Below are 141,717 nucleotides of genomic sequence, written 5' to 3' on the forward strand. Positions count from 1 at the left end.
GCGAGATCTAGGATTTTTCATAATAAAACTTAAGTTATCTTCATCTTTTCTTCAACTTTTCACTTTAAACGGTGGAATTCAGGTCTAAACGGACTATAGACTTGATGGATGGTCTGGAGTTGCTTTGGAACCGGATTGTTGCCAGAGGAGACGACCATACTACGGTTCCGACATAAACTCGTTATGAACAGGCGACTGACCGAATAGGGGTGATTCCCATCCGATCAGAACGGTTGTATGATGATGAGTTTGCCATTGTCTCAGTATGTACTGTGCCGTCATCGTTAATCTAGAAGCTTAGAAACCTTACAAAAATTATACACGGAACAAGGACCACTCGATGGAACGGCAATCCGATCGGATGGCCATCCGATCGAACAGCCACTCGATCAGGTAACACTTGCCTCACAGTCTTGAACACTTGGAACTTTGAATTTTTGAAACTTTGGAAAACTACCATCGTCGAATGGCAATCTGATCGGATAGCCATCCGATCGAACTTCCATCCGATTGGTGTAGCTTGTGCCTCTAAACCTTTCAACACTTAGAAACTTTTTCAGAAACTTGAACTTTGGAACCCTTGATCGAATTGCAATCCGATCGGATAGCCATCCGATCGAACAGCCATCCGATCAAAGCAACCAAAACACTTAACAAAATTGGAAACTTGACACTTGGATCAAGTGGCAACCCGATCGGATCGCCATCCGTTCCCTCACACATTGGTAATCTTAGTCGAATGACAGTTCGATCGGATAGCCATCCGATCGAACAGTCATCCGATCCAACGACTGATCCGACACTTTGCGCAATCTCGTTATTCTACCCGACTCTTATCTGTTGTAATCTAATCAGGCTAAAAGAGCTCCATTTGATCCAATAACGGTCTTAACTGTTAAGCAATCATTGTGAGTATACTTGATCCCTTTTTGTTTTAAACATTGGGATGTAACATGTATTCTATAAACTACGAAACTTGATACTTTTGAAGCTAAACTCTGTCATATGTGTATGTGAAACTTATGATTCTTGATTCGTTGTGCTATGTGACGTTTAATCCAGAGTGTGTAGTTACGCCTTAACAATAGTAGCGCTATAGGAGATGCACCTCCCCATTATTCTCGGGGGTATTTTTAGGTGGATTCTAGTTTACCTTAAATCTTGGGTAAACACTAAAGCATCGGGATACTTGGGCTATCACTGGTTGGACTGAGACACTAGCACGGCTGAAACTATTCTTTTTATTACTTACATTGTGGATATGAGTTGTTTTAATCTACTATTCTATATACTCAAACTTGTATACTCGTCGGTACATTTTTGTACTGACTCTATTTTAATACATGTTGCAGGCTGATAGGATGCTATGGAAACAAGTGAATCAAGCTAGGGTGATGCTTAGAAACTCACGTAGTTAAATTAAACTTTGAACAATATTTGATATTTGATGTAATTTGATACTTGGTGTGTTGGTTGTCCGTTTTAGACAAATGTTGAATTAATTAAACTATTATGAAATTTCTAGCGTTATGAAATCTCATGAGCAATCTGAACGCTTAGCGCTCGCACCCCGATGTTTTCTCCATCGGTTGGGGTGTGACAGATTGGTATTAGAGCCATAGCTATAGGGAATTAGGATAAGTAGGAATACTTGCCCTACACTATAGTTCTAGGAATCTTGATTCTTAATTGTTGTTTAAGACTTATGCATTCTACCGTATCTGCTTCCTAGCAGCACATTTCCCTATTAAACTTACATGCCTTTCCTAAGGCTGATACAATATACACATGATACCTTGAAAACACTGTTAATCAGTGTTTGTATGTAGCACAAGATTTGCCCTCAAGCCAGGAGTGACATCCAAACCTTGATGGAGAATCTTCATATTATTCTAGTATGTCTTGTCTGCGGATAAGTACCAACGCTATTAGGGTACTATGTTGTCAAGTTAGAGGTGAAACTCAAACCTTGATAATTAGTCCCACTCCTTGATGTTTTATTTATGTCTCGCCAAAGTCTCGAAACTTCCATTCAATTGGGTACGTGGAATGACCAAAAGGACGAATATCGTAGGCCTAACATCGATGACATATTTGTCTAAGTAAGTCAAGACACGTTATCTCAATTTGAAAGGGGTTCGAATCACTTTGGTTAGTCATCGTTCCTCTACCCAGAACACTCTATGTTTTATGAGCCTATCTTTTATGCTATCTCGATTTTACATATGATTTTAAACTTGATTCTTTGTTTATCTTGATTATTCGTCTACTTTGAGGCTTTTTACACAAATCACACGTATGTCCGCAACCTAAAACGTGTTAACTCTAATCTCTGGATCAAACTAAATTTATGAAGCTTTATTCAATCTATGAGGAAATCTTGACCGACTATGATGCTATGTGAATCCATCTGATGAATCCACGTGTTGTTGTGGTTGTGAAACGCAAAATGTAACATGGCATGGAATACGAGACAAAAGTGACGTGTCTGAAACATGGTGGATACGCTGCTGGTACTTCGTATATATAAGTGTTTCCAACATGTTACCAACTTTCGTACCAAGTGCCATGCGAAACTTGGTGTTTTGCAAACCGGTGATGGGATTGTGAACTCTAAATTACTTGGGTAAACTATGTGAAATCAATGTGTAATCTATGTATGTGTTATTTTGAGTAACAAAATATGAAATGTAGCCTAGCGCCGAAGACGATGTGGAAGTGGCATGTCCGAAGCGTGGTGGATACACCGCTGGTACTTCCTATATATAAGCGTTTCCGGCATGCTACCGAACCTTCGTATCACGCGCTAAGTGAAGTTCATAGTTTTGTAGACTCGGGTTGAAGTTGTGGAAATCTATTTGGTGAAAGTTTGTGGTGAAAACTAATGTTGTGGTTAACGAAGCATGACACCGATGACAAGGGAGACGTGGCATGATTGAAGCATGGTGAATACGCCGCTAGTACTTCCTATATATAAGTGCTTCCGTCATGTTACCAAACTTTCCTAGCACTGCCATGTTGGATTTTGTTGATGGACTATGATGAGATTACTAACTCTAATCTATGTGAATCTATCAGGGAATCTATATGAGTTAATTGGGATAATCTATGTTGTTGAATTTACTTGGTTAATCTAATGTTGTGGTTAGCAAAGCATGACACCGATGACGAGGGAGACGTGGCATGATTAAAGCATGGTGGATACGCCGCTGGTACTTCCTATATATAAGTGCTTCCGTCATGTTGCCAAACTTTCGTAACACGTGCCATGTGGGATTGCGTTGACGTTAACACTAATCTATGTGAAACTATTGAATCTATTGAAATCTAATGAATCTATTGCATCTATCGAATCTATTGAAATCTATATTGATGATGATGAGTGTGTTTTGCGACACGTAACATGACACCGAGTACGAGGCAGAAACGATGTGCCCGAAGCGTGGTGGATACGCCGCTGGTACTTCCTATATATAAGCGCTTCTGACATGTTGTCAAACTTCTTACAACGTGCCATGCGAAGGTCGTGGGTTGTGGTGTTGGATCGATTGGAATCGATCGGGTCAATTTATATGTGTGTAATATTATGGTGGGTATGTTGTTATGATTAGCAATTGCGACATGTAACATGACACCGAGTATGGAGCAGAAGCGATGTGCCCGAAGCGTGGTGGATACGCCAACGTGCCATGCAAAGGTCGTGGGTTTTCGGTATCTGTGTGAATCTTGTGAATCTTGCTGAGTCTTTAGTCTATCGTGTATGAGTCTATATTGGGAGACTTTTTGAATCAAGACTTATACGATCCTCTTGTTGGATCTTTTAGATGTCTTCTCGAAAGCTATCCGACACTCTAAAGAGGTCCAGGGAGAAGTCTCAGAAAAAGATGATGTCTTTCATGGCCGACCAGATTGCTCAAGTCGTGCCCAAGATCGTCTCTGAGATCCAAGGATCAAACACTCCTCCATCCTCTGTGGACTCAAAGGCCGAGAAGCAAAAGCCTACTAAGTTCAGTTACAAGCATTTCATCTCTTGCAATCCTAAGCCTTTCACGGGCAGTGATGGGGTGACTGCAATGCTCGAGTGGTTTGTGTCACACCCCGATATTTCCACGTATTACCGGTGGGCCCGGTGTGGGTATCATGACGTAGTTGATATCGTAATAGTCAAACAACACAATTTAATGCACAGCGGAAGCAAAAGATATAAACATTACAAACCGAATGAAAAGTAATATCAAAGTATTACAAACGGAATGTAAAGGATCCACAGGCGGATCAACTAAAAGATAATTGTTCAACAGACTTTAACATCTACGCTTGCAAGACTCTTTATTGATGCTAGGAGTAGCCAGCCTATTTCGTCTAGTACCTGCACTTAACCTTTTTGGAAAATACGTCAGTTTACACTGGTAAATACAATTAACTGACTCATTTTGAAAATGTTTTAGGAAAATTGATTTGAATGCACAAGGCAAAAAACTTTTTATAACTTGGGATAATTATTTATATATAAACTTGTAAAAGAATTACATGTTCGTTATACGTTCAGTAGCCTGGGTTGAATACCGGGTTAAAGATTAATAGACACACCACATGATATAGTCCGGCGGCGAGTTATTCTCGTACGGCGGCTATATCTTATTATATATATATATATATATATATGCACTGGCGGGTGTATGCCTACACCCCGTGCTAAGGTCGTGGCCATTCAATGAATGATGCCAAGGATATCCGGGACATGGTCATTAACCCCCCAAAGGTTTTAAGCAAACAAAACAATTTAAACGGGTCATTTCAATAAAGTAACCTTCATACGATTAAAAATTCAATGCCCGACCAAGCGGTATTTTATATACCGTACCCCAAGCCCGTATAAGGGAAAATAATTTAAAAGTATTTACCTGAGCAAATTATTCAATTTATCTCAGCCGTATTCAATCAGCAAATGCAGGTAGCTTTTACTGGGCTCCTAAATCTGAAACGAAGGTTTTAAATAACCTATTAGATTCCTAACGGGTCTTAATTAAGCCTATGCTTAGACCGGCTAGTTTTAAAGGAGGATATATGGTTCAGAAGCAAGATTAAGCGAAGACAAGATTAGAATGTGGTTTAGACCCGACAAGCTTGTATACTTGTTCAATATGGGTAAACTAAACATATTCTGGATTTTGAGATAAAATTGATAAGATTTGACCCGGGGTTTCGGCTAATTTATGCAAACTAGTTACATAAACCGATCCGAACGCGAAAGTGCGTAACGGGTAACCAAATGAGTCATGAACATGTTTCCTAAGTTAATATGCCTTAAATATGTTGTGATATCAGTAGGATACCTTCCATTATGCCCAAAACGAATTTAAACTCAAACTATGCCCCGTAGGGGTATTTTAGTCATTTTAAATGTTATAAAGAGTTTAAATATTAATCTGAGGTTTAGGTCTGATATAATCAGTAAAAATACTTCATTTAATAAGTTATATCAGTAGGGTATTGCCTATGTGTGGAATTCATAACTTTTAACACAACTATGCACCGAATGGGCATTTTGGTACTTTCACATAGGCTTTAAAAGTCAAAATTAGAATTCTGAGTTTAAAAACTTTGGCCTACTGTTTATTTATGATAATTTACTTAAAACCTCAGTAGGGATCAAACCTTATATATTAAAAATAGTTTTAACTTACACTATGTGTTAAAAACGCGTAAAAAGACGGTTTTAAGCGGATTCCGGGTTTTATAAGAAAAGCTGATATTTTTATTATTCCAGAAGGCTTAAATTATTTTATTTTTCATATTAGATCAGTAGAAAAAGGTTTGGTATCAAAATGATTTATAAAACTCATTTTATAGGCCAAAAGGGCAAAACCGACAATTACCGAATCAAAGCTAGAACCCTATGTTATGCTCGGCCTACAAATAAATAAAAATTTTCAAAAATCCCCAAATATTATTTTATATCAGTAGGCAAAGAGTTTGGTATCAAAAATTGGATTTAGATAGGCTTCATGCTAATTACGCTGTTTAATTCATAAAAAGCTTTCTATTTACGTTATTGAGCATAACTCCTAATCTAGACCTCAAACTAATGTGAAAATTTAAGGACACGTTTATAATTCAGTAACCAAGGTTATTGTCTTTTCACATTTTCAAAATTCTCGTTTTAAGGTCAAAAGGGCATAACGGTCAACATTTAGGGCATGACTTAAAAGTTTATTTTTGCGCACCAAACACCTCAAGGCCTACATCTAAGCTATATAAAGGATAATTAGGGCATGTTTAACTTATGGTCATATTCCGGAAGGTCCGTTAACATATGAATCGACATACTTTTGCAGTTTGACGCAAATAATCCTTTAATCGCACATAGTAGCGCGAAATGCCGTTTACTGACATCCAAGCCTTCCATGGCCCATAATAGGCATTCCCAAGCATGATTTTAATTATTTCTACGCTCTCGATCGCTTAAATGGTCACCAAAAGGTGTAGATTCAAAAGTTGACGCTTTAGGTCCCTACAATGCGCAAACTTGCGCATTTCATCGTTTAATAGCGTCGAAGACTCATCTAATCCATATTAGGCATTATTGGGAATATTATTAAACATTACGATGTTTCGGGTTTGCTAAAAGGTTATTCAGATGTATAATTAAACATATTAACACTTTTAGTCCCCCTAACTTGCAAAGTTGCGCGTAACTTACTTATAGGCATAAAAACCTTAGACGGCCAATAATTGGCATTCCCGAGAGTGTAATCAAATGTCATGAATCTCCCGGTTTGTTAAAAGGTCACTCAGAGGTAAGAATTAACATGTTGACGCTTTTAACCCTTCATTGCGCAAACTTCTAATCAATTACGCAAACGGCTACAGTCGATCATTGAGTGGCTCATTTGTGAATATAAACATCGTAAGAGGTTATTTAGAAACTTATTTTAGGTATGTTAACACTTCCAGTCCTTTCATAATTAAAGTTTTTGATTTTTCGAAAAATTAGTCCTTAAATTTCAATGTTTGGCTTCATTAGGGTTTATTACACGTGTCAATACATCAGTGGTCGTGATTTTACGAGGTGTTACATCCTCACCCCCTTAAAAGAAATCTCGACCTCGAGATTTGCTAAAATGTTGGAAGTACATTTTGTCGTATAATGGACTTAACTTCTATAGCATATCTGGAGCCTCTCCAAGCTCCCAAGTTGACCTCTATAATAGGTACATGTACCCTTTTTGGAGCTTCTTAACCTGTCGATCCTCAATCGATACAGGTTTCTCATCATATCATAAATCTGCATATCATTATGTTATAATGCTCCTCGACTTATTGGTAAAACGCATCCTTAAATCATTAGTGTGTAATGCATCGCGAGCTCCGCCAAGCTCCTTAAATAGGTTTTAGCTTATAAGATATTTGATCTTGATACATTCGATTCCCTCGAATGATTCTATATATTCAGAGCTTAGCTAGCCTGATAATTAACAAGTTGGCACACCCTTCCAGGGTGATATCTTTTGTTGAACCTTATTCCTTAACAAGAACTTAGGAGGGTTGCTACTTTCATTACTCCTTGATTTTCTGCCGAATATTGGCAATTTACAGATGATTATGGATTTGTATGATCTTATTCGTTGTTTCCAAGGCAACTTTCAGATCCTGATAATTGGACTTACTAATCTTCTGTTTTAACAATAGATGTTTAACATTCCATCTATGCAAGGTCTTCAAAGAAGCAGCCTTGATACTTATATAACATCTATTTAGAAAATATTATTTTAAGGTGAGATGGTTATTCCAACCACTGCTTAAACTAATCTTAAGGAATAGCTAATCCTCGCCGCTAGTCGAACAAATCGACGATCCTGGGCAGCTGATGGCAATTCTTAATTGTTGCCTAATTAGGGTTGCGGTGATCAATGCATAAGCAAAATGAACCGTCTTTCTTAATTAACTATACCGAATTCTCAGAATATTGAGTTAGGCTATATGAATCCTCTATTTTAAAACTCACTTAATCAGGGTTTCGATTCATCCAATAATGGTACTAGCCGTCTTGGAGATTTCATAATAATACAGCCCTAAATGGGATATAAATCTTAACTCTACTTTCCTTTCAGGAGGTAAACAGGGTAGTCCTAGGAGAAGATAATCAAGACACAAGGAGGTTAAAGAGATTTTCCAAATCTCAGGCTCCAGTTCATTTATTATATTCTGTGTCGGATAAGTGACACATTTATGTTACAAGTCCACAAATTCCTTAATCGGAGACATTTACTAGGACAATTCCATTCTGGATATCATCTTTGAATACCATTAGTTGACTTTAGTACCATATGACTATTGGAATATCCTTGCGGTTCCATGCATTAAACCTCCATACTGATCAGGCATGGAAGCAATCTATGGAACTTATAAAGATACATCAATCCTCATGTGGCGCTTTTGTCAAACCGTCTGGTATTCGCAATCGATAGAGATTACAGAGACATCAACTATATATGTTGATGTACTACACCTAGAGAGAGGATGCTTCTAGAACTCTACGATTGGAGGTTTCTGACAGGAACAGAAGAAATGGTTCTTATGATTTTGCCTGTAAGTTTTACCTTATACTTAATATCTAGGGTTCTTACGGAAAAATTTCTAAAAGTTTGCTAAGCTTATGATCTTATGAGAGGCTCAGCAGCATCTAAAACCAAACGTAACTTTTAGCAAAAAAATCACAATAAGGGATTTATCTGGTGTCATTATTAATGTGATCTGCCTCTAATCATTCATCAGGAGGGTTAAACGCCTCCATTCTTAATCCTTTTAAACTTAGCTGCAAAATCTTTGACAAATTTAGGGCAGTCTCAGCTTTGACTGGTTATTTCTTAATCTATAAAACGTGAGTAGCTGAGGTAGATCCATAATGGAATTATAATAAGCGGCCTTTGAGACCTTAACGTACCCTTTTATTGCCGATGCTAACCACCAATAATTATTTGCATTAAGCTTAGATTTTGGGTAAATTGAATAGGGCACTATCTTAGCCAATGAATTAAAATTTGCAACATACTGTCGACAGTCTAGAACTTTTATGGTGAGAGTCAGAAAATTCTTATTCAATCTTTATTCCATTTCGTGAAGCGGATAATAGGTTTTTCTAATAAGGTCCCTAAAACTTGGACCATCCATATTGTATAGGGGGATCTTTCTTGTGGACTTCATTAATGTCCTCCCTAATTAAGGCTATTGCCATCGAATGACTGCGAGGCATACCTTACCGTGTCCCTTCCGTCATAACCGCTGATACACCTAACGGTTTCTACTTCATTCTACAATTTCCTGCAATCGATGGCCCCTTTTTACTATTGAAGTCTCTTGACTTCCAAGAGACGAAGTACTTTTTAGTACATCCTAGAAAGAATGGGGCTCCTTGCCATATATGATTTCATTTAGTTTATTCTTCGCATTTGAAGTATGAATAAAGCTCTTCTCATGAGCAGCGACATGTGTTTTAAAGCAAGAAGCATTCGGCTTCTTGAACCTTTTTATGACTTTTCTCATAGCCTTTCTAACAGTTGCGTTAATTACCGTTTTGGAGATTAAATCCATTAACATTGAGATTCACATTTGGTGCACCATTAACATTTGTCGCATCTCTAGCATCGCGACTGTTGTTTGTCTCTTCTGAGTTTTCCATACTCGGAGATTTGGTATTAAATACCAAATTCAATAAGTGCTTAGGCAATCCATACCATGTGTCTCCTTGAACTGTCAAAGCCTCACCATAAGTTGTCTTGATAACTACTTGCTTCTTATCACACACAATATGGGTTTGGTTACAAGACGACCAATCCATGCCTATCACTGTATCGAGTCCCTTTACTTTTAACGGAAACAAGGACGGCGGAAAAGAGTGATTCCTAATGGATTTAAAACATCCATCTAATATTACTGAAGCAGTCTCTGAGGTACCATCGACCAATTCTACTTCGTACTTAACGCTTAGAGTTTTTAACAGGCAGATTTAATAATTTACAAAATTTATTGTCTACGAAAAACTTATCTGCACCTGAATCAAATAATACTCTTGCATAAACGTCATTGATCAGGAAAGTACATGTTGTGACATTGTTATCTTGAACGGCCACTTGAGCATTCATTTGAAAGACTCCATCTTTGGTCTTTTTAGCCTCTCCAGGCTTCTTGGTTTTATTTGGGCAATTAGTTTTGATGTGCCCCTTCTCGTTGCAACCATAACAGGTCGCATCTTTCAACTTCTTGCAATCCAAGGTCCTATGCTCCTTGGACTTGCAGATTCCACAAGGTAGAGGCTGAGACTCAAATCTGCATTTCCCGAGGTGGTATTTCCTACAGGTTTTGCATCTGGTCTTTTCACCTGACTGCTGGTTGTCCTTCAAGTCCTTGCATTCATGAGTCTTGTGATCCATTTCCTTACAGATGCCACATCCCCTGGTCTGTTCACGGAAACATTTTCCGAAGTGCTGCTTCCCGCAGGTTTTACATTTGGGTTTTGCCTCATTCGGATTGGACTGGTTTGAACCGGCCTTACCCTTTTTGTAACCTTTATTTGGGTTATTATCGCACTTTCGCTTATGATCCTTTAATGCACGGTCCACGGCTTTGTTTACGGCTGTATCTATCATAGCCTGTAACTCGGTGCCCGTTAAGTTCAGTCTTGCATCATTATTCTGATCAACTGGATGATTGTGAGCTTCAGATGGGTCAGCCATGGTGAAGCTTTGAAGGCTACAGACCAAGTAGTAATAATTTGTTTAATTATATAACGAATCGTCAAGTTTGATGATTAAATAGCCCTGGTGCAAACAAACCATATAGGCCAATAGATAGTATTAAATTTATTTGATTACGTTGTGCCTAGGTTTTTTTTAAATAAACCATCTTTGGCATTTAAACGGAATATAATCCTTCATATTTATTAGACAGGGGACACAAGTCACGACTGTCAATGTCGTATCGACATTTTATATAGCACAAGGGCTTGTTCCAAAGGACTTTTTGATGGCACAGAGGCCTTGTCACTAGGGAAATTTTAAAACATAATCAATAATCCTTTGGGTCGGAAAAATTTCATAGTTCATTGCCTTTTGGCAGGAAGTTATGAAATAAAACTATCTTTGTCATGATTACATCTTTGCCCGTAGGCATGCATCTTAAATGGATGTTTTGATGTATACATCATGTTCGACGTTTATTAGCCATGATTCCTATTAATCATTTAGGCTAAATAAGGAGTTTGGAACTCCCAATATAAAGAAGACAAGTGTGATTTTATCGCATCACCATTGTCAGGAGTGTTAACATGTTTTCAGATGTTAACAAGGATTTGAATCTCTTTTAAACAGGTTTTACAATCATAGCCAGGTCTTTAATGACATTCAAGTTAGGTTATACCCATTAAGATTCTTTTTAATATATATACTGGCAGATCGATTTCAAAAAGTGATTTTATCACATCACTGTTGTCAGGAATGTTAACATGTTTTCAGATGTTAACAAGGATTTGAATCTTTTGAATATGTTCTACCAACTTGGCCCTGTCTAAAATGACATGTGGCTAGGTCTTACCCTTAAGATTCTTTTTAATATTTAACGCAGAACAATCCTAAATTGAGACGTTAATAAGGATCTGAATCTAATTGAGGAACTACCATCTTGGCCCTGTCTTATAATGACACATGGGCTAGGTCTTGTCCTTTTTAGATTTTGCCATTTTATTATAATGGTAGATCTTATAAAAGGAATGATATTTTGATTTATTTCATACATTATATTCATATATAATGATAAAATTAAATTTAGATAAAACATTCCAATGATTTTAAAAGAGGTACTGAGTTGCCCTAAACGGGGCTTGAAAGAAATAATGTTGTCCACAAAGGGACTGAAAGATAAGTATGTCCTTATAAGGACTAATAAAGAGATGAAAAGCAACGAAAGAGTTTCTCCTTTACTTTATTTCCGGAAATTTTCTCCTTGGTTCTCTGCATGAGGTATGAATACCGAAAGTTTTGGCGGGTAATCCAAATCTTTTATTTTGGAATCTTTGCAAGAGTGGAATCCAAGGATTTTATAGGAAATCAACAATATGGATCATGAAATAGATCAGAATAGGTATATTCCAAGTCTGGGATTCCAAGACTTGGAGATAAGGAATATGCGTCCTTTGATTTCATGGGTATTATCTTTGGAATAGGACCTTCAAGGACAGCAAGTACGAACTCCTCCGATGTTGGCTTCCCATTTGAAGTTTCCAAAGTCTTGGGTAAAGAATTTGAAATATGATTAATGGGTTCAAAAGGTTATTCCTCCATATAGGTCGTGCGCCTATTTGAGCTGTAGTACGAAGCTTTACATTCTTAAACTTCGGATTTGGAGAGCCTCCATCAATGGCAGCTTTGCTCGGCGACACGATCCGGGGATACAGAAGTATTGAAAACACTGCATACATATAACAGGGATGAGATCATTCCTAGTTCAAGTCTAGACTCGGAAGTTAAGGAATGTGTTACTGTGTCATTGAGATTAAACACAAAAGGCTAGTGTTTAATTCACTCAATGTTGGCTCTGATACTAACCTGTCACACCCTGATATTTCCACGTATTACCGGTGGGCCCGGTGGGGGTATCGTGACGTAGTTGATATCTTCATAGTTAAACAACACAATTTAATGCACAGTGGAAGCAAAAGATATAAACATTACAAACCGAATGAAAACAAATATCAAAGTATTACAAACGGAATGTAAAGGATCCACAGGCGGATCACCTAAACGATAATTGTTCAACAGACTTTAACATCTAAGCTTGCAAGACTCTTTATTGATGCTAGGAGTAGCCAGCCTATTTCGTCTAGTACCTGCACTTAACCTTTTTGGAAAATACGTCAGTTTACACTGGAAAATACAATTAACTAACTCATTTTAAAAATGTTTTAGGAAAATTGATTTGAATGCACAAGGCGCAAAACTTTTTATAACTTGGGATAATTATTTATATATAAACTTGTAAAAGAATTACATGTTCGTTATACATTCAGTTGCCCGTGATGAATACTGGGTTAAAGATTAATAGACACACCACATGATATAGTCCCACGGCGAGTTATTCTCATACGGTGGTTATATCTTATTATATATATATATATATATATATATATATGCACTGGCGGGTGTATGCCTACTCCCCGTGCTAAGGTCGTGGTCACTCAATGAATGATGTCAAGGATATCCGGGACATGATCATTAACCCCCCCCCCCCAAAGGTTTTAAGCAAATAAACAATTTAAATGGGTCATTTCAATAAAGTAACCTTCATACGATTAAAAATTCAACGCCCGACCAAGCGGTATTTTATATACCGTACCCCAAGCCCGTATAAGGGAAAATAAGTTAAAAGTCTTTACCTGAGCAAATTATTCAATTTATCTCAACCGTATTCAATCAGAAAATGCAGATAGCTTTAACTGGGCTCCTAAATCTGGAACGAAGGTTTTTAATAACCTATTAGATTCCTAACGGGTCTTAATTAAGCCTATGCTTAGACCGGCTAGTTTTAAAGGAAGATATATGGTTCAGACGCAAGATTAAGCGAAGACCATATTAGAATGTGGTTTAGACCCGACAAGCTTATATACTTGTTCAATATGGGTAAACTAAACATATTCTGGATTTTGAGATAAAAATGATATGATTTGACCCGTTTCGGCTAATTTATACAAACTAGTTACATAAACCGATCCGAACGCGAAAGTGCGTAACGGGTAACCAAATGAGTCATGAACATGTTTCCTAAGTTAATATGCCTTAAATATGTTGTTATATCAGCAGGATACCTTCTATTATGCCCAAAACGAATTTAAACTCAAACTATGCCCTGTAGGTGTATTTTGGTTATTTTAAAGGTTATAAAAGAGTTTAAATATTAATCTGAGTTTTAGGTCTGATATAATCAGTAAAAATACTTAATTTAATAAGTTATATCAGTAGAGTATTTCCTATGTGTGGAATTTATCACTTTTAACCTAACTATGCACCGAATGGGCATTTTGGTACTTTCACATAGGCTTTAAAAGTCAAAATTTGAATTCTGTGTTTAAAAAATTTGGCCTACTGTTTATTTATGAAAATTTACTTAAAACCTCAGTAGGGATCAAACCTTATATATTAAAAATAGTTTTAACTTACACTATGCGTTAAAAACGCGTAAAAAGACGGTTTTAAGCGATTTCCGGGTTTTATGAAAAGCTGATATTTTTATTATTACAGAAGGCCTAAATTATTTTATTTTTCATATTAGATCAGTAGAAAAAGGTATGGTATCAAAATGATTTGTAAAACTCGTTTTATAGGCCAAAAGGGCAAAACCGACAATTACCGAATCAAAGCTAGAACCCTATGTTATGCTCGGCCTAAAAATTAATAAAAATTTTCAAAAATCCCAAAATATTATTTTATATCAGTAGGTAAAGATTTTGGTATCAAAATTGGATTTAGATAGGCTTTATACTAATTACGCCGTTTAATTCATAAAAAGCTTTCTAATTACGCTATTGAGCATAACTCCTAATCTAGACCTCAAACTGATGTGAAAATTTAAGGACATGTTTAGAATTCAGCAACAAAGGTTATTGTCCTTTCACATTTTCAAAATTCTCGTTTTAAGATCAAAAGGGCATAACGATCAACATTTAGGCATATAACGGAAACATGCATATGAATCGGATAACTAAGGATCCAAGTTGTATAACCTCAGAGGGTTATACTAACCTATAACATGGTCCTAATGGAATCCTAAGGCATGTCTAAACTAAGCTAAATCGGGTTAGAACTGAAAGTCAAAGCAAAAGTCTACTTTTGCGACTTTCGGTTCCGAACCGAGCCTATACTCAAAATCGTCGGGTTAAACATGTTCTTATATTAATTACCAAGTTATTTATGTGTTAAAACATGTTCCATAACTTCAGTATTATTAGTTATGAATTTATTTGTAAAAACTGAGTCGTTTGACTTTTCATTAAGAAGTTTGACCGGACGATTGACTAAGTAAACGTGGTAATTAGGAGGTGCCCTAGAAAGGGTTTAATACCTACCTAATTACGATCACGTAGCCATGTTCGTTGTGAACAATGGCTCAACCGTTTAAATGTCCAAGCGTTTATCGAAAACGCTTGACTTTTCGGCTATAAACGCTAAATAATATTAACTAAGCACGAAAGGACACTTACAAGAGGTCCTATGGACTGAAGGAGGTTCCTAATATGATCAGAATCCTCTTGAATTCAGCCAAAGCAGAAAAGAATGATGGTGTGAAGTGAAAGTGAAAACCCACCTCTTTATATACTTTTCGGGACCTTGTAGGATCGTGACATGTGTTGAGAGGTTATATTCAGATCATGACAGGTGTTAAGTGGTTTTTATAATTCAATGGGCAGCCCCTAGTATCGAATTTGTGAGCATAGAACCCAGATTCAACAAAACCAGCAACATAAACAGGTTTTCTGCATCTGTACATGCCTCGCGGCCCGCGTAGGATACCTGCAAGGGCTACGCGGCCCGCCTGCACTCCTGGTCCAGCTCACAGTTTGGCAGAATTACAATATCAGTCCCCGCACCTGTTTAAAAGGCTTTTCTGATACGTATGAGGCCCGTTAATCTCATTTCAAGGCTCTACCATGATGCCTAAATATAGGGAACATAAAACATGCTCAAAAATATGCCGAATGTCGGTTCGTTTGGCCGTACGGTCACGTTGTTCGTCTAATTACGACGAAACACGAACGGACGCGAAAAATGAACCAAATTACGCGACGAATGAAACTTTATCATGCCGAACACTAAAATAAAATATTTTAATGCTTACATAAATTTTTGGGTGTCCGGATATATTCAGAATGCAAGATATGCGCGAAAATGCAAACTTGTGCACTTTTTGACACTTTTAGTCTCTGCATGACTTAAAAGTTTATTTTTGCGCACCAAGCACCTCAAGGCCTATATCTAAGCTATATAAAGGATAATTAGGGCATGTTTAACTCATGGTCATATTCCGGAAGGTCCGTTACCATACGAATCGACATACTTTTGCAGTTTGACGCAAATAGTCCTTTAATCGCACAAAGTAGAGCGAAATGTCGTTTACTGACATCCAAGCCTTCCATGGCCCATAATGGGCATTCCCAAGCATGAGTTTAATTATTTCTATGCTCTCGATCGCTTAAATGGTCACCAAAAGGCGTAGATTTAAAAGTTGACGCTTTAGGTCCCTCTAATGCGCAAACTTGCGCATTTCATCGTTTAATAGCGTCGAAGCCTCATCTAATACATATTAGGCATTCTTGAGAATATTTTTAAACATTACGATGATTCGGGTTCGCTAAAAGGTCATTCAGAGGTATAATTAAACATATTGACACTTTTAGTCCCTCTAACTTGCAAAGTTGCGTGTAACTTTACTTATAGGCATAAAAACCTTAGACTGTCAATAAGTGGCATTCCCGAGAGTGTAATCAATATCATGAAGCTCCCGGTTTGTTAAAAGGTCACCCAGAGGTAAGAATTAACATGTTGACTCTTTTAACCCTTCATTGCGCAAACTTCTAATTGATTACGCAAACAGCTACACTCAGTCATTAAGTGGCTCATTTGTGAATGTAAACATCGTAAGAGGTTATTTAGAAACTTATTTTAGGTATGCTAACACTTCCAGTCCTTTCATAATCAAAGTTTTCGATTTTTCGAAAAATTAGTCCCTAAATTTCAATGTTTGACTTCATTAGGGTTTATTACACGTGTCAATACATCATTGGTCATGATTTTACGAGGTGTTAAAGTTTGATAGCATTGAGGTTACTTTTCTCAACAGCGAGTGCCCAGATCATCTAAAGACTAGGAGTGCGACTGGAATGTTTCAAGGTAGAGCGTTGGAGTGGTGGTCAAACGAGAGAAACATCCGTTCGAACGAAGAGGCCTTTGCTCTTCCATGGACCGAGGTGCGAGAACTAATGATTCTTGAGTTCTGCCCTCCCCATGAGTAGTTGAAGCTTGAAGAAGAGTTCTGGCACTTGAAGCAGATTGGTGATAATAATCTGGCTTATACTACTCGTTTTAAGCAGCTTAGTTTGATCGTTCCTCACTTGGTTTCTACTCCCAAGCGGATGATAACTAAGTACATCAATGGTCTAACTCCTGCTATGCATGATTCTATCGAAGCAGCTCAACTCGACACTATTGAGGAAGTCTACCGTCTTGCAGCTAGTCTAAACAACAACTGCATCCGTGATAAGCAGTTTGCAAACTTTGCTCCATCTAAGTCTGCACATCAAGTTACCCAACAGCCAAGTGGCAGCAAGAACAAGAGGCGAAAGTCTCAGGGTTCAGGGTGCAACGCTATTGTTCCTGCTGTAAACCCTGCTGCTAAACCTGCTGTTTCTATTGCTTCGATCACTGCTGTTCCGAAAGTCAAAAAACAGTACACTGGGTCTCACCCCAAGTGTGCGACTAGCAACTTTCATCATCCTGCTAATTCTGCATGTCATCTGTGCACCTAATGCAATCGCCATAGTCACACGACTCCATACTGCCTTCAAACTAACCAGGCCCAGCAAGCTCAACAAGCCCCAGCTCAGGCAGCTTTACCAGCACTTCCAGCTCCCCTGCAGAATCTAAGGCCAATCAATGTTGTTCGTGCATGCTACAAGTGTGGAGATACTACTCACCTCCGTAAACAATGTCCTCAGCTAAACCAGGACCAGCAGCCAGCCGCTCGTCGCCGAGCGTTCAACCTTAATGCTAATCAGGCTCGTAACGACAATAATGTCGTTAATGGTACGTTTCTCGTGAATAACCTTTATGCTTCGATTCTATTTGATACTGGTGCTGATAGAAGTTTAGTGTCCGTGGAATTTGAATCTTTGTTGAATTGTGCACGCTCTAAGTTGCCTAAGTCGTTTTCGGTGGATATCGCGGATGAGAAGTCTATTCTAGTTGATTCTATTCTATGTGGTTTTTCCTTGACTCTTAACGACCACGTGTTTTCTATTGATCTAATGCCCATGCAATTGGGTAGTTTTGATGTCATTATCGGTATGGATTGGTTGCGTAAGAATCGTGCCGAGATTGCCTATCACGAGAAGTTTGTTCGTTTACCTCTCCCATTCAGTGATATATTGCATGTCTATGGAGACCAACCTTCGAAAGGATTAAGGCTGATGTCATGCACTCAGGCGAACAGAAGCTTACGTAAACAGAACCTCGCCTTCTTGGCCCACATAGTGGAACAAAAGGGAAAGGGGAAGAACATAAGCGATGTTCCAGTAGTGTGTGATTTCCCTGATGTCTTTCCTAAAGATCTACCTGGTCTTCCTCCTCCTAGACCCGTTGACTTTCGTATTCTTATACCTGGTGCGACTCCTGTCGCCAGGGCTCCTTACCGTCTTGCACCTACCGAGATGCAAGAATTATCCAGTCAACTTCAAGAATTGCTCGACAAGGGATTCATTCGTCCAAGTACCTCCCCGTGGGGTGCTCCCATGCTATTCGTCAAGAAGAAAGATGGTTCATTTCGTATGTGTATCGACTACCGTGAACTTAATAAGCTTACCATTAAGAATCGTTATCCTCTTCCTCGTATTGATGATCTATTTGACCAACTACAGGGCGTGTCCTGTTTCTCGAAATCGATCTCCGTTCTGGTTATCATCAGCTTCGTGTACTCGAGGATGATGTACCAAGACCGCATTTCGTACTCGTTATGGGCACTACGAGTTCGTGGTCATGCCTTTTGGATTAACCAACACACCCGCTGTGTTCATGGACCTTATGAATCGTGTCTGTAAACCCTATCTGGATCGTTTGTGGTAGTCTTTATCGATGATATTCTTATTTATTCTAAATCTAAAGTTGCTCATGCTCGTCATTTACGCTTAATGCTTGAACTCTTACGTGGCGAATGTCTGTATGCTAAATTTTCTAAGTGTGAGTTTTGGATTGATGAAGTGCAATTTCTTGGTCATGTCATTAGTAAGCAAGGTATTCATGTTGACCCGTAAAACTCAAAGTTGTGAAGAATTGGAGTACGCCTAAATCCGCATCTGAGATTCGTTCGTTTCTAGGATTGGCTGGTTATTACCACCGATTCATCTCGGACTTTTCTAAAATTGTTGTACCTTTCACTTCATTAACCCAAAACGAGAGACCTTTTTAGTGGGGTCCCGGGCAAGAGGAATCTTTTCAGACCCTTAAGACCCTTTTGTGTAACGCTCCTGTACTTACTCTACCCGATGGGAATGATGATTTCGTAGTATATTGTGATGCCTCAAACCGTGGTTTGGGCTGTGTGCTCATGCAGCGGGATAAGGTTATTGCTTATGCCTCTCGTCAACTCAAGGTACATGAGAAAAACTATACTACTCACGATCTGGAGCTTGGTGCAGTCGTATTTGCGTTAAAGATCTGGCGACACTACCTGTATGGTACTAAATGTGTGGTCTTCATCGACCATAAGAGCCTCCAACATATCTTTGACCAAAAGGAACTGAACATGCGACAGAGACGTTGGGTAGAACTACTTAATGACCACGACTGCGAAATTCGCTACCATGCTAGCAAGGCGAATGTAGTGGCCGACGCTCTTAGTCGTAAAACTTATGTCAATGTTATTCGTATCTCTAGTGATCTCAATGCGTGTATTCGTGATGCTCAGTATTCGTCAGCTAATGAGGGAAATCTATTAGTGGAAATTCGTGGTGCTACTGTGGAGCGGCTTGAAACTAAATCCGATGGTCTTCAATACTATCCCAATCGCATCTGGGTGCCAGATCGCGATAACCTCCGTGAGCTCGTTATGACTGAGGCTCACAAAACTCGTTACTCTATTCATCCAGGTGCCGATAAGATGTACCAGGATCTGCGTATGACTTATTGGTGGCCTGGCATGAAGAAGGATATTGTTGTATATGTTTCTAAGTGCCTTACTTGCTCGAAGGTTAAGGCCGAACATCAGCGTCCTTCCGGACTCTTAGAACAACCTGAAATCCCCGTTTGGAAATGGGATAGCATTGCTATGGACTTTATTACCAAACTACCACGTACAGCTAATGGTCACGATAGTATCTGGGTGATTGTTGATCATTCGACCAAATCAGCCCACTTTCTTCCTATTCGCGAAGATTATAAAGTGGAGAAGCTTGCTCGAATCTATACCAATGAGATTATATGCCATCATGGCATACCTCTTGACATAATCTCAGACCGTGATGGTCGTTTTACTTCACGTCTTTGGCAAACTTTATAATCCGCTATGGGTTCTCATTTGAATCTTAGCATGGCCTTTCATCCTCAAACGGATGGACAGACCGAGCGTACTATTCAGACCCTAGAGGATATGCTCTGTTCTTCTATCATTGAATTTGGTGGTAACTGGGATGTACTTTTACCATTGATCGAGTTCTCGTACAACAACAACTATCATTCAAGTATTCAGATGGCTCCTTTCGAAGCTTTGTATGGCCACAAGTGCCGATCTTCTCTCAGCTGGCATAAGATTGGTGACAAGCAGTTTACTGGCCCTGAAATCATTCAAGAGACAACGGATAAGATTCTTCAGATCCGTGATAACTTGATCAAGTCTAGGAGCAGACAAAAGAGTTATGCTGATAATAGGCGTAAGCCTCTGGAATTTGATGTTGGTGACCGAGTTCTTCTCAAGGTATCTCCCTCGAAGGGAGTAGTTCGTTTTGGTAAGAAGGGAAAGCTCGCTCCTCGCTATGTGGGTCCTTTCAAGATACTCGAAAGGGTTGGCAAGGTGGCGTACAGACTCGACCTGCCACAAGAACTAAACAATGTGCATCCAGTATTCTACGTATCTAATCTACGTAAATGCCTAGCCGACGAGGAACTGCAGGTTCCCCTCGAAGACTTGCAAATAAACGAAGTTGTACACTTCGTGGAGAAACCGGTCGAAATCATGGATCAAGGTGTCAAGCGATTGAGGCGCAGCAAAATTCCCATTGTCAAGGTTCGGTGGGAAGGAAAACGTGGCGCCGAATTCACTTGGGAATTGAAAAGTGAGATGAAGGCCAAGTATCCACAGCTCTTCGAGCAATCTTCCTCTATGATTTCGGGGACGAAATCTCCTAAAGGAAGGGAGACTGTAACGCCTTGCGTCCCTAAACTCTAGGCTTCTTGCAAGTTTAGTCCCTGAACTTTTCCTAATGTCAGTTTTAGTCCTTAATCTATGTAATTGATACTTTTAACACTTGTGAAACTTTGCGAGTCTATATGATGCTAGAATCTTGATCCTTGATACTTAAACTATGATTCTTGATGCTTAACACTAGATTCTTGACACTTGATACTTGGAAACTATGATTCTATGAGACTTGATTCTATGATTCTTCATACTTACTCTTGATTCTTGATACTTATGTCACACCCCAACCGATGGCGGAATCATCGGGGCATGGCACTGAGCCAAATAGATTGTCCAAAAGTTTCCATAACAATTATCATTACTATTCAATTTATATAATACGTCCCATACCATACCTCAAATAGCAAACAAACTATTAGAGATAAAATCCAGGCAAATATTCTATTCCGACAACTCAGATTTAAATATAAATATTGTTTATCTATGTCTAGGGACTCATGCTGCAAGATCTACAGACAACTATGCTCTAGACTTTTATTCTAGCCTCGCCTTCCTAGCAGATAAGCATCTTAAACACCTGTCACATACGTTAAAATAAAGTCAATACATAAAATGTAAAGGTGAGCATACAAGTTTGATAATAGCATATAGAGTTTGAAATAGTTTACGCATAACCAGCACGTACACAGAGGAAAACGAAGCATGTTAATTATCGTCATGGATCTATCGATACCAATGACTGCGGGTTGACTGCCCGAGGCAGTTCGCAATACATGATTACCACCGTAATCCATGCAAGTGATTGTCCTTAACAACCCCCGTGTGAACGGGTGCTGAGTCCAAACTATAGTACTATCGTCGTTAAGGCAGGTAGACAGTATTCCACGTGTAAACATAACAACAAGCATTCATTTAGTTATGTAATACATGTGGTAACGGTTAGCGTTAAAGTAATTGCGTAGTGTGTTCGATTGTGATTTAGAATAAGTAACGTATGTAACACCCAAAGTGCTAAAGCAAAAAGGGTTCGAGTATACTCACAGCGATTGATGGATTGAAGGGAGCGCTTGAGAGTAGGGTTAGCCTGAATAGTTTGATAGCATTACGGTAAGCAACGCGTAAAACGGAAACATGCGTTGGAGGGTCGGACAGTTGGTCGATCGGACGGTAGTCCGATCGGACGGCTTGACCGTTCGGTCGACAGTCCATTCGGACAGCTGTCCGGTCGGTCGGTAGGCCGATCGGATGGCTGTTCGAGTGGATTGTTTCTTCCTTTGAGTAAGATGTGTTTGTGTGTGATGGTTTGACCTTTTGAGGTTTTTGTTGCAGTATTTGAAAACATTGAAGTATCTTTACCTTTCAGGTCGGTCGATCGGACGGCTGTTCGATCGGCCGGCAGCCCGATCGGTTAGGTACTTCAGCAAACAAGTTCTCAGCAGGGGGTCACATGATTGGACGGCTGTTCGATCGGGTGGCACTCCTAGCGCGTTGAACATGTTGAAAAATCGATTAAGTGTTGAAGCATAGTATCTCATGATCCGAAGAGTAATCCAATCGGACGTTAGTCCGATCGAACAACAGTTCGTTCAATACTAGACTTCAGAATAGATTAGGTGTGGGACCATGTGCTAGCCGATCGGCTGGCCGGTCGATCGGCAGACTGTCCGATCGGCTGGCTGTCCGTTCGGACAGCAGTCCGATCGGTCAGCATCCTGACCTGATTAGCCTATTCGTCTAACACTTGGTTGTTTAATTATTTGTCGTTTTATCGAGGTATTTTGAGAACGAGTTCAACAACAGAAAACTCGCCTTTACTTGGTTCTCCTGATCGGACAGGAATCACCCAAACCCGGTCAGTGAACTGTTCGGGATGGTTGTTTGACATTTAACCCGAAATCGGTGAACCTCGTGGATAGAATCCGGATCTTGAACCATGCAACCGCCGGAATGATTAGCAAGTCGGCACAAGCCCCGTTCTATCGGTTTTTGAAGGCATTGAGTGTAAAAGAGTTGAAAGAAAGTTGGAAAAACCATCTTTCAATCCTTTTCACCGTGTAAATGTTTAGATCTATAATAGATCTTTGTTCGTTTATGTGGAAATCGGCTAGATCCAGGTCCTTCTTGGTGGATTGAGGCCATAACATGAAGTTCTTCAAGAACACCATGATGAAATCATCCTAGAACACTTGAATCTTGAATATTTCACGGTTAAAAGTTAAGATTTGAAAGATAGAAAGGTGTAGGAGTGCGTGTAGATCAAGAAAGTACAGGATTTAGGATGAATTCTTACCGGAATCGAGAGAAATCTGAGAAAAGGAAGGGAGCACGAGCTGGTTGGTCAGAGGTTTCCAAAATTGGTAAGGATGACAATGACAAGGGTATTTATAGGATGTCAAATGAGGAAAGGGTTGGTCGATCGGTCAGGCAGCTCGATCGGACAGCCTGTCCGATCGGACAGCAGTCCGATCGGCTGGCTGTTCGATCGGCTAGTAGCCTGATCGTTCAGCTGCCTGATTCGAGTGTTCGGTGCGAGGATTTCTGATATTTCGATTTTGATTGAGGATGGTACGAATACGATAGAGTTTCCTATTCAAATTACTTTTAATCCCAACTACTATACCTAACATACAAGCATCTATATCTTGCACTGTCTCTTCTCCACCAATTATCATAATTCGATTTCGATTGAGTTCGACTGGGTTTCGAATTCGATTCGATTTTTGATTGATTACCACACACATAACATAAAGTAAACATGCACAAGTAACACATAAGACACACACACACGTATAATAACACCAAAGTTGCATAATTCGAGTTTCGAGTTTGATAATGATTAGATTAGTTCGATTATTGATTAATTGACTTTATCGCATTGTTACTTCCTATTATTCACAGTTGTAATGCATTTCGCAATGATAAACATTCGATTACTTCGATTTTAACTAGATACTCAACATAATACAACTAACGTAAACATAAAATAGACTAACTACAGTCAAAGAAGTCAAAACAGTAGCTGATCAAAGAGAGATAGATCACAATTAGCGATCTTTTCTTCCTTTGACTTCAATCTTGACTTTGACTTTGACTTTTGAAAACACGGAACTTAAATGGTGCTTGACTCTTGAGACTCGTAAAACTTGATTCTTGGTTGAATGAGAGACTGGAGTCTTGTCACTAGCAGAATCTATTGAACTTGGAAACTTTTGGTGTTTAGGATGTAATCTAGTTATGTGATAATTTTACCAAATAATACGCAACGCTTAATCTAACTCGCAAATCGAAGCAAAGACGGGAACGCGAAAAGGGTAGGATTGACCAAGTGGCAATCCAATCGGATGACCAACTGATCGGATGGCCACTCGATCGACTCGCCTTCCAATCCGTGCACTCCGCCTTAGTTACCCTCACACACTATACACCCATGACTCTCCACAGATATGAGCCCATCTAATTCATATCGTCCATGCCATTTTTCAGCTCATTACTATGAAATATTGAGTTTTATCTTCAAAGATTCATCTTAGTATTCCTTTCCGACGAGTCCATGATCTTGAGACTCAGATTTCTGCTACTCGACCATCCCCGGAATGCCCCATTACCATCATTTTTTTCCCTGTCAGTACCTCCACACTCTCCATTCAACAAAGCGACTCTATCATTTGAGGAACGCATTCATACCCTTGAGAACCACTCGACTGCCACCATTAGGCACATTTTTGGTCTCGAGGAGGAGGTTACGTGCCTTCACGGTCCAATTTCTATGTCTTCACTTTCACATCCCACACCACGGTAGTTATGTTCAATTACTATCTTTTGGGAAGTATAGCCAATTTTATGAAAGACAGACTATTGAAGACTTGGAGACTTGAATATCAAGCAAGGAACAATGTGAAGAAAAGACCTCAGCTTATTTTATATATTACTATATGTCTAGTATCGACCGGAGTGATGTAACTCCGAGATTATTTTTGTTTTCTTCACAAAAATAATTGTAACAAGTTGACATAGTATATATATATATATATATATATATATATATAATTTGGTATTTTCTTATTGACACATTGTTGTAATTTATTCTACATCCCTGCAAGGATGTGGTGAATATGGTGTGAAAGATTTGCATAAGTATCATTATGCTCTATCTTGCCCTCATGCTCGTAGTGCATGACAATGTGTTTTTATTTTCATTCATGTCTAATCTCTTCGATATATTATATATATATATATATGAAGATCATGGCACCAGAACAAAGTAACACTTTTTAAGCCCAAACGGAACCCTTACCTACAACACGAGCTAAGCTTGATGCTCTACTGAACCAGCGAGTTGCAGAAGTAATCGTACAACACGAAGCAAACCACACTGCGAACAATAACGGAACTGAGGAACTATATTGAGAATTTCTCAAGCTATAACTCTTTCCTTAAGTCTTACCAAGGATGTAGTAAGGATGGGAAAACTAAATAAAGGTGTAGTGAAAAAGGAGACGCATGTGGAGTCTTCTTCGGGTAACAATAAGAGAAAGTATTCGTATTTCAAGAAAGGTTCTATATCGAACAACAAACATAAGAAAACCCCCACGACTAAGAAAAACCAAGGCATTCATTGCCACAACTGAAACAAGTGGTAAGAAAAATAATGGAAATGCACCTAAGTGTAACAAGTGTGGATATCACCACTATGTAGTTCCCAAACCATCAAGTGTGATAAATGCGGAAAATGGGTCACCGCACAGAAAAGTGTTGGGGTAACAACAAGGTTGTTAAGAAGGAAGGAGGCAATGGTAACGATAACGAACGAGGGAGAACCCACGGCTGTTTTAATTGTGGTGATATGGGATACTTCAGGAAGGATTGTCCCAAGGAAAACAAAGGCCGCGGACGAGCCTTTGTGATTGGAGCTCAAGAGGCGCGATAGGATCCCAACGTAATCACCGGTACGTTTCCTGTCAACGATCACTTCGCTTCTATTTTGTTTAATACCGGTGCAGATTTTAGTTTTGTATCTTTAGAATTTAAAGATATACTTGGACTAAAATCAAATAAATTAGATATTCCATTCACTATCGAATTAGCGAATGGAAAGGTGATTGAATCCGATAGAATAGTTAAAGGATGTTCCTTAAAACTAGGAGGACGAAAATTCAAAAGTGACCTAATACCCGTTCAACTAGGTAGTTTTGATATTGTAATTGGAATGGATTGGCTATCCACCAACCAAGCCGAAGTCGTGTGTTACGACAAAATCATTCGAATTCCCCTTCCTAATAACGAAACACTTCTTGTTCACGGTGAGAAAAACGAAATGCCTTTACGAATTATTTCCTGTATGAAAGCACGAAAGTGCCTACAGAAAGGATGTATAGCATTCTTAGCGCACATAGTTGACAAAAAGGCCAAGGAGCTAAAACTTGAGGAGATCCCGCTTGTGAAGGAATTCCCTGAAGTTTTTCCAGAAGACTTGCCGAGAGTACCACCACAACGACAAGTCGAATTCCGAATAAAGTTAATTCCAGGTGCCGCACCTATGGCAAAGTTTCCATACCGATTAGCCTCTTCGAAAATGCAAGAATTGTCCACACAACTTCAAGAGTTGTTGGACAAAGGTTTAATTAGACCAAGCTACTCACGTTGGGGAGCTCCAGTGTTGTTCGTGATGAAGAAGGATAGAAGTTTTAGGATGTGCATAGACTATCGGGAGTTGAATAAACTCACGATCAAGAATCGGTATCCATTACCGAGGATTGACGATTTATTCGATCAGCTTTAAGGATCGAGTTATTATTCGAAGATCGATTTGAGATCAGGTTACCATCAACTCGGAATTTAAGAAGAAAGTGTTCTAAAACGACATTCCGAACTCGCTACGGTCATTACGAGTTCCTTGTCAGTGACAAACTGTAAATTCTATAAACAAGTACATATCAAGTTTGAAATATAGACCTTGAAACAAGCCAAACTCAAAATCACACTCTCATAAGGTATATAAAAGGAGTTTGGGCTCAGCTAGATTAATTTACACCCTATTTGTTACTATACATCTTAATAACTTAGTAACTTGAGGTGACCAGCCAAGTTGTGTAGTGGTATGAGGCTGGCCAGGTGTTTGGGTACTGTGAAATCAAGGGGCTAAGATATTAACTAGATGTTGGGTGGGTGGTGGCAGGAGGGTTTAAGATGATATAAATGGGGAAATCGTGATCAAAGCAAAAGGTCAATTGGTTTCTTGTTTTTTTTTAATAAGAGAACGATGGAGGAATGGGACAATGGAGGTGGTGATATTAATAGTGGTGGGCGGTGGTGGCTGGTGATGGAGGGTGGAAAATTGATGAGAGGGAGGGAGGGAGGGAGGGGTAGAGAGTCAGAGGTGTGTAGGGCTGCAAACGAACCGAACGAACATAAACAAGACCTTGTTCGTGTCCGTTTTTTAAAAAATATATGTGTTCGTAAAGTGTTCAAGAACACTTATCGAACGAGATTTTATGTTTGTGTTCGTTTGTTAAGCAAATGAAGTTGTTCGTGTTCGTTTGTTAATTTTATGCAACGAACAAAAATGAACGTTGACGAATACAAATGAGCACAAACTAATGTTCATGAACACAAATGGAAACAAACGAACACAAACAATTGTTCATGAACAGAATATATAGTACACTAACACTTATTAGATATTTAATTTGTCGGAATTTTGAAGTATTTAGATAAATATAAAAACTAAAACACCAATGAACTATTAAATACAAACGAACACGTTACCGAACGTTTACGAACATAAACGAACAAACATGACCCCTTTTAATCTTTGTTCATTTAACTAAACCAACGAAATTTCTTGTTCGTATCCGTTTATTTAATAAACAAACGAACTTCCCGCCGAACGGTTCACGAACTGTGCGCCCAACGTTTGGTTCGTTTGCAGCCCTAGAGGTGTGTATTGTTTTTTTATTAAAATATTTTTAAATAAATAGATAAAAAAAACTAAAATACCCTTGTGTTACTTAATTTAACAAAAAAGAAAAATTTAAGTGAGTTATGACTAAAGGACATAACGTGTAGCATTTGTAAATTTTAGGTACAAAATTCATCAATTTTAAAGACAAAAACACCGCATGAAATTCGATATATAGATAAATGACAAAACTTGTAATACACTGTTTTATTTACGTAATGTTTAAGTATAGTTTATTTATTTACTTAATATTAATTTGTAAGTTTTCCACTCCATAATGGTGATTTACCAGTGTTTTTAAGAAAAATAAATGATATATTACTTTAAACTTACTACTTTTAATATTTTACAATTTAACTTTACAAAATCTAATTTTTTACTTTTAACACAAAACTTGTCAATCTTTTATAGTTTAATCTTACAACTTTTTTACTTTCAAATTGAATTCCCTATGCTTTTTTATTCTTTTGCAAATTTTCATTTTACATTTCGTTCTTAATTTTACAGGTTAACACGGTGACGCAATGGGCGTGTGATTCAACATTTTTTCGTTTAATTCTAAATTTTAAAAGTTAACACAACTTAACGTGTATATGTGGTTCAACACAGTACATCTATTTTTCTAGTCTGACAGGTTCATCGCAACACGCAAATTTTAGATCGACTTAGTTATTCTTTTCTATAATTTACATTTCGTTCTACTTTCTTCTTACTAACACGTCACAACTCAGTGTTGGGGTGGTGGGGGTGGAATATTGATGCTATTTGGCAGTTGGCATGGTTTTACCCTCCACCACAATGCGCACGTCTATTCTAGTTATAATTATTTACATGATATTAAAAAATAATAAGTCTGGTATAATACTTATTCTGATTACTAATATTTTTTTAACATCATGTCAAAACTAGCAAGTGCCTAGACGGTATAAATAAGATCATCAAAACATCACAAACTATGATCAAATCAGGAAATTGGAATTAGACCATTTACTTCCGATCTGCAGTGGCGGACCCAGGATTTTTTTTCAATGGGGTCCACTTTTTTAGGTGTTCAAATTTTTGACAAACAAAAGTTAAAATTTTCGAGCCGTCGTTGTTTGGGTCGGGTCGGGACGAGGAACATAATAAAATACAATACCATAACAAAATTATATAATCATATCTCATTAGAAAACACACAATAAACATACGATGTCTTTCAAAACAAAAAAAAAAAAAAAAACATTACAAACTTTTTGAGTTGTTCCTGACGAGTTTTCATCTTTTGAAAACAATCCATTACATCGTCGACCGAAACATTGGCAAGAAGGTCTCTCTCGATATAACAAATGCAACAATCGTTCATATAATCATCACCCATTCGATTACGCAAATCCGTCTTCACATCTTTTATCGACGAAAAATACCTCTCAACACTTGTCGTTGCAACCGGTAGAATTAATGCTAACTTCAATAAACGATAGACCAACGTATAGCTCAAATGTTTCTTTGTTTCCACCATCCTCTTTGCAAGATTAGATATCCCATTCAAGTTAGCAAACATTCCATCTTTTCTTATGATAATAATGTAGTTGCTTAGCTCAATCATAAGAGATTCTCTTTCTTCATAACTAAAATCAAACGAATAAAACTCGGCCAACCTTAAAATCTTTTGAACATTAAATGCACTAAAGTTATCATCCGGACTCAAACTACCAACACATGTAAGTAATTCGATGGTTACCTCACTAAAACGGTTGTCAAGCTCTTGTAGTTGCATATCTAACACCGTGTTGAAGTTTTCAACCTCATAATAATGACGGTTGGTGATGTTAGTCTTTTTTCTTTTATATTTTGGATTAACGTATTCATCTTCCATGTCAACAATTTCAATCTCATTTTTTTCACAAAAAGATGCCACATCTTTCAAAAGTGAATCAAATCCTTCAAGTTTATATGTTTGAAGTTGTTGCTTCGTTGCATTAACCATTTGAATTGCATTCACTATATCTTGGTCCTTTCTTTGAAGAGCTTGAGACAACAAATTAGTAATCCCCAAAATGTGCTTCATCAAATGTAAATAATATGCAAAATCATATGCCTTCATGTATGTCCAAATACCATTTGCTTGTCTTTGGTGAACATTATTGAAATCGGAATTCCGAATATATTGAATATATTGAAGCACTTCAATAATTGTCGGATATAACTGAACCAAACGCACAAGTGTCTTATGATGAGAACTCCAACGTGTATCTCCGGCTCTTGCAATAGATAGTTCTTGATTTAAACCACTCCCGGTTTCAACTTCTTCACGACCTATTGCTTCTTGTACTTTCTCATTTTGCTTTTCTCGAATCATATCTATTCGTTTGCAAGAAGCACAAACCACATTTGTCAAAGTCGACACCTTATCAAAAAAATGTCCAAATGTCTTTATGTTTGTTTGCAAGGGCCACAAGAACTAGTTGAAGTTGGTGGGCAAAACAATGTATATAATATGCCGAAGAGTTATCTTTCAAAATTAAGGCTTTCAAACCATCAAACTCACCAACCATATTGCTAACACCATCGTACCCTTGACCTCTAACCCTTGCCAAACTTAAATTATATTGAGAAAATAAATCATCAATACATGATTCAGAGGTAGAGAGGTAGTGCTGATGTTTCCATGACATGAACAAGGCTGATAAATCGCTCTTTAATAACCCCATACTTGTCAACATATCTCAAAACGACTGCCGTTTGTTCCTTTTTAGATACTAGTAAGTAACCCGCGCGTTGCGGCAGGATCATGATTTTTATAAGAGGTATATGCCTTCGGTGATAATCAAGTCAAAAGTGTTTCATATTTTTTACCAAAACGAGACTCTTTTGACCCAAAAGAAATTTTATTTTTATTCGTTTTTTGCTTATTAATACTCAAAAATTACAAATCTACAAACCTAAGTCGTCAACAAAAAAAGTTATATCTCTTTGCATATTCTAAGACAACAGAAAGATTAGATGGTTTTATGGTCTTTTGGATCAAATATTATGTAATAGAATATACCAAGGCGAAACCAATATACAAAAGTTTTAATAATCTATCTTTGCTTTCTGTTAACAAATTTATTAAACTAATTACTTAGTAAACATTGAAAAAAATATTCCTAAAACAAAATGTCAGTTCGACTTTCCCATCATCTGCACATTCACAAAAAGTGGTCCAGTCACCTTAAACAGATGTCTTTACGAACGAAACGACGATAGTTTATTGATACCAACCTTCACCATTCGTTGCTCATATATGGTTTTAGATGGCCTAACGCACTCTTTTCCATAACTTTGGTTGCATTGAAGGAAGCATGCGTTAAACTTGGCCATCGACGGTAGTCTGAGTACTTGAAGTTGGTCCATTTGGTCCTCGCACTTTGTATACAGTGCCTCACACAGTTTTGACGACTGATATTGGTTTGCCATCACAAAATTCTTAAACATCTGCCAAAAAAATATTAATATTTAGAACTTCATTTACCATATTTAAAAGAAATCTAGTAAAGACTGAGTGCACTAAATGCTCAAATTTTTACCTGCCATCACAAAACTCTTAAACATCTGCCTAAAAATATTAATATTTAGAACTTAATTTACCATATTTAAAAGAAATCTAGTAAAAAGACTGAGTGCACTAAATGCTCAAATTTTTACCTTTTCGATATCTTCATCGAGTGTTTCAACAGATTTCTTGGCATGGTGACGGCCAAAATGTTGTTCGTCAAAAGATTTCAGAGATTCGACTCTTGAAGCTTCATGGATGGATTGTAAACATTCCTCGTGAATCGGTAAAATCACTTTCTACATGCTATCCACGTATAGCTTCAGACATCTCTCCAATATTTTCTTGTTGAATACCTCCACAAGAGACCCTGTTGAGGGAATCTCCCCTTGTTTAAAGCTTCTAAAATCTGAAGAAAAAAAATGATCAGTTTTATAAATAAGAAGGGTTCAAAAATGGATATCTGGTAATTACATTCAATAAGAGCTTATAGTTGGATCTTTTACTCAAAACAACTGTACCGTTATTTTACTTAATAGTTTTGTAAACGTATCAATTCTTTAGTAATAGAAAGAAAATTCGAATGAGGCAATGATTGCTCAGCCCAACCCAACCAAAACCATACCACTTTGATAATTTGATTCCTCCTAAGAAATAAGCTAAACACGACACGAATATTCGCTAGTTGACCCGAACACGACCCATTTAACCGGATTATTTTTTCCGCATATTAATGTTTTCAAAATAAAATTTTACAGCAAAAAATAGAGGTGTGTAAAACAATTACATTTTAATTATAAAATCTTATGTCAAATTCTCTTTTAACGTAAGTATTGCATAAAATACCCAACCAATTTAACCTATGACATAAAAACACATTTTGAAAACTATAGGTTATACGGGTCAGGCCGATTCTACATGAGCCCGACCTGTCTAGCTAAACGTGTTCGAAGGTTCAACCTGAAAGTGACTCGAACCATATTAGACTAAACCTAAACCCGAAAAATTCATGTCAGGTCCGTGTCGTGTTTTTGAGTCGTGTCTGAAATTCACACACCTAGGACCCGTATTGACAAATTACTCTGGTCAACCTCCCAGTCTTTCAAGTCACACAGCTTTGTCGTTTGGAGATGCGGCCGCTCGTATACACAGAACAATAATATTAGCAAAGGTGGAAATAACCAACTTTTTTGGATTAACGTGTAGAGCCGTAGAGGTGCCACTTTTGACCCATCAACTTGGGTTATGCTCTATCGCTAACGGGTCAAACAAGTAACATAACAAGAAAATGCTCAAACGGAGGTTGAAGGTTTCCCAGAGTGTTATTTTTATGCATTAACCACCAAATATCATTTTCATTCAAAAGATAAGATTATTAACAAAATGGTATATTTTTTATAATAATATAACTGACGTTAATTATTATTATTATTATTATTATTATTATTATTATTATTATTATTATTATTATTATTATTATTATTATTATTATTATTATTATTATTATTATTATTATTATTATTATTATTATTATTATTATTATTATTATTATTATTATTATTATTATTATTATTATTATTATTATTATTATTATTATTATTATTATTATTATTATTATTATTATTATTATTATTATTATTATTATTATTATTATTATTATTATATTATTATTATTATTATTATTATTATTATTATTATTATTATTATTATTATTATTATTATTATTATTATTATTATTATTATTATTATTATTATTATTATTATTATTATTATTATTATTATTATTATTATTATTATTATTATTATTATTATTATTATTATTATTATTATTATTATTATTATTATTATTATTATTATTATTATTATTATTATTATTATTATTATTATTATATTATTATTATTATTATTATTATTATTATTATTATTATTATTATTATTATTATTATTATTATTATTATTATTATTATATTATTATTATTATTATTATTATTATTATTATTATTATTATTATTATTATTATTATTATTATTATTATTATTATTATTATTATTATTATTATTATTATTATTATTATTATTATTATTATTATTATTATTATTATTATTATTATTATTATTATTATTATTATTATTATTATTATTATTATTATTATTATTATTATTATTATTATTAAAATGGTATATTTTTTAATGATTAAAAGGACCATACTTGTGGTTAGCTGAAAGCTGTGCTATTGTCGCCCATGATAGCTAGAGAGTCCCGAATTTGGTTGACCTATTTTAAGACAACGAAAAAATTCAGATATTAAGTTATAGAATTCACATATGTCTGATAGATAACTGAAAAATTGGGTACCTGGTCAATATTTTTGTCACCTGAAAAACAATACACATTTATGTCAGTATTTAAATAATCACAAAATATATCAAAAAGAAAGAAAGCTAACCATCATGGTTAGGAACATGTCGTAGAGCTTCATCTACCATTTCTTTTACAGACTTCCCCTCTGTAACAAGCCAAAAGGAATGTTAAACAATAGCTTATAATGCTACAATGGACTGTATATATCAATCCATAAAATTAAGAAATCAGCATTCGTGTTAGAAATAGAGAAACTGAAGCTACAACATATGTGCATTACTGCATGAGTTGATACCAGTAGTCTATACAGGTGGCAGGTTGCTTGGTTTTAAAGGGCGCAAGCTGCAAGGCCACCAGGGCGATATGTTTCTATCATCACGTACCCAAAACTTAGATAGTAAAACCTTTAGATACGATTTTATACATAAATAACCTCTTGTACAACCTAAAAAGTTATATGTACAAGAGGCACTCCCGATTTGCGGGCCCTCGTGTGGTCAGAAAGAATGACTGTCTCGCCTGACACGCCATCAGGCGCGCTTTTAAACTAAGGCAGATTCAGATAAAAAGGTTAAGTGGTTAACATTTTTGGGCAGGTTTGTTTGGCCAGTCAACACCTTTTCACCCACTCAACTCGTTTCTATTTTAGTGGAATCTTTTAGCCTAACCCATTTGACGAGCTAGAAACAAAGCCTGACCCCTGACCTAACCCAAATTAACCCTTACAATATAAAAAAATTATAACTTCAAACAACAATCTGAATTTTATTTGACAAAGCAAGTTAGAAGGGTTTATGCACTTCAACAAATTTTTAATATGAGTTTCAACGAGTTTGACCCATTCAAACCGTTTGATCTGTTTCCTTTTCAGTCCTAAGTCCTAACCCAAACCAACCGGTATTATATAAATGGGTCAATATTGTGACTTCAAAGTTACATAAACGGAAAGAAAAAAACTTACGTAAGAAGTCACGTTGTATAAGCCACAAGAGTTTTGCTGGTTCATGCCAGAGTTCATCGTTTTTAGGGATGACTGGCACTCTATCCAGTGGAGTACTCACATACTTTCAAGAAAGAGAGGTTGTGAATCTCTTGTTTTTTCCGATTTGTTTACAGTCACATTAGTAGAAGAACATCATTTTGCCATCATTTGTTAATTAATTGACATCAAAAAACAATTTAAATGACTTAAAGTTTGTTTTCTGTGGTTCTTAACCTGTACTCCATGGATATGAGTTTGTCTTTGGAATGTTGTTGTAGTTTCCGCAGCCTTACAATTTCCACCATTAACACGCTCATGTCCCTTCTAAGTCCTTTGATTTCTTCCTCAATCCCAAACTACACGGTCCGAATTCCTGCTTTAGTTGGGCCAATGGAACCACATTTCTTCTCCTTATTGTCTTTAAGCATATGCCTTTGATCTCCAAGAAACCCTTCATTTGCAAATCCCCATCTATCTGGATACACTTTCCTGAATCCCTAATATATTATGAACAAAATCACCTTTACAACTATAAAATAGTATTCATCACAACAGAACAAAGTCGCAATTCAATCATATGAACACATTTATGATATTTACAAAGAACCAACCATAACAATTAAGCATCAGTAACAACACAAATCAAAGATTGAAAAAAAAAAAAAAAACATTTACCTGGTACACAAAACCAAAACTGGGGGTTATGTAGAGCGACGAAGAGTAACAGACATTCAATTCGCGTCTTCAATTGGAATTCGCCCTATAATTGATTTCTTGATTAATTGCTATCATCGTCGTTTAATTTGCTTCTTCAATTTACACAGCTTTTGTTGAAAGAATCATTGAAACGTAATTAATTAAATGGGGGTAGATTTGGGAGAGGGGATGAGAAATTAGGGTAAGCAGGCCGACTGCAAACGATGGCTTCGTCCGAAGCCGCAGTTGAGATGGTGGTCGCCGGAGACGTTACGAACAAAAAAAATTCCATGGTCGACGATGCCTTTCTGCAAGACGATTCATTTACATGCTATATAGTCGGATATTAGAGTTCATGGGTGAAATCCCTAGCCTGCCCCTGTAAGCGTCTTAAAAGTCTGCTGAACTTCTTCTTCTACCAGCTTGCAGTCGCTTGTACATGCTTCTTAAAAATGTGTATCCCTGGTAAAATTACAATTTTGTACATGGGAAATGCTTATATATAGTATATAGATATCACGAGACTCATCAACTGATATCGAAAACACATCATCAGCTAGTTCTTCAAAATTTGTTTTAACACTTCTTGTGCAAAGCAATTACAAATATCTTTCTGAATTTTTGGAGACGTCATTTGGTTATTCCCAGGAGCATTTCCTAATATAACCTTACCAATGGACTCATTCAACTCTCCCGGTAGTTTTAAAAATTCCAAGAAATGTCCTTTATAAATTGAACTCTCAGACTCATCATGACCGCGAAACGGTAATGCACCATTCAATAAAGCTTTAGCAAGAATAATTGATGTGCTTAATCGGATTCTATACTCGATTTTGTGTTTTTGGCTAGGTTGACCATGCTTTTGAAAGGCACTACTAATAGATTGTTTTGGTTTACGCAAATCGTCATATTTTGAAGTGTTTTGTTGTGAAAACTATTCGGCTTACCTACATGAATACCCAATCTATCTTTTTTGTTCCAACCATTGTATCCGTGGGTCACAAATGCATATTTTTTACCACTTTCTTTGAACAAGTAGCAAACCAAGCAAAATACGGCATCCGATTTTACACTATATTCTAACCAACATCCAAATTCCTTAAACCAATCGGGACTAAATTGTCTTAATCTACCACCAATATCTCGTTTTGGAAAAACATGACCTTGCGGTTGACATGGACCGTTATTCAAATACGTCCGTCTAATTTCATCTCTTTGGTTAACGTCATAAGACAAAATTGATTTTCGTTCGGAGGGATCCCATGGAAGGTCTTCCAAATCAATTCTCATACGATTATTACTAGAAGAAGATGAGACATGAAACTTTCTTTTCAATGATTCTTGCATAATTTGGCCTATAATTCAAGTTGTAAGATGATAAGCAACTATATAAATAACACAATTCAACTTACAGAACTTCTGAGACATGAACTGTAACAGAGAAGTAAAAAAATATTCATAGCAAACCCTAAACAACAAGATATATACCAAAATTACTTAAACAATTTGACCTATAATTCAAATATATACAAAGATTCATAGCAAAAAAGGCCTTAAACAACTAGATATAAACCAAAATTCAATAGAGAATTAAAAAAAAAATTACCAGTGGAGGCAGAGAGGGCGGAAGAAGGGGGAGCCGGCCATGGGAGGCCGAAGGCGGAGGAGGGAGGCCAGAGGAAGGAGGAAGGTGGAGGGTTTCTTGAATAGGGATGGTGCACATGTAATACAGAGTGTCCTTTTGATCGCTGCGTGTGATCTGATTCTCTTTTAATTGTTTTGAAAGACTTAGAATACCCAATATTAAAATCAGATTTAAAAAAAATACAAAAAACAAAGAAAGCATGTATCGAACCAGGATCTTTTCTGTGTAAAGAATGGGTTTTACCAATGCACCAAACTCAATCTCATTGTTATAGGATCCAACTAAATTATTTTATGGGGTCCATATAAAATTTTATATACCGCTTCTACCATTTTTTATAAAAAGATTGAGGTCTGGGGACCCCGTTCCACTTAACGTGGGTCCGCCCCTACCGGTCTGTACAATCCATAGAAGAAAACAACCTTTCATATACTTGTTTCTTTCCATTACAGTTTTATCCGATGGTAAAAACCGATGATAATGTCCTTGCTAATTTCAAATTCAGGAATTCCAAAAACAAAAATTTCAAGACTAAAAAAGAAAAAAATAATTTATGTTGGCTATCAAACAAAAATCAAACTCCAAATAATATATCAAAGTAAAATCTGAGTTTTAGAAAACGAGGATCAGATCTGCTTTACAAACTATAGAAAACCTAACTACAAAATAAATCAAAACACTGAACAAATCAAAACAAATACCTAACATTCAGAAATTGAAGCTCTTATCAGTTATACAAACTTTTAAAAACCCTAAATTTTAACCAGACTACAAAACTAAAAAAAATAGTTGCGTCATTACCAAACAAAAATCAAAACACACGCAACAAATCAAAACAAATCCAATTTAAAAAAAATGAGGCTCAGATCTGTTTTACAATGGGAACAAGAGGATTAAACCACCATGGCTGCAAACAGAGGTTGCAAGCGCACTTGCCTTCCTCCGATTCTGCCACGCCAAGCTGCGGAAAATCTCAAATGTTGACCCGATTTTGACTCGGATTAGGTGAAATCATCACAGCCTCGTGGTGAATAAGCATAACAGAACAAGTAACAACACACACCACGAAAGAATAGTTGTACCTTCGTGCATCTCTCGGTCTCTCTCTCTCTCTCAATACATATACAGGTGTAATATGTATAAAGAAGTTTACCGTTCAAAAAAGAAAAAACCACAGAGATATGTATACATATACATATATAACGGAGGGTTGTTGAAGATGATCGAAACCACTGGCTGAGAGAGGCGGCAACCACACCCTTGCTCCTCTCTGCCTCATTCTCCGAGTCAAAAGTGAAACAGAGATCCCTAATTTTACTTTGGTTGTTTGTATTTATACTAGGGGTCTTCAAAGAGTTCCAATTTTGACTTAACTTTGGGTTTTTGTAAAAGTAATTTAAAATAACAAAAATTACGGAGTACCTTGTAATCTTGTATCATGGAGAAAGTTACTTTTTTGTTAGAAGGTAATGTGTACTCATAAAACTTATTTAGGAGCGTTATATTATGCGATATGTGTCGTGGCATGTTTTTATAGGGCGTTATTTCACTAGAGCCCGTAGTCATAAAACTAATACCTCATCATTACTCAATTAATTAATTTTTAATTTTTTTAATTAATTTCCAACTATTACCACATATAAATAAGCAACATTTTGTTGCTTTTAATGTTGTACTATAGGCATTGGGAGTGTTTCAAAAAAAATTATTTTTTTATTTTCAATCCAAAATTTTTATCTTTTTATTTTTATTACTTTAAGCTTATAACTTTTAACTCAAAGTTTTTTTTTATTATTTTCAGTTAATCCCAACACTTTTTTATTTTCAACTTTGATCCCGTATACTTTTCATCTTTTGTAAGTTTTGCATTTTACGTTTCCTTTAAAATTTCGCGAGTTAACACGCCGCTACTATGTGTCTATGTGGTTCAACGTTTTTTGTCTGTTTTTCCCGTTTGACAGGCCCGTTGCAACATGTCTATTATTCTACGTTTGACAAGTTCGTTCCAACGCGTGGGGCCATAAATCAACTTAGTTTTTTCTTTCTACATTTTACGTTTCGGTCTAATTTCTTCATATTAACACACCGCAACGGGTGTGTTTGATTCAATGATTTTACGTATGTTTTTCGTTCAGTGTTATTTTTTCTTTTTTTTTCTTTTATTTTACGAGCTCTTTTGTTGTTGGTTGTGTGGCATTAGGGATACTTGGCATGATTTTACAAACGTATTTAATCTATTAATTTTTTACTAAAAATAATTTGTTTCGAGTTCACCCTTATACCACCTTTACTTAAAAAAAAACCTATTTTCACGTGCATATTTTTATGTATGTGTCGATATGAATTTGATTTTCTCTACGTTTTGACGTAAACTTTTTTTTTTCTGGAAATGAGTCAGATCAAATATAATAATACTTTTTGTTTAAAAAAAACATATTTATGTGCATATTTTATGTACGTTTCGGTATAAATTCGAGTTGACGTATCTTTCAACGTAAACCTTTTTAGGAAATGAGTGAGGTCAAATATAATATGTTTATGTGCTTATTTTAATGTTTCGTTATTTTTTTTTCAATTCGGGTGGAGTCAAATTGTGGTTTCTTTTTTTCAAAAGTTCTAATTAATCTCTTTTGCTTATAGGTTTCATCTTTTCCGTTATACCCGTTACGTTTTTTATGTATAAGTCGGATCCTATATAATACGTTATGAATGTACGATATAAATTTGATTTACTTTATGTTTTGATCTAATCGCCATGCTTTTATAGGTTACATTGAGTTCGATCAGATATGTCGAAATACACGTTTTCATATGGTTAACGCATCACATAACGTTTAGATTAATCTATTCGATGTTTAAAATGTATCCGCGCCGCAACGCGCGCGGGCGTTATTCCTAGTTAATTAAAAACCAAGTTTTCTTCTCCAAAACTTTCAGGGACCAAATGTGTTTTAAAAAACTTTCAGAGACCAAATATGTTTGAAAATCAAAGTTTTAAAAACCAATTTAGATATTTGAGAAAATGCAGGGACCAAATGTGTCTAACCCAAAAACTTTCAAAATCAAAAACCGCCTCCTGTCTTCTTCTTCAATTTTCCGGCTGACTTCTGGTTAACAAAAAACAAATCAATACCGCCTTCAAGTATACATACACATGTATGCATATATATATATATATATATATATATATATATATATATATATATATATATATATATATATATATATATATATATAGGGGGCTGCTAGAATGAGAACCACCCCGAGTTGTAAGAACCGCGAGAACTACACCCCACGGAGCGCCGTTCGCCGCGATTTTTTTTTACAAGTAGATGTGTGCATTATAAACACGGCCGTAAAAAATCACGGCGAACGGCGCTCCGTGGGGTGTACTTTTTTACACCTCAAGTTTGGTGTTTTTTAATTTTTTTTCTTTTTTCTTTTTTTTTCACCAAACTTGAGGTGTAAAAAAGTACACCCCACGGAGCGCCGTTCGCCGTGATTTTTTACGGCCGTGTTTATAATGCACACATCTACTTGTAAAAAAAAATCGCGGCGAACGGCGCTCCGTGGGGTGTAGTTCTCGCGGTTCTTACAACTCGAGGTGGTTCTCATTCTAGCGGCTCCCTATATATATATATATATATATATATATATATATATATATATATATATATATATATATAGTGGGGAAGGTTCATTTGAGAAGAAATTTAATGTGAGAAGAAAAAGAAGAAAGGGTACAATGGTAAAATATTAAATAGTTTGTAACTCCTTCCATTAATTATGTTATCTCTAATTAATAAAGCAAAAAAAAACATTTTATCCTACACATTTCAAAATTTATCCTACATATATCTTACACTTACCGAAATTTACCCTACGCATATCTAAATTTATCTTACACATTTAAGAATTTATCCTACACGTATACTAAAATTTATCCTACACATGTCGAAAATTGTCATTTACCCTAAATTATTTTATCTTGAAAGAGTATATTTAAAAGTAAGTTACAACTTTAATTAGTTAGCTAATTAATTACAATTAGAAATTTACCTATATGCCCTTATTAATAATATTAAATATACATATTAAATGAAGTAAAATGGAGCATTTCTATTGGTTCAAAAATTATTCTTTTTATTCTTACAAAATTTTCTTCTCATTTGAACCCTCCACTATATATATATATATATATATATATATATAGTAGGGTTCGCACGGAAAGTGTGTTTTTCCTAGAAAGTCTAGGAAGCGATCTGATCCATCCGATTGGTGTGTTTAAGGGTTGAGATTAAATCAAAGGCAATCATGTAATATTTGAGTTTAATTAATTGATTGTTTTAAATGCGTAGGGACAATTTTGTCAATTGCCGTGTTTTAAATCAATTAGATAACCGCCCAATTCCTAATTTCAAGCGATTTTCTCTCTCTCTCTCCAAACCCATCTTGGAAACCCCAATCCCTACCAAAAATAACTACAATCATGGAAGAATATAACTTTAGAAACGATGGAGAGCACCGAATCAAATTAAAACAGTTCTCCATCTCCACCATCTCCGAGTTCATCATCACCATTCAAATATTGTTCTTATCATCTCCTTTTTCTTGACGATGTGTTTTAACAGCAAGCAAATTAATACAGTTGTGTTTTAGCAGCAAGCAGATTCATACAGTTGTGGTTTAGCATCCAGATTCATACAGATGTGTTTTAACAGCAAGCAGATTCATACAGTTGTGTTTTAGCATTTAGATTCATACCGATGTGTTTTAACAGCAAACAGATTCATACAGTTGTGTTTTAACAGCAAGCAGATTCATACAGTTGTGTTTTAGCATTCAGATTCATACAGTTGTGTTTTATCATCTAGATTCATACAGATGTGTTTTAACAGCAAGCAGATTCATACAGTTGTGTTTTAGCATTCAGATTCATACAGTTGTGTTTTAACAGCAAATAGATTCATACAGTTGTGTTTTAACAGCAAGCAGATTCATACACTTATGTTTTAGCATCCAGATTCATACAGTTGTGTTTTAACAGCAATCAGATTCATACAATTGTGTTTTAGCATTCAGATTCATACAGTTGTGTTTTAACAGGAATCAGATTCATACCCTGTGTTTTACCATCTTTATATCTTTATATTGTGGGATCTATAAAAAAATTGACTTTAGCCCTGTAAACTGTTAAAACACAGCACCAAGAACATGCTGATAAATTCCAGTAATCTTCTGCTCAATGGAATATGCGATGTAATGTGACATAGACAATAATATAAAACACATTCAGATTGTTAAAATGCAAGAGAACTGTTAAAACACAACCTGATTGTATATTTACTTCAGAGTGTTAAAACACGCTGACTTCAACCTCTCTGACTGGTAACACACATCACTAAGAACATGCTGATAGTTTTCAGATAAACACATTGACTTCCAGATTTGAATTCGAAAATAATAAAATTCCGAAAATTATGGAATTTTAGTTAATGAAGATACATTCCAAAAATAAAATTAAAATGTGAAATTACATGATAGCCCTTCTACTTAAAATCCCTCAATGACACATGTCCAATTCTTATTCCTTCCTACACTTTCTAGGAAAAATAGACTTTCCACTCAACTCCTACTATATATATATATATATATATAATTGCGCTAAAATAAGAACCAACTCGAGTTGTAAGAACCGCGAGAACTTTTTGATCCGGGGCGAGGTGGACCAAATTTTTTTCATAAACGTAGATGCGTGTATTATAAACAAATTTGTAAAGAAAAAATTCAAAAAAAAAATGTCGTGTGCGTAGTTTTGAGCACCACAAGTTTGTGTTTACGGGTACCGTAAATTTTCCGGTAAGATTTACGGTACCCATAAACACAAACTTGTGGTGCTCAAAACTACACACACGACATTTTTTTTTACAAATGTGTTTATAATACACGCATCTACGTTTATGAAAAAAAAAAATTGGTCCACCTCGCCTCGTACGGTGTAGTTCTCACGGTTCTTACAACTCGAGGTGGTTCTCATTTTAGCGGTCCCATATATATATATATATATATATATATATATGTGTGTGTGTGTGTGTGTGTGTGTGTGTGTGTGAGTGAGTGAGGGAAAAAACCAGAAAATAAAAAAACAAATAAAAATTCAAACTTCTCCTTCTTCACGTCGCTATGTATATACCGCCCTCATCCAAAATCACCCCCATAACGCCACCTATAATGGTGTGGCAGGCGCTATGGGGCGCCATCGTGCACAAATCCCCCGTCCCCGTGCTCCACTATGGAAGACCTAACCATTTAACTCCAAATTTTTAACTCCAATTAAAATTTTCATTTAACCCATTTCTTAAATGACCAAAATACCCTTTTATATTTTTTTATTAAATTATTCTCACTTATATCTATCTCTCTAAAAGATCTAAACTCTCTTAGACCACCCGTAGTGGGAGGTTTTTTAGCGTTTTTTTCCTCAAAAAAGCCCAACAACGTCGCCTTACCACCCCCAGGGCGTTTTTTTTGAAAAAAAACTGGAGGAGCGCGCTTTTTTAAACGACTTCTTTTTGTTTGGCCAATAGCATTTTTTTGATGGGTTTTTTTATTTAATTCTTTTACACCCCTTTTAACATAATGCCCCACATTCCCACTACACCCTTTTTAACATAATGTCTCACAATGCCCACATGCTGACTGAACCACCACATGACGCAAAATGCCCAAGGGTCTTCCCCCTCCCACTACACATGGTCTTATCTCTTTCTTTCTCTCTCTATAAACCACATCCATTTTCCACCACCACACCTCCACCATCAACACCACACCACGACCACGACCACGACCACGACCACGACCACGACCACTACACCTTCATCGTCACCATCACACCACCCATCTCCACTGCACCTCCACCGCTCCCTTGAACCTCAAACTATCACCACCATCCTAACAACCAATAGTCGCCGCGACTATCACTCCCGACCACCACAAGCACTGTACCAACCACCAATATCCGCCGCTCAGATCTGAAGATCGGAGTTCGAAAAGAGGCTCAGATCTGAAGATCAAAAGATCCTGGTTCTAAATGAGTCTCAAATCCGAAGATAAGAATATCCAGTAAATGTTTAACACACACTAACCTCCTAATACTAAAAGATTCCAGTCATGTGGTTATGAAACTTGCAAGTGGGTGTTTGTGATAACGCGGTGGATGTTGATGACGAGTAGGGTTTTAGGTGGTTAATGTTTAAAATGGTGACGTATTGAAACTTGCAGGTGGGAGTTTAAGATGATGTTGGTGTACGAAGTGGTGGTTGATCTGTGGTTGAAGTGGTTAACCGTTGGTTGTGACGAGGGTTAGAGTTGCAGCAGTGGTTGTTTGGTAGTGGTGAAAGGCAGTGATGGTTATGAAATCGGAGGTAGTGGTCAGGTAGTAGCAGCGTGGTGTAGATTCGGGTATGGTGTAGTGTGGTGGTGGAGGTGTTGCAGTACGGTAGAAATGGTGGTTAGGCCAGGGGGTGTGGTATACCGCCCCTGGTCACATAAGCATCGTTAGCGCCCTATGGCGCCCCCTAGCCATCCGAGCCCGCCAAAGAAAGGGCGCTATAGCCCCAGTGCCAGCCCATTAACGAGCAAAAGTTCACGTAGTTTGAGGATTTTGGTCAAAAATGACCGTTTGGCAACTGTCAGAATAATAAAAAAAAATAAGTTTTATTTTTTTTATTTTAACACTATAAATACACTACCCTTTTACTCAAATATTCTTCCATTCTTCGTCTATTCTTCATCTATTTTTTTAAGTAACTTTTTAGTTTTTTATTTTTTAAGTACTTTGTAATGTTTTATTTATTTTATTGAAATTATGTTTTTCTTTTTATTTTGTTTTAAATAAATTGGCATATAAAATAAAAAATACAAAATATAATAAAAAATAATTAGGTAATGATGATGGGAGTTTTAAACCATTGCATACAAGTTAATAGAGGGACTTTAAAGCCCTCCGTATGGGGTGACGCCTAGGTGGATCTGACATGGCGTAATAAAATCCGTAGAGGCTTTAAACCATACCCCCTAGCCTTATGGAGTTTGATGTTGATGGAGAGAGAGGGATGAGAGACAGGAGGGAGATATGAGATGAGAGAGAAAGAGAGAGATATTGTAGTTTTTTGTGTGTGTATATATATGAATAAAGAGTTATATTTTATGTCTAAATGACGAAAATGTCCTTAGAGTCAACAGACATGGTGGATCATGTTAAATGTTTGGACTCAAAGGGCTAAAAAAAGCGTTTAAGAACTTAAGACATTAACCTTTTTAATTTTAGATTCAAATGGTTAAAATCATTAAACAGATTCAAAAAGTAATTACTCTGTGTCTTATTATTTGTATAAATTTAATATTTTATTTATGTTTTATTAAAGTCTAAGACTATTTCGTATATATGATTTGTTTTCTATGTAATGAAAATCACAAAACAAGCAAAATTACCCTATACATTACATTGAAAATTATAAGTTTTTGACATTTTTCTTTGATAACTACAATAAATATCCTTTGTGTTTAATCTTGCCACAAATTTTGTCTTTTTAATTATGAATAACTAGTGCTAATACCCGCGAATTTCGCGGTGTTGAAAAATGATATGTTTTTACTTTTAGAAAAAAATTACGTTATTGATCATAAAGAAACTCTACGCATGAACTTATTATACGTGTATTATGATCATAACGAAAATATGCTAATGGCAATAGTTATTATTGAAGCTTGAAGTTGACACAGTAAATACAAAACATCAAACATAGTATCGATATAAATGAAACGGAAAAGATAAGTAAATGATATAATATCAATAAAAATGTTATTTCTCTAATACTTCTGCTTGCTGGAGCCTCGTAAGCAATAACCGTGCATTCGTTTTTGACCACTTGACAAAACAATCATCACATAACGAAATATGTTCGGCTTGAATAATATCATGCCATCGAACTGCACTAAACCTATTGTAAAATATATTAGTGACATAATGAAAAATATTGTAAAAACTAAAATAAAAAGAAACAATAATATGAGTAATGGAATGACAAAATAATATGCTTTCAAGGTTTGGAAAAATTTAACTTACATTAATTATAAGCGTATCGAACAGATGTCATATGAAATTTTACCGATACCAAATATAGATGAAAACATAAACTGAATACCGTATTACTAACGAAATACAACCCCCAATGTTAACTTTAAAGAAAAAAACCAAGCAGAAGTCTGACTTGTATTTGGGTCTTTGATGTGATCTAAATGACATAATATATTCCGCGTACCAAACTTGGGCATCAAAACATTCACAAACTTGATTAGAGCAGCATTTGGTGTCGGGGGTGTTAGATGTAGAAACAATAGCTTTTCTCTTTGGTAAAGCATGCACTGTTTTTCTTGTGTGCGATGATTCGACATGTGAAAGTAACATGAAATAAGTCTGCAAATAAGCTCAATCGAAGTAAATTTTGCAAGTAGAAAGGTAGACTAAAAGAAAACGAAAAACAACGGTTTTAAAGAAAACACTATAAAAACACCTAGGAACCTACTTCAACTATTGAATCAATTCTCTCCCACAACAAATATACTATAATAATTACATAAGGTGACTAACGTGCATGAGGCACGCGACGCGACTAAATCTAAAATTGCATGACGTAATACGTTAACAGATTTTGTGCTTCTTCAGATTGTACATAGAGATTATATTATTCGATTTCAAGAGGTTTGATTGTTTATATCTGATTACCACATTTTTTTGTTTTACTTGAAGGTTTGCCATCTTTTCCTAATATTAGTATTCTGACTCCACATCTTGTTTTTACTCTTGATAAAGCAACATACAACTACCCATGGGCGAAAACTGGCTGTTACATGGGTTGTATAATTTATTTTCGATAATGAAAACTTTTATTTAATAAACGATATGCAAAAATCAGTTGTGACATTAATTATTGATTTTTGAAGAGGGAAAAATTATGTTATCAAAACAAAAAAGTGGACAACCTACGTCACCTTTTTACGATTCGGCCATTTACTCTACCATATCATAATTACCTCTACCGTGGCAATTTCATCCATTTACTTTTGAATGATTTGATTACTGTGGTTATGCTCTCTATAATCCGCAATGAGTGGAAAGTATTGAAATTCACCGGAAATGTAAATTTAATACATATAACCTCTTAAATATTACAAATAAGAAACTTCTTAAAGTGAACACCAAGGTTGATACAATACCAATTTGCTAAAGGTAGCGCAATATACCTGTAAAAAGCGTAAAGGACTCATGTTGAAGTGAACACTGGCAGTGAAGTGTTGGTTACCAAGAAAACTAATTATTTCTTTTTTTTTCTAAAGTCAAACTATTTATATATTTAATTTATAAAGAAAATATCAATAGCAAGGAACTATTGACTACCATAAAAAATACATAACAAAAAACTAAATAACAAATCATTTCTAGACTAAATGAAAGAATCTTGTTTTTATCACTTCATCCTTTTCTCTACAACTTCAGTTCCATTAGCTTTGGTTAAGCTCCATCAAGTCTTCTCTCGTATGCGGCCAACTAACGTTATATCAATCTTCTCTAATCACCCTGTACTTCAACTCCCTACAACCTTTGGTAGTGTCGGTGTTCAGCGGCAACGGCGTTGGACTTCCGTTGGAGAAGAATCGACGACCAAATGTGATTGTTTCGTTAGATCTTGGGCAACGGTTGAGTCGTGTACCGCGGTAAAAGAAAGGGAATGTGGTGGTCCATTCAGATCTAGAAAGGGAATGAGCCCATGAGGATCGACGGCGAGTGAAATGCACGGTATGAAGCTACAATCTGAACAAAATTGGATCCATTGTTTGACCCGTTAGCAACATTCAAAACGCAACCTGCTGAAGCAAAATGCATGCTGCAATGACTTCTAGCTTCCATGTGCTAAAATTGTCTTTTCCTCCAAGATCTTGAAACCTTAACAGGGTATGTACGGAAATTCCATTTCTAAGAACAATGACCCTGGCTGAAAACCAATACTCAAACAAATAGTCTTATCATAAAGCTGGCCATAATAATACGACACATGATAGTGTTTTGATTCCTAGTTTTGTGACAACAACGGATTGTTTTGCATGACAGTCGAAAATTATAAAACCATATTGCAAGGCTAGTTAAATACAACACATGCCAGTTTTTTATATAGAAATAGACCTCCGCATCTATTTCAGTAAAGTTGACATCTAGATGATTGATGCAAGAGCCTTTGAATGCTTGTCAATTTTGACCCGTTACTTGATCCACCTATTTATTATGTTGGCCAATGAGTACCTCAATGAAATACAGGACAATTATTGAAAAGAATTAAAAGATAACTGAAAAAGAGAGGTGAACTTACAGTAGCTCCATTTCTTTGCTTCACCAACATCCTACAACAGCTTCAGCAATGCTACTACCTATTGTCATTAGTTCAAAGTGAAGAGTTAAACAAATAGTTTATCAAAAAATTATGCGTATAGGTAATGAAATCAAATCCCACCTCATAGTCCAATAATAATTAACGCTTCAAAACGCATGAAGTTGAAACTCATATTACCATTCAAGAGCCATTAAAATCACCAATTAGATGATGACAAATTGACAATGGTTGGTTAACAAAATGAATAAATTGATTATAGTTCAATCTAATATTCAAATACCTCATTCAAAAAAATAACATGTTTTAGTAGCATAAGATTTCTTTAAAACAACGTATAATAAATTTGACCTGGTTCAGTATAGCCAAGGTCTTTAGCAGCTTTAACAACTTCACTGAATGGTTTTCCATTTTCTACCTCACTCATTACGTAGCCCAAAGTACCAATAATTGGCTCCAAAAAGAGATGTTAAAATATTCATTAATTTTGTCGGTAATCACAGCTAGAGCAATCCTAACAAATGTAAGTTATTAGTTGTTCAAATTTGATTACCACTAAAGTCCACAACTATTTGAGTAACTTCATCTCCGGATGAAATAATAGGGTTTAATGATGCTATAACGGGGAGGCCAGCACCAACATGATTACCATATAAAAGAGAAAATGCAGGTAAAGGATAGGAGATGTTTATCAACAGTCAGCCACGTTAGGGGTACGGGTTGAAACAGGTCGATTTTTAGTACGTTTGGAACAGGTTGTGCTGGTTGACCCGCAAACCTTTTTCCTAATCTATTTTATATATATTTTATTTTTAAAATCAATGTGTTATTTATGATTATAAAAGAAATATTATAAAAATAATAATATCATGTTTGAAGAAACGATTAGGGGGTTGTATGGGTGAGAATTTACCAGGTATATTTGTTTGTTTGTAAAGTTGAGTTGATTTAGGGTAACTTTTATGAAATTGATGCTAAATTGTGTTGAGTTACTTTTGTTTGTAAAGTCCAGTTTATTTTACTATTTATCGAATCAAATATGTTTTTCTCTCTGATTTAGCATCTGTTAAGTTATAAACTGTATACATATGCATGTTATAATTGTGTACAACTTGATTTCGTAATTAGTTACTCTCTCTTTATCGAATTAGGTTTTGTGTTTTGATCCAGAATTACAGTTATTGAAGCAACCAGTAGTTGTACTGTGTGATTAATTTAGATCTTAATTTGTGTTGCTGTATTCATGAGAGCATGCATCCTTTGTTGTTGATTTTGTTTTCTAAGAGGGCGTTTTATTATCATAAACAAATGGTGAAAAGTGGGCAAGTGCCTAATGCCAAATCTTATCACAAGTTAACGGCGCTTTGGATGTGAAAGCTGCTACGAAGAACATGAAACGCGGTGATAGTTGTGGTGTTTTTGGATGTGTCCGAGTTTAGGAGGAGGGGTCCATCGGTCGTAATAAAACGTAATGACATGGTTACCGAAGAGGGTAATCAAGAGGGGACGGGAGAGCAACGATGGCAGCAGATGATGGTTAGCGCTTGAATTCATTGTCATTTAATATTTAAACTTTAAACAAGTTTTTAAATAGAATTAACTCATTCGTTGTTGATTATTGTGTTTGGATTATGTATATTTAGAAAGGTAGATTGGCCATGATTTTGTTTAATACTGATATCGATGTCGATTCTCTTACGCTTGACCATCTGATCTATATTAGTGTACTAATAGAAGGAGGAACTTAATGGAGTTGTACAATTACAGAAATTTTGGGGTAATGCCATAACATGTTTTATTTGTTTTTTTTACGGTAGGTTTGTTTCCATTTGTTCATCAGGCTTCAACTTAGGGGGAGATCTAACACGTACCCAAAGGGGAGGTCCGTGGCCAAATGTACGTGTCCATTTTGACACCATCATTGTAGAGAGAGAAATGGTGAACCGAGCCACCATCGTCCTCCTCTGCACCATGCCAACCATCATCTAATGACGCTGGATATAAATACTAAAACTTTGGGTATAGTTTTAATTCTCTTTAAACTGCTTGGCCCATTTGTTTTGTACCCGTATTGCATATAATTGTTCATTCGGTGTGTAAAGATTGTTACCCGTATTTTTTAAATTTTGATAACTCTGTACCTAATCCAAATGATTTATTTTTTTCAAGAAAGAGTTGGTTTTTATTTGTATGATTATGGTGTACTGTTAATTCAATAGGATTACTAATGGAGCCCATGTGTGAATTGCTTTTTCGAGGAAGAGCACTTACGTGTGAATTTTGGTGAATTTTGATTGTTAGATTTGATAGTTCATGTCTATACATGCATGTATAAGGCTTTGTACGTATATTGTTAGTTTGGTTGACTAGACATATAAGATTGTTATTTCTTTTGGCTATGAAAACTTTTAAAAAAAATCAGGTTTACCATCTTTTATAAACATTTCCAAGCTTTAACCAAGCACACATCTTTAGATAAGTGAATTTGGCCTTTTCGGCTCTCAATCAACCCTCTTAATATATACCATGTTTACGAATATTTATATCTAAAGTTTTACAATAGATGGTCATTATAGTGTGGATTATGTTCCATATTTAATGGGTTAGATGCAAGTTGAATGTTGTGTGGAATGTATCAAATGCTGAGTTTATGTCTAAATCGTTTTATAAAAAAGTTCCATTTTTATTATTATAACATAGTTTTGTCAAGTTTTTTAAAAAGATGTTATTCAACCCATCCCGACGTTTGACCTCTTAACCCAATCCAAAGATTTTGCTATGATTAGTTTGATGGATCTTGAAGTCTGTTCTTTGTAGGTCCTTTTTTTGGAATCAAACACGAAAACAATGTATTGTAGATAAAGGATCCAGCTACAAAAGAAAGCTAGAAAAGCTGATATAAGGTGAGAATTTAATAAGGCAACCCACAAATAATAATAATAATAATAATAATAATAATAATAATAATAATAATAATAATAATAATAATAATAATCGATTTTGATGTGTGTGTGTGTGTCTAATTAATTCCTATGTAATATGTAATTTAAACATATAATATAATGCTCTGTTTTGCAGATTACTATGATATATTGCAAAATAAATTATTGTTTTCTTAGACAATGCTAATTTGGACATTTTTGTGAAGTGTCTCTCATAGGCTTGACATCGATTACAGCTCCTTAAAAGCCCTAAGTCACACATTTCAATAAGGTATTTCTAAATTACCCTACATCCATTTATACTGATCGGTTAGGTTGGTGAAAGGATATTTAAAAAAAATTGTATTGCTTTTTGAATGGATTGTCTTTGATCATAGTATGCACTTATTTTGTTATCAATTGGAACACAACATGAAGAAGAATAACTGATGTTCAGTTGTTTATTGCATCATATATTCCTTCATTCACCTGTTGGCCCCATTTTCTAAATTAATGAGTACATATAAATTTTATAAACTCATTTGAACTGATTTTTTACATCTATCAATAAGATAATATTGAACTCAGTCTCGAAGAGTTATTTTTTGTGCCACTAAGTACATACAAATCTCAAAGAGTTATTTTTTACATCTATCATTTGACAGTATGTTTGATTTATTGATTTATTAAAAGTGTACATAAATCAACTAATGTAGAAAGTCTATTCATTTATAAAACATTTCTAAAATTACTAAAATTTCCTAAAATTACTAACATACTGTCAATCAACCATATATATGATTTAGTCTTACTTGCCCTAAATACAGATGAAATCAAATCAGTTAAATTTTAACAAATAAAAAATTACCCAAATCAAGCCAACTTATAAGATATCTAATTTTTCAAAATCATATACAAGAATTCAAGATTTCATGGTTGACTACTTTTGTAGACTTTCCTATGTTTCAGAAAATTATTTTTGCTAATGATTGATGTATTCCTTTTATAATGTATCCTATTATACATATAAATAGTGTTGTTAGGTTTCCACTACTATGCATATTCACTCACAAATCCTTTATTAGGTGTTTCTTATTTCTTATGCTCTCCTTGGCATTGTCTTTTTTTCTGCATTACATCACGTTGAAAAAACAAAAGAAGTCATGTTTTGGTTTCTGTTTTCTTTGTTTATTTGTTACTCAACTTATTTTATCTTACTAAGCATTTTTAATTCTCTTTTGCAACGAGTAGCTTATATTATGGAGCACCAGAACATAACCATGTTGAGAGCTGTTGATGCTTTTCAAGAAAACTTCACAGTCAAGGTTCGGGTTATCAGGATTTGGGACCATCCTGATAAGAGAAATCCTAAAGATATCTACTCTATGGACATGATTTTGATTGATGAAGAGGTTATATGTCTTTCTGAATACATCATTTTGTTTGTGAGAATATTTGTACTAATTTTTATTATAAATGTTGTTATTATATTCTTTGATTTGATACTATTCTTCATTATACAGGGTACAAAGATGGAAGTTGTCTATTTCAAGCATTTCACCTCCGTTAGGAATGCAACATTCTTCATCTAATGGTGGTGGTTCAAGTGTCGGTAACAATGGTGTCGGTTGTATTCAACAGAATGTCACAAAATTCTATACACTCAACGACATCATAGTAAAATATGTCGTTGAGTTTGTTTCTTAATTCGTTACTGCAGGAAATATAGGGAATCATTCATGTTTAATAGTTTGTTGAACGAATCTATGGAGGTTTCGATTTTTATCATAATCTGATACACCCATTGTTCATTATCAGTTTTGAGAACTACAATCATAATTATTTGTAGGAAAGATTCAAGTACATTTAGAGGTATATATTATTATGTTGTTTGGTTATGATGATATCTTTTCATAGTGTATCAGTGGTGATATAGATATCCCTTTTACAATCATTGTTTTTTTCCATAAATTGTGTTTGATAATCTTGGTTGGTCAAGCCAGGTTACGGCATTGAGAAGGGGTCAGGAAATGGGTCATCAGTAGCTAACGGATCCCATAACAGAACTGGTCTAGGATTGACCAAATTTCAAGGAACTGAATGTGTGATGAGAAGGTGGCTGGAACAAAAGAGGGTGCAATTTAGTGTGACAGAACCATAAGGTGTTTACGAGAGAGCTCGAAGAATTGAAAATGACGAGTATGGCATACGAACAAAATCCATTGAGTTTGTATTATTACCATGATGTAGAAGGATCCAACAGATAAGCGCTAAGGTCTGCAATTTAGTTATCTATATAACTTTACATCTTGCTATTGTCGTTTTCTTTCTTTCGTTTTGTTTTATTTTAATATTAGTTACGCTTACATTACGAATTTGTGCCCTAGGTTACCACTACTAGAAAACTGCTGCTATTCCCACGTCAATTTGCGTGGGAAATCCGTGGGTAACTGCGTTTACCCACGGATTTCCCACGAAAATGGGCTGTGGGAATTTTGCTCGTGGGTAATTTTTTTCTGACGCATTTCCTACGGATTTCCTACTCCTTTCCCACACAAATGTTTCGTTGGAATTCTCCTACTCATTTCTAACCGAATTAATTTTCTTAACTTTCCCACGCATTTCCCACGAAACATTACTTTTTTAAAATTTTATGTTTAAATCAATTATATTTATTTTTATTATATATATTTTATATATTTTAATTTTCTTACACAATTCCTACGGAATTTTTTTCTTCCTACACAATTCCAACGGAATGTATTCGTTTTTCCTACATAGTTCCTACGGAAATATTTTTTTCCTACACATTTCTAACGAAATGTGTTCTTGATTCCTACACAATTTCTACAAAATAAGTTTTTTTCCTACACAATTCCAACAGAACGTATTATTTTTTCCCACATATTCCTACGACATTATTTTTGTTTCCTATACAATTCCAACGGAATATGACGAAACCTGTTGATTCTTTTTCCTACATGTTTCCTACGGATACATTTAAAAAATAAATAAAAAAACAAAAAGCACATGCTTTTTCCCGCTGAAAAATGCATAATGATGAATATGATTCAGAACATAAATTTAACAAAAACAAATAACATAAATTCGAAGCACATTTAAATTACAAAATCACCATTATTAAACATAAAGATCCGGAATAGATAACAAAAATTCCAAGTCCGCTGAAATCACAAAACCACCATTGTTAAACATAAAGATCCGGAAAAATTAGAGAACTACCACTAATGACTAACAGGAAGTTATTTCATAAACTCTTCAAACTATTTTTGCCTTCTTTCTTCTTTTCTTTTTCCATATGTTGCACTCTTTGCTCCAACTCTTGTCTAGCATCCCTTTCATTTGCCAGTTCATTTAAACCGCACGTACACGAGTTGCTCACCAGTGGCTACATTGTCACAAAAATTAACACCCAATATCAAATCATTATTATTAGTGGATTCAAAATTACAACATTAGCTAAATTATTACCTTGCAAACAAACATGAATGAATCTGAATATGATGAAATGAAAAAAAGGCCAGTACATAACACCAGTGATTATGTAGGAATCAAGTCTCGTTTCAATCTAGCAAAAACTTCTGAAGCACTTTCACCTAACAAGCATATTCCACCATTAATCACATTTTTAGGAGCAAAGGCAAATAATAGAAGTGAGTTATCATAAAGTTTCCCAACGTTAATCACATTTTTCAATCTAGGTCGGGTGTTGTTTAATAGGGTTGCGAGGCATTTCAGATCATGCTCGGCAGTCGTGCTCAAGTAAGTAAAGCATTTCTGATTTAGTAACCGAGTTTGTGTCGTGTGGTTCTGGGTCGGTTTCACTCATCAATTACGGTTAAAAACAATACCGGACTAGACTAATAAAATTGGAAAAAGAAACTCAGTTTTGTTTGACTGAGGTTTCTACCGGACTGATTAATTATGGTTAGAAAACGACACTGGACTTGGATATGTAAATGCAAAATTGGTAGAAACTAAAAGTACGATTAAAGAACCTTTATCCTTGGAATATGGCAAACCCCAACATAATCATTCTCATTCAGTTCCAAATGGCTTATGATCACAAATAATCATTCTTTTAGAATAATCTTTCCCCAAAACTGTAATAAAAAGAAAAGCATGAATATGATTTTGCAAAAGAAAAATCAAATCTATAATGTATTGTTAAAATAACCTTGCTTTCTTGGTCTGGTATATTTCTAAAAACTTGTATCTAGGGTACCTGCATACTCCATTATCCATACTATTCATGTTTGTAACCTAAAATTATCAGATTACAGTTTAATATCGTGGGGAGAACGAGTACAATTCCTTTTCAACCTGAACTCATATGCAGTTGCTAAACTGCTTCTTATTAGCAACTGTATGGTATGTATATGTATACCCAAATAACGCCAAGGTGGTTAGATGGTCTTTTATTTATTTCTTAGTAGATAGATACGGGTTTGGTAAATTGCTATGCATTTAATTGCTTTTATTTAATTGTTACCAGATACATGGGTATAAAGAATGGAACGTTTCGTATTTGTTGGAGACTTACTTTTTTAGTATTCATTTTTTAGTTCATTGTAATTTATTATTTACATAAGTAATGGAACCAGAAGTAGTTTATTGGTTACGAAGCTTTTAAAACCAAAACTAGAAGTATTAAGGTTTTTTTATATACTTTATGAACCTGAGAGTTCCATAATAATTTCTTTCAGATAATTTCGTTATGATCATTATAAACGTATAATGTTCGTTGTCAATACCTTGAAAACATATTATTTTGTCCAACCCGCAAAGTTCGCTGGTATTAGCACTAGTCATCAATATATGTTTTACATGCTTACCGGTTTTTATTTTTCTTTTTCACTATACATGATACAATTTTTATGTCAGGGCAGTGTACATAAAAAGGAAATGTGGCAACCGACAGCTGTCATCATCTATATACTTGAGCGAAGCCGAGCCTTTCCTTGAACAATACGCAAAACGCAGTCCAGAGAATCAAGCTTTGATTGGATGTGCTGGTGACCTGGTTCGAACAGAAGATTTCTTGGCCATTGTTGAAGGAGGCGGATGTAACGCCCTGTGTTTTGTACTTTCTATTTATAGCTTGTCTTACTCGTGTTGCTAATTTTGGAAGCTTTGTATCATTGTACTCGTTCCTTCTAGTACTCGTTGTAAACTCGAGATTTTGATCATGAATGAAAACTTGCATTTCCTTGTTACATACTATACATACACCATAATACGATTAATCATGAGATCATTTGATACTTCTTTGTGATACTTACAAACATATGTTGAACTTGTAAATATGTGACATATACTTGTCACTTACAAACATGTTACATACTTGTACATTACACTTTTTACCTAGTTAAATCATGTTTTATTTCATATTTCACCTTATTACAAGTTAGGGGAAACATTGTTGCATATTATTACACAACTTAACTAACAAAATTACTCATTATAATGTTTTAAAAAAATAAAAAAATAAAGAAACATGGCAGCCCAAATTCAGCAAAATTCAGCCCCATATAGTTGGGTTTTGTGGGCTAGTTTCAAGGTGTAACCCCTTCTAAACACTTCCAAAGCCCAACCCATTGAAACCCTAATCCTTCCCCCTATAAATACCACTTATAACCAGCCTCCCTACCACTTTTGCAACACTAAAAACTCTCAAAACATCCTCCAAACCGTAGCTGAAAGCAAAGGTTCGAGTAGATTGACACCCCTTCACGAAAATGAGCATAACTCACTCAATTCTTATCCGATTCACTCGATTCTTTTTCCTACTTGCTTGTATAATCATGGGGTTCGATTCCTAGACTTCTCCTTGGAGAAATCAGACCTGGAATTGCTCCGAAATTGACCAAAACTTTCTGTTTTGTTTCAAACTTATGCAAACTTCATCTAACTTGTGTGAAACACATCTCAAACCAATGTCCTAATGCTTACAACCCCTCTTATGGTTGGTTAAGCTTAAAAACATGGTTGAGACATCTAAATCAGAGGTTAAAACCTCATAAACTTTCTGTTTTTAATTAGGGTTTTACCCACAAGTAATGTTCAAGTGTGAAACTTGTTGAATGTGTGATGGTTGGATTAGCTTGGGCTATCCTTCATAAGAATCCACTCATTACTTGATGTTTTGCTATAGATTAGTTGTTGTTAATACCTTGATACTTGTATGTTCATGACCCTCCTTGTTGTTTATAACAACAAGTGTAGTGGTGAACAATAGAGGTGCCTAAATGGAAGCTTGTTCTTCCTACCTCATGTATGTATTCTATGACACAAAGAGGTACCTAAATGGAGACATTAATCTCCTACCTCATGCTTGAATCTTAAGACTTGTAAACTATATAATATCTAAGTTATTCTATATGTATACATCTAAGTAACTAAGACTTGATGATGACTTAATAGTTATTTGTTAAGTGGACGTTACATCATCTATGACCATGCCCTTGTTACGACTCTAATGGATCTTAGAATCCATGAAATCATACCAACTCTTTTGAGTTTCAATAGTGTCAAGAACAAGAGTTATGTGTACAAGATGATTATTTTCACCTATGTTACTTTCTATATTTTAAAAACCCCGAATCTATAATCTTCCGTTATACGCCAAACTCACACACCTACGTTTCCTTGTGTAGAAGGACAAGGTGCTCCGAACTAATTCATCCACAAACTTGCTCTCGGAACTTCAAGTCACCACTTGTAAACCGTGAGTATACTCGTACTTCCCCCTTTTTTTTTACTTTTACCACTTTTGGGGTGTAACATGTTTACCTATTGAAAAACTTACACATGAACACTTTGTTAAACACATGAACGTTCCTATAACATGCTTGTATACGTGATGACTTGATACTTTAAACTTGGGTTATTCTTATGTGTTGAACTTATCATTAACTTCGTACGAGCCAAACCTTGACATATGTAGCGCTATAGGATTAACGACCCGCCCGTAAACTTGAGGTTATGTCTTGAGCATATTGCGTTTTCTTGGTTTGATATGTTAGACACATGCCATATTTAATGTTTATCTTGAATCATATGCTTGCCATGAGGAATTGTTCACACTTTTTATCTTATGCTATGTACGTACCAAACTTGTATACTCGCCTTTGCTTTTGCATTGAATTGTATTTTAAACATGTTACAGGTTGATGATGATGCTATAAAAGAAGTAGCGTTGATGCCTAGATACACATATAGACGTTAGGGTTGAATATGTTGTATCAAATTTTGTTATGTTATCATGTTGTATTGGTTAAACTTGTTGTATTTGGAATTTCTTGTAATGTTGACTAGTTGAAGTTATGAAATGAAACTTGGATTATTAAATTATTGTCACAAATAGTGTTATGATGTCTCGAGCAATCTTCACACTTCGTCTCATCCCGATGTTTCCGCCATTGGTTGGGGTGTGACAGATTGGTATCAGAGCCATAACTATAGGGAATTAGGAAAATTGCCATGCTTTTGCCCTAGTCTATAGTTTTAGGAACTTTGTCTCTTATTTGTTGTTTAAAACATTTTTGCTCTATCTTACATGCTTCCTAGCTACACTTCTTGTTAATAAATTTATGTGCCTTTCCTAAGGCAAACACAAATACACTTATGCTATATTTTTATATATTCTTGATACATTATCGAGACGAATTTACCAAAATAGGCGTGAAACCCACAATTTGGTAAACGACTCTCACTCTACCTTTAATCTATTTTTGCACGAAATTTCACCATTAAGCTAGGAGTGACATCCACAACTTAATGGTAATTTCCATTTCAACTCTAGTGGACCCTTGTCAAAGTGTCAAAATTTTATTTTGGCCGACAAGTACCAACCACATTTAGGGTACGAAATCGTCAAGTTAGGGGTGAAACCCGCATCTTGTCGATTAAGTCCCATTCCTTGATTTTTATTCTCGCCAAAGTCCCGAATGTTCCAATCATTTAGAGATGTGTAGTAACCGGAAGGGTAAGATACCGTTAATCGCTTCTCGACGAGAGTATCTTACTTATAGGCCAAAGCACAATATCTCTAAATCGAAAGGACTTTCGACCCACTTTGGAATTGTCGACGTTTCTCTACCCGAAACATTCCTATGTTTTATTGAGCCTCTCTTTTATGTATCTCAATTTATATGTGATTTTATACTTGAACGTTCATTCATTTCGAAATGTCGTTTTAATCATGTCGCACATTATCGCAATCACAAACAATAATAATTCTCATGAACCAACTAAATTTATATTTTCCTATTCGCAACTTATGTGCTATACATGTTGAATGTGTGTTGGGAACCTATGCTTTATGTGAACTTTACTTGGTACTTGAACATCTACTTGCGTTGCATACACGAACCTTGTTTTCAATTAATGATCAAAGTCTCATCCTTTCCCTTCTCTTTCAAATCTTTTAGATGTCTTCTAGTTCATCCAAGAGACAAAGGTCAAAGAAGGGTTCGACCTCCTCCGCCATGTCCCAAAAGGATTGTATGAAGTTTATGGCTAAACAATTTGCAAAGGTCCTACCCGACATTGTTAGCAAGATCCAAACCGATTCACCACATGGTTCGGTCGACTCAAAGGCCGACAAACCCAAAGCCACCTTCCAATTCAAGCAATTCATGGCTTGCAAACCCTTAGAATTTACCGGCAAGAATGGCGCTACCGCCATGATGAATTGGTTTGACTCCATCGAGCTTACCTTCTTACAAAGTGGTTGCCCTGACGAGTTGAGAACATTGAATGCAACCGGTGTGTTTCGTGAAAAGGCACTTGAGTGGTGGACAACTGAGCGTAACAAGAGAGGAAACGAGGTCGCACACACTATGCCGTGGGACGATCTCAAACAACTTATGAAGGATCACTTTTGTCCCCCTCACGAACTCCAAAAGTTGGAAAATGAATTCTGGAACCTCACGCAAAAAGGGAGTGACATGGATGGTTTGATTACACGCTTCAAACAGCTTAGTGTTCTATGCCCTGGTCAAGTAGAAACCGCCCCCAAAACCGTGGCCAAGTTCATTCGTTGTGTTGCACCTTCCTTAACAAACCATCTTGCATCTGCCAACCCTCAAACCATTGAAGACGCGTACCGCATAGCTACCGAACTTAACAACAATTGTGTTCTTCATGGAACCTTTGACAAGGTTTCAACAAAGAATGCGCACCAAGCCACCATTGACTCTCCTAATGAGTCTAAACCCTCCCAGCAATCTAAGAGAAACCAAGGCAAGAAGCGGAAGGCTTCAAGCCAAAACTGCGCGGTCGTCACTCCGCCAAACCCACAACCCCTTCAAACTGTGCCTGCTTTCAATGGTGAACGCAAGGTTTATACTGGAACGCACCCAAAGTGCGACAAATGCCGATATCATCACCCCCCAAACGCTCATTGTCGAAAGTGTGACAAGTGTGGCCGGTATGGGCATCTCTCGCCATACTGTCGTATCCCCCCACAGGCCTACCAAAACCAAGCTCTTTTGGCTCCAAATCAAGTCGCTCCTGTGCGAGTATGCTTCACGTGTGGTGATACCAACCACATGGCCAATGTGTGTCCTCAACGATATCAACCACAACAACCTCGACAGCAACAACCACAGCCACAACCCCAACAACAACAACAGGTTCAAGAACCCGCTAGGGGTCGAGCTTTCCTTCTCACCACAGCTCAGGCTCAAAATGCAAACGACGTCATCACTGGTACGTTTCTCATTAACCATGTCTATGCTTCATGCCTATTTGATACTGGTGCCGATAAAAGTTTTGTGTCGTTAGAATTCGAGTCTTTGCTCAAGTGTAAACGCTCTAAGTTGCCAAAATCTTTCGCTGTCGAAGTTGCTAATGGTAAAACCGTCAATGTCAATTCTGTTCTCTCCAATTGTTCTCTAATCCTTAACGATCATACATTCTCAATCGATCTCATACCTATGCAAATGGGTAGTTTCGACGTCATAGTAGGTATGGACTGGCTTGGGCGAGTTCGTGCTGAAGTTGTCTGTTCTGAGAAGTTTATTCGCTTGCCTCTTCCAAATGGTGATTCTCTACACGTCTATGGTGAAAAGCCTTCTCAAGGCCTTAAGCTTATGTCATGTATCAAGGCAAACAAGTGCTTACGCAAGGGTACCTTCGCCTTTCTCGCCCACATCGTGGAAAAGAAGGATAAAGGCCCAAGCATAAGTGACGTTCCTGTTGTACGTGACTTTCCGGATGTATTTCCCGAAGACCTTCCTGGTCCTCCTCCTGCTCGTTCTGTCGATTTTCGCATCGATTTAGTGCCTGGCGCTACGCCTATCGCTAAGTCCCCCTATCGTTTAGCACCCTCTGAGATGCAAGAGCTCTCGAGTCAACTTCAAGAGCTTCTTAACAAAGGCTTCATATGCCCTAGTACTTCTCCTTGGGGCGCTCCCGTGTTGTTCGTCAAGAAGAAAGATGGATCCTTTCGTATGTGTATTGACTATCGTGAGCTCAACAAGCTTACTATCAAGAATCGATACCCTCTTCCTCGCATTGATGACCTCTTCGATCAATTACAAGGCGCAACCTGCTTTTCAAAGATCGATCTTCGTTCTGGGTATCATCAACTTCGAGTACTCGAAGAAGATGTGCCTAAAACCGCCTTTCGTACGCGTTATGGTCATTATGAGTTCGTGGTCATGCCCTTTGGTTTGACCAATGCACCTGCTGTCTTTATGGACTTAATGAACCGCGTGTGCAAAGCATACTTGGACCGTTTTGTGATCGTCTTCATCGACGATATCCTCATCTATTCCAAGACGCAAGCAGAGCATGAGCAACACTTGCGCCTTATTCTTGAACTCCTTCGTACTGAACACCTATATGCCAAATTCTCCAAGTGTGAATTTTGGTTACAAGAAGTTCAATTCCTTGGTCACACTGTCAACAAACTTGGTATTCACGTTGATCCCGCAAAAATCGAAGCTGTGAAAAATTGGGTCGCACCTAAATCTCCGTCCGAAATCCGTTCGTTTCTTGGTCTTGCTGGTTACTATCGTCGTTTTATCTCCAACTTTTCGAAAATCGCTGTTCCTTTGACCTCCTTGACTCAAAAAGAGAGACCTTTTGTTTGGGGTCCCGAACAAGAGGAGTCTTTTCAAACGCTCAAGGACATGCTTTGCAATGCTCCTATCCTAACGCTTCCTAATGGTAACGATGATTTCGTTGTGTATTGCGACGCTTCAAACCTTGGTCTTGGTTGTGTCCTTATGCAACGTGACAAAGTTATCGCTTACGCATCGAGGCAACTCAAAATTCATGAGAAAAACTATACTACTCACGACCTTGAACTTGGTGCGGTCGTTTTTGCATTGAAGATTTGGCGACACTACCTTTATGGTACTAAATGTGTAGTCTTCACCGACCATATGAGCCTTCAACACATCTTCAATCAAAAGGAACTAAACATGCGTCAACGTCGTTGGGTGGAATTGTTAAACGACTATGATTGCGAAATCAAATACCACCCGGGTAAGGCGAATGTAGTAGCCGACGCCCTTAGTCGTAAAACTCACGTCCAAAGTATCCGTTGTTTCCAACTCGTCCACGATCTTCAAAATCGCATACGTAACGCCCAGTATACATCCGTTAATGAGGGTAACCTCTACAACGAAATGCAATGTGGTGCTGAGAATAGTCTCGTGTCCAAACCCGATGGTATTCTATACTATCTCAATCGCATCTGGATTCCCAATCGTGACGATCTTCGCAATTTCCTGATGAAGGAGGCCCATAACACGAAATATTCTATTCACCCTGGTGCTGATAAGATGTACCATGATATGCGTACTTCCTATTGGTGGCCTGGAATGAAGAAGGATATAGCCACCTTCGTTTCTAAATGTCTTACGTGTTCCAAAGTAAAAGCCGAACATCAACGTCCCTCTGGCTTGCTCGAACAACCAATAATTCCCGTTTGGAAGTGGGAGAGCATTGCCATGGATTTCATCACTAAGCTTCCTCGCACTACAGCTGGTCATGACAGCATATGGGTCGTCGTTGACCGATTGACCAAATCAGCTCACTTCCTCCCCATTCGTGAAGACTTCAAAGTCGAGAAATTGGCTAAGGTCTACATGAAGGAAATCATCTGTCGTCACGGGACGCCCATTGATATCATTTCTGATCGTGATGCTCGTTTTACGTCTCGTCTTTGGGAAACTTTTCAATCTGCTATGGGTACTAAGCTTAACCTTAGCACCGCCTTCCATCCTCAGACTGACGGTCAAACCGAGCGTACTATCCAAACCTTAGAGGATATGCTTCGTTCATGCGTAATAGATTTTGGTGGCAACTGGGATTCATACTTGCCCTTGGCTGAATTCTCGTACAATAACAGCTATCACACGAGTATCCAAATGGCTCCTTTCGAAGCATTGTATGGTCGCAAGTGCCGTTCGCCTATTCCTTGGCACGAGATTGGTCAAGCCCAAATCACCGGTCCCGAGCTTATACAAGAGACTACGGACAAGATTTTACAGGTTCGAGACAACTTATTGAAAGCCAGGAACCGACAGAAGAGTTACGCTGACAAAGGACGCAAACCTATGGAATTCGAGACAGGTGACAACGTGCTTCTCAAGGTATCCCCTTGGAAAGGCGTGGTTCGATTTGGCAAGAAAGGGAAACTCGCACCTCGCTACGTTGGTCCTTTCAAGATTCTCGAAAGGATTGGCAAGGTTGCGTATAGACTGGACCTGCCTGAAGGACTCAGCAATGTACACCCTGTCTTCCATGTGTCCAACTTAAAGAAATGTCTAGCTGACGAAGGACTCCACGTTCCTCTCGAAGACCTGCAAGTCAACGAAACGCTTCATTTTGTGGAAAAACCGGTCGAAATCGTGGACCAAGGAACCAAGCAATTGAGGCGCAGTCGAATTCCTATTGTCAAAGTTCGATGGGAAGGAAAACGTGGCGCTGAATTTACTTGGGAGCTCGAAAGCGAAATGAAATCGAAATATCCTCATCTTTTCCCTGAGTCTTCCTAAATTTCGGGACGAAATTTCCTAAAGGAGGGGAGACTGTAACGCCCTGTGTTTTGTACTTTCTATTTATAGCTTGTCTTACTCGTGTTGCTAATTTTGGAAGCTTTGTATCATTGTACTCGTTCCTTCTAGTACTCGTTGTAAACTCGAGATTTTGATCATGAATGAAAACTTGCATTTCCTTGTTACATACTATACATACACCATAATACGATTAATCATGAGATCATTTGATACTTCTTTGTGATACTTACAAACATATGTTGAACTTGTAAATATGTGACATATACTTGTCACTTACAAACATGTTACATACTTGTACATTACACTTTTTACCTAGTTAAATCATGTTTTATTTCATATTTCACCTTATTACAAGTTAGGGGAAACATTGTTGCATATTATTACACAACTTAACTAACAAAATTACTCATTATAATGTTTTAAAAAAATAAAAAAATAAAGAAACATGGCAGCCCAAATTCAGCAAAATTCAGCCCCATATAGTTGGGTTTTGTGGGCTAGTTTCAAGGTGTAACCCCTTCTAAACACTTCCAAAGCCCAACCCATTGAAACCCTAATCCTTCCCCCTATAAATACCACTTATAACCAGCCTCCCTACCACTTTTGCAACACTAAAAACTCTCAAAACATCCTCCAAACCGTAGCTGAAAGCAAAGGTTCGAGTAGATTGACACCCCTTCACGAAAATGAGCATAACTCACTCAATTCTTATCCGATTCACTCGATTCTTTTTCCTACTTGCTTGTATAATCATGGGGTTCGATTCCTAGACTTCTCCTTGGAGAAATCAGACCTGGAATTGCTCCGAAATTGACCAAAAACTTTCTGTTTTGTTTCAAACTTATGCAAACTTCATCTAACTTGTGTGAAACACATCTCAAACCAATGTCCTAATGCTTACAACCCCTCTTATGGTTGGTTAAGCTTAAAAATATGGTTGAGACATCTAAATCAGAGGTTAAAACCTCATAAACTTTCTGTTTTTAATTAGGGTTTTACCCACAAGTAATGTTCAAGTGTGAAACTTGTTGAATGTGTGATGGTTGGATTAGCTTGGGCTATCCTTCATAAGAATCCACTCATTACTTGATGTTTTGCTATAGATTAGTTGTTGTTAATACCTTGATACTTGTATGTTCATGACCCTCCTTGTTGTTTATAACAACAAGTGTAGTGGTGAACAATAGAGGTGCCTAAATGGAAGCTTGTTCTTCCTACCTCATGTATGTATTCTATGACACAAAGAGGTACCTAAATGGAGACATTAATCTCCTACCTCATGCTTGAATCTTAAGACTTGTAAACTATATAATATCTAAGTTATTCTATATGTATACATCTAAGTAACTAAGACTTGATGATGACTTAATAGTTATTTGTTAAGTGGACGTTACATCATCTATGACCATGCCCTTGTTACGACTCTAATGGATCTTAGAATCCATGAAATCATACCAACTCTTTTGAGTTTCAATAGTGTCAAGAACAAGAGTTATGTGTACAAGATGATTATTTTCACCTATGTTACTTTCTATATTTTAAAAACCCCGAATCTATAATCTTCCGTTATACGCCAAACTCACACACCTACGTTTCCTTGTGTAGAAGGACAAGGTGCTCCGAACTAATTCATCCACAAACTTGCTCTCGGAACTTCAAGTCACCACTTGTAAACCGTGAGTATACTCGTACTTCCCCCTTTTTTTTTACTTTTACCACTTTTGGGGTGTAACATGTTTACCTATTGAAAAACTTACACATGAACACTTTGTTAAACACATGAACGTTCCTATAACATGCTTGTATACGTGATGACTTGATACTTTAAACTTGGGTTATTCTTATGTGTTGAACTTATCATTAACTTCGTACGAGCCAAACCTTGACATATGTAGCGCTATAGGATTAACGACCCGCCCGTAAACTTGAGGTTATGTCTTGAGCATATTGCGTTTTCTTGGTTTGATATGTTAGACACATGCCATATTTAATGTTTATCTTGAATCATATGCTTGCCATGAGGAATTGTTCACACTTTTTATCTTATGCTATGTACGTACCAAACTTGTATACTCGCCTTTGCTTTTGCATTGAATTGTATTTTAAACATGTTACAGGTTGATGATGATGCTATAAAAGAAGTAGCGTTGATGCCTAGATACACATATAGACGTTAGGGTTGAATATGTTGTATCAAATTTTGTTATGTTATCATGTTGTATTGGTTAAACTTGTTGTATTTGGAATTTCTTGTAATGTTGACTAGTTGAAGTTATGAAATGAAACTTGGATTATTAAATTATTGTCACAAATAGTGTTATGATGTCTCGAGCAATCTTCACACTTCGTCTCATCCCGATGTTTCCGCCATTGGTTGGGGTGTGACAGCGGAGATGAGGAAGGTGACCTTGAGACCGAGAAGATTCTAGAACCTTCTAGCCCAGGTCTTGATTCTATTCAGAAAAAGGAAGGTCTCATAGTATTCTTTCCAGGTATAATGATCTTAATTTATATGAAACCAACTTATTTCTTTTTGTGAAACTAGTAATAAGACCTGTGCGCGTTGCAAGGTTGGTACATCGCAAACATCGAATGGATTAGATCAGGCGTTATGTGATGCGTTAACAATATGAAAACGCGTGTTTCGACGTATCCGATTGAGCTCAATGTAATCTACATAAGCATTGCGATTGGATAAAAACGTGAAGTAAATCAAATTTATACCGTACAATCATAACGTATAAAATGTGAGCCGACTCACGCATAGAAAATGTAACGGGTATAAAGAAAAAACTGACACGTGTAATCAAAAAAGATTAATTAGAGCTTTTAACAAAAGGAAAAAAAGAAAACACAATTTGACTCCCACTCATATTCTATTTGACCTAGTTTGTTTTCCAAAAAACTTCACGTTGAATTTATACCGACACGTACATAAAAATGATTATAAATTTGTTATTTGTATATGCATGCATTTTCACTAACTTGAGATATACATATTCCTTGTAGGAATACCTGGTTGTGCTAAATCTGCTCTTTGTAAGGAAATACTAATTAAGCGCTTCAGAAGGTCTTGAGGATGACCGTCCAATTCATAGTCTGATGGGTGACCTTATAAAAGGTGTCCACCGGCCTCTAGCAAAATCGTTAACTTACAAATTATCGTCTTCTTAATAATGATATAACGTGATATACTTTTGCTTTTTTTGTCGATTAAAATTTCAACAGGAAGGTATTGGCAAAAGGTTGCTGACGAGAGGCGGAAGAAACCTTATTCTATAGTGCTTGCTGACAAGAATGCACCCAATGAAGAAGTCTGGACGAGGCAGGTAACTTTTTGAATTGAAGCACGTTTTCCATTGTGCATAAACTACACGTAGTATATTTTATGTATAAATATAATATAATATAGAGGAGTAGAGGACAATTAACATGCCTCAGTAATAAGATCTATAAATAAACCTCCTGGTGGTTTTCTTTTTTCACTTTTGCAGATCGAGGATATGTCCCGTAGCACTAAAGCATCTGCAGTGCCCATTGTGCCTGACTCTGAAGGTTTATGTCAATCTTTTATTACTTCAAATGAGTTATTCTTTTCGTCATAAATGCATTTAAATTCTGGTTCTTATAGTCACTTAAAGTTGTAATGTATACATTTTGGAGCAAGCTTACTACTATAAAGGGTATTGGTCAGATAGCATACATCTTATTGTTCAGAAACCAGTAAAATGCCTCGTTTTCACTTATATTAACACTAAAATACTACATATGCGTGCGTACATTCAGGCCTCAACATCATATATAGGTTCTAAGCTAAATATATAACATGCTAGACTGAAAGGTTGACTTTATTGTCAAGAATGAATTCTGCTGATGTTCTTTTTTTCTTTATCCTTTCATGTTCTTATATTATTTCTTTATCCTGCAGTTGTTAAGGGGTAAATAGGTGAAGAATTTGGATTAATATTTTTTTTACTGAAAAAGGACCATGTTGCAATTTCCTTGAAAAATCTCAAGTGGAAAGTTTTGCAATCTTGTAGTGATGTTGGGTATGATAGCTAATATTTGTTTACTTTAGCATATTAATTTTGGGGAACATGCATGCAGGAACCGACTCAAATCCATTCTCTCTTGATGCATTAGCAGTTTTCATATACCGTGTACTTAATCGAGTTAATCATCCTGTAAGTTTGCTAGTTTTCTATGTATGCCATTGTAGTTGCTTCCACTTAATTGGTATTAAACTACTTATTATATCACTATATTTGAAGGGAAATCTTGATAAATCATCACCAAACGTTGGATATGTGTTGCTAATGTTCTATCACCTGTATGATATGATGGAAAGGTATCACAGTTGTGACTTCTGATTAATATTATACTTTATTTTTCTTGCAAAATCGTTGCTAAGGTTTTTGTTCTTCGCATATCAGAATCATTCAGAGTTTGAAAGTGAACTGATCGAACGTTTTGGCTCACTTGTGAAGATGCCTCTCCTGAAATCTGAAAGGTAGATACATAGATAATATTTTTCAGAGCTGGCAATGTTGGCCCATCTTCTTATCAATGGGTCAATAATGGTCAAATGAATCAAAAAGGATAGAAAGTTGACCTGGTCCCATTCATAAGACAATCTAAGTTACTTTATTATGGAAATTAGGTTATTATCGATACAATCAACTTATCTATACGAATTTTGAATTTTTTTTGAGAAAATGTGTTTGGGTTAACCCGACCCGTACCCAAGAATGGGTGAGCATAAAACTGAAAAAACGTAACCGAACTGAAAAAAACTGAACCACACAAAAAACCAAAAAAAAAAAAAAACGAATCGAGTAACCGAACTGAAATTTGTGATTCGGTTACGGTTTTGCATTTTATGAAAACCGAACCACACAAAAAAACTGGAAAAAAACTGTAACCGAATCACAAAAAAAAGAACAAAAAAACGAACCAAAATTTACGGTTCGGTTACGGTTTTGCATTTTATGAAAACCAAAAATAACCGAACGGAATAACCTAAAAATCATTTTTTAATGTTTGTTATATATTATTTAGGAATTATAAGTTTTATTCTCAAATGTTAAGTATTTATAATAAAAAAAATTAACATGTTTATTTATCTTTGAAATGAGTTATCCATTGCCTACAAGAAATAACTAAATTTAACATATAAATTAAATGATTTTCAAAGTATTAGAAGTTAGGTTTATGTGAACAATATTAATTAAAAGGGTTAAACATAATAACTTAAATGTAAACATCTAAGAAAGATTATTAAATCTAGGATCATACTTTTTATTTCTGAATCTTACGTAATTTTGGTCCAAAACCGAACCGAGCCGTTGCTTAAGCCGTACGGTTTTCAATAACCGAGAACGAACATTTTGGTTACGGTTTCGGTTTCGATTTTACCATAAAACTGAACCGAACCGTGCACACCCCTACCCAAGAACCACCCATCATTGTGCTGGATCCGCCCATTTTCCACCTCTATCAATATCTACGCTCGATATTTCTGCTGCTGGACTAACAGTGATGTATGTTTTCTACTTTTTGGGGATCATATAAAGGAGTCCGATACCTGATTCGGTGAAGGCAGTATTGGAAGAGGGAATAAACTTATACAGGCTTCATACTAATAGGCATGGAAGGTTGGTATTTTCCATTTATATATAGTGTTCTTTTTCCTTTCCGTGCTTGTGTTAATGTGTTTTTTTAATTTGCAGATCAGAACCCAGTAAAGGGACATACGCAAAAGATTGGGTTTTGTGGGAGAAGCAACTGCGTGAGGTTTTATTTCGAAATGCTGATTATTTGGCATCCATTCAGGTAGCATGTTTAATTAATATATAGAACGAAAAATAATAATCTGTTTTCCGTTCATCTGTTCTTATAGTTACATTGGAGATATTATTGAGGCTGTGTTCTGTAGGTTCTTTTTGAAATTGCTGTTGATCAAGTGTTAGAACAGCTAAAAAGAATAATGAAGGGAGAATATGTTACACCGATATCATCTGAAAAGAGCAAGTTTGGAACTATAGTTTTTGCTGCCATTGATGTTCCTGTTGCTGACCTTCATAATCTCCTTTCAAATGTGAGTAAAATATCTACTTTTTCTCTTAGTATTTTGTTACTCAATTAATATTTATTGATTTTCATGTTTCCGTATGAGATATTGCCCCGAAAAAATTAAATCAAAACGTAGACCACCTGAAAACGTACATAAAAATAAGCGCAAAAACGTATTACATCTGACCCGACCCATTTCCAGAACAAAATAAAATTTACGTCAAAGCGTAGGCCAACTGAAAACATACATAATAATAAGCATAAGAACATATTATATTTGACCCGACTCATTTCCTGGAAAAATTTACGTTGAAACGTAAATCAACTTGAATTTATACCCATATGTACATAAAAATTCACCTAAGTTGGTAATTGTAGCATATAATATTTATTTTTCATGACGTAGTCTTGAATGTATCTAATTATTTTCTTGAACAGATATCCGAGGAGAACAACCCGAAGGTGAAAACATTCATAGAAAACAACAACCTCCAAAAGGCCCACATCACTCTTGCTCACAAGAGAAGTCATGGTGTAACCGCTGTGGCTAACTATGGTCGTTTCGTGAACCAAAAGGTGCCAGTGGATGTAACCGCACTATTATTATCAGATAAACTAGCTGCATTGGAAGCCCAGCCCGGGTCCATTGATGGTCAGAAGATAACGTCTAAAAACGAGTGGCCCCATCTCACATTGTGGACCGCTCAAGGCATACCCCCTAAGGAAGCCAATACATTACCCGAGCTCGTTTTGCAAGGGAAAGCTAAGCACATTGAATTTAACCCGCCTTTCACTATTACCGGGGTTCTGCAATTCCATTGAGCCGTGTGTACTACAAGTAACACTACAACCACCGGGTCAAGTGGGCCGGACCCTGCTGAATACTGAGAAGTGGTTTTTGCTATAATTGGATCTTAGTAGCATATCAAATATACCGGTTTCAAACTGCTAGTGAGGAGGATGTTGTCTTGCACCTTTGAATGGCAAAACTGTAATTTTGTAGGACTAATGTTAGGTATATACCACAAGACAATACACAAGAAAACAAAGCATCGAATGATTTAATATGAGATCTGAGCTGGATTGAGAATGGAGTCAAAAGAAACTTTATTTTTGCAGGTTGGTCTTGTCTTCTCAGAATTATACTTGAAGGATACCGTGCATCATCTGCTGGAAAGGTACTAATATTATACTTGTAGTTTGTATGTGGCGGACAGTGTTGGTACTACTATGATGAATCTGTATCACTTGCAATTGTACTTACAATATGGAATCAACAATTTAGTTCTCAGATGTTTACATGATCTGAAGTTTTAATGCTTCATATATATATACACACACATAGAACAATGACAGAATTTCACTAGCGAATATTCCTTGTCTTATATAAACACCTATATCCAACAGGACTGTGTTAGTAGCCGTGTAAATGAATCGAACGAACACGAACATATAATCGAACACATTTTTTTTGTTCATGTTCGTTTATGTTGTTCGTGTTCGTTTATGTTGTCTGTGTTTGTTTAAAACCTAGATGAACAGTTCATGAACGTAACGAACATAAACAAACACACTTAAACGAACATAATTTAACAAACAATAAACAACACAAATGAACATAATTGAAGAAACATAAATGAAAACAAACGAACATAATTTACTAAACATAAGCAAACATATTTAACGAACATAAGTTCCTTTTTTTATATAAATTAGTGATTAATTACCACAAATTCCATTGGTCAACCCATTTTATTACTAGAAAGCCCAATTACCAATTAGTTATATTTATATAGGTAGATAGAAAGTTCCTTTTATGTTTTATATTTATATAAATGATAGAAAATAAGCTATAAACTACTTTAAAATATAAGCACAAGCCAAAAAATTTTCTGGTTATATTAATAATGGACATCAAAAGCAAAAAAAAAAAAAAATATAACTACTTTTAAATTGAAACGAACATAAACAAATGTAAATGAACGGCACATAAACACATGTACATAAATGAACATAAACGAACACAAATGAACAAACAAAACGTGAGTTCATGTTCGTTCGTTTAATTAAATGAACAAAAAATTGTGTTCATGTTCATTCGTTTATCAAAATAAAGGAACATAAACAAACTTCTCACCGAGCAAGTTCCTGAACGTTCGGTTTATTTACAGACCTATGTGTTAGCATTATCGTATCCGTAAGACCGTAACCTAGATGATTGTTAAAAATTACCCTAAATGAAATGAATTTGTCTTATTATCAGACTGAGCTGGTAAGATTTCAAACCTTTTGGATTATAATATTGCACTTGATGCGATTTAGCTACGGAAACCAAGCGAGCACCAAGTTATTAAAACCCGTCTACTTCCCTCTCGAACTCATCCTTAACCGTGGGCTGCTTGTTTCGCCATCAACAGATCCTTACCCATATTACTAACGTTTTTTCTTAGTTTGATAAACATACATCTACCGTCATAGATATTTTTAGATGTTATAGTGTTATACTAATAGTCAAATAACCCGTTCGCCCATGGTAAAGTTTTAGTCCATTCATCCTATTATTCACTTACCTTAGCTTATCATTACAATAATATTGTATTTGTAATCCAGTTAACTCATTAATCATCTCTATTATTTATTTATTAAAATGCCATTTTTGTCCTTGAGGTTTGACAAGTTTTGCGACTTTCATCCAACGATTTGTTTTTCCGCGTCTGGATCCAAAGGTTTGAAATATTGCCATTTTCACCCGGCTCGTTAACTCCATCCATTTTTTGCCGTTAAATCAGGGGTATTTTTGTGAAGAAGATAGATAGTGTGTGTGCATACATATATTATTTTTGTTTTTTATTTAGTAAGGATATTTTAAATGCTTCTACATAAAGTGAAAACGAGTGAATAGCCTTTTAAGTTAAAAAAATATGGAAATACTCTTGACTTAGCAGAGAAAAAATGGATAGAGTTAACGAGCTGAATGAAAATGGTGAGATTTCAAACCTTTTGGATTCACATGCGGAAAAACTGGCTAAACTTCATGGACAAAAAAGACATTCAACTCTTATTTATTTGAAAAAAGCTGGATATAAAAGTATGTGTGGTGAACCCAATCCGACCTGTTTCAATCTAAACACACCCAGTTTGACCTGTTGCCTCATGAACATAATGGTATAGTAAGTATGCGCTTGTGGCAACGATAACTCATCACGGGAGGGAACCCTCAAAGCAGTGGCGGAACCACAGGGGGGTCAGGGGGTCAGTTGACCCTCCGGCCGGTTGAACTTTCCGATGACTGCGTATATTTAACATAGCAGCGTTTCTGGAAATTGACCCTTAATTTATCAACGGTAAGATAGTTGAAACTTGAAAGGAAAAGCAAGAGTAAAAAAATGGAAGAATCTGGTGGAGGACGGTGGCGAACTGGCGAAGGGCGGAGAAACTCGGTTGCAGGCGGTGGTTTATGCGTTTGAAGAAGAATGATTTTCTTATATGAAGAAGAAAGAGAAACAATTAATAAAAGCAACAAAACTTATTTAATAATATTTAATTAATGTTTACTTAAGTCTATGTTTGACTTTGAGTTTCAGAGTGAACTTTAAATTTTTACCGTCATCATATTAATTTACTTCTTTATTATTCTTACTAGAGGGTAGGCCCGTGCGATGCACGGCATGACCAACAGTTATTGTCCTTCATTTTGTTGTGCGTTTGGGGAAAATGTTTATGTATGGATAAAAGATAATTAGCCAAAAGACAATGTAAGAGAAGCCATACAAAACGTGATAAGAGCTTGTACCATAAGCCGGCCACACAAAATTTAAGGTGTGCATAGCAGAGGAATCTTTGTTTGCGGAATCTGTTTAAGAACAAACATGTATGCCAAGTCTAAAAACATACATTACAGGGATATTGGTTAGATCAGCATTACTTTAACACATATTATTACCTTACTGGTGAACACATTTACTCTATGTTTAGGGCACAATTTGATTAGGTTGCTGATAATGAATTGAATATCACACCAAATTACAATAGCAGTTTATATTGCTACTATTCACCCAAATCAAGCACCTTAAATAAGTCAGTGTTTCTCTATATTCAAAAAACGAACTATAACTGACGATTATTAAATTGCAACAGTCAATTCAATCCAAATAGTGCAATAGAAACATATCCAATCGAATCACAATTATATCAACACGTTTTAAATTTCAAATGGTTAAACCTCATAGGGGTCTAAGATGAAAACTGACTCATTCGTTTCCCAAAGTTTTTAAATACTAAAATTAAAAAAAACAAATAAGAATTACTAAATGATATTGAATAAAATTTAAACAAAGACTAAATACAAAGATAATGGTAAAGTAAGGCTGATCGAATCGAATTATATGTGCCACTATACAAAATTTAATTTATATTAAACTTTAAATAAATTATCTTTGACGCTTCTTATAAAAAATGAATTGGATTATCTAATTAAAAGATTTGAACCCATCGATGTGGTAGTACAGGAATTCGGTGCCTAGATGGCGAATCGTAGCAGGTGTGCTTGTGATTTACAGGCTGTAATACCATTTCTTATTGAATATTCTGTTGTCATTTCTTTTGGCAATGAGGCCAATGGTACCACCTTCATACCAATATTCTTTAAACTTTGAGATCAAACTATACTAACACCTTTATAACAAAAAATAAGTACAATCCATTCCTTGATCATTTACCAGAGTTCAACACCCGTTGTTTCTTGTCTCTCTTACACGATGAACTCGCGGTTAATTACAAAAAAAACGGCTTCCTGTGCTCCCCAAATCTTAATCTTATGATGTTGAGGTTTTCATCAAGATGTTTGATGTGCCTTGCTTCTACCAAATCTGAGTCCCATTTCTGTCCAAACAATAGAAGAAGAATAAAGTAAAGGGTAAGATGACATTCATAACTCAAAAAATGTTGCTAAAACCTTCATGCGCAAATCAAATTTGCTACTACTTTGCGACCAGTGGACATTTTGTGAGTGCTTTTAGTGACAATAATTTGGGTTTCATCTTCGCTAGTTTTTAAACAAAACAATTATCGTTTTTGGTCGCAAGCATTAGCTAATTTTGCAATCGTTTTAATTCTTAGTTGCAAATTTGTCGCTAATGTGCATTTAGCAAATATTGGTTGCAATAGTCTGTTTTTTAAGAGAGAAAACGACTTTATTACACAAAAAGAACCACGTGGACCATCGGTTGATAAACTTTTCAGGCGAAATCGATTTAAACAACCATTGGTTGCGAAAGCATGAAAGTACCCGGAACCAGATCACGTTTCGATATCTCAACACCATCTTCAAAGCCAACACTTTCCATCCTTAAATTCCAGTCACATTAGCACTCCACATCATCGCTAACAGACCTTGGCATTTTAAAAACCATAATATTGTAAAAACCATTTAAAGTAATGTAAGATATATCATGTTATTATCATGAATCAATAAATCAGTAGAGATTGAGTAGTTATCAAAACATGTACCATGATCTCGTGGTGTTATATGGGCAGGACTGTTGGTGTTCATCATTGGTTGATGTTGAGTGAATAAATGAATGTAAGACATGAGACAGATGCATGATGCTCAACATTATAAAATGAGAGAGGGGTGAAGGGACAACGAAAGTACAGAGTTGGATTATTAGTTTAGGAGAAGAGATGGGAAATAATGAGAACCCATATTGTGAGGTTTGCATGACTTAGGGAAGGGTTTAAATATAAGTAAGCATCAAGATCGCAACTCTTCAGCTGATTTGTTGAAATTAAATTCGATCGTTAGGAAACAATGTAGACAACTCTTCGAATTCTTTTTTATTATCATTTGTCTACATTTATTTAACTCTTCGAATTCATTTTTTATTATCATTTTGTCTACATTTATTTTATCAATTTAATTGTATTTAAGAATACTTCAATTGTTAATTTATATTTAAAAAATCATTTAACCCATGTTAAAAGACCATTGTGCCCATTTATTAACCCCATTAAGTTGTTGTATCATAAGCATAAAATATTGTAATTACTTAAATTTTGCCAGTATCCTTCAGAAATGCTTTATAATATAGTATAGATAAAACTGGATGTAAATATGTAATTAACTTGTTGGCGTTATTATTTAGGATCAACCCGATCTAATTAGCTAGCTTGGAAGTATTTGGGAATTTGGAATTGCTTTTTCAATGTATTTTCATTATAAATGTTTAAACTAATTTTATTTTCTTTGTATTGTTAATTTAAGATGAGTCATTACATTCAATTAATTATAGTCCCTAGAGATCCATTTCAATTAATTATAGTCGGTTAGAATTAAGATATTAATAATTTAATATTCATGTTGGAAGACGAATTTACCCCTAAAACATAATTAATATACGCATCGTGTGTTGTATACTAAGTCTTTCTACTTGTATGTTTTAATTTTTAAGAAGTCCTTGTAGAAAAATGAAAAATTTAACCCCCAAACATAATTAATATATGCATTGTGTGTTGTATACTAAGCATTTTTACTTATACTTCTTAATTTTTAAGAAGCCCCTAAAGAAATGCTTTATAATATACTTATGATTTTGTAATATATTATTTTAATCAATATTATTTTAAGTATTGCATTTAAAACATCATAAATGTTGATTTTAAAATAGAACATGTAACTAAATTTTAGATTATATATAGATGACTTCAAGTTTTTAAATACATTTGCTTTTTTAATGTATATAACCAGATTATATTATTACGTATAACTATTTCTATATAATTGTATTTTATAATAAAAAAAAACCTTTTTAACATTTGTTCTCGAGCGTATTATATATCGATTGATAAAAAAAATTACACTGACCCTCCTATTGAAAATTTCTGGTTCCGCTACTGCCTCAAAGGGTCACCCGAGCGGAAAATGGCTGCGTTTTGACGATGCATCGGTTGACTCTATTCCTACCAACAAAGTCCTTCATGATCAAGCTTATGTTCTCTTCTACAAGCAGCAGTAGATTTTACAGGTCTTCTTCCCCCAATTTTAGCTCCATTTCGGCTTTACAAGTTTATGGTAACGTGTCATTTATCTGTTATGTTACTTAAAATACTTGTACCTCTTTTTGGTTGATTTTGTTGGTTATTTAGTATTTTAGTGAGGCGTATTTTCAACCCATCTAGTTTTTGATAGGTTAATTTTGGTTCGGTCTCAAATAAAAAAAATTAACTAAAAGGCTAAATGAGTAGGATGTTTTGTGAAAATTATATTTTGAGAGTTTTAATTTGAACTTTCACTAAATAAACTGGTTTAAATTATCATTAAGGGACATTTGGAATTTAGGGATGAGCCCGGTAAAATACCGGTACTATACCGAACCGAAAATGCCGATCACGAAAACTCCAAAAGGTGATGCGGTACTGATACGGGTACGGTATCTGTTCGGTTTCGGGATCTGGTCTCATTTGCTCGTCCCTAATTTGGATGACCATTTTTTTCAAATTTGACTTTATTTTTATACATGGTTCAATGTTTTTATATATGTGTATTGTAGGGCCGCAACTCGTTGTCCGTTTACCTTATATACATGGTTCAATGTTTTTATATGTGTATATTGTAGCGGCGCAACTTGTTGTCCGTTTACCTTCTCTCTTGATACAATCTCCTTTGTGATGAAATCATCAAGACAATAAAGCGAAACAAAAATCCACAAAAGTAAAAATATATATATATATATATATATATATACATCTATAATCTATAATATATTAAAAAGGAGAAATGATGTACAAGATGGTAATTTTATCACGCGTATCAATTTTAAAGCAATACAACAAAAATAAAACAGGCAAATTGAGACAATCTCCGTATTTTTAAGACGCCTAAGGGGCAACATAGAGATTTCAACCCTACATTTATGTCTCTCTGATGTTCACATTTAATTAAGTTATTGATGAATTTCACCATCGTTCATCCTTCTATCTACCTCTTAAACCCCTAAACAAGAAGTTGATCGGTCCAGATCGGTCCATCATGTTTTATATGAACCTGCAATCGCTCTTTAGGTGAAGATTTATCATCCAAGCGCACAAAAGATCTTCATCATCATCTTCTACTTCCAAATTCCCAAATCTTCCATCTAGGGTTCCGATTGAGACTTCCAGAGGTATGTTTTTGGATTTGATTATGTTTGGTAATTATGATAATCGAATGAGACTAATCTATACCTGTGTTTTGAAGCTGTAATCGGTGTTTAAAGGGACGAATTGAAGCTGAAGGTGTTGTCATCAAGAAGCCGACCACTGTGCGTGTCAAACAATGATTCGTCATGTTTTTCTATACGTGTTTACTAATTATACTTGTGAAACGTTAATTGTAGGTTCAGGAGGGATTCTGATTCTGTTATTTCAAAATTCTCTGAAATCTTTCAATTGGGTCTTGATCACAGGAATTACTGTAGGAACCAAATTCCGTTATTACCATCTGTTATTTCAAAAAAATACATAATCTTAGGTTAGTTTATTTATTAATCTTTATTATGTGAATTGGGTTTTCCTTTAAGCTTTTCTGTTGTTTACATTTTTCATTTTATTGTATGATTCTTGAGCTCAAACCTGTGATTATTCATTTTCGAATTCGATAATGATTTGGTTGTTAATTTAACCCGAATTTGGGGAGATGTGTTTGATACAAGCAAATTAAAAGCGGTCCATTTAAGTGGTGCTATGACTATTATTGTTTATCGAATCACTTGGCCCAAAAACACGGCTGAAGATTATGTACGAACGGTTTTGGTTAGGATTTACGGTGAAGGAGCGGATATTTTCTTTGATCGCGAAGAGGAAATTCGGACCTTTGGATTGATCTCGACCTACGGGCATGGCCGCACCTTCTTGCTAAGTTTCCTGAAGGTAGAGTTGAGGAGTTTATTCATGCCAAGGTACACTTTTATATGTTGTTACTTGTTAGAAACTGTTGGGTTCCGATTTTGTGGAATATTTGGTTTTAGATCTGAACCGCTGAATGAGTGAATTTGTATTGTACATGTAATCTGTTTGAGTCTACATTGCATGTGTTGCTTTTATGTTTGAAGCCTGACAATTGCTTTGTAAATTTGTATGATTTCAGTGACCGGAAAGATTGTTTGAGGGCATTATCAGAACAGAGTGAAAATAGGGGAAGAAAACGGCAAAGGCGTCTTCTAAGCAGCCGTGGTTCATGACCAATACGCCATTAATTCAGAATTCTGATACTAATCAGATTGTTGTTCGTGATGTAAGTATTTTTAATATGATTTTATTGTAATTACGAATTAAATTTCAGCCATTAATTGAGACTTCAAGTTCTTTTGGTGACACTTTTTCTGATCATGGAACTTGTGGATATGAAAGTGACAAAGAGGTTTTGTCCGATTTACGTCGGGACGATGCACCAATGCGCACGTTAGGTGGATCAGGTGACTTGTATTCCTTGAGGGAATGTGCACTGGGCCTAGGCTAAAACAATTACAGATGTGCCGAACTAACACAAATTAAATTAAACATGATCAGGTTCAGATGAAAGGACTGAGAATGCCGTTGGTAGAGATTTGGATAAGAAGTGGAATTTTGGTGAGCGGGCAGGTTGGGTGGGGTCAGAACGGGTTTAGGTTTAAACATCAAGCTTCAGAAATATCATGATAGTTGGTGTATCCCTGTTTATAGGGTTATCCTTACCCACGTATTTTCAACAGTATCAACCCGAAACCGCCTTAATTCTTCCCGGTTACTTCATTCCTTACTCGGCAGCACAAGATGGGCCAATTCACTCTGGAAATAAGCAGGTATGTTTAGTGATGTAAACGAGCCAAGCCGCTCGTGAGCTACTCGAGATCGGCCTGCTAAAAGCTCGAATCGAGCCGAGCCTAAAAAAAGCTTGATCCCGAACTTGCGCTTAAACATAAGCTTGAGCCCGAAGCTGAGCTTAAAAATAAGCTTGAGCTTCACTTATTGAGCTGGCTCACGAGTAGGGGTGTTCAAAAAGCTCAAGACAAAAGCTCGTTGTAAACGAGCTGGCTCGGCTCGGCTCGATTTGTAAACAAGCCGAGGTCGAGCTAGGCCTGGCTCTGCTTGGGAGCTCGCGAGCCGGCTCGAATTATTTTAATTTTATATAGATTAATTGAAGTGAAAACATTTTGAGTTTAGTTAATCAATAACATATAAAAATATGGGAAAATAAACAAAAATTATTCATATACTACTTTTAAAATACCTTTCGATCTTTAAAATATCAGAAAAAAAATAGTACATATTTTATTTTATTTTTTTTGGTTTTTTTATGTTATCAATATTTGTAAAAAAATTAACGAGCCGGCTGGAACATTTTATGAGGCGAGCTCAACTTTTCAGCTCGACAAAATAAATGAGCCGAGCCGAGCTGGCTCGTTTAAGTTCGAGCTCGAGTTTGAACTCAACCTCAACCTGGCTCGGCTCGATTACAGCCTACGCGAGCCTATTATTTGCATAAGTTTTTTATTCACTATATTGGAATGTAGAATGTTGTGAATATCTAACATCTATTTTTCTGTAACGATTTGCTGTCAGTTTGATTTTATAATGAACGCGCTTCTATCAATGAACATGGTGGTGACACTGTTGGTGGCGACAATACTAGACAACACCGTACTGAGCAGTCAACAGGAACGGGGTGTGTACCGTTGGTCAACTTCTGATGACCTGTCATCTGATCCATCTTCTCTCGATGACTATAAATTACCAAGCAAAGTTTCTCGTGTTTTGCAAAGTGTTTGGATGCATGACCTTACATAGTCAATAGTCAATTTTGCGCGCGCCACCTCAGCATAATCCTACATCTCGAACAGGTGGATGGATACATGTATACACAATATGTAAGTTTGTTTACTATTGCTTATGCTGGTAGGCTAATTCTTTGATAGATATGATTGTAATTGTGCTACTTCATATATAGAAGAACATCAAGAAACTCCATTTATCTGTTTTAGGACCAATATAGTGGACACATTGTTCTTCAGATGGTGATTTCACCAATGTAGCTGATTTAACTTCGTCTAACAGCGATTCAAGATCGTTACACATGTGATGGATAGAAAGGTAAATTTACACCGCATACAAGTTTTGAAGCAATATGTGCAAATAAACACAAGATATTTGACAGGGATATAATAGTAAATAGTACTTCTTTGTTGTAACTTGCAGGTGCACCCATACACATTTCGCAATGAAGACCGGTACTTGCATTTCAACTTCAGTCAAGACCCTTATGTGGAATTTGATTACTGGATAAACACGATAGGAGTTGACGGGCTTTTTACCGATTTTCCTGGTAGCCTCCACCATTACCAGGAATGGACCTCTTCACCTTCCGATAAGCTCGTTGCCGACAAACTATTGAATGAAATGGTTATGTGAAATTACTATACTACCTTTGCCGCGGTTATTAGTTAAAAGCATAATGCTTTGAACCACGGTATTTAAAAGTATAGTAATAATTGTACGAGCTAGGTTAAGTGGCCGGATAATTTTTACTTCCAAACATAAATAGCCGCAGCAACGCGCGGGCATCCCCACTAGTATAAATAAATTTGAAGTTCAACTCTGGTAGCTTATATGACTCATGACGTATTTGTTTATTTCATATCTTTTTATCATAAAAGCATGCTTTAGGTTTGTTTGGATTTGAGTTTTCTAATTGTTTATTTTGTTTTTTAGTTTGTGTTTTCTTCCTTGTGTGAATTGTTTAGTTTTGACAGTTATGTAAAACTGTTAGCTACGGTTTTTCCCTGTTGTAGACTAAAGCAAACCATTAAAAATGAAAATCAAACCAAACCAGGGCTTATTGAGTCAACTTTAATAAAAAAAATGTATAAGGGTGTAAGGGGTGCTCACCTAATAGGTGAGTCCCCCCTCTTACACACAACCAATCACATGGTGCCATGTCAACTCCCCTAATACACTCCCCTAATACCGATTTTTGATGGCGGCACTTCCCTATTAGGTGAGTTCAAAATTAATTTTTTTTTTTGGTAAAATTATGGATGTTTAAAAATTATATAAAAGACATTTCATTAAATTTAAAAAAAAATACATCGTCACTAGAAAAAAAAAACACATTCAAACTAGAAAAAAAAAAAAAACACATTCAAAGTAGAAAATAAAAATTACATTAAAACTAGAAAATTAAAATTTTAGAAATCGCATGGCCACCCGTACTTGTTAGCGATTTCTCGCTTTCGGGCGAGGATGATCGGCAACATACTTGGCGGAACATCGTCGTGCGGATTAAGGAAGGTTTTCATATCTCGATCGTAATTGTAGTTTTTCATCGTCTCGAGTTGTGCCGATATGAGCTCGCGAGCCTCCGACTCTCTTTTTTTCCTCAATTCGATCGCCTCCAATTCTACCGCATGCTTCGCTTCTTTCATGGCGGTGTACACTTTGAATTGTGCCGCCAACTCGGCCGAGCTTCCCTCGGACGATGTAGCTTGACGCTTGTCTCGCCGTTGTGCTCTTTGTGGCGAGGGATCTTCGTTCATATCCGGTATCGAAAAGTCCACGTCAACGGGCTTTCTTTTATGTGCCGAACCTTCACCTTCCTCACCCATCAATGGGACTTGGGCCCATTTCTCGTGTTTTCGAACGACCTCCCACGCCTCGATGTGTTGAAAACCGCTTGGAAATCTTTCTTTAAATTCTTTTAACGCGACTTTCATCACGTCGAGATCTTGACATCCGCTTGCTCGTGTGCGATCCTACATGTTATAAAATAAAAAAAATTATAAAGTGTTAAAAAAGTATGAACTTAGAAAAAAAATAAAAAATATGCAATGTTAAAAAAAATATAATTTTTACCGCTTGTTGGTATAGGCCGTTGAAAAAGTTTATTTTCGAATGCATCGGGTTCCATTTAGACCGTACTTGATGAACGGTCCGGTTACTTCCACCGATAGTTTTGTTAAAGTGCTCTAAAATTTTACCCCAAAAACTTTCGCGACTTTGTTGATTGCCCTTTTTTTTGTTGGTAGAACAATGTACCCACGCTTTCGCCAACGCCTCTTCTTGTTCTTTTGTCCATTTTTCGCTCACCGTTTTCCCTTTTTTTTCTCGAGCCTCGTCTTCTTCGTTGCCCGCGTCTTCGTCCACATTATATTCATCTTCCTCGTCGTCGTCGCCCAAATTTTGAGTTTCAGGCACTACCTCATCGTCCTCGTCAATAGGTAGAGGACGTTCGACATTTCCTCGTGTAGAAGGAACTTGTGGAGAACGATAAGCATATGGGTCGAAGGCGGGGGATTGAGGAGGAGCGTCCATTGATAGCAAATTTTGAAAATAGCCGAAATTGGGTTGTTGGGTGTTGTAAAACGAGGGGTGTGGAGGTTGTTGGAAAAAAAACGGGGGTTGTGAAGTGTATCCGAAAGGGGGTTGTGGTTGAGCATTTGCACCGCTCGAACCATCTCGAGACGGTTTCGAGACCCGTCCCTTAGTTTTTTTCTTGGCCTCGCGGGGTCGGTTCTCCATTGCTCGGTGTATAAAAAATAAAAAGTGGAGGGGGTTTGGTTGGAGAGTATAAAAAATAAAAAGTGAAATGGTTGTGGTTGGAGAGTTTAAAAAAATATAGAGAATGAGATGGGTTGTGTATAAAAAAAGGGTGAGAATGAGTTGGGTATTTATATTAGTTTAAAAAAAGTGATTTTTTTTTATTAAAAAGTCGACCGTTGTCAACGGTCATCTCCTCGATCCACGCAAAATTTACATCGGTGAACCACCACCCAAAATCAACCCCGATTCGGGACCCCGCGGGGATGGCGGCGGTGTTCCCGATCGGGGAAAGCCTTCACCGAACACCCTCACCGAAGACACCCCGTACACCCTAAATAGGGTCAAAATAAAGAAGCCACATAATGTTAGTTGAAATTTAGAAGACGTCTCTTTGTAGTTTATATTATCAACTACTACATTTATATGATGATTACGTCATCATTCAATAGTTCCTAGCCTCAATTGGCTAAAAAGGGCGGCAGACTCTTTTTTTTTTTTTTTCATAGGCAGTTGTCTGGCACTCCCCTATTAGCCCAACAAAATTACGATTTTCTCCTGCTTTAAATTTACACTTTTGCCATCAGTTCAAATTTATGTTTTCGCTTCCGCTTAAAATAAATTTACGCTTTTATTCCCAGCTAAATATTTCGATTTTGCCCCCGGTTAAAAATTACGATTTTGACCCGTTTCAATTTACAGTTGTGCCATTAGTTTTTCCCCTTAAAATTACGATTTTGCCATCAGGTCAAAGTTATGTTTTTGCTCACGCTAAAAATTAAATTTAAGCTTTTCCTCCCGGCTAAAAATTCTAATTTTGCCCTCGGCTCAAATTTACCATTTTGCCCTGTATAAATTTATACTTTCGCCGTTAGTTTTTTTTTTCTCACAGCCAGGTTACGATTTTGCCCTCAACTTAAATTAACATTTTGCCTTCCTGGTGATATTACAAGTTTGCCCCGAATGCAAAATCACAGTCGTGCCGGCAACTTCCTGGCACTCCCCCGTTGGTCCATTTAGTTTACGATTTATCCCTGAATTAAAAATATGATTTCGCCTTCAATTAAAAATTACGTTTTTCCTATCATTTTAGGGTTTTTTTTTTACCAAAACTATAAAGGTTTTTTTGTTTTAATTGGTTTACTCGATTTTATTTTTTTTCGTGTCAAGGAGTTGCCTAACACTGGCTCATTAGTTCTGAAAAATTACATTTTTGCCCTGAGCTCAAAATTACGGTCTTATCATCGTTTTTGTTTTTTTTTCCTTAGCAAAATTATAATGGTGTTTTTTTAATTGGTTGAAAATTATTCGGCTATCGCCCCGCAATGCGGGCGGGACATCTACTAGTTGTGGTACAACTTAAAATAAAGGTGTATTGTATTCTTAAGCAAATGAGAGTGCAACTTGAAATAATTAAATACCTAAGCAAGGTATAGAATATTATATTCCAAAATCCTATCGTCGGTTTTGGACCTTTGGTGTTTAGGTCTTTTATGACCGGATTATGCTATACGTCGTGAAGCGAACTATTTGGTATAGTTTGTAATTTCTAAACCGACTGTCTGAAAAGTATTAAAAAACCGAGTGTGAATTGCAAAACCAACCTGATGATTGGATTGGGCAGTTTTATGATTTCAAACTGAACTATGAACGCCCAAGTTCTCAAACTGAATTACGAGCATTCAAGTTCTTGTTTATGGAAGCCGGTTTCTTGTTGGGATAGAGGCCAATAAAACTTGGCCATTACAACCATATGTTATATTCAATTATTCATCGATATTCATTAGTGAATACGTCTATTCACCTTAATCACACAATTTGAATGACCGTGATGACATTTTTGTAATTAGCGTAAATGTGTTGTATTTACACATGAATACCAAAATACATATGTAAATACAACACATTTACATATGGTTTTCGATTAATTAGTTCAGTTTAGTTTTTTCGGTTTTTAGAAAATACAAAACCAAAGCCAAACCAAACCAAGCCGTTGACTTTTCTTCGTAACTTCGTGGATTTATATCGAATTTCTATTTTTTTATTAGTTTTTTTTTACTATACTGAAGCGTTTAGAGTACTCACATTCCATTCCATGTCGCATTTTTATTTGTTTTTTTAGTATTTGTAACTGAAATGTGTCAATTAAGTTGGAATTAAATCCATCAAAGTAATTGAAATTTATGATGCATTTAGTTGACAAACCAATCATAAAAGAATTGAAATATATCATCGTTGCCCCCGGGAGCGACACCAATGGTTGTAGTGGGGATGATGACGGTGTGCGGCTTATGGCAGTGCAGACAAGAGAATGGTAGGCGCTGATGGTGATGCATACAAAAGACTGATAGGTGCCGACAACGGTAGTGTTGGTGGCTATGAAGGTGGTGGCGACAGTGATGGAGTGGGTGCGACGACTATAGGGTGGCAACGATGAGAGTGGCATGTTTTTTAATTAGTTTAATTGAATTACTTCATAATCTGTTAAGAATGTTTATATCAAGTAATTTAAGGAAGTTCATTTGCATTACAATTCAGTTTATTTTGATATATTATTCTTGGAGTTCATATCTCAAGTATAAAAAAAATTGGCAAACCAAACAAGTTAGAAATAATTTCCGTATTCCAAGTTAATTTTTTTTTTGAAGAATAACTTTCATTCACACCAAGCAAACCTCTTGTGAGTCCTCAAAGTAAGGACCACAAGAAAAACCAAAAGTTACATCATAATAAAAGGAAAATCACACCAACTCTTCCAGCTAAACATTTGAATCTAGATCTATTCACAAAATCTCTCAAACAAGCTCCAAAATCTCTTCACAAACCTGGAATTAAAACCATCCGGACCAAGGGACTTCTCCGACCCACAGTCAAAAACCGCTTCCTTTATCTCAACTCTAGAAAAAGGCTCGATTAAAGTCCTTCTAAGATCTAAAGGAACTTGGTTAACACCTCACACTCAAGCTACGGTCTAACTTTGAATTTCTCCTTGAAGTGGTCTCTGAAAAACTTCAACACATGCTTCTTGACCAAGGAGGACTTAGACACCCAAACCCCGTCAATTTCCAACCTAGCGTTCCTAGCTTTTCTCCCATTAACCATACAATGGAAATAAGCCGAATTGTCATCACCAAACGAAGTCCATTTAACCCGAGACTTTTGTTTCAAATCTTTACATCTTAAAATATCTAATTCTTCAATTCTTTTTCTACACTCCATCCAAACCCACAACTCCTCCTCATAAAGATATATGTCTTACATGATTACATCGAGCTCTTGTTTTTCAGATTTGAGATTCTCTTTTTCAACACATGCTTTTTGGCAGTCTCGCTGGAAGCAGCCTATCTACTCCTACGAGGTAGAGGTAAGGATGTCTACATCTTACCCTACTCAGACCCTACCTTAACTTTGCTATTAGTTGGATTTACTGAGTATGAATATTAGTATGATGATAAGAAATTGAATCATAAGAGTGGTGTTAAATATCACTTAAGAACAACATTAATATATAAATACATCCTTTCTTGCCATTTTCTTCATCATTTCTACAGAAATGAAAGGTATAGCTTTGTGATCTGACTTCTGGTAATAAAATTTTATAGGGACTCGACTACAATTATTTACAATTTCTATAAGTAGAATCATAATAATGGTGTTAAATATCACTTAAGAAAAATACGAAGTATCTTGCCATTTTCTTCATCATTTCTATATAAATTTATCTAATTATAAACCATAAAACAATTGATTAATTTTATATACACCCTTACAAATTAGTTAAAACTAGGATTGCGACCCGCCGCAGTGCGGCGAGAATTCTTTAGTTATAATTAAGTCAATCTAGGACACGCACGTTATGTTAAACCTGTCAAACGGGGAAAAAATAGACGATTTAAAAACGTTCACCCACACACGTACGTTGCGTTGTGTTAACTCGCAAAATTTAGAACGAAACGTAAAACGTTAAACCAAAGACGCATGTTGCGATGTGTTAAGTCACAAAATTTAGAACCAAGCATAAAGCGGAAAATTTGCGGAAAATGAAAACTATAAAGGATCAAAGTTGAAACTAAAAAAAGTTATGAGAATAGATTACAAAAGATAAAAAGTTTTGGGTTAAAAGTAAAAAAAAAAAAAAACAAATAGTTTTGGGTTAAAAGTAATTTATGAAATACTTTTGGGTGAAAAGTAAAAAAATCTTTTTTTTTTTTTTTTTGGAAAACCCCCAAAGCCAACGTTACGACAACCATATGCATAACCATTTTTTCTTTGAAAACCCCCAAAGCACATCCCGCGTTGCGGCGGGGCGTAAAACGGTGTGTCAAATAGTACTAATGTCACACAACCGTCATCAACCAGCAACACTGACTCGACCTAGGATATGCGTGTTGCGACGAACCTGTCAAACATTGAAAAATAGAGGTAAAAACGTTGAACCACACATACACGTTGCGTCATATTAACTCGAAAAATTTAGAACTATACGTAAAACGAAAATTTGCAAAAGATGAAAAGTATAAGGGATAAAAGTTGCGAAGTTAAATTGCAAATAATGAAAAGTTTTGGGTTAAAGTTAAAAAACAAATTATGTAGGCTTAAAATTGAAAAAGGTAAAAACCTTTTGGTTAAAAGTTAAAAATCAACTTTTTTTCATTTGAAAAACTAACAAAAAAGCACAATGTATAAGTAGTTATGCACAAAAAAAATTGCAAACTTATATATGGAATAATATCCAATATACCCAGTTTATTAAAAACAAACTAATAAATAATCATTTTACCCTTACTTTTTTAACTTCATATTTTTATATAACACATTTTAAACTTAAATTTATTTTTATCCATTTTTATTTTTATTTTTTTCCCATAAACAATAGTATTCTCCATATAAAATACTATGCTAAATAATTAAGCTAAAAATGAGTAAATATAATATTTGAAATTAAATGTCATATATGAGATTTCAAATTTTTAGAAAAATAACGGTATAAGTTTCATTTATTAAATTATATTTTTAATTAATTAGGTGTATATGATATTTCAACTACTTTCTAATGGTATATATGATATTTATAGTTTTGCATGTATATATATGATATTTTACAAGTTTATAGGGGTGTATATAAAATTATCCCTAAAATAAATCATGGGTGGTATTTGCTTTTTTTGTTGTAAAAAATGTAGGGGTAGGGGTTATATATTTTTTCGTAAAAAAAGAAAATTGGGAAAAGGTGTTCGGACTTTAGCCGAAAGATCCACTATAAAGTATGTTTTTCCTAAGTAGCCTACAAAGGATTATGGAGACGACATGTGACACTCTTTATAAGTAGGATGAAAGGGTATTTTCGTCCTAAAACACAAACCGTCATCCTTTTGTTTTCTTAAACATACAACACAAAAATTCTGTAAAAAAACTAGTAAAAAAATATAGTACAAGAAAAATGTAGCACAAAAAATGTAGTACACAAATCTGTTATCGTATTATATATAGGGTACTTAAATTAAAGATAAGAAAATGCTCGAATTTATGGTGCAATTTTTTTTATCAAAATAACGTCGTATAAAAAAGTTTGAACGTTTAAAAAACGGAGGGTATATGTATGTGACTTGCATATGGAGAGAGAAAGTCAAGTAAATACGCTTTTCCAACAATGCCTTTGCACTCTTTTTTTCTTACTTCATTTTCATCTTAGCCATTCATTTAAAAAAATAAAAGTTTAAGATCATTTCTTATCCTACTTGGACAAAATTAACTTTTTATTTGATCTTACCCGTCGGACTTTAACCAAAAAAAAATTAGAGTAAATTACGTTTTTGGCCCCTGTAGTTATATCACTTTTACTATATTAGCCCAAATTAAGAATTTTTAACATATGTGCCCCCATGGTCTCTATAACTAACTGTTTTGGCCCCTGAGTCTAACCAAATCCCAAACTCTGGTTAATTATTAGTCACATGGCAGGCACATGATGGGTATTATGGTAATTTCACCCCCTTTACTTACACCTATTATAAACAAATTAATACCCATTTCCCAACAGAACCACCACCACCACCGCTCTTCACCGCTGCCACCACCCTTCCACCTCTCTCCGCCACATCCGACCGTGACAGATCCATACAAGAACCACCACCCTTCCCCGCCACATCCAACCGCGATGAACCCGTACATGAACCACTCAATTGATTGTACTTTTTATTATAATTTTCAAAACCTTTGAAGGAAACCTCTATACTAACTTCACTTTCTTCATCAAAATCAAAACATTCACCATCAATTCCATTAGCTTCAACAAACTCAGCCTCCGCTGCTTCATTTATTTCAATTGCAGGTGAATATTTTAAAAGAAATTTATTATTTTTAAACTTAGCCGACACCACTCTTAAAATTGTCACAAAACCCTAATACATTCTCCTATGACACTATAGCCATCATATATACTCTATCGATTTCTCTTTTTATGTTCACAAACACTAACAGTAATGAATTCAGATCTGAAGACTCAAACAACACAATCTTCTTTCACTGGTTGAGATCTAAAATCGTCCAAGAATCAGATCTGAATCTACTTCACAACGAGAACTTTTCATCTCAGATCTGAAAACTTGAAGATCAAATACACAAAGTATGAACCAATGATGTGTAAACTGTGATGTGTTTGAGAGATTCAAATCTGAACTAGTATGATGATTGAATCTTGATTGATATTTGATCCAACAACAACGGTTTACTATCGGAATTCCAATCGCAGATTGGGTGTTTTTTTTTGGAAAAGATGATAGGGATTTAGGGGTTTTGTGGTGTAAATGGGTATTAACTTGTTTTTAATAGGTGTGAGTAAAAGGGGAGGAGAAATTACCATAATACCCATTATGTGCACTAATGATTAACCAGAGTTTGGGGTTTGGTTAGACTCAGGGGCCAAAATAGTTAGTTATAGAGACCATAGGGGCACATATGTTAAAAAAATCTTATTTTGGGCTAATATAGTAAAAGTGATATAACCACAGGGGCCAAAAACGTAATTTACTCAAAAAATTATATCTTTTCCAAACAAAAATGCTAAGGTCTCTATTTAAATATCCAATTTAAACCAAAAAAAAAATTATATCTTTTCCAAACAAAAATGCTAAGGTCTCTATTTAAATATCCAATTTAAGCCTCAAAAAGGTTAAGGACCGGAGGTTGAAAATATCTCGATAACATATGTTGGATACGTTCCTTAAGGTTGTAGACATGTAAACAATCATATGTGGGTGAGCCCTCATTAGAATGGGCCTGATTTAGTTTTGAAATGATTGGGCCAATGTATCTGGCCCCTCTAAATTGCACTACTAAGCGGCAAAAGCGACCGAATTTTATCCAAAATCTCTTTAATCCATTGCTAATATTTCCTTCATAAATTACTGACATGTTTTTTTGTCTCGTTGCAAAAAGGCATGCTTAGATTGGTTTTCAAAGTATGTTGGTCGTCTTGTGTTTGTATTTAAGGAGATTATTAGAGAGAGTTTAGGATTAGACTCTCATACAGGAACATCAAATTCGTCCCCTCCTCTCTCTTCATTCACGAGTTCTTGAATCTTAAAGAGCTTAGGGGGTGTTTGCAATTGCTTTTTCAACCTGATTTTTTAATTATTGTGTTTTGAAATCGCAAAAATCTATTTTAAGTGTTTGGTAAAAAAAATAATAAAAACTGATTTTTTACGTTTTGTAGAGATCAAAACGTGATAATCTAAAAGTAAGTCACTTCTTACTGCAGGAAAACAGGATTTTGTAGAGATCAAAACATTAAAATATATATATACTTGCCAAACACTCAAATAGTTGATTATCTGATTATTGTGATATCAAACAATATAATCAAATCCAAACACTATCGTTCTACAGCACGTTTTGTTACTGCTAATTATCTGATTCTGATTATTGAAAACGTATAATATATTTTCAAAACTCAACCCAAACACATCATAAGACTTTCTTTAGTTATTTACTAAAAGAGTAAAACCACCACCTAGCCAATTTTGGGCACCAAAATTTCTTTGGTGGTCCCTCAAGTTTTTTAATTAAAGTTTATTTTACATCAAGTTTCAAAGTTGTTGCTTTTGTCACCCCTATTTTCTAACTTTTTTTATCCTCCCGACTTTAAAACATGTGTCGTATGAGTTACTACTTACTAGGTGTTATAAATTCGTTTCTTTCTTTTACATTTCTTCCTGCTTTTGGACGTCATTGGCTTACTACTTAGCACGGCTCTGCCCCCATCCCCCACCCTTTCCCCTCTGAAAAAAAAAAGAAAAAAAATTGGTAGCTCGTTTTTATACCCCGCTCGCAACACGGGGGCTTATAACTAGTTGTAAATATTTGTAGTCGAGCCATTCTAAAATTTCATTACTAGAAGTTAAATCACGAAGCTACATCTTTCATTTTTTAGAAATTATGCAGAAAATGACGAGACAGGATGTATTTATATATCACTGCTATTCTTAAGTGATATTTAACATCATTATATTATGATTCTACTTCTTATAGGAAATTGTAAATATAGTAAGGGTAAATGTCATAAAAAACCAACATAATTCTATTTTTTTTCTCATAAAAGTCCTTCCACTTTTTTTTGCACTTAAAAAACCAACAAACTTTCTTTTTTGTTTTATAAAGAGTAAACTACAATTTTACCTCAGGGGTTTAAGCCAATTGGCACTCTGACCCCCTCCCTAGAAAATATTGCTATTTGACCCCCCAACATTGTTGTTATGTCGCAAGATTACCCCCTGCCGTTAAACAACTTAATAGTTATGTTAAATGATATGTAAAATGACTATATTACCCTTTTTCTTACCCCCTATGATTTGCTCTATTCTGCAATATTACCCCTCTATGTAAAATGACTATATTACCCTTTCTTTTAACCCCCTATGGTTCTCTGTATTCTGCAATATTACCCCCCAGTATTATAGATTGTTCCAAACATTACCCCCTGCAGGAAACAAAAGCTTTTCCCGCCTAAAAACCTGCTGCAAAACACATATATGAAAACACATACCTGCTGCAAATTGTCGCCTGTTTGTTGAGGTAGATTATGTACACACTCATCATCAATAACAATAGATTAACTAGACATGACAATCATCATCTCACTAAATGATCAGTTTCTATCAGTTAACATAAATTTCTAAACAAGTATCACTTTCTACCTTTCTAAACTGATGCAAACTGATGCAACGCAAACCTGCTGCAAACATCAGTCTCCACCAGCAAACATGCAAACATGGAAACCTGCTACAAACATGGAAACTTGCTGCAAACATCAATTTCTAAACATGGTGCAGTTTCTACCATTCTAAACATGCAAACCTGCTACAAACACAACACAGAAAGAAAGGCAATGATCCCAACAAGCTAATAATCCTTTTAGTATCCTATGATACCAAACATGCAAAAATGTGTTTTGCAGCAATGGAATCAATGATAGAAACAACAAAAACAAGAACAAGAACAAGAAGCCTAATGAAAAACGTAGCCTGCTAATAAAACAAGAACTGAAATTAACCATTCCTTAAACTCAGCTTGTGAACTGCCTTGAACTGCTCCATAACTCCCATCCTGTACATAACTAGATTAATATGATATGATCACATCACACTCATGGTTTAAAAAAACATCCAACTAGGCATTAAAGTTCAACATTATCAGTTATCAAACATTATACCATTGGAGCTCAACTAGGCAACCATATATATACAATTATCATACATATTAAACCAAAAAATCCTAAAGTCAGACTACATAAATAGATTATATATTAGAGTTCAACTAGGCAATCATTTCCTGCTGAGGGGGAAACTGGAAGTGCAGGAAAGGGCGACCTCGTATTTTCACCACCATCGAGAACACAATCGATCATGGTGTAACACTCATCCTCATGTCCACTGCAAACACAGAAAGAAACACATACATGAAAATGATCAACTCCAAAACAGTCTGTGCTTAATGTTCCATAAATTATCAACTCCAAAACAGTCTGTGGCCAATGTTCCTACACAGTGATTCCCCTTTCCCCTGTTTATTTCAATAACCCTTGTTCAAAAACCTGACATTACTTGTTCAATAACCACATTACTTGTTCGATTTTACCTGACATGTGCGAGAAGACTTTTCTGATGGTGGATGTGATCGGCATTTTGCTGGAGCTGAGCTGAGCTGATCGCCGGTGGTGGAAGGAAGGTCGCCTGCATCTGATCGCCGGTGGTGGAAGGAAGGTCGCCGAGGTCCGATCACCGGTGGTGGTGGAAGCTCGCCTGACTCTGATCGTCGGCGCCGGTGGTGGAAGGTGTGGGGAGTTGATCCCCGGTGGTGGAAGGTGTGGGGAGTGGTGGGAAGCTTAGGGGGTAAGAGGTTTATTAAGTTAATATATAGGGTGTTTTATTGAGTAAGCCATAAAAACCAAGTGGAAGTTACAATAATACCCTTTGACCGCTTATAAGTTAGGTTGACTTTAAACACTTTTTAACGCCAGGGGGTAATCTTGCGACATAACAACAATGTTGTGGGGGGTAAAATAGCAATATTTTCCAGGGAGGGGGTCAGAGTGCCAATTGGCTTAAACCACAGGGGGTAAAATTGCAGTTTACTCTTTTATAAAAGTCTTTCCACTTTTTTTGCACATTAAAAACTAAATACTTTCTTTTTTGTCTCATTGACGTCCTTAAATAACTTTTTATATATAAAAGTCTCTCACATGTTATATTTGAACAAAATTGTAAATATTTTTTACTTATTAATATCACTGTTTTGGTCAAAAATTACCGAAGTAATTAAGTGATCAAATTAGTTAAGTGAGGTAGTGTGCTAGAAATGTGTGTGAAAAATATGTTAGCCAAGTTAATTACAAAAACAGTTTAAGGATACGGCTCGGGATATAGAGCTGTATCTATGATCAAACAATGAGCAAAAAAGTAAAGGTTGACACGTGATGTACGAGGAAAGCCCTTGATCAATCTAGATCGCCGGCACAAAACCTCGGGAGCTGACAATCGTAGCTGCCTTGTTCTTCTATTGCTTCAAATATCATGATACAGTGCAGGATGTGGTGCGGATCAACTAAGTGTTTACAATGTAATTTGATTACAAGTGTTTGTGTGTAGTGACTGCTGAAAGCTAGAGAGCAAAAGTGTTCGAGAGTGTGTGTGTGTAAGATTGCGTGCCTTAACCTGATCCGCCCCCATCTATTTATAGTAAAACAAATGCAACAAACTGTCCTAAATAACCGGGATCCGGCGAATATTCCCCACTCGAATGTTGTAGACCTGGTCTTTCGGGTTCAACGTCTTTCACATAACAGATACGCCCGAGTCTTGAGGAGAAGAAATCCACCTGACCGTTGGTGACTTGTAGCCTCTTACCTGCACGTGAATTATTAAGTTAACACCAGGATATCGCCCAGGATGTTACCAGTATCCCGATTCAGTATCCTGATCACAAACAAACAGTCAAAAGCAAGATATTAGTCAGGATATTTAGGCTCAGAAAATGGCCCATAACAATTGTCCCCAAATATATCTGTTGGTACACCAATCCAACGGATATATTTCAAAAACTTTATCTCATGGAACGAGGCAATTAATATGACGAGACCCTTGAAGTGACAATGTGCAACTTCCAATGCACTATTGACTCTTTACCCCCCTGTATTTAGCCTATATTAATCAAGGGATTCTTCATTATTTCTATCTTCAAGCGAATTTCAGGTACTTTTCCTCTCTATCTTCTCTGTTTTCTTTGTTTAGCTCCGCTATATCCCTCCATGGCTACTCGCACTAGATCACAATCGGCAGATTCAATCTCCCTCTTCGATAAACAAAACCTGCTCAAGGAACCTTCAAGGGAAGTATGCTCATTTGATAATGCCGACATCGCGGCTTTACGAGCTTCCGGTGCCTTCCCCGCTGGTACAGTCTTTCGTCCATTTGACCGAGAGGTCCGACTGTTCCGACGAGTGGGTGTGCTTCTTTGCTTATCCCTTCTCCATTGGTCTCCAATATCCGTTTTCGCCATTCATCTTCCGATTCTTCGAGTTGACTGGCCTTAGTTTCGCCCAAACCATGCCAATGGTTTGGCGCGTCCTAGCTACCCTAGAGCAGATTAAGGCTCGTCATATGCCGGACTTGTGCATCGAGGATCTTCCAATGGCCTATCGCTTAAGATCCCACGGATCTAGCCGGTTCCTTTTATTCTCCATCTCCAAGAATCCCCTCATTCTTAAAGCTACTAAAAATGAGGATAAATGGACAAGAAAATTCTTCTTCGTGAAAAGGGACTCCATCGATAGGGGTTTCGACCTTCCTAAGAGATGGCTAACCTCTGGTAGGACTTAGGGCTTTAGGAAAATCCCCAATCATATCCCGAAACTATATCCTGATACGTTTATCTTTTGCAGCAAATTTCAAGGAACTAGCTCCTCCCAGTGTTGTGTCGGTAGAAAGGATAAAGGAGATCTACAAGCTTCCAGAAAGTGAGAGGACCTTCACCCTGCTGTCTACAAGTTCAAGTCAAAGATCAAGCTCCAGCATGTCTGGTAAGTATACTTATCTTATCAAACTGACTATATTTCAAAAATGTAACGAGATCAATCGTTTCTTCCCTTATACAGTGCCAGTTATCAATCTCGAAGGCTTCCAACTCGATGAATTAGACAGCTACTCAAGCCTTGCCCCTGTCAGGCAAGAATCCAACCTGAAATCATCTATCACACCGAAGGCTACCAGTTCAAAGACCATTGCTGCTCCCAAAGCTCCTCCAGCATCTAGGACCCGGGCCTCCAGCTCCCGGAAGAGGAAGGAAGCAGATCCTCCTACCACTCCCGATGTATTCCCATTCGAGAATCATGGGTTCACGAATTCCATCAAATTCATGACAAGTTTTCTCAACCAGGTTAGTATCCTGACCTATATCCTGCACCATATGCTCATTACAAATGTCAATTTAGACTGATATCTGTTTCCTTACCTTGCAGAGCCTTGAACGGTTGGTATTCCTCTATGAGGACACATGCGGCTTGAACGTCATGTTAGAGAGCAAACTTAGGCTACCATCGCAGATCAAGCAGCAATCGCCACTGCCAAATCGGAACACTATGAAGCTAAGTACAAGGCCATGACTCAAGACCACCAGTCTGCCATCCAGAAGATCACCCAAGAGGCTCAAGCCAAGTTCGACGCGGCCCAGGTTCAACATGAGCAAGATATGGCTTCGTACCGGGAGAGCCTTAAGAACTCAGTTATCAACTCCCTCCTCCAGGCCAGACTGAAAATGGCTTACGAGGCCAGGGCTTTGGGCTTTGAATGTCCTTCATGGAATATCAAAGCCTGGGAGATTGTCACACCCCGATTTCCGCGTGTTTCACCGGTGGGCCCGGTGGGGGATTACCGTGACGTAGTTGGCAACAATATAGTCAAACCACACAATATTCAAATGCACAGCGGAAGCATAAAGATAGATATATTCCGACCATTAAATGTAATATCCGAGTATCACAAACAGTCGAATAAAATCCACAGGGGATCAAAAATAAAAAGAGAAATATTGTTCAACAGATAATGGCATCCCAAGCTTGCGAGACTCTAACGATGCTAAGGAGTGGCCAGCCTATTTCGTACAGAACCTGCATTTAATCTTTTTGAGGAAAATACGTCAGTTTACACTGGTAAATACATTCAACCGACACTTTTGTAAAAGGTTTAATAAAATTGATTTGAATGCGCAAGGCACAAACTCTTTATAACTTGGGATAATTTATCAATTAAATCTTGTAAAAGAATTACATGTTCACTATGCGTTCAGTCGCCCGGATCGTGCCGGGTTTAAGGTTAATAGACACGCCACAAAGCATAAAGCCGTGGCGGGAAAACCAACGGTTATATATTTATAAATATAGACACATTGTCGGGTGTACGCCTACACCCGCGTGTCGAGGTCGTTGCCATTTCGTAAAATGATGCCAAGGATATCCGGGACATGGTCATTAAGCTCCCAAAGGCGTAAAGCCAACAAAACCAATTTTTAAACGGGTCACATTGACAATACCCAACTACTAATGAGTTGGGGTCAACTGCCCGACCAAGCGGTAATTTATATACCGTAACCCAAGCCCGTATAACGGAAAATAAGTTAAAAGTATTTACCTGAGCAAGTAATAACCTCAATCAAACAAATGCAAGTATCTTTTACAGGTCTCCTATTCTAGAACGAAGGTTTATAACAACCTATTAGAATCCTAACGGGTCTTTAATTTAGCCTTAGCTTAGACCGGTCAGTTTCAAAGGATAAATACGGTTTAATCGCGTAAAAGGCGAAAACCGGGAATGGAATGTGGTTTGGACCCAACAAGTCTGAAGACTTGTTTTATATGGGTATAATAACCACACTCTGGATTTTGAAGTAAAATAAATGATAAGGTTTGACCCGTTTCGGCTAGTTTATGTAAACTAGTTACATAAACCGAATTGTGCGCGCAAAAGGCGTAACGGGTAACCGTAAGAGTCCTACACAAGTTTCCTATGTTAATATACTCTAAAGAAGTTGTGGTATCAGTAGGATACCTTCCATAATGCCCATAACGAGTTTAAATCCAATATACGCCCCGTAGGGGTATTTCGGTCTTTTTAAAGATTATAAAAGAGGTTTCTGAGTTCTACAGGAAATCTGAGTTTTCCGAATAGTTTATAAAGTCCAAAATACTCTATTTATTATTTGAAATCAGTAGCAACTGGAATCGGGTCAAAATACCACGTAGAACTCAAGTTATGTCCGAAAAGGGTATATTCGGTATTTACCGAATCGATGCCATAACCGCAGGTTATGTGCAGGTTAAAAATAATTAAAAATCTTTAAAAATCTCAAAATATCATTTTACACCTATGTGTAAAAGGTTTGTGTCAAAATTTGGGTTTAGATAGGCTTTACGCTAAATGCGCCGTTTAATTACTAAAGTTTTCGTAATTGCGCTATTTAGCATAACTCCTATTCTAGACCTCGGATTGACGTGAAATTTTAGGGACATGCTTAGAAATCAGTAACTAAGGTTATTGTCCTTTCACATGTCCAAAATTCTCGTTTTAAAGTAAAAAGGGCGTTATGGTCAACTTTTGAGCTTTTAACGGAAATGTGTGAAAGACTCGGACAAACGATGAACCGGTCACAGAGGGTTATATCATCATGTAACTTGGTCCTAAGAGAGTCCTAAGGCATATCTAAATCATACCATAACGGGTCAGAACTGAAATCAAAGCAAAAGTCAAAGTTTTGCGACTTTCGGTTCCGAACCGGGTCAAAATAGTAAATGGTCGGACCAAACAAGCTTAGACTAGTTAATATACTTATTATCATGTTATATGAGTGTTAAAACAGGTTACACGCCATCTACATTACTGATTATGCATAAAAATCACAAATTAGCATTCTGTTGACTTTTTCTAAGCAAGTTTGACTTGACATTCGGACTAGTTAGAGTGGGAATCAGAGGGTGCCCTTTTAGGGGTTTAATGCCCACATGATTACCAACATATAAATACCTTTTATTCGACAAATCAGTTGACCATTTGTGATTTGTCGTTAAGTCAATAGTTAATTACGACGGATTGACCTTTAAGCTATAACTATGCAAAAACTAAACCACAAAGGGTTAGGCACACTTACAGAAGTTTGGTACCCGACCAGAGATGCTAGAAGAGTGTTCTTGAGCTCCAGATGTGATCAAGAAAGCAGGTTTAGGTGTGTTTCTAAAGTGTGCACAACAAGGCCTTTTATAGTGAACTTTGAAGCATGAGATCATTACAACAAGACCTATAATTGTTCATGGATGATCAACAGCTGTCCCTGAGAGCTAGGGGACGTTTAGGGGGCGCCCATGCTCTCATTATTGGCTTTAAGGTCGGTTAAAACACCAAACAGTGCTTCTGTCCACGTTTTCTGCATCTGGGGCATTGACATGGCCCGCGTAAGAGATCACTTAACTCTTACGCGGGTCGCCAGAATCCTTCTGACAAGCCCATATCTTCTACTGTGCTCGCGGCCCGCGTAAGGTCTCTTGTATCCTTAACGCGGCCCGCCTGAAACCTATTTTTCCAAGATTTTCAAATCTTTTGCAATCATTGCACTGGCCTTTGGCGATTCGAAGGGGTAACTTTGCGTTTTGGGCCTCGTTTATTTACGAATAAGGGCCTCGGAACTTTTACCCAACTTATTAACCCTTGGTTAATTTATTATTTCCCGAAAAGTCATAACTTTCAATGTTGGACGCTTTTAACCCTTTTTAACGAATTCGATCATAACTTTCTCGTTTTAAAACGAAACTTCGCGAAATTTATATCGTACATTCTAGTGAGCATAATTTACTGTTACAAAGTCTCGGGTTCGTTAAAGGGTCACTCAGAGGTATAACTTAAACATGTTGACACATTTAATCCCTTTAGTTTGTAATCTCTCACTTTCTTCCGCATTTCGTTCCGTACGATCCATGATTTATTCGTTTGAAGGTACGAGCATCATTTAGGGTTACTATACAGTATATTTATCCCTCGTTGACATTCTGAACTCTCGGATTCACATACTTTCAATGTTTGTCAACATTAGTCCCTTTTTAATATTTAATACCACGTATAAACTTATGACACGTGTCGATACATTATTGGACGCAAAAATTCGAGGTGTTACATCCTCACCCCCTTAAAAGAAATCTCGACCTCGAGATTTATTGAAATAAATGAGGGTACTTTTCCTTCATCGTGGACTCTACTTCCCACGTGTATTCGGGACCTCTACGGGCATCCCATTTTACCTTCACAATAGGTATATACTTCCTGCGAAGCTTCTTAACCTGTCGATCCTCGATCGACACAGGTTTTTCAATGAACTTTAAGCTCTCGTCGATGTGTACATCTGTATGCGGTATAACCAGTGATTCATCAGCGAAACACTTCTTCAAGTTACAGATGTGAAATACATTGTGGATACCACTGAGCTCCTCCGGTAAGTTTAATTTGTAGGCAACCGATCCGACTCGTTCGATTACCTTGAAAGGTCCAATATATCTCGGACTTAGCTTGCCTTTCTTACCGAATCGCATCACCCCCTTCCAAGTGATACTTTAAGCAGTACTTTGTTGCCTACTTCGAAATTGAAAGGCTTGCGCTTCAAATCTGCGTAGCTTTTCTGCCTGTCTTGGGCAGCTTTCAATCGATCGCGAATTTGGACAATCTTGTCCATTGTTTCAAATATTATATCAGGTCCTGTCATCTGGACATCTCCCACTTCTGCGCAACAAACGGGCGTTCTACACTTTCTACCATATAGGGCTTCAAAAGGTGCAGCCTTAATGCTTGTATGGTAGCTGTTGTTATAGGAGAACTCGACCAATGGTAGGTGGTTATCCCAACTACCACCTAAGTCAATCGCACATGCGCGAAGCATGTCTTCCAACGTTTGGATTGTATGCTCACTCTGTCCATCTGTCTGAGGGTGGTAAGCCGTACTGAAGTTCAAACGTGTGCCCAAAGATTGTTGGAAACTTTTCCAAAAGTTTGACGTGTATCTGGTATCTCTATCAGAGATGATAGACACAGGCACGCCATGAAGGGCTACAACCTTATCTACAAACAACTGGGCTAGTATATCGGAGCTATGAGTCTCCTTTATGGGTAGGAAATGTGCTGACTTGGTTAGTCTATCAACTATTACCCATATTGTATCGTTTCCCTTCTTTGTCTTTGGCAACTTGGTGATGAAATCCATCGTCACCATTTCCCATTTCCACTCGGGAAGTTCAGGCTGTTGCAGCAAGCCTGACGGCTTTTGATGCTCGGCTTTTACTTGAGCACAAGTCAAGCACTTTGCTACATAGGTGGCTATAGACTTCTTCAAGCCTATCCACCAAAAGTTTGCCTTCAAATCCTGGTACATTTTATCAGCTCCAGGATGAACGGAATATCGGGAACTGTGGGCTTCCTGAAGGATAACGTCTCGAAGAACTCCACAAACAGGAACCCATATCCTTCCATTCAATCTTAGAAGTCCGTCTTTGCCATAGGATAACTGCTCTTCAGTTACTCCTAGCTTTTCGTGAGGATAGTTAGCTTCTGACACAGCTTCCTTCTGTGCAGCTAGCAATCTCTCATTCAGGCTGTTCTTGATTTCAATGCTCTTGGCATTGATCCTTATTGGTTTCACTCTTTCTTTTCTGCTCAAGGCATCTGCGACTACATTTGCCTTGCCTGGATGGTATCTTATTTCACAGTTATAATCGTTCAGAGTTTCCATCCAACGTCGCTGCCTCATATTCAAATCTTTCTGATTGAATAAGTGCTGGAGGCTTTTGTGATCAGAAGAGATCACAAATTTAATGCCATATAAGTAACGTCTCCATAGCTTTAGTGAAAATACAACGGCACCCAACTCCAAGTCATGGGTGGTGTAGTTCTTTTCATGCACTTTTAATTGTCGTGATGCATAGGCAATCACCTTGCCCCTCTGCATAAGCACACAACCCATACCGGTGTGCGATGCATCACAATATACGACAAATTCTTCCATTCCTTCCGGCAATGTCAACACTGGTGCATTGCTCAGCTTTTGCTTGAGGATATCAAAAGCTTCTTGCTGCTTAGGGCCCCAATTAAACTTTATACTCTTTCTAGTTAAAGAAGTTAGGGGTGCAGCAATTCTTGAGAAATTTTCGATGAAGCGTCTGTAGTATCCTGCTAGACCTAGGAAACTGCGAATCTCCGTAGGCGTCTTCGGCTCCTGCCAATTCATGACGGCTTCAACTTTGGCGGGATCCACTTGGATACCACCCTCACTCTCCACATGTCCAAGGAACTAGACTTCTCTTAGCCAAAATTCACATTTAGAGAATTTGGCGTAAAGCTTTTCTTGATGAAGCAATTTAAGAAAACATCAAAGGTGCTTCTCGTGGTCAGCTTGACTTTTTGAATAGATGAGGATATCATCGATGAAGACAATGACAAATTTATCAAAATACGGTTTGCAAACGCGATTCATGAGATCCATGAATGCGGCAGGTGCATTAGTGAGCCCAAAAGGCATCACTAGGAACTCGAAATGACCATAGCGAGTTCTAAATGCAGTCTTGTGCACATCTTCGTCCTTAACCTTCAATTGATGGTATCCTGACCTTAGGTCAATCTTGGAAAAGTAGCTCGCTCCTTGCAACTGATCGAACAAATCGTCGATCCTGGGCAAAGGATACCTATTCTTGATTGTAACTTTATTCAGCTCACGGTAATCGATGCATAGACGCATCGAACCATCTTTCTTCTTGACGAACAGGATTGGTGCTCCCCAAGGAGATGAACTTGGTCTAACAAAACCCTTGGCTAGCAGATCATCTAGCTGTGTCCTCAATTCTTTCATTTCAGTCGGCGCCAATCTATACGGTGCTCTTGCAATAGGCGCGGCTCCTGGAATGATGTCGATACTGAATTCCACTTGCCTATCTGGTGGCAAACCAGGCAGTTCTTCCGGGAAAACTTTAGGATAGTCAGAGATGACTGAAATGTCTTTAATCTTGGGTCTCACTTCACCAATAGTCACATGTGCCATATAAATGACACATCCTTTCTTCAGACATCTGGATGCCTTTAGCATAGACACTTGTGCAGGCAATCCATGTCGAGTATCTCCCTGAATGGTAAGTGGTTCTCCAGACGGAGTCTTGATTACCACTTGTTTCTTGTTGCACACAATTTGGGCTTGGTTATGCGATAACCAATCCATACCCGACACTACGTCGAAACCAGCTAGTTTAAAGGGTAATAGGGATAAAGGAAATGAGTGATTCCTAATGGATATAACACATCCATCTAAAACAGTTGAGACTGTTCCCATAGTCCCATCAGCTAGTTCTACATCATATTTCACATTCAAGTTTTTAACAGGCAATTTTAATAACTCACAGAACTTATCATCCACAAAGGATTTGTCTGCTCCAGAATCAAATAATACTCTTGCGAATACATCGTTGATAAGAAACGTACCGGTTATGACGTTGTCGTTCTGGATAGCCTCTTGAACATTCATCTGAAAGACCCTCGCATTGGTCTTTTTCCCTTCTTCAGCCTTCTTCACTATCTTCGGGGAGTTAGTCTTGATGTGCCCTTTTTCGTTGCAACTATAGCAAGTTGCATCCTTGAGTTTCTTGCACTCAAGAGTCCTATGTTCAGAGGACTTGCAAATTCCACATGCTTTCGGTTGGGATTTCTGCTCAAATCTGCACTTTCCGAAGTGGTGCTTCTTACAAACATTGCACTTGGGCCTATTACCCGATTGTCGGTCATTCTTCTTGGTCTCCGATCCCTTCTTATGGTCACGATCCCCCTGGTGCTTCTTGCTTGACCTACGTGAATCATCATCTTCACGTTTCCTCTTCTCACCGTCAGCATTTCTCAGAGATCTCTGCCTCACTGCATCTAGTGTGAGAGACAGAGATATATCCGCCACGGATCTAAATGTAGCAGGCCTAGAAGCCTTCACGCTAGCCTTTATCTCTGGGGCCAAACCCCCAATGAAACGCGCGATCCGTTTGGGTTCCGGGGTCACAAGGTATGGAACCAATCTTGACAGAGTACTGAAACTCGTGAGATATGCCTGGCAATCCAGATTCTTCATGACCAAAGATAAGAAGTCAGATTCTATCTTTTCAACCTCGTGCTGAGGGCAGAAGTTTTCTTTAATGAGAGCAATAAATTCCTCCCATGACATGCTATACAAAACAGCCTTCCCAGAGGCTTGAACCAATGATCTCCACCATGCTAGGGCTTCACCCTTGAACGACTGTGATACAAACTTCACCACGTCCTGTCACGGCCCCCGACCCACCCTGGACGGAGTCGGGGCCCGCGAGGCAGTTCCCGTGGTATTTAATTTATGCGGCAGCGGAAGTCTTTTTACAACATGATCTTTTCACCGTAAAATGCTCGTTTAATATATTACACAAAGTTTAAGGGATAAATCCCATAATTTACAATAAGTTGATTTCACACAGAAATCTTTATTTTTCAAAACACCTTTTATTGGTTTATTTACACTGAGCCACTTCTCTGAGCTTGATAGTGCTTTACTGCACTTTTCCTGGATCACACAGATCACCTGAAACATGTTTGAAAAAGGTTTTGTCAGCGGGGAAATACTGAGTGAATCATTCAGTTTTCTAAAACGACCCGTTAGTTATAATTTACAGTATTAAGAGCGATTATAATGTTTCTATCAACCAATTATCAAGAATGGGTATTTGTCACTCGATTCATTTCTGTGACTGTGGTCATACCACTATTGGGTCCCGTTGCCCAAATAGTGACGGTGTACTCACACAGAGTAATAATAACTTACATAGAGTAATATTCACTCACATAGAGTGATAATAACAGTAATGTGCACAATACCCCACATACCAGCTGTAATTTGGTGATTACAAAGACTTAATCCCTGTAATTATAACCTTGAAAATAATTTGAGGTATTGTAATACTTACTCACAAACTGTGAGAAAACAATTTAAAAAGGAGAATGACTCACATTGCAGATTAACGAGCAATAGATATAAGCCTACTGATTAGCCTTGATTACACCTAGTTTTAACACAATGCACACACAAACAGGTTAGTAACTAATACATCAGTTACATCAATTCACGAGATTAAACCTTCACAACGATTAATCAGTGCAATACTCGATAATTCAATCGGATTCACAACGAATAACAGAGCATAGTCCGAATTCGAACATCACTCTAATATTCAAGTCGAAATCACGACGAATAATCAAAGAACAAGCTCAATTGAGCAGCACCCGGACTATCGTTGGATAATTATAATCGATCGGACGTTGAATCGTAATAGCGATCGAGTTATTACCCTGATTGCGGCAGCGTTTCGATAATTGTGTGTGTGTGTTGGACTGTTTTGCTTATAACTCGACGTATATTATGAATTTTAACGTCGCAGTAACACCTGAATTCAAGTCCCAACCCCCTCTATTTATACTGAAAATTTGACACCGTCGCGTAGCGCGAGGGGTACCCCCTATAGGCGTCGCACTACGCGAGTGGTAACCTATGTTCATAGGGTAGGTTTTTGATAGAATTTTAAAATTCTGTTTCGACAGAGAGTTATTAAGATAATCGTTGGCTAGGGTTTATCCCCCCCTGAGTTTTAGGGGCCCTGTTCCTGATTCTGATTATTCTGGAAATTTTAGGGTTAGTGCAGAATTACTTGGGTTTCTTAATTAGGGTTTTCTTAATAGCTAATTACCATCCTAATAATGGATTTTAGTGGCAGTTGTTACATCCTCCCCACCTTAAGAAAAATCTCGTCCTCGAGATTTACTGGAATAGATGAGGGTACTTTCGCTTCATTTCCTATTCCAGTTCCCAAGTGTATTCTGGTCCTCTTCTTGAATTCCATTTGACTTTTACTAGCACTAGTCGTTTGTGCTTGAGAAACTTGACTTTTCTATCTTCAATCTGTAGTGGTTTCTCTATAAACTTCAACTTTTCGTTCACCTCTACATCTTGAAGAGATACTACCAGGGATTCGTCTGCTAAACATTTCTTAAGATTGGATACATGAAATACATCATGTACTCCAGCCAATTCTTCTGGTAGTTGTAAACGGTAAGCAACTGGTCCTATTCGTTGAATCACGGGGAATGGTCCAACGTATCTTGGACTTAGCTTTCCTTTCTTACCGAATCGTATTACTCCTTTCCAAGGAGAGACTTTTAAAAGTACTTTATCTCCGATTTGAAATTCTAAAGGCTTGAGACGATTGTCTGCATAGCTTTTCTGACGATCTCGAGCTGTTTTCAGTCTTTCCTTGATCTGAGTTATCTTGTCAGTAGTTTCTTGTACAATTTCAGGACCTGATAATTGACTTTCTCCGATTTCTGCCCAATATACTGGAGTTCTGCACTTACGTCCGTATAGTGCTTCAAATGGTGCAGCTTCGATGCTTGAATGATAACTATTGTTATAGGAGAATTCAATTAATGGCAAATGGCTATCCCAATTACCACCAAAGTCAATTACACATGCTCGGAGCATGTCTTCTAGCGTTTGTATTGTCCTTTCACTCTGTCCGTCTGTTTGTGGATGATAAGCAGTACTTAGATTTAGTCGAGTTCCCATTGCTTTCTGAAAACTTTTCCAGAAATGCGAAGTAAATCGACTATCTCTATCCGTTACAATGGAGAGCGGGACTCCATGTAGGGATACTACCTCGTCCACGTAGAGTTGTGCTAACCTTTCCATACTAAAGGTTTCTTTCATTGGTAGGAAATGAGCCGACTTGGTAAATCGGTCTACGATTACCCAAATCGCATCATTACCTCTTTTGGTTTTGGGTAACTTTGTAACAAAGTCCATTGTTATAAGTTCCCATTTCCATACAGGCATTTCTAACTGTTGTAGTAGTCCTGAAGGTTTCTGGTGTTCAGCTTTAACTTGTGAACAAGTTAAGCACTTGGATACGTATTCGGCTATATCTTTTTTCATTCCTATCCACCAGAAATTATTCCTTAAATCTTGGTACATCTTATTGTTTCCTGGGTGCATGGTATACCTAGATTTATGAGCTTCTTCTAAAATCTTATTCCTTAACTCTCCTTGCTTAGGTACCCAAATTCGTTTCTTATGGAATTTCCAAATTCCATCATTTCCTTGTTCTAATTCTTTTAGGTAACCTTTCATTCCTTCAGCATCGTCTTGGATTGCTGTTTTCTGGACTTCTTTAATTTGTGCCATTAAATCTACTTGTAGATTTAACCTCAGAGCACGGACTCGTCTCTGTTTCTCATGGTACTTACGACTTAAGGCATCTGCAACTACATTTGCCTTTCCTTCGTGATATTGGGTATCACAGTCGTAATCGCTTAGCATCTCCATCCATCTTCTTTGCCTCATGTTTAATTCTTTTTGCCCAAATATATATCTTAAACTTTTATGATCTGTATAAACAGTAAACTTACTTCCATACAGATAATGTCTCCATATCTTAAGGGCAAAGATTATGGCTCCTAATTCTAGATCATGAGTCGTATAATTTTCTTCGTGCTTTTTCAATTGTCTAGAAGCATACGCAATTACCTTCTTGCGTTGCATTAACACACATCCGTATCCTAATTTTGAAGCATCACAATATACTTCAAAATCTTCTGTTCCTTCGGGTAAAGCTAAGATTGGTGTATTCGTCAACCTATGCTTTAAAATCTTAAAGGCTTCTTCTTGTCTAGGTCCCCATTCAAACTTAGCAGCTTTACAGGTTAACTTAGTTAATGGTACGGCTATCTTGGAAAAATCTTTGATAAATCGTCTATAGTATCCAGCTAAGCCTAGAAAACTTCTTATCTCCATAGCTGTTTGTGGAACTTTCCACTTTGTAATTGCGTCTATCTTAGCAGGATCTACATGGATACCTTTGTGATTTACCACATGACCTAAGAATTGTACTTCTTGTAGCCAAAATTCACATTTCGAGAATTTGGCATAAAGCCTTTCTTTTCTTAACAAAGTTAAGAGAACATGTAAATGCTCACAATGTTCTTTTTGGCTTTTGGAGTAAATAAGTATATCGTCGATGAAAACGATCACAAATTTATCCAAGTATGGTTTACAGATTCGATTCATCATGTCCATGAATGCTGCTGGGGCATTCGTTAATCCAAAGGGCATGACTGTAAACTCATAATGACCATACCTAGTTCTAAAAGCAGTTTTAGGTATGTCCTCTTCTTGTACTTTCAACTGATGGTATCCGGATCTTAAATCTATCTTAGAGAAATACCTAGCTCCTTGCAATTGATCAAAAAGATCATCAATCCTAGGTAGTGGGTATCGATTCTTAATCGTAACCTTATTCAATTCTCTATAATCGATACACATTCTCATCGATCCATCTTTCTTTTTTTACAAACAATACTGGTGCACCCCAAGGGGATGAACTAGGTTGTATGAATCATTTGCTTAATAATTCATCTAATTGCTTTTTCAATTCTAGCATTTCGGTAGGTGCTAATCTATATGGTGCTTTAGCTATTGGTGCAGTACCTGGAATTAAATGAATTCTAAACTCTACTTCTCTATCAGGTGGTAATCCAGGTAATTCTTCTGGAAAAACGTCTGGGTATTCTGACACTACCGGGATGTCCTGAAGTTCCTTATCCTTAGTGTTAATGATTACTAAAATCATATACACCATTTCCTGTTTTCTTGAATAACTAGCCAACTTCATTACTGAGATGAATTTTAGTGGTTTTCGAGGTCTATCTCCAGTAATTAAAATTACTTCTCCTGTAGGTGTTTGAATTTCTACTGCATTTTTGTCACATAGGATCCGTGCATGGTTGGCTATTAACCAATCCATTCCTAATACTACATCGAATCCTGCTAAATTCATTGGTAACAAATTTGCAGAAAACTTATGGCCTAATAGTTCTATTTTTCCTTCTTGCCAGATTTTATCTATGTTCACAGAATTTCCTTCTGCGGTTTCAACTGTAAAAATTTGCCTAAGAGTGGTTAAAGGCAACTTAAGAGCTTGACAAAATGAAGTATTAATAAAACTTTGGTTCGCACCAGAGTCAAATAATACTTTTGCAAATACGTCATGTACTAGGAACGTACCAGCTATCACATCCGGAATGAGTTCGGCCTCTTGAGTGGTCAGCTGGAATGCACGAGCATTTTTCTTGGTTGTTCCTTCCGTGGGTTTGGCTTGGTTAACTATAGGTTTAGCTAACTTAGGACATTCAGATTGAAAGTGTCCCCCCTCTCTGCAATTATAACAAACTTTTGTTTTCTTCCTGCAGTCTTCTTCCCGATGTCCTTTCATTTTGCAAAAATTGCAAACCATGTTGCATTGTCCATAATGCTTCTTTTTGCAAATTTTGCAGAAAGGAGATGATGAGGATTGTCCGGTTCCTCTCTTCTTGGCATTACCCACACGAAATCCTTGGGTAATCTTGTGAGCTAATTCCTTCTTGCGATCTTCCTCTCTTGTGCGTACCAATTCATCGGTTAGGGTATTAGCTAATTCTACAGCATCGTCAATAGTACGAGGTCTCGCAGCTTTAACGATGTTTCGGATTTCACTAATTAACCCCCAGATGTAACGAGAGATAAGTACCGGTTCTGGCGAAGCCAGTGATGGCACTACCCTTGCGTATTCAAAGAATGTCGAAGTATATCCCCAACAATCTACTCCTAGCATACGATGACTTAGGAACTTGTTTGCCATTTGTTCCTTCTCGTATTCGGGACATAATTTTCTTTCTACCAAACTCTTAAATTCTTCCCAACCTATGGCGTAGGCTATCCTTCTTCCTTTTGCCTGGAGGACCGTGTTCCACCATTCGAGTGCTCCTTCTTTGAATAGATTTGATGCATACATCACCTGGTCTCCAACCGCACATTTGCTTATTGCAATTACTGCTTCGGTTTTCTCTAACCAACGCAGTGTTGCAGTTGCCCCTTCATTACCTGCAAATTCAGCGGGTTTGCAAGCAAGAAATTCTTTATAAGTGCAACCAGGCGTTGCAGCTTTCATTCTTTTAGGGAGTGGGGCCTGTTGCGGATCATGATCGTCATGATTACCGCCTCCATTTATGCTGTTACTGCCGTTATCTTCTGGAATACGTTTACTAGGAATTAATTGTGGTTCGGCAGGTTTTCGAACAGCAGCTACAATTTCTGGAATAGCATGAGCTATCCCTTGGGCGATAAAATGCTCGATATCTTGTCGAGTTATATATTGATCTTCCTGTTCTTGCTCAGATTGATTTACTTCATTAATTGGTTCATTGTTAGCGTTTTCCATCTGCTAATTGGTAAAATTATTAGTGTCTAACTTATCAATGACAAAATTCATATAGATACACATAGATTATCACAACATACGAATATAACCAAAATTGTCGATTTCTCGACTTTTACTTTGTTATGGTAAATTGTATATGCATCCATACACACCATATTTTACAGAGTTTTATTGCCCATTTTACAGAATTTTAAGTTACTATTATACAATACGGCTTTCTGTGGTTTAACTGACGGTTCTAGTAACGATGCTCCCTCTCATCGTACTTCCAAGTTAGATGCTCCCCATTTCCCTGATCCTATTACCTGTACCTATCAGTTCTTCACCGAACTGACGGAGTTCAGCTAGGTTTTCATTACTCATGGGAGGATTTGGGAGTGGTTCTGGGTCAAATTGTGGAAGGAAACTATAAGGACTGTTAACTATGTTTTGGAATTGCCAATCATTGGTCCACCATTCCTCCATTTGGCCTAATGGTCTGGTATGAACTAGTGGTTCTGGAATAGCTGGTCCTAGGTTTAGTGAGAATTGAACTGTAGCCGGGTAAGAAAAGAGATTATCGTTGATAGGCTCTAAAACATCACAATTCTCCAGTAGGCGATCTATTTCGTCTTGGAACGTGAATTCCTCAGATTGTTTAGAGCTTTCGCCAATCTCTATTCCCTTTTGTTTCAGATCTATTCCTATTTCTTTTTCAGGTGGTTTTGAACTTTCTCCAGTTTCTATTTCCTTTCCCTTGCTCATACTCACAGGATTTTCTATTTTAGGGAGTTTCCTAGTGGCAGGTTTCCTACGGCGTACTTTCCTCCATCCTACGTATCTTCTCTTCTTTTTAGGTTTGGCTTTTTCCAGCGGTGGAGCTTTGAATTCCACAGGTTCTTCTATGTCAGCAATGTAACCAGTAAAGTCGTGAGAGACTTCGATAGGCACTGGATATAAGTTGAGATTCTGGAATGTTTCCGACATCTCATTCATGCTGCATAGCATATATGCAAAATGCAATGTTAAAACTTTGGAACAAAGTTTAACAAACAAAACACTGAAGTTTTATTGCATACTAATTTATACAAAGAACATCAGAAATAAACACACTTAGGACTTTATTTATTTACGGGATTGTGATTTCTCTTACTAGACCCAACTTATCGGATATTTAGAGATTAGCATTTTCTGCTACAGTAGCTAGCATATAGAGATTTGCCCATTTCCCGTCTATTTTATCTTCCCAAGGTGTACTATTACCCAACTCTTGGACTTCTGGGTTAAACCTAACTCTCTTGGTTCGGGGTTTCTTTGTCTCCTGACTCTTTTTAAGTATCGAATCCCTTTTCTCTGGGGAAAGTGGATTCTCATAGTTTGCCTTGCGGACAAAGATTCCTTCTTCTTGGTTTACTGGGTTTCTAGAAGAAGATGCCACATCTAGTTTGTGGTAGATAGCAGACAGCTTTTGCTTACCCATACTGTAACTAAAAATAGCCAGTTAATAAAACATATAATCACCGAATAATAATTAGTAAAATTAAGCATTTTGGACATAATACTTAATTTAGGCTTAATCAGTGGCTCGATCAGTGGCTCAATTTAATTATTAGCTCTGATACCACCTTCGCTGTCACGGCCCCCGACCCACCCTGGACGGAGTCGGGGCCCGCGAGGCAGTTCCCGTGGTATTTAATTTATGCGGCAGCGGAAGTCTTCTTACAACAGGATCTTTTCACCGTAAAATGCTCGTTTAATATATTACACAAAGTTTAAGGGATAAATCCCATAATTTACAATAAGTTGATTTCACACAGAAATCTTTATTTTTCAAAACACGTTTTATTGGTTTATTTACACTGAGCCACTTCTCTGAGCTTGATAGTGCTTTACTGCACTTTTCCTGGATCACACAGATCACCTGAAACATGTTTGAAAAAGGTTTTGTCAGCGGGGAAATACTGAGTGAACCATTCAGTTTTCTAAAACGACCCGTTAGTTATAATTTACAGTATTAAGAGCGATTAGAATGTTTCTATCAACCAATTATCAAGAATGGGTATTTGTCACTCGATTCATTTCTGTGACTGTGGTCATACCACTATTGGGTCCCGTTGCCCAAATAGTGACGGTGTACTCACACAGAGTAATAATAACTTACATAGAGTAATATTCACTCACATAGAGTGATAATAACAGTAATGTGCACAATACCCCACATATCAGCTGTAATTTGGTGATTACAAAGACTTAATCCCTGTAATTATAACCTTGAAAATAATTTGAGGTATTGTAATACTTACTCACAAACTGTGAGAAAACAATTTAAAAAGGAGAATGACTCACATTGCAGATTAACGAGCAATAGATATAAGCCTACTGATTAGCCTTGATTACACCTAGTTTTAACACAATGCACACACAAACAGGTTAGTAACTAATACAGCAGTTACGTCAATTCACGAGATTAAACCTTCACAACGATTAATCAGTGCAATACTCGATAATTCAATCGGATTCACAACGAATAACAGAGCATAGTCCGAATTCGAACAGCACTCTAATATTCAAGTCGAAATCACGACGAATAATCAAAGTACAAGCTCAATTGAGCAGCACCCGGACTATCGTTGGATAGTTATAATCGATCGGACGTTGAATCGTAATAGCGATCGAGTTATTACCCTGATTGCGGCAGCGTTTCGATAATTGTGTGTGTGTGTTGGACTGTTTTGCTTATAACTCGACGTATATTATGAATTTTAACGTCGCAGTAACACCTGAATTCAAGTCCCAACCCCCTCTATTTATACTGAAAATTTGACACCGTCGCGTAGCGCGAGGGGTACCCCCTATAGGCGTCGCGCTACGCGAGTGGTAACCTATGTTCATAGGGTAGGTTTTTGCGTGTGTAGGCTTGCTGAGTTGATAGAATTTTAAAATTCTGTTTCGACAGAGAGTTATTAAGATAATCGTTGGCTAGGGTTTATCCCCCCCCTGAGTTTTAGGGGCCCTGCTCCTGATTCTGATTATTCTGGAAATTTTAGGGTTAGTGCAGAATTACTTGGGTTTCTCAATTAGGGTTTTCTTAATAGCTAATTACCATCCTAATTATGGATTTTAGTGGCAGTTGTTACACGTCCCTCTCAGCACAACCACTTATGTCCACAACTGTGTCCATTTCGTCTAACCAGGTCATACAATCCACCGCGCCCTTTTCCCCAGTAAAACCACGGGGTTTGCAAGAAACGAAATACTTATACGTGCAACCCCTGGCGCGAGGTGCATCATCGACCACTTTCTTCTTAGGATGGACACTATTCTCATTTGATGAGTGTCTATCGTCATCCTTCTTAGGTTTAGACTGGGTCGAGGGTGGTTTGCTGTGATGCTCAGAATGGGTTTTTGGTTTAGAGTGTGGTGCTGATTGGGTCCTGCTTCGAGACTCGGTATACTCTTCGTACTGCCGATCTAAGGCCGCCTTAACAGCGCCGTCTACTAAAGCTTTTAATTCTGCGCCCGTTATATGAATTTGGGTGTTATCATTGTCATCCTCCTTTGAATGACTATTAGCTCCATTTGGGTCAGCCATTTTGAGATCTTGATCTGCTACAAGGAATATGACAGAATTTTATTTAGGAGTTTATTATGGAATTGTCTTTTATGGCAATTCATTAACCATGGTAAACATAGACCATATTTGGTTAATTTGTTACTCACTTTTATTTAGGATTTGAATATAACTTATCCTAATTACAAACAATATTGTTAGTGGCACAAAAGCCTAGTCGCAAGGACGTTTTATATATTATTAGCCAGGATTTCAGAGAATCATGGCATGAAGGCTTGAACCATAGCTCTTTTACCTTTTCTGACAGGGAGTCATAAACTACAACTGTCTTTTGTCTTATATGACAATAAATATGGCCCATAGGCACTACATCACTAATGGCTAGTTTAACCCATGATTTATAAATCATTAACTTAGGTCTTGGAATCCTTTGAAGGATTCTTATATAAGAATGACGCGTGTGATTTTAACGAATCACATCTGCCAAGAATGTTAACAGGTTAACAGGAATCTGAACCTTTTACTCAGGTCTCACCATCTTGGCCGGGTCTTATAACGACACCAGGCTAGGTCTCACCATTAAGATTCTTTATTTAGACAGACTTAATTAAAAGGAATGATTTTTAATTTATTTCATATAATAATGTATTAAAATGACAAAAATGAAATTTATAAACTTAACATTCCATTAATCATAATAATGATTACACACTGCCCTAAACGGGACTTTTAATAGACAAATACCTACACAGAGGTTTACAGAAAACAAGTCCAGGCAGGGACCAAATACAAGGATAGATGTCCGCACAGGGACAAAAAGATAAGTCCACGCAGGGACTGAAAGGCAACTGTCCACGCAGGGACTAAACACAAATAGATGTCCACGCAGGGACTTGATTAAAATGGGAAATACAATAGAACATATAAAGACTAATGATCTCGCTTCTTCTTCCCTTTTAGCAGGTTTGCTAGGCCTTTAAGGAATCCACGATTGTTCTTACGTTCTTGCTCAAAGTCTCGTTCTACCCTATTTAAACGGTGAAGGATTTCTTCCTGCTCCGGTGGGGAAAAAAGTGGCTGCTGCGACGGTTGTTGAACCGGAGTTCTAGTAGGTGCTGGATACCCATGAGCTGCGTATCCTAATCCCCAAGGGTTTCCATAAGGTCCTTCGGGATGGAGGGCGTTGTAATTGGCCGCTACCACGTATGGGTCGGCATCCGCATAATTATAGTTGTAGTGCGTGTGAGCTGGCTGCTCAAACGGGATGTACGCTGTGGAACCCGCGTATGCAGGTATAGGGTTATCATACCCAAATGGTGGCGGAGGTGGTGGAACTGGTGCAGAATTCACCTCTGCAGGGTGGCTCGAAGGTTCACCCATTTGTGGTTCTTTAGGCAATGGCGGAAAATGATTTACACTCGGGTGGCGAGGGGTGCTAAAGTGAAATTCCCCTCCTCGGGTGGACATCCACGCGCCTGATCTCCTACGCCTTGGCAGATCTGGAGGTGCTTGTTGAACTGGTGGCGGTGGAGGCGGTGGCGTAACTGCCACGAAACGCGAATCCTCGGAAGGATCCTGTTGCTGCTGATGCTGCTGGTGAGGTGAAGAATGGTGAGAGGGTGTAAAGTACCACTCGCACTAGTTAAACCTCGCCTGGTAACTGTCGGGACCCTGATAGGGTGTTCCATGAAAGGATGACTCATCAGAGATCTCGATAGGATGGTTGGGAGTACCTCTTGCAGGTTCTATGGGATCTGTGTCCTCGTCCATATCTACCGCATTATCTTCGGAGAAATGGTCTTCAGGTCCTAATGGGTTATAACCTATTGGTTCTTGGACATAATCAGCCGGGTTGAACTGGCCTTGGAAGAAAGGAGTGGGATCGCCATAGGAACGGTGCGAAACAGAACGCTGGAGAGGTATAAACGAAGGTTGAGGGTTACTGGGCTCGTTCTCCGAATTTAGTCCAAAAGAGTGACGGTATGAAGGTGTCGAACCGTGTGAGGTAGACCGTCTTGCGGGCTCAAAGAGGTTCCTCCTACGTCTCTGAGGTTCTTCGCTCCTTGTGCTGGAAGGAGCTCGCATATGTGAAGGTCCGGCCTCGTGATCATTGTGAGTAGTGATCGGCCCTTTGCCTCTTCCTCCTCTTCTAATTGCTGGTGGCATATTTCCTGCTTAGCAAATTTTTAAATCACAATAAACAATAAAAGACAAACTAGAATAACAATTCGAATTTGTCCTATGTTCTTGTCTAGACTCGAGTATGTGCAATTGTGTCATTGAGATTAAACACATAGGGATAGTGTTTAATTCACTCAATGTTGGCTCTGATACCAACCTATCACACCCCGATTTCCACGTGTTTCACCGGTGGGCCCGGTGGGGGATTACCGTGACGTAGTTGGCAACAATATAGTCAAACCACACAATATTCAAATGCACAGCGGAAGCATAAAGATAGATATATTCCGACCATTAAATGTAATATCCGAGTATCACAAACAGTCGAATAAAATCCACAGGGGATCAAAAATAAAAAGAGAAATATTGTTCAACAGATAATGGCATCCCAAGCTTGCGAGACTCTAACGATGCTAAGGAGTGGCCAGCCTATTTCATACAGAACCTGCATTTAATCTTTTTGAGGAAAATACGTCAGTTTACACTGGTAAATACATTCACCGACACTTTTGTAAAAGGTTTAATAAAATTGATTTGAATGCGCAAGGCACAAACTCTTTATAACTTGGGATAATTTATCAATTAAATCTTGTAAAAGAATTACATGTTCACTATGCGTTCAGTCGCCCGGATCATGCCGGGTTTAAGGTTAATAGACACGCCACAAAGCATAAAGCCGTGGCGGGAAAACCAACGGTTATACCTTTATAAATATAGACACATTGTCGGGTGTACGCCTACACCCGCGTGTCGAGGTCGTGGCCATTTCGTAAAATGATGCCAAGGATATCCGGGACATGGTCATTAAGCTCCCAAAGGCGTAAAGCCAACAAAACCAATTTTTAAACGGGTCACATTGACAATACCCAACTACTAATGAGTTGGGGTCAACTGCCCGACCAAGCGGTATTTTATATACCGTAACCCAAGCCCGTATGACGAAAAATAAGTTAAAAGTATTTACCTGAGCAAGTAATAACCTCAATCAAACAAATGCAAGTATCTTTTACTGGTCTCCTATTCTGGAACGAAGGTTTATAACAACCTATAAGAATCCTAACGGGTCTTTAATTTAGCCTTAGCTTAGACCGGTCAGTTTCAAAGGATAAATACGGTTTAATCGCGTGAAAGGCGAAAACCGGGAATGGAATGTGGTTTGGACCCAACAAGTCTGAAGACTTGTTTTATATGGGTATAATAACCACACTCTGGATTTTGAAGTTAAAAAAATGATAAGGTTTGACGCGTTTCGGCTAGTTTATGTAAACTAGTTACATAAACCGAACCGTGCGCGCAAAAGGCGTAACGGGTAACCGTAAGAGTCCTACACAAGTTTCCTAAGTTAATATACTCTAAAGAGGTTGTGGTATCAGTAGGATACCTTCCATAATGCCCATAACGAGTTTAAATCCAATATACACCCCGTAGGGGTATTTCGGTCTTTTTAAAGATTATAAAAGAGTTGAGTTCTACAGGAAATCTTAGTTTTCCGAACAGTTTATAAAGTCCAAAATACTCTATTTATTATTTGAAATCAGTAGCAACTGAAATCGGGTCAAAATACCACGTAGAACTCAAGTTATGTCCGAAAAGGGTATATTCGGTATTTACCGAATCGATGCCATAACCGCAGGTTATGTGCAGGTTAAAAATAATTAAAAATCTTTAAAAATCTCAAAATATCGATTTACATCTGTGTGTAAAAGGTTTGGTGTCGAAATTTGGGTTTAGATAGGCTTTACGCTAAATGCGCCGTTTAATTACTAAAGTTTTCGTAATTGCGCTATTTAACATAACTCCTATTCTAGACCTCGGATTGACATGAAATTTTAGGGACATGCTTAGAAATCAGTAACTAAGGTTATTGTCCTTTCACATGTCCAAAATTCTCGTTTTAAAGTAAAAAGGGCGTTATGGTCAACTTTTGAGCTTTTAACGGAAATGTGTGAAAGACTCGGACAAACGATGAACCGGTCACAGAGGGTTATACCATCATGTAACCTGGTCTTAAGAGAGTCCTAAGGCATATCTAAATCATACCATAACGGGTCAGAACTAAAGTCAAAGCAAAAGTCAAAGTTTTGCGACTTTCGGTTCCGAACCGGGTCAAAATAGTAAATGGTCGGACCAAACAAGCTTAGACTAGTTAATATACTTATTATCATGTTATATGAGTGTTAAAACAGGTTATACGCCATCTACATTACTGATTATGCATAAAAATCACAAATTAGCATTCTGTTGACTTTTTCTAAGCAAGTTTGACTTGACATTCGGACTAGTTAGAGTGGGAATCAGAGGGTGCCCTTTTAGGGGTTTAATGCCCACATGATTACCAACATATAACTACCTTTGATTCGACAAATCACTGGACCATTTGTGATTTATCGTTAAGTCAATCGTTAATTGCGACGGATTGACCTTTAAGCTATAACTATGCAAAAACTAAACCACAAAAGGTTAGGCACACTTACAGAAGTTTGGTAGCCGACCAGAGATGCTAGAAGAGTGTTCTTAAGCTCCAAATGTGATCAAGAAAGCAGGTTTAGGTGTGTTTCTAAAGTGTGCACAACAAGGCCTTTTATAGTGAACTTTGAAGCATGAGATCATTACAACAAGACCTATAATTGTTCATGGATGATCAACAGCTATCTCTGAGTGCTAGGGGACGTTTAGGGGGCACCCATGCTCTCATTATTGGCTTTAAGGTAGGTTAAAAAACCAAACAGTGCTTTTGTCCACGTTTTCTGCATCTGGGGCATTGACGCGGCCCGCGTAAGAGATCACTTAACTCTTACGCGGGTCGCCAGAATCCTTCTGACAAGCCCATATCTTCTACTGTGCTCGCGGCCCGCGTAAGGTCTCTTGTATCCTTAACGCGGCCCGCCTGAAACCTATTTTTCCAAGATTTTCAAATCTTTTGCAACCATTGCACTGGCCTTTGGCGATTCGAAGGGGTAACCTTGCGTTTTTGGCCTCGTTTATTTACGAATAAGGGCCTCTGAACTTTTACCCAACTTATTAACCCTTGGTTAATTTATTATTTCCCGAAAAGTCATAACTTTCAATGTTGGACGCTTTTAACCCTTTTTAACGAATTCGATCATAACTTTCTCGTTTTAAAACGGAACTTCGCGAAATTTATATCGTACATTCTAGTGAGCGTAATTTACTATTACAAAGTCTCGGGTTCGTTAAAGGGTCACTCAGAGGTATAACTTAAACATGTTGACACATTTAACCCCTGTAGTTTGTAATCTCTCACTTTCTTCCGCATTTCGTTCCGTACGATCCATGATTTATTCGTTTGAAGGTACGAGCATCATTTAGGGTTACTATACAGTATATTTATCCCTCGTTGACATTCTGAACCCTCGGATTCACATACTTTCAATGTTTGTCAACATTAATCCCTTTTTAATAATTAATACCACGTATAAACTTATGACACGTGTCGATACATTATTGGACGCAAAAATTCGAGGTGTTACAGAGATGAAATTGAAGGATCTTGGTGGCAACCCTGTGTAGCCCCCTTCAAAACCTGCTGCAGAGGAACCCGCTATGGTGACTAAGAAGGTAGATGAGGATGCTGGTGGAGATGCTGCTGATGAGGCTGGGATGAACGCTGGAGAGGATGCTGCCGGAAAGGATGCTGCTGGAGAGGACATGATGGAAGAGGGAGCTGCCCCCTAAGCGCAGCAATGTGGGCGATGATGGATGTATGTGCCGAGGCCGAAGCCCACTTTTTTAGATTCGGTTGCTGTGGTTTGTTTAATCAATTTACATTTCCTGTCTTTGAACACTTTATATTTCCTGCACAATATGATGACCAATGGTGGATGGGTCCTGGGTTTCAGGATGAAGCCTTTGGTCATCAGTTAGTACGATGCAACGGTTGGAGGCGGATGGGTCTCATTTTGAGATGAAACCTTCAACCGTTGCGTAAATATGGTAAAAACTTAACCGTGCTTTTGGCGGATGGGCCTCGGTTTGAGGTGAAACCAAAAGCACAACTTTTGACCTGTTAATAATATAACCATCTTTTGACTTATCTGTTGTTGCCTTTTAATTTCTGTTATGCCTTACTTAGTTTAGATTTTGCAAGATTAGTCTTACCATTTCCTTGAATATATCCTGATCAATATACTTAGTGGTATCCTACAAAGACTTTCGTCAAATAGGACTTCTCAAAATCCAAACAATTTAGACAAAGTTTCTGAAAAAAGAGTTTACTTTCCAAAATCTCCAGTAATCTAAATAGAACTTTTTAAAGGAAAAAGATAATTTACTTAGAATTTATAAACAAATTCAATTTTGATTGTTAAACCCAAGTACCGTATCCCGAATCATATTTCGAGGATATATCTCGAGAATATACCCTAAAATATATCCTAATCAGGATACTTAAACTTTAAATATAGTTTCAAAAGATCAAACAAATTGTGTAAGATTTACAAAGGAAAGATCATACCAGGAATTGAGTGTAACCTTAGTATCAAACTCCAATCCCTTTTGCAACTTTTCCCACTAAAATGTCCCCAGTCCGAGACACTTAGCCCAACCTTGATCTTTTGAGCTTCACATAATTGCTCTAGAAGGAATGTCCCCTGTGCATGAAGTCTTTAAACACTTAGAAAAATTTAGAACATTAGTTCCAACCGTATAGACAATTCTTGCATTACAGGGGCAAAACCCAAAGATATACTGGGGATAACTCCTTAGTATTCTGGGGAAAATCCCAAATTTTCATGCGCTATAGGCAGGAGTGTATAAACTCCAAGACTTAGAAAGGTGAAAACCTTTAAACCTTAGAGAGTATGTGTTTTGGTCAAAAATCACACAAGGATAATGCAACCAAACTCTTTGTAAACGGGGAATGATGCTTGGTATGATGAACAAAGATAAGGATCACTTAAATGAAAATTGCACAAGCGACACAAGGATTTATACGAGGAAAAAGCCCTTGATCAATGAATGATATCCGGCATAAAAAACCTCGGGTGATGGAAACTACCGATCACCAAACTTCGATATAATAAACAATGTATACAACTTTGGATGGTAACGAGCTAGGTACAAGGATCACTATGGTGTAGTATGCTAGAGTGTGTAAGAAGTGTGTTGTCTCTTCCGAATGCTCAAGAGTGCAATTTATATAAGCGTGTGTGGTTGAATTTTAGGCAAGTCACCTAACTACTAGCTCGTTACCCCTTTAGGAATAGAAGTAAATTTAGCCTAACTAATTGCCCGTAATTTGTGCTAAGTTTCCATATTCTCCACAACGTCTATTTCCGGTGATGTATGTGCGAGATTTACGTGAAAGATTCCTTAATAACGTTGCCAAGACCAGGTCCAACTCGTAATTCCTGCAAAACAACATTAAATTCAAAGAGAACAATCATTAGTATGAGGATCCTTAGGATGATCCATGATCCTGATCCTGAAGCTCTTCTGAGGATCTCTATCTGCCAAAGAAACAAGGATCACTTGTTAGGATATCATGTAAGGATCATTGGTCATTAAAATCCTGCCCTAACAATTGCCCCCAAAATATAAGGAGTAATTATGTAATATTAACGAGTTATATTTTGCCAATCTTATCTGTAACTAACTCAACGGATATATAGCCGTTGTGACCGAACTATCCGTTGTAACCCTGACGTCATGGAAGTGACAACCCTGCACAATCATGATTATAAATAGGAGATATAGATAGGATCGTTTGCATTTAAATTTCAGAAGTACTCCCTTTATAATCTCATCCGAAGATAAACAGGTATTCTCTCTTCATCTTCTTTCTTCTCTTGCTCTGTTTTCTTTCTCTTTCCATCATTCTGTCAAAAAATGCTGCTCCGGAACTCTCCCAGCAAGGATCCTAAGAATAACAGCCCCTTGAAGGGTCAAGGGATCATCAAGGATTCCCTCACCGAGAGGTGTTGTTTTACCGACCCTCAAATTGACAAAATCCGGCATTGCTTTCCGGCGAACACCCTCTTTAAACCTTTTAGCCCTACCGCTCTGAGCGATTACATCTCTGAGACTTGGGTAGCTTTCCCGGTCACTCCTTTCATGATAGGATACTCGTATCCTTTCCCTCAGTTCACCGAGTCCTTTTTCTCCCTTACCGGCATCTGCTATATCCAGGCTATGCCGATGATCTGGAGGGTTTTATACACCCTTGAAAGGATCATCGAACAAGAAGGAATTGATCTGGGTATGTTGGAGTTGGCTGAGATGTATGATCTCACTACTTTTGGATCCCACCGATATTTGTTCAAACGAAAAGCTGGTGAAGAGCACCCTGTTCTCAAAGTTACCAAAAATGATATGAGCTGGAAGCGGCGGTTCTTTTTTGTGAGGAGAGATACCATCCCTGATGGGAAGGATTTGCCCAAGACGTGGGCTACCCATGGTAGGATAGAGGATCCTGGAAGGATCACCGTCGAACTTATCCTTTAGCATAAGGATCACTGACATTCTTTTGTTTCCTTATTGTGCAGCTATATCCGTTTCTCATCTTACGTTGACTCCTGCTGCAAAAGAGAGACTTTTGGCCTTTAGGAAGCTTGATCCTGAAATAAGAACTTTCCAGGTTACCACCCAGGATTCTCAGGAAGTATCCTCTGCTTCTGTCTCAATGTCAAGTAAGTATCCTTATTTAAGGAGTATTTATATAATGAGAGTCAAATAAAATTAAGATACTTATCTTGTTTTGGTTGTGCAGGCGCTGGAAAATCCTCTAAGTCTGCTTCGAAGTTCGGCATCACTGATCTTACTAACGTCAAATCCTCTAGGAAGAAGACCCCTGCTGCTAGCCCAACTGCTTCGGCCCCTAAAGCACCTATCAGGGGAAAAGGAGGCAAGAAGAGAAAGGCCTCTGAAGCTGAGGATTTGCAAGGTCTGCCCCTGCTCCGCCAACAGTGTCTGGATTACATCAACGAGGTAAGGATCACTGTCCTGCTTGTGTATCCTGCTGGTCTAAGGGTCACTTGGTTTCTGACATCATTCCTTGTATTCCTTGTAGAAATTTGCTGAGGTAGAGACATATGTTGGCCATGTCGAGGATCAGGATCGCCAGATTGCTGACCTTCAACAGGTTGGGGTGTTGAAGGATCTCAAGATAGCCGATCTTCAGAAGGAGCTCCAGGCCACCAAGAATGATGCTACCAAGATGCTGATCAACTTTGACTATGAGAAGCACGAGATCACCCAGGATGCCAAGGTCTCTACCGCCATAGCTATGTACAAGATCCAGCTGCAAATGGCCATGGAAGCCCAGGATCCTGCTTTTGATAAGAGCACCTGGGATGTTGAAGGCTGGAAGGCTAGGCTAGCTGAGCTGGAGGATGATGAGGAGGATGATGAGGAGGATGAGGAGATCCCGATGCTCGAGGGTGGAGGCACTGGCAAGGATCAAGGTGGAGAGGCAAGTGGAGCCAGTGGTGATGGTGCAGCGAAGGATTGAGCTGCAGGATTGGGCGATGATGGAAATTTCGAGACTTAGCCGGAGCCCAATTTTTTTTTGTTTGGTGGTTGTTTATTTGAATGGTTTGATGGTTTGTACTTTGAACAATAGTTTTTAGGGTAAGGATCTATGATCCTTTGAACAGTAGGTAGGATAATAGGTGGTGGAGGGATCCTCTGTTTGGGGGATGAAGCCACTTGTTATCCTGCCGACCTTTATTTCCTGCACTGCTATGACCGCATGAACAATGGACACCCTTTGCCAACCCATGTGGACGGGCCACGTTTTGCTGGTAGAAACGTGGGTTGGCAATTTTGACAACTTTAAAGGGTTAAATATTTTGTGAATGAATAAAACTTTAACTTTTGACTTATCTTGTGATGTTATCCTTGTATATCCTTTAAATTCTCAATTGTTTTGATTTATACTTGTCTGAGTAAGAAAAGTTAAGCAAATTATGTTTAAGAAATTTAGGATATGATCCAGGATCAAATATCCTATAGTCGAAAACTTCCAAAAAGTAGTTCATTTTAAGGATCATAGGTTCAGTTGTCAAAGTGTAAGGGTTATTCAAAATAATGAATGAAATCAAAACAGTTAAGGATCATACCTGAGAATCCAAGTTAGGATCCTAACCTTTAATCAGGATAACCATAAGAAAAACTTTAATGGATAATAAGGATTGAGGATCCTTAATTGTTTAACTTCGAAAACCTGAAAATAGAATATAACTTGGGACTAAGCCAATATAAAAGACAAGTTAGTAACTGGGGACAAGCCCAAAGGATAACTGGGGACAAGCCCAAAGGATCACTGGGGACAAGCCCAAAGGATAACTGGGGACAAGCCCAAAGGATAACTGGGGACAAGCCCAAGGATCATAGGTGAACTGGAGTATGGCCCTTACTGGCGACTATCCAAACGTAGTGACATGATAATGCCAAAACCTTAGCTAACGTGAAAACGTTAGAAACCTTAGGAACGGATGTATGGTACGTCTACCATTATACGTAGGATCCTAGGTATAGCCAGTACGATGGAATTATCAGCCCCTAAAGTGAGTACTGGTCCCAAAGACTTGAACTATACCAGGATCATCGTGCGCTACAGGCGAAACTGGGGACAAGCCCAAGGATAACTGGGGACAAGCCCAAACAACTGGGGTTAAACCCAAGGATCTGAATTACTTCTGAAGATTGTCGACAATATGCTAAGGATACCTGGACTATCAGAACTCAAAATCTCGTGAGAGAAGGATGAAGGATACATGATCCTTATCCTTAAATAAGAAAATATGTAAATAAGAGTTCGAGCTTAGGACATTACCAGAGTAAGGATCATCGATACTTCAGGGATCCTTGAAGGATACTTCTAATGTAAGGATCATATGTGCCAGAAGGATCCTGCTCACATGAAATATTTCTTCAAGTGGACAACATTCCAGGCTCTTGGTAACAAATTGCCCTCCATGGTTAGCAGTCTATATGCCCCCTTTCCTGCTTCGGCTTCGATCAAATAAGGGCCTTCCCATTTTGGTGCCAATTTCCCATCAGCAGGATTGGTGGTATTCTGGAATGCTTTTCTCAATACCATATCCCCAACTTGGAATTTCCTTATCCTGACATTTTTGTTATAAGCACCAGCCATTCTTTGTTGGTAGCTAGCCATCCTTATCCTAGCCAAATCCCTGATTTCCTCAATGGTATCCAAGTCTTGAACCAAGTTCTGATCATTTTCCTCAGGATCACGGGTACTTGTTCTAGCAGTTGGAACCACCATTTCTGTTGGGATCACTGATTCTGCCCCAAATACCAAAGAGAATGGTGTTTGACCAGTAGCATTCTTGGGGGTTGTCCTATCAGCCCAAAGCACATAAGGTAATTCTTCTGCCCATTTCCCCTTCTTGGATCCAAGTTTCTTCTTCAAATTGTTGATGATGATTTTGTTGGATGATTCTGCTTGACCATTAGCTTGTGGGTGGACTGGTGTTGATGTTATCATCTTAATCCCCCAGCTGTCACAAAAGTTAGTAGTTCTGCTCCCAATAAATTGGGAACCATTATCACATACAATTTCAGAAGGAATGCCAAATCTAGTTATAATATTTCTCTTAATAAAGGATATAACTTCCTTTTCTCTGACTTGGGCAAAGGCTTCAGCCTCTATCCACTTGGAGAAGTAATCAGTCATAGCAAGTGTTTTGGTCAAAAATCACACAAGGATAATGCAACCAAACTCTAAGTAAATGGGGAATGATGCTTGGTTTATTGAAAAAGTAAAGGATCACTTCAGTATGAAATATGCAAAGACACAATGATTTATACGAGGAAAAAGCCCTTGATCAATGTATGATCTCCGGCATAAAAAACCTCGGGTGATGGCAACTACCGATCACCAACTTCAATATATCAAAATACGGTTACAACTTCGGATGATAATGAGCTGAGTACAAGGATCACTATCGTAATGTGTGTCTAAGCGTGTGAGAATTGTGTTGTGTGTTCTTCCGAATGGGGAAGAGTGTTTATATATACAAGTGTAGGTGACCTATTTTAGGTAAAAAGACTAATAATCAGCTCATTACCCCTTTAGAAATAAAAGCAAATCTAGCCTAAATTGTCGCCCTTAAATCATGCCAAGTTTCCATATCCTTTGCAACGTCCATCTCCGATTAAGCACATGCTATAATTGTAAAGACGCGTCCTATGATTATGATGCTAAGAGCGGATCCTGCTAGATGTTCCTGCAAAACAACATTTAATTCAATGAAGGTAATTGTTAGCATGAGGATCCTGGGATGGTCCATGATCCTGATCCTGAAGTCCTGCTGAGGATCACTATCTGCTAAAGAAACAAGGATCACTGGTTAGGATCACATGTAAGGATCATGTATCACAAAAATCCAGCCCTAACAATTGCCCCCAAAATATAAGGAGTTTATTGTAAATTAACGAGTTATATTTTGCTTTGATCTTATCTGCAACGGGCGACTCGGATAACTAGCCGTTATAACCGGACTAGCCGTTGCAACCTTTACGTCACTGAAGTGACATCCCTGCAAATCATGATTATAAATAAGAGATAGGGTTAGGATCAATCTGCATTTAAATTCAAGATATACTCCCTTTATAATCTCTACCGAAGATCGATCAGGTATTCTCTTCTCTTCTCTTGCTCTGTTTTTCTGCTCCCCTATTTTTATTCTGCCATGAGTATGTTGCTCCGAAATTCCCCTCACAAGGATCACAAGAAGAGCAGTCCCCTGAAAAGCCAAGGGATCATTAAAGACTCTCCTACCGAGAGATGCTGCTTCACCGATGCTCATGTTGATAGGATCCGTCACTGTTTTCCGGCGGATGCTATCTTCAAGTCATTCACTTCCACCGCTTTAAGCGATTTTGTTTCCGACACCTGGGTGGCCTTTCCTGCAACTCCGTTTACCATAGGATATTCGTATCCTTTTCCAGCCTTCACCCAATCCTTCTTTTCCTTGACCGGCATATCTTATATCCAAGCCATGCCGATGATCTGGAGGGTTTTGTATACCTTCGAGAGGATCATCGAGCAGGAGGGGATTGACTTAGGGATGGCAGAGCTGGCTGAGCTTTATGATCTTACCACGTTTGGTTCCTATCGATATTTGCTGAAACGGAAAGCTGGGGAGGATCACCCTGTTTTTAAGGTCACCAAAAATGATACCAACTGGAAGCGACGATTCTTCTTTGTTAGGAGGGATACCATCCCTAACGGGAAGGATCTGCCCAAGGAGTGGGCTACTCATGGTAGGATAGAGGATCCTGGAAGGATCACCATCAGACTTGTTTCTTATGATGAAGATCACTAATGTTTCCTTTGTCTTTTGTGTTTTTTCAGCTATATCCGTTGCTCATCTCAAGTTAACCCCTGCTGCAAGAGAGAGAGTTTTAGCTTTCAAAAAGCTTGATCCTGAGACCAGAAGTTTTCAAGTCACCATCCAAGATTCACAAGAAGTATCCTCCGCATCTGCCACAATGTCAAGTAAGTATCCTTATCAAAAAGTAAGTTCTATGCAAGACTGTTAAATTAGTTAGGAGACTTATCTTGTTTTGATTGTGTAGGCGCCGGGAAATCTGTCAAGTCTGCCTCCAAGTTTGGTATTGATGATCTTGCAAACGTTAAATCTGCAAGGAAGAAGGCTCCTGCTGCCAGTCCCTCTGCTTCAGCCCCTAAAGCTCCTATTAGGGGTAAGGGAAAGAAGAGAAAGGCTTATGAGGATCTTCAAGGATTTCCCCTGCTCCGCCAGCAGTTTCTTAATTACGTTAATGAAGTAAGGATCATTGCCCCTGTTGGTTATCCTACTTGAATATCCTGCTCGAATATCATGCCTGTATATCCTGCCTGTATATCCTGCCTGTTTGAGGATCACTTGTGTCTGACGTCATATCTTGTTTTTCTTGCAGAAATTTACCGAAATAGAGACTTATGTCAACCACATTGAAGATCAAGATCGCCAAATTGCCGACCTTCAACAGATGGGTGTGCTGAAGGACCTCAAGATAGCTGATCTTGAGAAGGAGCTCCGGGCTACCAAGGATGAAGCTGTCAAAGCACTGATCAACTTCGACTACGAGAAGCGTGATATCACCCAGGATGCTAAGGTCTCTGCTGCGATAACCATGTATAAGATCCAGCTGCAGATGGCTGCGGAGGCTCAGGATCCTTCCTTCGACAGAGGCACATGGGAGGTGGAAGGCTGGAAGGCAAGGCTGGCAGAGTTGGAGAATGATGATGAGGCCGAGGAGATCCCTATGCTTGAAGGTGGTGATGCTGGCAAGGATCAGGGGGAAGCAAGTGGTGATGGAGCAGCAAAGGTTTGAGCTGCTGGATTGGGCGATGATGGATATTTGTGACTAGGCCGGAGCCCAATTTTTTTAGGTTTGGAAGTGGTTTTTGTGGTTGTTGATGTTTGAAACAATTTATGGTCTGTAACTTAAACAATAGTTTTTAGGGTTAAGGATCATGGATCCTTTGAACAATAGGTAGGATCGCAAGTGGTGGAGGGATCCTCTGTTTGGGGGATGAAGCCTTTGTGATCCTGCCGCCTTTAATTTCCTGCACCTGCTAAGACCGCATAGACAATGGGCACCCTTTGCCAACCCATGTGGACAGGGCACGTTTTGCTGGTAGAAATGTGGGTTGGCAATTTTGACAACTTTTTGAAAGGGTTTAAGATCCTTTTGTTAATAATATAACTTTAATCTTTCTGGCTTATCTCGTGTTGTTATCCTTTATTTATCCTCTTTATTTTCCAGTTGTTTTAGAAATAATTTTGTTAGAGTAACAAAGGTTGAGCAGATCATGTTTAATAAATTTAGGATATGATCCTAGATCAAATATCCTATCACTGAAGATTTTTGAAGCAATCAATTTCAAGGATCATAGGTTTAGTTGTCAAAGTGTAAGGGTTGTTCAGTATAATCAAAATTGTCAAGGATCATACCTGAGGATCCAAGTTAGGATCCTAACCTTTAATCAAGATAACCGTCGATGATATTTTAATGGATAATAAGGATTAAGGATCCTTATGTGTTTAACTTTGAAAACCTGAAAAATGAAACATAACTTGGGACTAAGCCAATGTAAAAGACAAGTTAGTAGCTGGGGACATGCCCAAAGGGTAACTGGGGATAATCCCAAAGGATCACTGGGGACAAGCCCAAAGGATAACTGGGGACAAGCCCAAAGGATAACTGGGGACAAGCCCAAAGGATAACTGGGGACAAGCCCAAAGGATCGTATGTAAACTGGAGTATGGCCCTTACTGGCGACTATCCAAACTTAGTGACATGAGAATGTCAAAACCTTAGCTAACGTGAAAACGTTAGAAACCTTAGGAACGGATGTATGGTACGTCTACCATTATACGTAGGATTCTAGATATAGCCAGTACGATGAGGTTGTCAGCCCCGGAAGTGGGTACTGGTCCCAAAGACGTGAACTATATCAGGATCATCGTGCGCTGCTGGCGGAAACTGGGGATAATCCCAAGGATAACTGGGGTTGAACCCAAGGATCTGCGGTGCTTTTGAAGATCTTTAACGATATGCTGAAGATACCTGAACTATCATAACTCAAATGGTTCGTGAGAAGAGGATGAAGGATACATGATCCTTATACTTAAGTAAGGAAATGTAATAGTTTTTGGATAAGGACATTACCAGAGTAAGGATTACTGACATCACCGGGATCCTTCGAGGATACTTCAATGTAAGGATCACATGCTTGAAGGATCATGTTCACATGAAATATTTCTTTAGGTGAACAGCATTCCAGGCTCTTGGTAACAAATTTCCTTCCATGGTTAGCAATCTGTATGCCCCCTTTCCTGCTTCAGCTTCAATCAAGTAAGGGCCTTCCCACTTTGGTGCTAACTTCCCGTCAGCAGGATTGATAGTGTTTTGGAATGCTTTTTTCAACACCATATCTCCGACTTGGAACTTCCTTATCCTAACATTTTTGTTGTAAGCACCAGCCATTCTTTGTTGGTAGCTTGCCATCCTTATCCTAGCCAGATCCCTGATTTCCTCAATAGTATCCAAATCCTGAGCTAGGATTGTAGCATTCTCTTCAGGATCACGAGCACTTGTTCTAGCAGTTGGGACCACCATCTCTGTTGGGATCACTGCTTCTGTCCCAAATACTAAAGAGAAAGGTGTTTGACCAGTGGCATTCTTGGGAGTTGTCCTATCAGCCCATAGCACATAAGGTAACTCCTCTGCCCATTTCCCCTTCTTGGATCCTAGCTTCTTCTTCAGATTGTTGATGATGATCTTGTTGGATGATTCTGCTTGACCATTGGCTTGTGGATGAACTGGTGTTGATGTTATCATCTTAATTCCCCAACTGTCACAAAAGTTAGTGGTTCTGCTCCCAATGAATTGGGAACCATTATCACATACAATTTCAGAGGGAATGCCAAATCTAGTTATAATTGTTAGGGCTGGATTTTTATTATAGGTGATCCTTACACATGATCCTAACCAGTGATCCTTATTTCTTTGGCAGACAGTGATCCTCGGCAGGACTCCAGGATCAGGATCATGGGACATTATGGTGATCCTCATACTAACGGCCACTTCCGCTTAATACAATATTGTTTTGCAGGACCATCTAGCAGGATATGCTCTAGACATCATGATCCAGGGACGCGTCTTCACAAATATGGCAAGAGCTTAATTGAAGAAGGGCGTTGCACAGGATATGGAAACATGGCTTGATTCATGGGCAACAATTTAGGCTAGATTGTCTTTATTTCTAAAGGGGTAATGAGCTGATAATTAGTCCTTTTACCTAAAATAAGTCACCTACACTTGTATAAATACCACTCTTCCTCATTCGGAAGAACACACACGACATACGACACAACTCTCAAACACTTAGACACTCAGTGATCCTTGTACTCAGCTCATTACTATCCGAAGTTGTAACTACATTTTTATTATATTGAAGTTGGTGATCGGTAGTTGCCATCACCCGAGGTTTTTTATGCCGGAGATCATTCATTGATCAAGGGCTTTTTCCTCGTATAAATCATTGTGTCTTTGCATCTTTATCACAGAAGTGATCCTTTACTTTCATAATTAACCAAGCATCATACCCCGTTTACATAAAGTTTGGTTACATTATCCTTGCGTGATTTTTGACCAAAACAGTTTGGCGCCCACCGTGGGGCAATTGGCGCTTCATTCATAAGAAAATCTTTTGTTCGAAATCATTTCAAAGAGTTACATGGCTTCATCATTGAAGAACACGTCCACGGCGATGTCTGCGGTCACCTCATCACAGATCACCTTGCCTCCTCCACCGGCAGGATCTCAGAAAAATACTGAGAAGAGATCAACTCCCACTCTCTCTAAACCTCTATCTTCTTCTGCTATGAATTCTTCTATTCCCAGTACTAGTGATGTATTTGCTTTAATTTTGCAGAAGAAGGATCGTATGCAGCGGCAAGATGAAACTAACGAGAGGATCCTCAGGGAAATTGGAGATCTCAAAAGACAAAAGAAAGCGGCAGAGGATCATTCACCACTGATGCCCAAATCCTTGAGCTTTGATACTCCAATGATCACTTCCCAGCCATCAGGGATCCCGGACGTGCAAATCATAGGGGAGTCAAGAGGATCACATCTCAACTCGGCAGCAATGACTCAGACATCAGACTCACATTTTCAGCCTGTAGGATCCTATCCTCAATACATGGGATCCTTCATGAATCCGGGAGCCTATCCGGGGGCACAGCAGCTTCGAGGATCCTACTTTGTTCCAGGATCATTCCAGGGCCAAGGATCCTCCTTTGTTCCAGGATCATTCCAGGGCCAAGGATCCTCCTTCGTTCCAGGATCATCCCAGATACCAGGATCCTTACAGATGCCAGGATCCCTAAAAAGTTTGCAAACAGGAAGTCTAGATGTCCATCAAGGGGATTTCATTCCAATGCAGACCATTGCTTCCACTGGTCCCTCCATTGTTCCAGAATCCCAGCAATTCGGATTCCCTAACTTGAACCCAATGGGAGGTAACACTTTAAATAATTATCCTACCACTAACCATGGATTCATGCAGGATACAGGTACCAATCATGCTATGGCCAGGGAATTACAGAAACTAAAGGACATGATCTCAAGTGTTCCAGGGGTAGTCAAGCCTATCCCAGAGATTGCAGATGGGAGCCACAAGGTATCTCGCTTTGCACCACCAATTTGTGATGCAGAGGTACCCAAAAGGTTCCATATCCCTACCATGAAGTTGTATGATGGCACAACGGATCCAGAGGAGCATATAGCACAATACAGGGAGAGGATGGAGATCAATCCTATCCCAGAAAAATTGAAGGAAGCATGCCTATGTAAAGGATTTGGATCCACTCTTACTGGATCAGCTCTTAAGTGGCTGCTAAGTCTTCCCCCTTACTCTATTACTTCATTTGCCAATTTAGTTAATTTATTCAATAACCAATTCTCTTGTAGTAGAAAATTTGAAAAATTAACTAGTGATTTGTACAGGATAACTCAAAATAATAATGAATCATTAAGGGATTATATAACTAAATTTAGTAAAGAATCCTTGGACATCCCTAACTTGGATATGGCTACAGCTGTTGAAGCCTTCAAAATGGGACTGCTTAAGGATTCATTATTCTATGATGATCTTGTTATGACACCATGCAGGAATTTAGATGAAGTAAGAACTCGAGCACTCAGGTTTATCCGGCTAGAGGATGACAAGAGGATCCAGGAAAGACAAGTAGGATCCTCAAAACAAGATAAGCAAGGATCCTCCTTCAAAAGCAACAAGTTCAAATCCTACCATAGAAACGAGAACAAGAATGTGCATGCTGTTGACCAAGAAGAGGATGATGAAGAATATCCTCCAATCTCAGAATATTGTTTTTCCGTTGATAATCATGAACTAATCCTTGCAATGCAGAATCTAGGTGAAAAGGCTAGGTGGCCCAGGAAGAATGATAAACCATCCGGACTAAAGACAAGTCCAAATGGTGTGCATACCATGAGGATTTCGGGCATCTAACTGAAGATTGCATAGCCTTAAGAAAAGAAATTGGATACCTGCTAAGCAAGGGGCATCTAAAAGAATTGTTGGGGAGAAAAAAGCAAAGGACCCAGGATCCTGAAAGGATCCCTGAAAAGGCTCCAGCACCTCCGGCAAACGCACAAGTGATTAACTTTATATCCGGAGGATCAGACATTTGTGGTACATCCTTTTCAGCGGCCAAAAGACATGCAAAAGAATCAAAAATGGATAATGGAGAAAGGCCTATTAGAACCTCAAGTGTCTCAGAAGGAAAGATGATAACATTTGATGAGGATGATCGCATTAACATTCAGGATCCTCACCATGATAGTTTAGTTATCACTCTCTTTATCTCTAACCACTTTGTCCGCAGGATCCTTATTGACGGAGGGAGCTCAGTGAACATTATCCAGCTTGATGTCTTGAAGAAGATGGGAATCCCAGAATCAGACATCACACCAAGATCCTCCGTGCTTGTAGGATTCAGTGGGGAAACGAAGAAAACTCTGGGGGACATCAAACTCCCAATCTACGTGGAAGGATTACATAATTACCAAAAATTTTGTGTTATTGACTGTTTATCTTGTTGCAACGTTATTCTTGGCAGGCCTTGGATACATGACATGAAAGCAGTTCCATCTACCTACCATCAATGTGTGAAGCTCCCTAGCCCATGGGGAATAATCAAGATCGATAGTGACCAGCAGGAGGCTAAGGATTGTTATACCTCATCTATGAAGCCAACCTCGAAGCCAAGGGAGCAATAGCAATTACAGTATCCTCCAAGGAATGTCTTGGAGGCAAGGGAACAAGATGTAGATGAAATCCTCTTGGATCCTAGTGATCCTGAATCAAAAATCTATATCGGATCAGGGATCCTTGGCAAGATGAAAGAAGACTTAATATCCTTCCTCAAAAGAAGAAAATCTACCTTCGCTTGGAAACATGAAGATATGACAGGTATATCTAAGGATATTATTACTCACAAACTTGGCATTGACAGGTCTATCAAACCAATCCATCAAAAAAGGAGGAAGTTTGCACCAGAAAGGAATGCCATTATCCAAGAAGAAGTAGAGAGACTACTTCGAGCAGGTATGATCAGAGAGGTAAAGTATCCAAAATGGTTAGCCAATGTGGTCGTTGTCCAAAAGAAAAACGGAAAGTGGAGGGTATGTGTCGATTTCACTGATCTGAATAAGGCATGTCCCAAGGATCCTTTCCCATTACCCCACATTGACTCCATGGTGGATGCAACAGCGGGGCATGAACTGTTGACCTTTATGGATGCATCATCTGGATTCCAACAAATTCAGATGGAACCATCTGACCAAGAGGATACAGCCTTTATGACCCCAACAGGTTTGTATTGTTATATTGCCATGCCTTTTGGATTAAGAAATGCAGGTGCAACATATCAAAGGCTGGTGAATATAATGTTCAAAGATCAAATTGGAAAAACTATGGAGGTGTACATAGATGATATGGTGGTCAAGTCAAAGAAAGCTGAGGATCACCTAAGGGACTTGGAAGAAGCATTCGATATCCTGGATAATTACAACATGAAGCTTAATCCTTCAAAATGCCATTTTGGTGTTAAGGCAGGAAAGTTCTTAGGATACATGGTAACCCAGAGGGGCATTGAAGCAAGCCCGGAACAAATCAAAGCATTGATAAATATTAAATCTCCTGCCAATGCCAAGGATGTTCAAAGACTGACAGGCAGGATAGCAGCCTTAAACAGGTTCATATCGAAATCCTCAGAAAAATGCAAAGAATTCTACGATATCCTAAGGAAGAATAAGAAGTTTGAGTGGACTGAGAAACATGAGAACGCTTTACAAGCCCTTAAAGAATATATGTCCTCAGCACCAGCATTAGCAAAACCGGAAAAAGGAGATGTGTTATCCTTATACCTGGCGGTATCCTCAACCGCTGTAAGTGCTGTCCTTGTCAAGGATCACGAAGGTACACAATATCCTATCTACTATGTAAGTAAAAGTCTACTTGATGCCGAATCCAGGTACTCACACCTCGAAAAACTTATCCTCGCATTAATCATGGCATCAACTAAGTTAAGACATTATTTTGAAACCCATACTATTGTCGTTAGAACTAATTTTCCAATTAAGAATGTCCTCAGGAAACCAGATATGTCAGGGAGAATGGCTAAGTGGGCAGTAAAGCTTAGTGCCCATGATATAAGATACGAACCAAGAACAGCTATTAAATCTCAAGCACTAGCTGACTTTGTGGCTGATTTCAGTAGTGATCTACAAATAGAAGCAGAATTGGAGGTTCAGCAGCTGGATGAGACCAAGGATCCTTGGATACTACATACTGACGGATCCTCAAATATCAAAGGCACAGGGCTAGGGATCCTACTAAAATCGCCACAGGGGGACATAATACCCCACTCCATAGCCTGTGAGTTTCAAGCAACTAACAATGAGGCTGAATATGAAGCCTTAATTGCTGGCTTACAGATTGCTAAGGATATGGGGGTAAGATATCTCGAAGTATATGTAGATTCATTATTGATCACCAATCACTTTAATGGATCCTATGCTGTTAAAGGTGAAAAACTAACCAAATATTTAGAGATAGTCAAAGAATTGGCACTCTCTTTTGTTTCTTTTAGCTTAACACAGGTACCAAGGGAGGATAACACGGAAGCTGATGCATTGGCCAACCTAGGATCATCCTTAAAATTCCAGAAGATATAAGTATCCCTATCATCCATATCCTGGCGCCTGCTATTGAAAATCAAGTAGCCATGGAAATAGAAGAGGATACTGCAGTAATCCCTAGTGAAGAAGCTCAATCTTATTCAGGATCATGGATCCCACCAATCATGAAATACTTGCAAAACGGAGAGATCCCAATGGGAGAAAATCCTAGAGCTTTCAGGATCAAGGTATCTCAATTTACAATCTTAAATAATATGCTATATAAACGATCCCTTGCAGGACCATATTTAAGATGTATTGAGGATCCTGAAATTGAAGAAGTGTTGAGAGACTTCCATGAAGGAGATTGTGGAAACCACACTGGGGGCAGGGCATTATTCTCGAGGATCCTTAGAACAGGATACTACTGGCCAACCATGAAAAGGGATGCTGTAGAGTATGCTAAGAGATGTGATCCTTGCCAAAGACATAGCAATATCCTGCACCAACCAGCTGAATTACTACACCCCATACCATCCTCTTGGCCATTCATGAGATGGGGAATGGATATAGTTGGCAAGCTCCCTAAAGCACCTGGTGGAAAAATATTTATGCTTGCCATGACTGACTATTTTTCCAAGAGGATAGAAGCTGAAGCCTTCGCTCAAGTCAGAGAAAAGGAAGTCATATCCTTCATTAAAAGAAACATTATAACTAGATTTGGCATTCCCTCTGAAATTGTATGTGATAATGGCTCCCAATTCATTGGAAGCAGAACCACTAACTTTTGTGACAGTTGGGGAATCAAGATGATAACATCAACACCAGTTCATCCACAAGCCAATGGTCAAGCAGAATCATCCAACAAGATCATCATCAACAATCTGAAGAAGAAGCTAGGATCCAAGAAAGGAAAATGGGCAGAAGAATTACCTTATGTGCTATGGGCTGATAGGACAACTCCCAAGAATGCCACTGGTCAAACACCTTTCTCTTTAGTATTTGGGGCAGAAGCAGTGATCCCAACAGAAATGGTGATCCCAACTGCTAGAACAAGTGCTCGTGATCCTGAAGAAAATGCTACAATCCTAGCTCAGGATTTGGATACTATTGAGGAAAACAGGGATCTAGCTAGGATAAGGATGGCTAGCTACCAACAAAGAATGGCTGGTGCCTACAACAAAAATGTCAGAATAAGGAAGTTCCAAGTCGGAGACATGGTGTTGAGAAAAGCATTTCAAAATACTATCAATCCTGCTGACGGGAAGTTAGCACCAAAATGGGAAGGCCCCTACTTGATTGAAGCTGAAGCAGGAAAGGGGGCATACAGGTTGCTAACCATGGAAGGAAACTTGTTACCAAGAGCCTGGAATGCTGTTCACTTAAAGAGATATTTCATGTGAACATGATCCTTCAATGTGATCCTTACATTGAAGTATCCTTGAAGGATCCCGGAGATATCAGTGATCCTTACTCTGGTAATATGCTTATCCTGAAACTATTGCATTTTCTTACTTTTTACCTAAGGATAAGGATCATGTATCCTTCATCCTCTACTCACAAACCATTTGAGTTATGATAAGTTCAGGTATCTTCAGCATATCGTCAAAGATCTTCAAAAGCACCGCAGATCCTTGGGTCTAACCCCAGTTATCCTTGGGATTATCCCCAGTTTCCGCCAGCAGCGCACGATGATCCTGGTATAGTTCACGTCTTTGGGACCAGTACCCACTTTCGGGGCTGACAACCTCATCGTACTGGCTATACTTAGGATCCTACGTATAATGGTAGACGTACCATACATCCGTTCCTAAGGTTTCTAACGTTTTCACGTTAGCTAAGGTTTTGACATTTTCATGTCACTAAGTTTGGATAGTTGCCAGAAAGGGCCATACTCCAGTTTACATACGATCCTTTGGGCTTGTCCCCAGTTATCCTTTGGGCTTGTCCCCAGATTCCTATGGGCTTGTCCCCAGTGATCCTCTGGGATCATTCTCAGTTATCCTTTGGGCATGTCCCCAGTTACTAATTTATCTTTTACATTGGCTTAGTCCCAAGTTATATCTCACTTTTCAGGTTTTGGAAGTCTAAACACATAAGGGTCCTTAATCCTTATTAACTATCAAAGTCTTATCTACGATTGTCTCGATTGAAGGTTAGGATCCTGACTTGGATCCTCAGGTATGATCCTTGACTATTTTGATTATATTCATTATCCTAACCGACCCTTATACTTTGACAACCAAACCTATGATCCTTGAACTAAAATGCTTTGAATATTTTCGATATCAGGATATTTGATCCAGGATCATATCCTAAATTTATTAAAACATATTTTCAACTCTTGATAAATATACTACAAAGACAATTGAGAAAAAAGAGGATAATTAAAGGATAACGACACGAGATAAGCCAGAAAAGTTAAGTTATATTATTAAATAAAAGGATCATTAACCCTTTCAAAAGATTGTCAAAATTGCCAACCCACATTTCTACCAGCAAAACGTGGCCCGTCCACATGGGTTGGCAAAGGGTGTCCATTGTCTATGCGGTCTTAGCATTGTGCAGGGAAATAAAAGCGGCAGGATCACAAAGGCTTCATCCCCCAAACAGAGGATCCCTCCACCTTTTGCAATCCTACCTATTGTTCAAAGGATCCAGGATCCTTAACCCTAAGAAACTATTGTTCAGATATTACAGACCATAATTGTTTCAAACCATCAACAACCACAAAAAACCACTATCAAACCTAAAAAATTGGGCTCCGGCCTAGTCAACAATATCCATCATCGCCCAATCATGCAGCCTACACCTTCGCTGCTTCATCACCACCAGCATCTCCACCTTGATCCTTCTCAGCATCACCACCTTCCAGCATGGGGATCTCCTCAGCCTCATCCTCGTCCTCCAGGTCTGCCAGCCTTGCCTTCCAACCTTCAACATCCCACGAGCTTTTGTCAAAGGTAGGATCCTGAGCCTCCTCGGCCATCTGAAGTTGTATCTTGTACATAGCAATTGCCGCGGAGACCTTAGCATCTTGGGTGATCTCCTGCTTCTCGTTATCCATATCGATCAACCTCTGAGCAGCCTCAGCCTTCATGACCCGGAGTTCCTTCTCAAGATCTCCTATCTTGAGATCCTTTAACACACCCATTTGCTGGAGATCGGCAATTTGGCTCTCCTGGTCCTCAACATGGCCAAGATAAGTCTCAATCTCGGCAAGTTTCTGCAAATAGGGAAATAAGGTAAGTTCAGAACCGGATGATCCTCGAAGAAACAGGACACACAAACAGGATATTCGAAACGGATGACCAACAGGGGCAGTGATCCTTACCTCATTCACGTAGTCAAGGAATTGCTGACGGAGGAGGGGAAATCCTTGGAGATCTTCAGAGGTTTTCCTCTTTTTTCCCTTGCCCCGGATAGACGCTTTGGGAGCTGATGCTGAAGGACTGGCAGCAGGAGCCTTCTTCTTTGAAGACGTGACATTGGCAAGATCACTTATCCCAAATTTGGAGGCAGATTTAACAGACCTGGCAGATTTTCCAGCACCTACACAATTCAAAAACAAGATAAGTTCCCTTGTTAAATTAAATACTTTTACATAAAACTTATTTTCTATAAGGATACTTACTTGACATTGTGGCAGATGCAGAGGATATCTCTTGAGAATCTTGGATAGTGATTTGGAAGCTTCTAACTTCAGGATCAAGCTTTTTAAAAGCTAACACTCTCTCTTTTGCAGCGGGGGTTAATTTCAGACGAGCAATGGAAATAGCTGCATAAAAACAAAGGAAAAAAGACATCAGTGATCCTCATCATATGAGACAGGACTGATAGTGATCCTTCGAGGATCCTCTACCCTACCATGAGTGGCCCATTCCTTGGGCAGATCCTTCCCATCCGGGATGGAATCCCTCTTAACAAAGAAAAACCGACGTTTCCAGTTTGTATCATTCTTGGTAACTTTGAAGATTGGGTGATCCTCCCCAGCTTTCCGTTTCAACAAATATCGGTGAGAACCGAAGGTGGTGAGATCATAAAACTCAGCTAACTCCGCCATCCCCAGATCAATCCCTTCCTGCTCGATGATCCTCTCGAAGGTATAAAGAACCCTCCAGATCATCGGCATAGCTTGGATGTAAGAGATGCCGGTTAAGGAAAAGAAAGACTGGGTAAAGTCTGGAAAAGGATACGAGTACCCTATAGCAAACGGGGTAGCAGGAAAAGCCACCCAGACATCCGAGACAAAGTCGCTCAAAGCAGTAGGATCAAAGGATTTAAAAACGGCATTCGCCGGAAAACAATGACGAATTTTGTCTACGTGAGCATCACTAAAGCAACACCTCTCCGTAGGAGAATCCTTGATAATCCCCTGGCTTTTTAAGGGACTACCCTTCTTGGAATCCTTGTGCGGAGAATTCCGGAGCAACATGTTTGGAACAGAAACAAAGTAGAAACGGAAAACAGAGCAAAGAGAGTAGAGAGAAGAAGAAGAGAAGAGGAGAGTACCTGATCGATCTTCGGTGAAGAATATAAAGGGAGTGTATCTCGAATTTAAATACAAACTGATCCTCACCCTATCTCCTATTTATAATCATGATCTGCAGGATTGTCACATCTCTGACGTAATGATCACAACGGCTAGTCCGAACATAACGGCTAGTTTCCTGGAGTCGCCCGTTAGAGATAGGATCGAAACAAAATATAACTCGTCTATTTACAATTAACTCCTTATATTTTGGGGGCAATTGTTAGGGCTGGATTTTTATTATAGGTGATCCTTACACATGATCCTAACCAGTGATCCTTATTTCTTTGGCAGACAGTGATCCTCGGCAGGACTCCAGGATCAGGATCATGGGACATTATGGTGATCCTCATACTAACGGCCACTTCCGCTTAATACAATATTGTTTTGCAGGACCATCTAGCAGGATATGCTCTAGACATCATGATCCAGGGACGCGTCTTCACAAATATGGCAAGAGCTTAATTGAAGAAGGACGTTGCACAGGATATGGAAAC

General features: G+C 37.6%; 4 protein-coding genes, 4 long non-coding RNA genes and 1 pseudogene across 9 annotated transcripts in view; 5 read left to right on the forward strand and 4 right to left on the reverse strand.

The window, feature by feature from the left end:
* Positions 1-29,288: 29,288 nt before the first annotated feature.
* On the reverse strand, positions 29,289-30,473 carry LOC110875493. The gene is made up of 2 exons (XM_022123691.1): positions 29,415-30,473; positions 29,289-29,327 (listed from the first exon to the last, which is right to left on the reverse strand). The coding sequence occupies exons 1-2, from the start codon at positions 30,471-30,473 to the stop codon at positions 29,289-29,291; spliced, it is 1,098 nt and encodes a 365-aa protein (XP_021979383.1).
* Positions 30,474-31,136: 663 nt separating this feature from the next.
* On the reverse strand, positions 31,137-38,637 carry LOC110875494 (annotated as a pseudogene).
* A 16,429-nt stretch (positions 38,638-55,066) lies between these two features.
* On the reverse strand, positions 55,067-56,004 carry LOC110874221. Its single transcript, XR_002555748.2, has 4 exons — positions 55,897-56,004; positions 55,718-55,822; positions 55,191-55,315; positions 55,067-55,107 (listed from the first exon to the last, which is right to left on the reverse strand). It is a non-coding gene; the product is annotated as an uncharacterized LOC110874221 (long non-coding RNA).
* Positions 56,005-56,052: 48 nt separating this feature from the next.
* LOC110875495 (tRNA ligase 1) lies at positions 56,053-71,809 on the forward strand. The gene is given in 14 exon segments (XM_035976913.1): positions 56,053-56,090; positions 56,604-56,785; positions 67,150-67,248; positions 67,766-67,806; positions 67,808-67,877; positions 67,985-68,085; positions 68,251-68,311; positions 68,864-68,940; positions 69,028-69,097; positions 69,188-69,266; positions 70,330-70,410; positions 70,486-70,588; positions 70,692-70,853; positions 71,267-71,809. Coding segments are annotated over 14 exon segments (1,548 nt in total). The 3' UTR covers positions 71,651-71,809.
* A 1,261-nt stretch (positions 71,810-73,070) lies between these two features.
* On the forward strand, positions 73,071-77,907 carry LOC118481705 (ubiquitin carboxyl-terminal hydrolase 24-like). The gene is made up of 3 exons (XM_035976914.1): positions 73,071-73,246; positions 73,994-74,102; positions 77,731-77,907. The coding sequence occupies exons 1-3, from the start codon at positions 73,071-73,073 to the stop codon at positions 77,839-77,841; spliced, it is 396 nt and encodes a 131-aa protein (XP_035832807.1). The 3' UTR covers positions 77,842-77,907.
* Positions 77,908-78,848: 941 nt separating this feature from the next.
* Positions 78,849-79,335, forward strand: LOC118481874. The gene is made up of 3 exons (XR_004866184.1): positions 78,849-78,987; positions 79,062-79,125; positions 79,201-79,335. It is a non-coding gene; the product is annotated as an uncharacterized LOC118481874 (long non-coding RNA).
* Positions 79,336-79,612: 277 nt separating this feature from the next.
* On the forward strand, positions 79,613-81,054 carry LOC118481873. Of its 2 annotated transcripts, XR_004866182.1 has the most exons (4): positions 79,613-79,761; positions 79,950-80,096; positions 80,213-80,277; positions 80,372-81,054. It is a non-coding gene; the product is annotated as an uncharacterized LOC118481873 (long non-coding RNA). The 2 variants fall into 2 exon arrangements; XR_004866183.1 differs by lacking the exon at positions 80,213-80,277 and having other exon boundaries at positions 80,372-81,053.
* A 543-nt stretch (positions 81,055-81,597) lies between these two features.
* Positions 81,598-82,251, forward strand: LOC118481872. The gene is made up of 3 exons (XR_004866181.1): positions 81,598-81,708; positions 81,823-81,931; positions 82,037-82,251. It is a non-coding gene; the product is annotated as an uncharacterized LOC118481872 (long non-coding RNA).
* A 40,396-nt stretch (positions 82,252-122,647) lies between these two features.
* LOC118481706 overlaps positions 122,648-141,717 on the reverse strand; it is a 101,768-nt gene continuing 82,698 nt past the window's right edge. The window contains exon 6 of the mRNA XM_035976915.1: positions 122,648-122,664. Coding sequence (XP_035832808.1) covers positions 122,648-122,664 — 17 coding nt within the window. The remainder of the gene's footprint in view (positions 122,665-141,717) is intronic.

Source organism: Helianthus annuus, chromosome 9, assembly GCF_002127325.2.
Source record: "Helianthus annuus cultivar XRQ/B chromosome 9, HanXRQr2.0-SUNRISE, whole genome shotgun sequence".
Taxonomy (NCBI): Eukaryota; Viridiplantae; Streptophyta; class Magnoliopsida; order Asterales; family Asteraceae; genus Helianthus; species Helianthus annuus.

What these genes read in the sequence shown, in the direction of transcription:
- LOC110875493 (XM_022123691.1), bottom strand. Translation starts at nt 30,473, where the DNA reads ATGATTCGAGAAAAGCAAAATGAGAAAGTACAAGAAGCAATAGGTCGT. An exon ending in CCAATGTTTCGGTCGACGAT is followed by an intron (nt 29,328 to 29,414) that starts GTAATGGATTGT and finishes TTGTTTTGAAAG; the next exon opens with ACATCGTATGTTTATTGTGT.
- LOC118481705 (XM_035976914.1), top strand. Translation starts at nt 73,071, where the DNA reads ATGAATTTGTCTTATTATCAGACTGAGCTGGTAAGATTTCAAACCTTT. An exon ending in CTTGTTTCGCCATCAACAGA is followed by an intron (nt 73,247 to 73,993) that starts TCCTTACCCATA and finishes ATGAACATAATG; the next exon opens with GTATAGTAAGTATGCGCTTG. An exon ending in CAGTTGACCCTCCGGCCGGT is followed by an intron (nt 74,103 to 77,730) that starts TGAACTTTCCGA and finishes ACTGCCTCAAAG; the next exon opens with GGTCACCCGAGCGGAAAATG.